General features: G+C 42.1%; 5 protein-coding genes across 8 annotated transcripts in view; 2 read left to right on the top strand and 3 right to left on the bottom strand.

The window, feature by feature from the left end:
- Nucleotides 1-59,302: 59,302 nt before the first annotated feature.
- e2f3 (E2F transcription factor 3) lies at nucleotides 59,303-67,438 on the bottom strand. 2 transcript variants are annotated; one of them, XM_040020683.1, is made up of 7 exons: nucleotides 67,031-67,438; nucleotides 65,926-66,027; nucleotides 64,218-64,446; nucleotides 63,598-63,729; nucleotides 62,264-62,378; nucleotides 61,966-62,146; nucleotides 59,303-61,765 (listed from the first exon to the last, which is right to left on the bottom strand). In XM_040020683.1, exons 2-7 carry the CDS (start codon nucleotides 65,972-65,974, stop codon nucleotides 61,506-61,508), a joined length of 966 nt encoding a protein of 321 aa, XP_039876617.1. In that variant the 5' UTR covers nucleotides 65,975-66,027; nucleotides 67,031-67,438; the 3' UTR covers nucleotides 59,303-61,505. The 2 variants fall into 2 exon arrangements, with proteins under 2 accessions (XP_039876617.1, XP_039876616.1); XM_040020682.1 differs by lacking the exon at nucleotides 67,031-67,438 and adding an exon at nucleotides 66,428-66,590.
- A 407-nt stretch (nucleotides 67,439-67,845) lies between these two features.
- Nucleotides 67,846-76,518, bottom strand: srfbp1 (serum response factor binding protein 1). 2 transcript variants are annotated; one of them, XM_040020679.1, is made up of 3 exons: nucleotides 76,343-76,518; nucleotides 70,635-71,033; nucleotides 67,846-70,532 (listed from the first exon to the last, which is right to left on the bottom strand). In XM_040020679.1, the coding sequence occupies exons 1-3, from the start codon at nucleotides 76,358-76,360 to the stop codon at nucleotides 69,312-69,314; spliced, it is 1,638 nt and encodes a 545-aa protein (XP_039876613.1). In that variant the 5' UTR covers nucleotides 76,361-76,518; the 3' UTR covers nucleotides 67,846-69,311. The 2 variants fall into 2 exon arrangements, with proteins under 2 accessions (XP_039876613.1, XP_039876614.1); XM_040020680.1 differs by lacking the exon at nucleotides 76,343-76,518 and adding an exon at nucleotides 75,585-75,715.
- maco1a (macoilin 1a) lies at nucleotides 75,753-91,142 on the top strand. The gene is made up of 11 exons (XM_040020678.1): nucleotides 75,753-75,960; nucleotides 78,690-78,831; nucleotides 78,947-79,073; nucleotides 79,235-79,358; nucleotides 79,483-79,661; nucleotides 81,779-82,313; nucleotides 82,553-82,711; nucleotides 85,908-86,090; nucleotides 86,191-86,311; nucleotides 86,567-86,741; nucleotides 88,812-91,142. Exons 1-11 carry the CDS (start codon nucleotides 75,878-75,880, stop codon nucleotides 89,012-89,014), a joined length of 2,031 nt encoding a protein of 676 aa, XP_039876612.1. The 5' UTR covers nucleotides 75,753-75,877; the 3' UTR covers nucleotides 89,015-91,142.
- Nucleotides 91,143-92,898: 1,756 nt separating this feature from the next.
- ldlrap1a (low density lipoprotein receptor adaptor protein 1a) lies at nucleotides 92,899-114,230 on the top strand. Its single transcript, XM_040021162.1, has 9 exons — nucleotides 92,899-93,123; nucleotides 102,505-102,647; nucleotides 103,161-103,273; nucleotides 103,694-103,808; nucleotides 108,305-108,377; nucleotides 108,560-108,655; nucleotides 111,271-111,401; nucleotides 111,639-111,673; nucleotides 113,314-114,230. The coding sequence occupies exons 1-9, from the start codon at nucleotides 93,039-93,041 to the stop codon at nucleotides 113,456-113,458; spliced, it is 936 nt and encodes a 311-aa protein (XP_039877096.1). The 5' UTR covers nucleotides 92,899-93,038; the 3' UTR covers nucleotides 113,459-114,230.
- Nucleotides 114,231-137,033: 22,803 nt separating this feature from the next.
- fndc5b (fibronectin type III domain containing 5b) overlaps nucleotides 137,034-144,179 on the bottom strand; it is a 40,245-nt gene continuing 33,099 nt past the window's right edge. For both annotated transcript variants that reach the window (XM_040021032.1, XM_040021031.1), the window contains exon 6: nucleotides 137,034-144,179. This exon is cut by the window's right edge and continues 1,680 nt beyond it. The gene's annotated coding sequence lies outside the window, so the exon portion shown is untranslated.

Below are 144,179 nucleotides of genomic sequence, written 5' to 3'. Positions count from 1 at the left end.
AACACATGGGAGTGCAGGGGGTGGGAGGAGACCGGCACTTGGCTTATAGTCCCCTCGGAGACTCATCCTTCATCCCGCTACCGCATCCCAACAGTTTCAGTGTGCACCGTGCATGCATTCCTAATAATGATGAAAGTGACTGAGGGCTGACCTAAAAATGTCACTACAGGAAATTGGGGGGGGGGGGGGGGGCAGACAGTTAGTCGAAGCAAAACAGAAACAAAGCAGGTGAATATTAAAGTGTAGTGGGATTGGGGGAGTAGAAGGAAAAATGTGATGGCATTAAAGTTTTTTTCTTTTCCTCCAGCAAATTATCTTCCTTGTGTGCACTTGGGACACAGTCAGGGAGCAAAAAAGCCCCCCCTCCCACACACACACACGCACCCCTCCTCACGCGCTCATACATATATTACACATTTGCTAGAGCGAATTTTTCTTTTGCTGACTTTACATTTAAATGAGAGAGGGGGATTATCCTAATGTCTGACGCTTAGGGCACAAGTGTGGCATGCACACCCCCTCCGCATGTGCGGAACGGGATGCCGGTTGTTCCTTTTGTTGCCATGGCGACAGACGGCCAATGAAAGCACAGCGGGGTAAATCTTGAGTCAAAACATTTGGCGCGTTTTGAGCAAGGTAAGGAGGGTAAAAGGTTTTAATCTTTTTTGGGGGGTGGGAGGAGGGGGGGTTGTTTCAAGTTTTATTGGCAGTGTGAGCATGATTGGGGCGGGGAGGGGGTGTACATGCACATCCAGATACTCACAGCCCGGCCCTATCTCCACCTCAGCCCCCCGCCCCCAACCCCCGCCTCTCTCTCACTCCTCACTTCTTTCTCTTCCTTTCTCAGGCAGAGAGATGGAGCAGAAAGTGGCGTGTAATTACATCCTAATCTTTGGCTGGTATCTGCTCTGCTACAGGGGCTGTTAGTACAGAGAGCTGTCAGGGACACACTAACACACAGAAACACACACCTCCAGAGATTGTGTCCAGAAGTCTACACATTAAATCTGTGCTTAAATGGCTGTGTGTGTGAAGTCACCGCTCGACTGATAGAGGAGCGTGTTCTAAGAGACAGATGGGCGGCTGATTTGACTCCAGCATGTATGTATGGATGCATTTGGTTATATAATTGTACTTTTGACATACAGCAACTCTGCCTCAGTTTTATAAAGGAAAAAACCCTGATGTCCTCTACATTTACGATGTGCACACGCTCATTTTCTAAGTCATCGAATCATCTAAGTCGAGCGAGTGATCTCATAGTCCAAAGTGGTCATTCAGTGAGGCTGTTCGTACGTCTTCCACGCAGACGAGGAAATGCAACCAGTCTCCACACACACCCAGGCCAGCCGGCGCATCATATCGCGCTTCCCCCAAGCCCTGACGATATATATACACGGTTCTACAGCTGAGGGGTCTTGCATTATACATGCAAAGCTAATTTGTTGTGCGCACACATGCAGCACGGAGTCAGTCACACAAACACACGCATGAAAACATGCACTTAACTCCATTTAAAGTGCACGGAAGTTGTTAAAAGTAGGCCAGGGTTTGCTGAGGCCGGAGAGTGTAAACAAGTCCTGATCAGTTTGGTTCCATTCCAGTGGAAGGACTCTGAATTAAACATAACATACACTAGATCTGTTTATCCAGGGGCCAGGCACAGACCTCGGGCTATGTTCAATCAATCTGGCTGCAGATTAAATCAAAGGGTCGCTCTGCATATACAGTACTGCTGCTTATACTGCCAGGTAAACTACCATGGGGGGGAGTGTATTTTATCTGGGAAGTGCATCAAGATGTCAACATGTGTACATTTGTTAATTAGCATTCTGAAGCGGCATTGACTTTATAATGAATGCAGTGCAAGGCTGAAAGCAGGCTCGACCATGAAAGCTGGAGCTTTTTTGTTTCCTTTTGCTCAACACATTATTTTATGTTTGAGTAATGCACGCACATTTCTCAGTTGTTTTGTAACTCCTGCTCAGTAAGCAGCTTAACGTGCACTAAAGTGATTCATTAACACGTTCCCCCTCAGGAGTTATCGCGGCGTAATTAAGGCAGGTCGCAGCTTATCTGTTGACCAACAGCTCCATTGTCGCTATCCAGCTTTGTTAAATAAGGATCAGGACCAAAACATATTAAATACAGCTTGCAATCAACTAGTGGTAAGAAAATTGGTTGAAGTACTTGGTATTAAGTAAAGTTAATAGTTTAGTGCTTTGACCGTCAAATCGTTTTAAAGATGATTTAAAATGCAGAAACACACAAGTGTGAGCACCAAAAGAAATCATGCATGGATTGCATATGGCTGCTTCAGTTACAGTGCCCAGGTGCCGTTTGTAATGCGTGAGTGTCATTTGGAATGGAGCCACCGTTAATGACATTAGCATTTGTGCTTTTCTTACTGTGACAGCTCTAAATGGCTTTGCCATGGAAAGACATCTCATGTCAGGAGGCTCAAATGAACTGAATAATTACCGCTACTGAATCAAAAATCACAATTTCAGAGTGCTATTTTAAAGTCGCAGGATTCTAATTAAGCTGCGGCCCGCTCGTTAACGACAGATGCTCTGTGGCCGCACATTTACTCAGCTGTAGGTAATTAACATGAACTGCAGTAGGTGATCAACCAGGCTCGTGGCTAGCAAAGAGCTGTCTCTAATCACCAAAAAACAAAGGAGAGATTACAGTTAACCATTACTTTAGAAGACAGATTCAGTGAACTTAAAATTGATACAAGTAGTTGAGCTGAAGCAGGAAAATATTTGTTGGAAACAGGATTGGGTGATATGGGTGCTTTTCCATTGGCAAATACCCCCCAAAACCGTTATTTTTTTCTTGGTCGCAATGTAACGGCTGTTCAATTTTCATAAAATAATAAACATTTCTAGTAATTACTGCTATAACACAGAGTTTGGAGCGCAAACTTCTAGACATTTCAAATTTTTAAGACAAATAAAAGAAATTCGGAAAAAGATACTACCCAGAGTAACAGAAACTAGCATAGGCTAGCCCTTATGTGACAGTAAGTAACTTCAGTTCTGTATCTTTTTAGCTAAACATGTTTACATTAGAAATTTAACATCATTTTATTCCAGCTCTTACAGACTAGCCAGCACTGCTGACAGTTTGGTTACTCTCTCAAAACAACAGCAGCTAACACCTAACTTGTCAGCAACAAACATCAGTCACAAACTTTCCATTAAATATTCAGCAAATTCATTTTTTTAATCAGCCATTTAGTATACCACTCCTCCATTATCTAGTGCTCTGAAGCAGCTTATCTTGCCAGGCTGAAAAGCTAACATTAGCTTAGTAGTAAAGCTTTGAAAAATACCATCAGAAGTCAATAGCAAGTTAGCAAAACATCCAGTTACAAGCTAGCTTGTATAGGCATGTTCTGTAGTTCTGTGAAAGAAAGGTTTTCACAAGATTTTAACATGGTACTGTGCATTATAGCCAAACATCTCCACTGGTCTCATCTCTCCAAAGGACAATGTTCCATAAGTCTTGTGGTAAGTTGTGTTGTAACTTTGAAAACCTTAGCTATGCAACTTTTCTAAGCAAGTTCAGCCTTTTCTTATTTGTAGTGAACTTTAACATTTAGAACTTTAACTGAAGGCTGTACACTCTCAGAAATAGGGGTACCAAAGTGTACCAAAAAGGGTACAAATGCTTGTCGCTGGGGGTGTTCCTTTTTGAAGGACATTTCTGTACCCTTTAGGCTTGGTACATTTTTGTACCTTATGAAGTTGTACCATCTGAAGTACAATCATGTACTTTCCTAAGACATAAATGTACCTTGAAACTATAGTACAGAAATGTTCCCTTGAAAAGGGAACAATAGGGTACCTATGAGGGTACCCCCCCAGCGACAACCTATTTCGTACCTAAAGAGACAAAAATGTACCCCAATAGTCCAAAATATTTGGTTATTTAACCATTTATTTTCAATAATAGAATCACATCAAAGCATTTTATACAACCACAGGAATACATCCTTGATTACATTCGTATATTGCCATAGGACATGTCAAGAAAAATACATTCATTTAAAAAAAAAAAAGTAAACAATCACATAAAGACATTAAACACCTGAACACAATGGAAAATGTGCTTGCAATCATGTCACACAGAATACCTCAAGGACACAAACAGCCTATCATCAACTAAATAGGTGTCTAGAGCTTGAAAGTCTAATTCATTTCCTGGATTGAACAGGATCCAGTCATTGTCAACTGCCACTTGGTAAGCATGGAAATGACATTCATAAGTGCAAGGAAGTAACAGTTTCCCACACAATACCCAACAAGTATCAACATTCAAAATATACTTGATTTTAAGGAATATAGGTATGGCTTCAGTGTGTACATGGCCAACTACAAAAACATCCTCAAGTTCATATTTGACACTGCTGACAGATATAGCAGACACACGCTGAAGCACTTTATCCTGAAAATGCACATCTGTAAAACTTTTGTTCATTTCCAGAGCATTCTGTAAGTCACCTGGCAGAGATGAAAATGGCACACTGACACTTGTGCTGAGTGAATGTTCAAAGTCAACAAGCAACTTATCTGAAGAAAACTCCCAGCACTGTTTCATTTGATGACGATTGTTAAGAGTTGCAGTGATGTTTACAAAGTTTTTGCATTTACTCGCTAGATTTTTGAAATATTGATGCTTGCTTTCATATCCCATACACCACAAAGGGCGAAGAGGACCATACATCAAAATCAGCCTTGGGTAGTGAATAAGGTAGTGACACTTGGGTGGGGGCATATTTAATAGAGTTGGTTAAGTACCCTGGTGACACTTACTGGCAGGGGTTTGTCTCCCTGGTCTCCTATGTTGACAATGCAGTTCTGAAGAAAGACAAGTGTTTTCTTGAAGTATGCAGGGTAGGTCATGTTGAACACGAAGAAGGTGGAGAATGCTGAGATGTAGGCCTCATCCAGCGAGCGGCACGAGCAAACATCCACTCCTTCAACTGTCACAACACAGCGACACTGTCTTAAGAGGGCAGTTGTCCAACTCTTATCCTTCATTCGAATGGTTGGGTATGGACTCGTGGGAGTATTCTGCAGAAGAGGAAGAAAAACATTAGTATACAGTATGTTTAAGCAATATGTGCCAAGTGGATTTTCAACAGATTCCTCAAATTACCTTCTTTATTTGCTGCAAAACAAAACTGTCTATTCTGATAACCTGTAAACATGGCCCTACTCCAAACAAAAAGCTTCTTGACCAATGACTGTTGTGGTAGTGTTTGATAAGCTGCTAAAGTTTGACATAATATTCAAGGGCAAAAGCAATCACCCCTGACAGTGACAGTACCTGTGAAGAAGAATTTCCCTAAGGGGACAATAAAGGTCTATCTATCTATATAAACACCAGACAAAACCCAAGAGCACAGCAGCACTGTGGATTAACAGCAGTGTTTCCCCTACATTAGCTTAGCTGTGATGCTGAACCGCAGCTGAATTCAGCTCCATGCCAACAAAACACCGAGAATGAAACTTGTGGCCAAAGGCTATGCATTGCATCATGCATTTACCTCTCCAAGGATGATGAAAGCTTCTATCTTCTCCTTGAAGATGGATGGCAAGAGAAGTGCCCCCTTGAAGTCAATTCCTAGGTCATACAGATGCAAATGCACTTCATTAGATTTTGATAGCATGCAAATTCCCATTAACATGCTCTTCACATGACACTATGGTACATCAATTATCTTTGGAAGAGAGAGCAAATGAATTGTCACAAAATTTACTATTTGTATGAGGTCAAATTAGCACCTGTAATGTCTTCAGCCAGTGCATTCTCTCTTGCCTCCATGTAGACCTTCTTCAGTGGCAAATCCTTGGTCATTTGAAGAACAGCAGTGAAGTTTTTGCTAAAGCGGCGACAGATGTTGTCTTGGCAGGGATGCATTAAATCAACCTCATCACACAACTGGAAATGAAAAGAGCAGAATAGACAAAAGAATGACATTTTACATTGAGGATTTAAACTTTTGACATGTTTAAAGACACAGACTGGAGATAAATGTAAAGTGCTTTAACCCTTGAACAAAAAATTCTAAAGCTAATAAACAGATTGATTAATCAGTTAGTACAGAAAATAATAATAATCAGATTTAGAGACAAAAAAAATCATTAGCTGTTTCCCCAATCATCTTAACAATTCTTGGGTTGCAGACAGTGTCCCTGCGCAGAGCTTACAGCTCTCATATTCGAAAATCCCAAATCCCACTAAGTAGGTGAAATGGTACAAATGTGTACCTTCCATTGTTTAAAATCCCTTTGAGCGGGAAACAAGTTAGATGTGATAAATTTTGCTTAGAAAACGTTTTTGTTAATAGCTATATTTACATACTAGCATGTTTTGAGAAATTATTGATTTTTTTACATTGTTGCACACGGTTAGTCACTATTTATTGATAAAACACTGGAATACGGCGGGCAGACAGACGTTGACCATTCCACCAACAGTCTAAATAGTCCACATTTGTACCTTTCTTTGTTTAAAACTTAGCTAACTGCTAGCATTCACCCATGTTAAAGCTAGCTCTTCGGACTTTTGCTAACTCTACTGTAAAATTACACATTGTAATTTTTATAAAAACACAAAATCACACCCGACTTACCTCTAAACCTTTGCGCCTCCTCGTCTGACACATCAATGCCTTCTCCCATCAACTTTTTAAGGAGCTCCTCCATCGATAACCCCCTGAGAGTCATTTTCTGCGTCAACGCTAGTCAGCGCGGAGGCGGAGCACTCATCGCTGCTGGCTTTTGCTTGGGCTTTTCAGCCTTTGGGATTAATGCGCGTTGCGAACTTGACACATGAAAATACAACATTGTGGTATTAATGCGCAGTTGTTTAGAAATCGTTATGCTGTCTTGGCTAACTATATTTGTAACTTACAAAATGTAGTCACCGTAACATAAAAATCTGCTTGACATTTTAACTTCCAAAGAACCTCGGTTTAACTTGATGTTGCAAATTCCATAAAAACCTCCCAATTAATGAACAATTCTAGGATGTAGTAAAAGCAAAAAAGTAAATGGCCAAACATAACAGTAAAATGATTTCACGTTTTTGAAAGATTTAAAACATTAAAAAATTATAACTGGAACTTAATAAAATGGAAATGGACCAGTTTTTTTAACATCATTTGGTTGTGCCTGCATGTCATTGTGTGTTTTTTTAAATATAATTTAACATAACTTACACAAAGGTAGGTTACAGATATTCTTTGCATCATAGGATAATTTACGTACAGAGGAGAGGACCAACAGATTTGATTATAACATGTAGCTTTTATGAGCACACTCACATCTCATATGAATTTTACAATTAACCAGGCCCATCCAGATTTTCCCATGCTGACCCATTACCACATTCTGCCACTGTCACTGCAGTACAGGTCAAAATGGTACAGATTTGTACTTTATTTCAAATTGTACCTTTAAAGGGGCATTTCTGGACTTTTAAAGACCAGTATTGTACTTTTAAGGGAACATTTTTAAAAAATGTACCTATAGGTACAAAAATGTTCTTCTCTCGTACCTCTATTTCTGAGAGTGTAGAGTCTGAGATGTAGGTCTTCCTCTATTTGTAGTTTGCCTAAACATTGCACGGCCTGACCTTGTGTATGAAAACTTTCTCTTTTTTTCAGTATACTTTATTATATATATATCAGCTTTCACACTTGGCAGACATGAGCCTCATTAAATCATGCTCATCCTTCACGGCCTTCATGACGTACAAAGTGTAAGTTACCCTTCCCTGGTTTTATCCAATTTGCTCTTCACCACATCTGTGGGTACAATTCAGTGTTATTGCAGTGAAACATATCAGTGACACTGTGACCTCAAGAATGAGTATTAAAACTCATAATAACAGATTAGTTTGCATCCAGCTGTAACCGAGGCCAAATGTATTCTCCATGAGAAAACAGAAGGGAAAAAAATCTCGCAGACATACATAAACACAGACACTTGGAGCAATTTATGCTCACACACACACACACACACGCACACACACACACACACACACACACACACACACACACACACATTTCCCCTCCAGGCTAAAAAACTCTTGAGGTCAACACGAGGTCACCTGGGCTAGATCATCGACCTCTTGATGAGTGTGCATCCTGAGCCGACCTTGGCTCTGTCCCCACACTGGTTCTGTTTCTCTCTGCTCTACGCTGCCCTGGGCCTAGTCCTATCTGTCTGGAATGGCAATGAGCCCAGCTATTTTCAGCTTTGTTTTGCATTTACAGGCAGACCTATAGACCCTTGCAATTTTTTGTGTGTGTTTGGTTTTTTCCGCAGCGGTGCGGACATTATTCTGCACTAAAAGAGTCAGATACTTCAGATGGCACGAAAGCACCTTTATTTGCTGTAAAGCGGGGTGAGGAAGTCTGAGCTTTAAAAACGGCATCAGTGAGAGAGGAAGAAGAGAGAACGGCAAAGTGCGTTTTTCGCCGTAGGTGCTCCAGCACAAGCGGGGCCAAGTGTTGATTAAACAGACCAGAAATACAGTGGGAATAAGAGCAGATAAGAGCCTTCCAAATACAACACATACACACACATACATATTGCTTCACACAAGGACAGGAGCGCAGCAGACAATATCTACCTCTAACTGCACTCACAGTGTTTTCATGCCAAGGAATTACAAATTATATCTATTTAACTCTCAGGGCCACAGAGAGTCTTTGTGAAGCCTGGAAAGTTGAAGCTGAATTTAGCGAGGAACAACAGGCAATGCTGAGTATTCACCACCAACTTTATCTCTTCAAGGACTCGCTGTTTCCTTCTCATACATCCATAAATTCTTTTGACAATTAAGTCAAGAATATACAACTTATAAAGCCAGAAAGAAGAAAAAAGACAATACTGGCTGAATTGTGACCTAAGGTTTTGGCTTTTGTAGCTTTAAAGAGAATTACTTTACATTTGTCTGCTTTTCTGTCGTCACCCGGCTCATATCCATGTCTTCCACTAGGACATGCCAACAAAGACGGCCTGTGTTGTGTTGACAAACTGTCTTTGCCTCTCGTCCATACGCTTTTAACCTATACGATGCGAATGCGTCAGCTCTGATGCCTCGAGCCACATTCCTAGAAATGGCAGCGCATTCCACACAAGCCACCCATGCTCCGTTCGTACCCAGTGCTTCTCTGCGGCCCCCATGGGGAACAGCAGAATTTGGCAAGTTTATTTGTTTATTGTTCGAGCCGCTTTAGCCTGTTGCTTGTGAATTGAAGTGACAGCAAAAGCTGTAAAGAAGCGGTTGGGGTGAAACGGGGTGGCGATTTTTCTTTTTTCACATGGCTGACGACGCCTGTGCATGATGTGCAGCGTAACATCGAATCATCTCATGTTGAAGGTAACAAGGTTGGACAATTGCATAAGCAAACCATACATGGTGGGGTCAGAGAAGTGTTTTCAACGCAGGAGGCGCTCGGGCACTTTACTTTGTGGTCTAGGTCACCCACGTTTCCACAGCCGTCACAGCCCGATACTCAGACACAGTCATACTGTGATAGTTGTTATAGGTTCATGTGGAAAACACAGCAAATTAGATTTCAAGTGTAAAAACTTTGGGTATTTGTGGGTGTAGAGTATGAGAAAATGTGAGCCATTATGTGGCTACTGTAGACAGCTGGATAGTCTGGATTGCTTTTGAGAGGTGAGAAAATGCATTTTCTCTTAAATATCACTTTAAAAGCAGAGAGTTTCAGTATTTAGCCTGTGGACTAAAAATCATATGAAAAGGGGGATTAACAAGACATTCAGTTTTAATCCATTACATTAACTTGCAATTTATTATTAGATTATAGACTGTATATAAAGGATGGCCATTGCCTACAGGTCTGTAAAGTTCTGTTTTGAAGACTCTTTTTTTTTTTTTTTGAAGCTCTGTCTTATTAGCAAACAAGCAAACTTTTTAAACAAGCTTGCCTTTGTAGAATTTACTGGTGTATCAAACAAACACAGATACATTGTAATTAGTGCTAAGTACTCTACTTATAACAAAACAGAAATTCACCCTCTAAAACTGGAGCACTGACTTTTCAAATTAATGGTACAACAATTGCTTCTATTCCAACTACGATGAATATGGGATCAGACGCGGCTGCGTGCAGCGGGGCTAGGGGAGGGTCTGTGCTGACGGACGTGGGTTACTGACCTGGCAACCTGGCTGCCCCTGGGTGGGTCCGGGATGGGCGTGAGGTTCTGGGGGCGCTCCGTCTCTGGGCTGGGGCCCGGGCCGGGCCTCGGGGGCTTGGGTCCTGGTTGGTGTGTTGCCGGGGTTGGGGGGGGGGGGGTGCATGGGGGCCCGGCCCTGGAGCAGGGTGCCGCCGGTGCGTCGAGCCGCCTGGGGGGCTCTTCAACTGGTGGGGGGGATGGCCACATCTTGCAGGAGCTTTCTTCTCTTCAGGAACTCTCTGCAGGAGGGGGAGATACAGGAGAGGTGGAGGAAGATCTCAGCCTGGGCGTTTACCGTCTTATGTAGTCTGGAAGATGAGTGGATGGTGGGGTGGGTGCAGTTTTCTCTGTGGTGGGGTTGGGTGGACTGTCCAGGGCTCTGTGGAGCCGGGGGGCGCTACTGCACTGGGCCCCGGTCTGATGGGCCTGGGCCCCCTTTCCCTGGCGGGTCGCGAAGGGTGGGAGTGCCTACTGGGGTCAGCGGGGGAGCTGGCCCCAGGGAGGGGTTACCTGCCCCTCCCTTCCTTCCCTCCCCATCTCCAGCTGCCTCCCTCTTCCCGCTCCTCCACAACCACCCACACATGCAGGGCCTTGGAGTAGGGGTATGTCACCAGGGTGCAGAGGAGGCTACCCCCCCCTCTGTCCCCTTCTGGCTGCCTCTGCCTCAATTTTATCCCACAACTTAGACATTCACATTATTCACACTCTCATTACACATACATATAGGATCTTGGGGGTGGGCACAATCACGGAGTCCAAATTACCATCAGGGTGTATACCTCACCCCTGACGTCGTTGCCCACCTCTCAATTTTAAATACACTTAGTCATTGAGGGCTAGCAGGAGGGACTATGCGCTTACCTGCTGTTCCTTGGCAGGTAGCTCCATGCCCTCCTGGGTTTTAATTGCACCTTAGAACACATATGCATCAACACTACAATGAGCGGGTGGAGGGAGGTTTGGAGTCTTCTCCCACCCCCATTCTCTGCTGCCTGCTGGAGCGGGAGGGCTAGTAGGAGGAGTTGGCCGTCCGACTGCGGTCTGGGGTGTGGGGCCTCCCTGCTGCTGCGGAGTCGGGGTGGTCTGCCTCTCCCCACCGCAGGGAAAAGGGTAACACCACCTGGGTCTGGGAGCAATTCCCCCCTCCAGGGGCAAGGGTACCTAGACCCGGTTTGTAGAGTACGCTTGGGGAGTGTGATTGTGTGTACAGCGTCTCTTTATGTCTGTCTCCACGTTGGTTGAGTGTGGAGTGAGTGCATATGAGAGCATGAGGGTGGGAATGGATGTTTGTGTCTGTGTGTGCCTGTATGTCTGTGTCTATATGTCAGGTTGGGTATCAGACGCCACCTCTCTGGGGACACCTCAGGCCCTCCAAGGTATGGAGGCCTATCTCCACCCACCACCACTTCCCCTGCCGGTGGCGGACTCCCTCAGGTGTCGGTGTGTTGGTGGTTCTTTGTGTCTGGGGGTGGGCGTCCGGGTACACACCGGCTCACTCCTTGGCGGCCGCTTGTCGGGGCCTGGGGCCTGGGGCTCGCTCGGGCCCCTTTGGAGATGGGGTGCCCCCGGCCTCTCGGCCTGGGGCTCGGTCACTCAGGCACAGCTGGGGGCCGGCGGAGCTCACGGGCGCGTCACTGCAACTCCCCCTGGCTTCTGCTCCGTGGCTGCTGGGCGAGCCCTCATCTGGGACTCTCCTCAGCTCTTACTGGAACAGTGGCGCGGCTGCCCCTCTGTTGGTCTTCCATGGTCTCTTGTGTTCTGGGGGCCTCTGGATGTCTGGAGTTTTGATCTCCTCCATACCCGCTTCACACCCTGGAGGACGGGGCTGTGGCCCCCCCACACTCCCTAGCAGATCATTACATGGAGAAACCTTTGGAATGCAAGCATGCTGATCCACACAGGTATGCACACAGGTGTACACATGGGTATTCACAGACGCGGACTAAAGCTTTCTTGGCTGCTGCCTCAAAGCACACTGTGCGCTGTCTATCTTGCGTGCTGCACAATATCGTTTATTATTTAGTAACTATTGATATCTATGACTAGCTAGTTTATTGTGATGGTGCTTTGTTTTCTCTATTATTATGTTGCTCTTTGTTGTTTGCTGTCTCCTCTGTTTGTTTTTTTTTTGTTTGTTTGTTTGTTTTTTTCTCCATACAGGTGACCCAGGAGTTGTTTTTTTTTTTGTTTTTGTTTTTGTTTTTTTTTTCTCTCTCTTCCCCCCCCTTCTCACCGTCTCTTCTCCCCTTTGGTTTTCTTTCTTTCTCTCCCCCTCTTTCTCTCATTCATTCCCCCTGTCCTATTTATTAAAAAAATAAATAAATAAAAAATATAAAAAAATTTATCAAAAAAAAAAAAAAAAAAAAAAAGACAAAGGATGAACTGAAGCTCTGCCATCACGTAATGTCGCATACTGCTGTTTCTGATGTCATTTAAAAAAAAAAAAAAAAAAAAAAAGAATATGGGATCAGACATCTAGTTCTGTGACTCATATTAGCTTAGCTAATATCAAACAAGAAAGCTAGTAACCCTGTAGGCAACTAAATGCCATTCATAGTAATTATGCACCTGCTAATGAATAGCTTCAGTCCATAATAAGAGTAAAATGGTTGCATTTTTAACCCTCTAAAACCAGTTGGAGCAGGCACGCTCCGTTTTGCGTAACTATTTTTAAATCCCTGTAGAACTGGAACCACGTAAGCTAGCGCAATAATTATTTTTGCATATGAAACCGGAGGAGTTGTACTTACATTTTATGCCATCAACTTGTCCTAGGTCACGATTTCCTTCCACATATAGCTTTGCAAAAATTGCATAAAAAGCAATTGCAGCAAACACAAAACATAATATTCCAGAAACACGCTTTGCCGATAAGATCAGCTTTTCATAACACTTCGAACGTCAGTGTGAACTATCGCATGTCCGCCATTACCTGCCCAAAACCGGAAGTGGTGTCATTTTCACGAAAAATGTGATTTTTCTTTTACCTTCAGGCCTTATAAGCCTATACTGGTGCTTTTAAAAGTCATGTTTGACTTTATGCTTTTCTGAATAGTTTCTGGGATGCTTAGAACTCATATTACACTGCTGGAAATAGTTTATTTTGATGCATAGGCTGGTTTTTTACAAATTTGCATTATAGTATTTGTTTTTCCTGCAGTATATAAAAATTGGTGTATCTCAAAAATAAAACTATGAAGATACTCAAAATAAATTTCCTGTTATTGGAAACTATTTTCAGGAACTTCTTTGTATTTGCAGTTTTGAGGGATAAACCTCTTACATTTCTCTAACTAGAAATATATGTAAAAAAACAAAACAAAAAAAAAGATTTTAAATTTTTTTGCACTTTTTTGCAATTTATGTAGTTACTATGGACTTAATACATACATATTATTAAATTTGGGCTATAATGGTTGTATTGATATATAGCAACTTAAAATGCTCCCACAAATGGCACTACAGCATGTAAAAATATAAAGATATGCTCTGGCGCATCTAGCTCATAGTTTTCTCTCATGGTTCAGTGTCTGTTCACACAGAAAAAACTAAGCAAACACTAAGTGAACCAAAATAGACCACTACAAACCAAGTGAGAACATTTAGTCCACTTCTTAGTGTGCCTGAGGCAGAAAAACAGTTGTCTTCTGACCTGGTACATAATGTGAATACTTTATATTAGTTTTATAGCTAGCTGCAAGTCTGTGCTTACCGTTTATGTACCCTGCACATCAGTCTTACTGTGTTTACACCAAGTAGGAATATGAACCAGTTTCAATGGAATAAACACTGCAGATGTGAAAAAAGTATTATTCAAGACTACATGTTCAGTTCATGGTGCCCTAAGTAGGATTATCATCATGCATCAACAATCTCTGCACAATCTCAAGAGCACGGAGGAGATTCCAGGAGGCAGTTAGTTACTCTAGGAGATTTGGACAGGGCTGTAGAAGGTCCTTAACCCATCAGCAGGACCAGTATCTGCTCCTTTGTGCAAGGAGGAACAGGATGAGCAATGCCAGAGCTAAAAATGTCTCTGACCAAACAATGAGACTGACTTAATGAGGGACCCACATCTTCTTCTGGGCCCTGTGCTCACTGTCTGGCACCGTAAAGCTTGACTGGCATTTGTCATAGAATACCAGAATTGGCAGGTCCACCACTGGTGCAGTGTGCTTTTCACAGATGAGAGCAGGTTCATCCTGAGCACGTGTGACAGACATGAAAGGGTCGGGAGAAGCTATGAACAATGCTATGGGTCAATGATGCCTGCACAGACCTCCACAGGCTATGCAATGGCCCCCTGCCATTAGGTATCCTTGGACCATTGTCAAACCTACGCTGGTGTAGTGGGTCCTGGGTTCCTCCAGTTGCACACTGTCTTACCTCATGTATTGAGGCGATGTTGAACTTGCCACATGAGGCTGACATTGCCGGGCCTCATGCAGGCAGTTCCTGGAGGATAAAGGAACTGATATCATTGACTGGCCCCCATGCTTGCCTGATATAAATCCAACAGGTCACCTCTGGGATATTGTTTTATCATTTAGTCCATGCAGGTTCCACCTTACACGGTCCAGGATCTCAGTAATGCATTGGTCCAGACCGGGAGGAAACCCTTCAGGGGCATGCACTGATGTTGCCAGGTGTGTATACAAGCAAACCACTGAGTACCAGTTTAAGTTGCTGCAGTGAAAATTTGGCAAAACAGACTAGCCACATCATTAATTCACTTTGATTTTCAGGATGTCTTTGAATTCAGCCCTCTGTAGACCAATCATTTTTATTTCCATCAAATCGCATCCATTTGTTCCTAACACATTACTCAGTCCACATCGGGGGGGGTCCCATTTCACTGCAGGGCAACCTGCTTGTGACAAATAAAGCTTTGATTGATTGATTGATTGATTGATCAGCACAGATATCCAGCAGGACTTTTTCCCATTAAGATTTGATGTGTTTTCAAAGTGTTCCTTTAATTTTTCTGAGCGGTGTACAACACCATATTCAAGTTATAAGCAAGCTGAAATTAAACATCCCTTGTTAAGAAACAGCGGTAATTTCACAATACTCTGGTTGTGTCAGTTTTGGTGTTAGTGAGGCTGCTTGGCGCATTTGAACCAACCTCCAGCGCTGAATAATACAGATAGAGAAGCAGATTACAAACTATCCAAACATGGAAAACGCAAACCAGAGACTGTCTCTTAATCCCAGCAACACATTGAGATGGAAAACAGTGGATAACGGCGCAGAGACAAATAAAAGCTTAATCTAATAAGTCTGACTCGCGTAGGCCACCACACACAGTACACTGCTGCTGTACAAACAGGCTGAGGTAATCATGTCTGTGCGTGTGTGTGTGTGTCACGGCCTGAGAGGCCGTGCAGCACCAAAGCTGCCCTCACCATCTGGCCTTGGCAAAATGAACACAGTGTTCCTCCACAGTCTCTCTCGCTCTCTTTCTCTCTCTACCTCGATCGTTCGCTGGGGGATTTGATACTCATCCACCCAGAGAGATTAAGCGTTTCCATATTCCAGTCATATTCCCCAGGTTGTTTTGCTTTCTAAAAACAGTGTTTGTGTGCCAACATGCTTGGTGGATGGATGGGTGGGTGGGTTAGTAGCCAGGCAGAGAGAGAAAGGGAGGCCGGGAATTGACATGAAAAAAACATGTCAAATCTGGGTGTAGCGCCAAAACCACACGAAGGTGAAAAAGTAGGCAGACTGAAGGTCATGCTGGTATAATGAGTGTAAAGGTGCATAAATATAGCAAGTATACACATCCTGAACTCCGTGGGATACCCGCAGGGACCCTTAGAGGTGTTGAGAGGGTGTCTTTTCATGTGTGTGTCTTGTGCCTCAGTGTCTAAGGTTAGATTCACAGTTCACAAGTTCAGGGACTTCCAACACTGCGGAATAAATGTGACGCCACACATCTTTGTGTCCCCAAAGCGGCGAGGACCTTCCATCAACCTACACCCGTTCTCCATTCTGCGACCCTTAATCCAAGTCAACACTTCTAAAAGAAAAAAAAAACATCATTTCAGGATAACAATTTCCACATTAGGGGATTTTCTCATCTCTGTATCCTTGTGAGGACATTTGAAACACACACACGAAACCACAAATCATTTGACAGGAGTGTAAATCCACAGCTCCCTAAGAGGCTTTACCAGGAAAGATCACACTTTCATATACTCCTCTGTTCCCCTCCCTTCTTTTTCCTAAATACTTGTTTGTTGTTGAATTCAGAGAAGACAAACGAGACATTGGTCACTCTTACTGAACTGAGGATGTGTGAAGATTTCTGCACAGTGAACCAGTTTTTTTAAACAGCACTTAAAAACAGAAAAGGACACAGACTGATAATAAACAGCGCACTCTGCTCTGCGGTCTCCCGTGACAACCGGGGTTAGCGTTCGCTCACATACTCCCTCATGTGCTAAATAATTCAGGGAGGACAACAAGACTCACCCCATCTCAGGTCTGAACCTCCTGCTGTGGTTCAGCCCTCACACACACACACACACACACACACGCACACACACACACACTAAAGTGTATTCACGCTTTCCAGCAAAGGAGAGCAAACCCATCCAAGGACACGTAATGCTACTAAATATTCTATTGTCTGGAATGGGATGTTTTCCTTTATTCAAAAGAAAAAGAGTGCTCATTACTGAAAAGTGTAATGGTGATGAAAACCAGATTGGGAGGCATAAGGGAGAAGACATAATTACATCAAAGGGCTCCAAAGCAGAAATCCAACGTTCGACACAAACACAGCGAACAACAGCAGAGTTCAGTCCTGCAGTGTTTGTTCCGACACCCTTTAAAGCTGTATATTTATCATGAATCTTCAACAGCAAATTATTTATTCAGTCGCAGAGTGGCTTTCTGTGTTTTTTGGACACCTATTGTCGAGACTGATGGAAGGATTTTTTTCTCAATTAGAAATTATTTACTTTCGCCCATTTCCTGTATCCAGGAGGGACTCGAAGGCAAATGCAGGAATATTTTGAGCATGCTGCCAGGAATACTGCAGGGCTAGTGTGCTGTAATCTAAAACTTTAAGACAGAAAAAAATTCAATGTAAACTAAGAGATCTTCAACCACTTACTGTATGGGCAGTCATACTATCATGTCTTTAAGTCCGACATCATTAACTGTTTCCGGGTCCAAACTCTGCTTTTGGTCCCAAAGTCAAACAAACGCTGTGGCATCACTGCGACTTACAAAATGTCTAAATTCTTTCATCTGTAATAAAATGATCAGTGTGGCGATATGAGGTGTAACAATTAAGTTTAACATCCAGGCATCCATTAAAACAGAATTTATGAAGTTTAGCGGAGTTAGAAGTTAGCAGGGAGTTTGGTAGTTTCCATCTAAAGATTATATACCATGTTCTGACTGAGGGATTTCTGAAAAATGAAAACGTACAGCTCTGCTATCACTTCCGTCATAAATGATGACAGAAAACTAAACAATAGTGACATTTGTAGGGTTACTGAAGTTACATCATCACTTAACAACATAGCTGGACTGGCCATCGGGCATACCGGGCATTTGCCTGGTGGGCCGCTGCCGATTTTTTGTTTTTATAGGCCGATCGATTTTTTTTTTTTTTTTGGAAGGGTATAAATAATGAAAGGTGTTGGATTGGCCAATTGGTCATGATCGACTCTGGGCTAGACCAATTACAGCCGAGGTCGGATGCACCCTCCCCCTTGTTTAGCAATCTTATAGACGAACTAAAGAAAATGGAGAACAAAAAAAGGAAAGGAGGTGCAGAAAAAATTAGGGCCAAAAAGAAACAAGCCCTTCAGGCAGACGCTGCCAACTGTGTAAAAATAACTGAATTGTTTGGCGGTAGCTATGGCATAGCTTCCACAGATTTAGCAACATCAGCAAGTGGTGGAGGCCAGCAGGTGGATAAGGGAAAGGGGAGGCAAGAGGAGGAGAGACCCGAGGCAGCCGCCGGTCATAGTGGCAGAGGAACTGAACTTCAGGTAAGAAGTTATGACCTGCTGTCTATCTGTGTCAGATATAAACCAAGTTTAGTTGTAGTTTATTTTCGTGGTGCTGACTTTTTACAGTCGCTTAGAATAACTGGTACTGCGTACTAGCTAGCATGACAGAGTTTATATACTGCTGGGCGGGTGCTATGAAGTTACTGATAGTAAATTTTATTTTATGCTTAAGGTTAGTTTCTCAAACTCCTCAAAATCTTAACAAATTGTGCCAATCCTTACATGTTGCACCAGGCTGATTTATCATCAAAAGTGGAGAAGTCTGTGACAGAGGAGACAGAAGAGCAGCAGAGAGAGATGGAGCAAGAGAGAGAAATAAAAGAGATGGAGATGGAGAGATGACTTTATTTCATCCATGAGGGATGCATTTGACATATGTTTCACATATTATAGCCCAACAAGTTACTTATAGCAATTTAAATACGAGCAATCAGTTTTTGGCAAATACCGGAAATCAGTTTTTGGCAAACAATCACTTTTTGGCACAACACCGGCTATTGCAGTTAATAATACAACAGCTTGTTGCCATTTTTTGTGTTTCTTTTTATTGCTGTGTAACGGAGTTCAATTGAAAGCCTGCATGCGCTAGTACCTCTTGCCACAAGTTCCCAGAATCCTTTGCGGTTTTAGCCCTGAATGACGTCACATTTTTGGTGGGCCGGTCTCTAGTCAAAATGCCCGGGCCGATTTTTTGTCCCAGTCCAGCCCTGCTTAACAACCGGATTGTCTACCAGAGAAATGGTCTGTGCTAACGCTTTAAAATAAAGCTGCATTACAAAAACAAAATTGAAACTTTTCTTTACGCTTATACACCCAATCGCCTTTGGGTGTATAAGCGTATAGTATAGTATGTAATACTCTCATTTTATTCCCCTCAGCTTGACTGGCCTGATAAATTGCTTTTCGGGAAGACCCAGTTCATTTTTATCAAGTATTCTTTTTTTCTTCTTTTTTTAAACCTAGATTTAGCTAGCATTAATTAGCAAACATAGCATGCTAACATACCAAACTAAACTAGCAAATATGGTAACTATTATCTGCTCACCTTGTTATTATAGATGTATCATCATAGACTGTATATTATATACAGTCAAAACAGTGTCACTATTAGTTTCTGAATGTCATTTTGAGTCTGTGCAACACTTTGCCAATTTTCTGTGAGTATCTTCTTACGAAAGAAGCGTTTTATGTCTATATGTACCCTATCTCCTCATTAAAAGGTTGGACAATGTGAATTTCACTCATCAAAACTGAAGAACAAACTTCTGTTTTGGTAAATTTAAAAAAAACGTCTACAGTTGTCATTATGGTGGAAATTAGCTTTAGTGATTGCACGCATGCTAATGCTAATTCCCTTGAAGTTAAGCATTTTAACATGGAGGTCCACAGGTACACTTTTAAACACAGATTTTAATGACCACTGAAAGAGTCACTTACTATGTATGCCATGCCATTAGAAATATATGCTAGCATTTCACTTGAGGGACATTGTTTTCAGTATTTTGTAATATGTTTTGTTAACTTAAGAATGTTGATTTGTTCATTTCTCCCACCAAGATATTAATGAATTACTAAATCACTAAAGACCTTCCACTACGCTTTTGTTCTATGAAATTATATAATAAATATATCTAAAGAGCAGAATGTCTAATTTTTCAAAGCTGTGTTAGTATGATGTGAAACAGCAGTTGTTAAAATAGTGAAATAGTGCTAAAAGTAATTACTTAATACTTGAAAGGAGCCAAAAGAAAATTGAAAGACTAAATCGGCTGAAACATGTCAAAATGTACCTCAGAACTGAAGGGAACTACATATTCAAGTTATAATCATCTGAATCGTCTGTGAATTATTTACCTGTTTCACACACCCATGTAGTTCTTTGGTGCATTTTCGATAAAGGAAATATTAAATGTCAGTAATTCCTTTGTGTCAAAAGGAAGTGTTGCTGACATGTTTAATACATATTCAAATATTCTAAAAGAACTGTGATGAAAAAATTTAATTATTTATTGTTACCTAAATTAAAGACATTTATGTAATATAAATACAAATACATAGATGGACAGAAAACCAACTTACTTATGTATGCAATGTTTTCTTGATGATACCTCGAAAGCTCTTTTTTTTCTACTGAGTTACTTTTTATTATTGTCCAACCAGTGCTCTTCATATTGTTGGAGCATTTGATAATAAATTGGCCCCCAGGAGAGGAAATAACCACTTGAACGTTGCCATTCTGTGCAAGTTTAAATTAGCTGGCATGAGATGTAAGAAACTCTGTATAAACTAAGGCTAATCCAGCAGACCTGGACAACCAGATCACATCTCTGAGTTCACCAAAGTCCTTCCAGGTCCTTTGAGCAACTGCTGTGAACAGCTTTTACACACAGCTGCGTCTCTCACTGTGTGTCTTTAAACTTGCTTGAAACAATCAGCTCACTTAAAAGTGGCGAGTGAGTGCACTGCGTCTGTAGTTCAGCCAGACTGCAAATTTTTAACTTTTATTTATCTTAGCATCAACCCTACAATGGGATCCATAACTCCCAGTGCTTTCTGTACACAGGTGGCTGGTCCAAGTAATCTCACTTGTAGCTCCACATGTCTCTCACTCACACACACACAAACACAGACACACACAGTTTTACACCCATGCTGCAATATCTCAGCCCACACCAGATGACCAACTGTTTGGCCGCCTCTTGTTGGCCAGCCTGTGGTTCAGAGATCACAACACGGCCTGCGGACATTAAAATGAATCACTCTTCTCTACAATCACGTGCGCGTGCAAGCACACACAATATACCCCACACACGCACACACACACATCACATTTGTCAGGATGAAGTCACTCTGTGTTGGCTGGAGAGGGAGTGATAAAGGGAAAAATCTTGAGCAGCTGAAGAAAAAGAAAAGAAAAATGGGAAGTAGATGATGAAAAGAGTTAAGGTTGAGTCTGGGTCCTGCGCTGACCTCAAACACATTTTTTTCATCTCTCAGTAATGGTCTGCTGTGAAGGACCTTTCAGGCAGACGGTGTTTCTGACTGAAGATTTTGTTCATTTTGATAATCCTTAAAATTTTTTTTTTTTTTTTTACACTTTTCATTACCAGAACATTACATTTCCTATTTTCTTTCTTACATTGACTAAAAACACACACATGCACAAACTGTAAATACTAGAAACCTCTCTCATGAACTGAATCAAGACAGACATTTCATTAAATGTGCATCAATTTTTCTTTCATGGGTCACAGGTGCCAGAAGACTTGAGCCTTCAGTTTGCCTACTGGCTGCGCAGGGCTTTAGCCGAGCAGCCAATCAAAGCGAACGTGAGGCACTTCTTTGGAAGAATGAAATAACATGCAGCGAACCTGAAACCCAACAGGATCCTTGTTTCATCTCAGCTTGGAAACGTTTAAAACAGTGACTTGAAAGGCAGTTGCACAAAGTTAAATATTAGCACAGTCTTACTGTTACTGCGCAGACTTGAAGTGTAAATATGGATTTCTAATTTGATTACCAAGCAAACTGGAAGTCTGAACTTGTTTTCTGTGCTTCTTGGAAGTGTGTGAGTCTGTTCAACAAAACTGGAGAATTTCTGAGCTGCCTGTGTTTTAAAACTGAACGGAACAGAGACATTAAACACATGAAAGCATTAAATAAAGAAAAAAAAAGATACTGCAGCAGGTCTTTTATTATAGACCATGTTGCAGAAAAGCCATCTGAACACATGGTTTAGAGGTATAATTTCTGCTACTGCAACTGTGGGCTAATAATATCAGAAATATCTTAACTTCAAATGTCATTACAGTTCATGTCTCTTCCTCTGGTTAAATTGTAATAACTTTGGCAATGCACTGACTAGGAATGTGCATAATTAATCCACTAGACAATTAAATGTTGCCGTCCTCGCTAGCTGGCACCAGAAGACGACCGCAGACTGCAACTGGTGGAAAGTGGGGCAGGTGACAGCTTGGAAAAGTAGCACAATTTGGATTTTTCTTTTTAAATCACAAAAACAGGCAAGAGCACTGTGGGAGCACATTTAGCAAAGGCAAGTGGAAGTAACCCTGTATAAAGAAGATCAAAAATGTTATCCATATTAGGAGTGTTTGAATAATATAAGTAGTGGTTCAAATATTTTTTTTAACCACAAATATTTGGGGGGAGTTTTCCAATAAATTACACTCAGTTTTAACAGTTTTCCTCAATATCTTTTCCCTTTTTAAGCAACTAGTATACTAACAGACAGGAAGAGCTCTTCCCCTTACTTTTCATCTAGTGCTTTCATCTGGGACTTTTAGATATACTTTGGGTTTTGATAATTAATTAACTTTGTCTTGCTAACAGAATACAATAATAGAATGTATATTAAAGATGGAAGCACTATTTGTCTGTATAACATGAAGCCACTGCTTAAGTACCTTCATCCTCTATACCCCAACAGAATTCTGTTAGAATGTTTCAGATTCCCGAGAATTCCAAAAAAAAGGTGAAAATCTGATGAACATTTGAAACACCTAAATATATATATATAAAAAATACAAATAAATAAAAACTGATGTAAAGTATATCAGTTATAAGCTTTTTAAAGAAATTTAAAGATCACAAGTTGTGCTTTTAAGTCACGTATGATTATTTAAGATCTGTATATTTGAACGTTTCATCGGCTTTCCTCCATTATGTCTTTCTCCTACTACTTTTATTCATCTGCCTCCTCTTACCACTGCTCTCTCCTTCCTCATCTCGACCACATCCTCCAAATACTGATTTCCATCAAATTAGACAATCGACTTTCTCGCCTCCGGACAGTTGGCCAGAGCTGGCTATATCAACAAAAGCTGGTTAGAAGCTAATGTTGTTAACTCACATCATGTGAGAATGCAAACAAACATTTTATTATTCTCTAAGTTTATTCACTAAGTGCCCGAGTCGCTGAAAGTGTTGGATCCACTTTGAAGAAAGTTTCAGTAACGCTGGCTAACAGCAGCTAACAGCAGCATTCACTGATAGAAGAATTTTGGTTCGGACAGAAGTGGGTAACCAACTCATTCACTCATGTCGGACGCTCCACATCTGGCATTATGAGGTATACAGTTACCTGATAGCCTGCACTCACTGGCCAGAGTTTAAGGTGACCCCGGGTTAAAACATAAAATACTGCAAAACATTTTATTGTCACATCCGTTTTTACTCCTGATAAATTGTGAAGTGCCATCATTATTCATTATAAAAACATTTTTATACACAAACACTACTAAAAACACAGCAGTCGGCTGCAGTTGAGGTATGGGCTACAGAGAGTTAAACCTGCAGTCCAGCAACAAATGATCTCTCTGTTTATTTGCAATTGATCTTTTTTTACAAACTATAGATGGTATAAAAGGTAAGGATAGCTTCTGGGCCTCAAAAGAAAACCCAGTTGGTAGGTTACTTAAAACTTCACTTTGTTTAATGGCCAGCAGGGGGCGACTCCTCTAGTTGTAAAAAGACTTCTTGCTGTATAAAAATTTATAGAAAAACACCTGTGGCTTCCTTTCTCTGTGACCTCAATTAAACCTTTCCTGATGACACTTTGACTCATAATGAACACAATATGAAATTTGTTGTCTTTGTTTTATGTTATGGCAGAAAAAACAATGATTTAGGCTATGCTCACTAGATAATGTGCTTTTAATGACAAGCTGTTAGCATCCTTGGTTTCACAGGGTATGCTTTATTGGCATGGCCCTGTAGTGTCCTTGGATTTTCCTCCTCTTCGACATGTCAATGGCTGTGAACAAAGAGAAACTTGTAAATAACTCATGAAAGAATAAAGTTACGTTGAAACCAAGCACACCATTGTTTTTCTTGTGACATTACCAATAAGTTTGATGTGTCACATGGCCTTCTTCCTATTGAAAAAATGAAAGTTGTATCCAAGATGGCCGACTTCTAAATGGCCACCATTGTCACCACCCATCTTAAGGAGTTTGCCCCCTCACATATACTAATGTGCCACAAACAGGACTTTAATATCACCAACCATTCCCATTTTATTACGGTGTATCCATATAAATGGCCCACCCTGTACTTCCATTTTTTAATATGCATTCTGAAGCTAACACCACATCCTAAGCAAGCAAACGTGCCAATCATTATTTGCTAAACATTAACACGAGCATATTCACTGAGCGCATGTTAGCAAGCCGATGTTAGCTTTTAGCTCAAAGAACTGCTTTGTTTAAATACAGCCTCGCCAAATATTTTGCTTGTCTTTCCACTATAATTATGCGTTCTTCAAGCAGCAGATCACACAGAAACTTGAGCACGAGCTGCAGTAGGATTGTTTTTGATGCTCTTCTTACCCACAGTGGTGAAAAGAAAAGAGACCGTTTTAGAGGGATCTCACAATGTAGTTTAAGTGCAGGTTGTTTAAGACACTGTCCTTAGACGGAAAGTGGTCAAGAAACGTTTGCAGACAAAGCAGTGTATTTTAGACATCAGTGACATCATCCCAACTTTGTTTTCGACAGAAAAATTCATCTTGTTTCAATGATTCTGTCGCTGCTGTGTGCTTGTGGCTGCTAAAGAACATACGTTGTCAAATAACACCAGTGGGATGCCACTGAGTGAAAAAAAAGAAAGAAAGAAAAACAATGTGTTTTACCAATAAAAATCACACAAAGATGTTACTCGTTTAAATCAAAGCAGCAAATCTGAGACTTCATGAGATGTCAGTTTTTTGCAGTGGATAACAGAGCAGAGGAGACAGACGGACGACTGTCAAAAAGGCAGAAGGCGAGCGCACAAACTTTCACACAAAAGTCCGAGGACTAGCAGTGAAGTTAAATTGGGGCTGATTGTATTCTCGGCGTAGACTTGTCTTTGTCCCTAAGCTCTGTCTAAATATTGAAGCAGATCGTGGTGAAAGGAGCCGGCTATCCTGAGGATTCAACCCAATCTGCATATTCATCACAATTAATTAGGATTCCTCTCTCTCTCTGCCATCATTTTTTTATCTTTCCTGCTTTATTTCTCGAGAGGCATCTACAAGACAATGGTGGGGCGGTGATCGGAATCAGTTATTAGGGGGTGCGCAGGCGGGCGCATGCACACACACCCCCTTGCTTCCACATCTTAGGTTTGAGAGTGATTCTGTCTGCATCAGATATGATGATGAGTGTGTTATGGGCACATTTCTCTGTTGATACAAACTTCCAGTGCTTTCTCTCACTTTGTCTTTTCCCTCCTTTTGTCTGGGCCGACTGTGCATCGCGCCTCCGCCAAAGTGACGGAGAGCAGTTATTGTCTGGCAAGACATACGAACGAACTGCTGCTCAACAGCCTTCTCGCAAGGCTAACTCCTTTAATTGCTCAAAGAAGAAGAGAAGAGGCGAGAGATGAAGCCTTAGGGTGAGAAAGTGGTGAAAGTTTTAGACAATCTGCCTCGTGTGCTCAAGGCGCTATAAGTAGCATGTTCAAGTCAGTATTTATGCTCATTCGAGGCTCTGTTGACTTGGACTGGAAGTCAACTGGAAGTTGTATAAGATAAGTTTTAATGTTTGCACACATAATGGACACAGAACAAGCAAATGGATGTAAATGACTCGACAGTTAAGAGCAGTACTTGGCGACACTGGGAAGAACAAGCAACCTTCTAACAGGAAAAGAGAGGGGCAGCCATTCGTCTTTACTAGTTGTACGCCTGTGGTGTGATAGGACAGTGAAGAGAAAGAGAAAAATATAGTTATTAGCAACAAAGAAGCAGATGGCAAACAGAATTGAATATAGTTATGAAAAGAAATACCCTGTCTGGATAACTGGGTAAGTGTGGCTGGTTTGAAAACCATGCTAGAACCCAAATAATCTAAATTACTAAAAGGCATCTAAAGATATCTTTTACATAATCAATTACCTTCATTGGTTCAGAAGATGGCTTGACTGCAGTTTATCCAAACTTTAATTCAAACCCTCTTAAAAAGATTTAGCATTTTGTGTGTGGAGAAGCACCATGCCTCATGTGAATACAGTGCAAAGTCCTGTTAGTCACACCAAAGTAAAACATAACATAGCAACGTTATTAGTTATTATTAATCTCTGGCTCTCTTCCACAGCGTGTCTTCATCCTGTCTTCCTCCCCTCACCACCAACCGATCACGTCAGATGACCGCCTCTCCATAAGGCTGGTTCTGCTGGAGGTTACTTCCTGTTAAAAGGGAGTTTTTCCTTCCCACTGCTGCCAAAGCGTTGGGGTTTTCTGTTTTCTTTGTATTATCGTATGGTCTTTACCTTACAATTTAAAGCACCTTGAGACAACTATAATTTGGTGCTATATAAATAAAACTAAGATGAACTGAACTGAACGTCCTCATAGTGTAACTTGGAAAAAAATTTTTCTTTGGTCACCAATTGCACATTCACCAATTACATTAGGAGCAGTACAACATTCCTGGAAAAAGAAAGCTGACATTTATATGCATGGTACTTATCCATACACAATTTAGCTAAACATTGGAGGCAAACATTTATGACAAATAACTTCAATTCCTCAAAGTTTTAGCACGATGTAAGTGGTAGCTCCGGAGTGTATTTCCTTTTTTTTTGAAAACCTTTTTTTTGACTTGACATCATAAATCTCAGAATGATTGTCTCTTAAACAGGGATGCACCGCTGCAGAACAGGAGTCTGCTTTGCAATACAACATGATCAGGCTGATACTTACACCTTTTTCAGGCTATCCAAAACACCATTTTAAGCCATCCAGCAGCAAGCATCCAAATCTTTAAGGCAGAAACACAGCCACTACTGCAAAGCCACTGGGAAGCAGAAAACCAGGCAGTCACACCCATGGACTTGGCTGCGTGCTGTAATCCTGATATTTACAGGCATCTACAAAAGAGAATTCTTGGTTGTTTTTCTTTTAAAGACATTGTTGTCTCCTATTTTTCTGTCGGTGATAACTTTGCCATGTGGCCGCCTGGGGTGCTGAAAGTGTTGAAAGAAAATAAGAGGGAGAAAAAAACAAAAACAGAGGGAGTGTGAGACAGATGACAGAAGTCGTCCATTAAGTGAGCGGAGCAGTCCTGGTGTGAATATTGCATTTCCGCGTTTACCACAATTACAGGCCTGTTCACTGTTTCACTTCCTGCCGAGGGCAAAAATGGAAGAGAGGAGACACTCCTGTGGGACGATGAGAATATCACCCGCCCAGCCGGGGATGTGAGATACGGACACGCGCGCGCATCTTACTCAAGTTTAACGCCACTGCTGTCACGTCTTTGGTGTCTCTGTGGTTAAAGCGATCCTAATCTGCCTGCTGCGGGAGCTAAAAGACGCTTAGTCTGTTGTTGTGTCTAAGGCCGCTGCTCTGCGATTTAAGTGAAATAAAATTTGCTATGGAGACTGAGACGCTGCGCTACTCGTCAGTCAAGTCGCACTATTTTGACTGACAGAGCGAAACGATGTCGCTCTACGAGCTTTCAGAAGACTTTCAGGCTCCGAATCGGCCTCATTTGTGTCTGTCCATCTTTAACACTTGAGCAGATTTCTTCTGCTGCTGTGAAGGACAGTCTAGCGACGCTGACTCCCACGCAGGCATCGCATGCAAACAGACATGCAAGCACACATAATCAACCTTTCCACTGGCGCTGAAAAAAACAGGAGTGTCGGAGACACGGTCACGCAAGATCCAAATAATAGGCTGCACCACAGAAGACGGTTGGAGGCCGAAGGTCAATCAGATGACAACTCTGAGCTGCGATGGGCCAAACAAAACAAGCCCTCTGCTGCTCTTAATCTCACCTAATGACGTCCCTGTGGGCTGACAGCTCTAATCCCGACCTCACTTGTATCCCCTACTTTTGCTCTGCTGCCTGACAGAATGAATATTTCGTCCCATTAGTTCTCTCTAAGAGCATCATTGTTTCTCACATCTGCTTCACAGCCATGTTTATTTCTCATTTCCATTGCTGACGTGAAGTATGACTTCAATTCCAAAAAATACCAAAACACAAAGGCTCTGTGATGTTGCCTTCACTTTAAGGTTTCTTGCCTTGGTTTCGTGCTCACAATCAGTCCAAATTCAATTCTGGAGAGACGGCTTTTCATACTCCAAGAATTTGTACTAAACGATGTAATTATCTTTTCTTTATTATCTCTGACCTTTCTGTTGCAGCTCACTTTTATCACTCTTACCTTCCTGTCACTGAAATCTTTTGATGACTTTAAAAAAAATGATCTAAAAACTTGGTAAATGTGGAATCTGCTTAATATGTGCTTAAAAGTTAATATCAAACCAAAGCAGCCAAGCAGCCATCATTCATGTTATTACCCAGTTTTTGGGGGGGGCAGAGGGGGGAGCTGTGACACATCGAAAGGTCCTGTGTAATAAAAGATCTGCTGATATTGAGATGAGATATGTCGGGGACTGTCTGATTCAGCTCAGCGGCTGATTGATTGATCGGTCATGCTGTACATTCACGGCGCAGAAATTAATCAAGAGCAGCGTGATTGGTCCATTTAGACTGGGCATGTGCGCCATTAATTTATGCCACATGCACAAGATTAGATAAAACAGGGACTATTTTACGGCTGTATTAGTCATCCACTAAAAGACATTGCATGAAATGAGGTGGGCAAACAAGAAATGCGGAAAATAAATTGTTATTAAGTGTGTTTGTTTTCGTCCATATGGTTCAATAAGACGAAGTCGGTCTCCTATCGGTTTGTGATTGAATGAGATCAAATTGGCAATGGTCACAACTGTTTGGGGACAGGTTGCCTTCCATCAGACGACCTCTGCAATTGTCTAAAAGTAACATGTTGAATAAACGCAGAGAAAGAGTACCGTCTCATGGATTTTGCCAGTGTTGGTGTATCAGATTAACTGACAACTGCTTCTGTGCCAGAAACTGCTGTTAATCAAATGGCCACTTGATGCTGTCTCCAAAAGTGGCCTAATCCTCCCCAAAACCTACATTACGCTACAGTCACACTAGAAACAATGTTGGTTGGAGACCATTATTGTGATATTAGTGGATCAATTCGCAATAAATTTGTTGCCTTTCAGATGGTTGCTTTGAAGATGGCGTCCAGATATGCAGTTGCAGCCAGTTGGCGTCTATGGTTTGTGATTGAATGGGATAAAGCTGTTTGGAGACATGTTGCCTCCCACCAAGCGACCTGTGCAATCACCTTGCAATCGAATGTGGTCACCCAGAAGCTGAAGGTGCTGCTCACTACAACTACTTGCAACTGAAAAAGTTCAAACCAATCATCAACCAGGAATTCCCTCTAAACACCAGGAGATCCCATCCTTTTTTTCATTACTGAGCTGTAAGACATGAAGCATGAAGACACACTAATCAAATTTAACCGCTTCAACTTGAACATTTCCATTTTAGAATAGAATAGTGTTTTATTGTCACTGTTACAAGAACAATGAAAGGCAGTTTGGTATTTGGTATTTTCATGAGTCTCTAAGTTTCCTCTAAGCTCAAAGCTGTCCATAGTCCAAGTGACCACCTCCTCAAGTTGCTATAATACGAAAGTTATCTCCAATTCATCTTCCTGGTAAACAAGGACAGCGGGCATGCTGCTGTAGTTTTAAATCTTTGAATCACAACAGACTGCGTCACCGGAAACCAATCATGAGGTTTAAAGGGTGGGCTGACCCACAAGAAGCATACCCAGCTTTTTGACAATTTTTTGTACAAAATGTTGCATTCAGTACGATTAACTCATCTTATTTCACCAGGAAAGTCATTACTGAAGTCAAAGCAACTGCTTTCTACAGCCAGAGGGTGCAACCCGATTATTCATCTTTGATGAACATAAAGCAATAATTCTGTGTAAAAATGCAACTGATACATATATACATATAATATATATATATATATACATATATACATATAATATATATATATATATACATATATACATATAATATATATATATATATATATACATATATACATATATATATATACATATATATATATACACATATATATATATACATATACATATATATACATATACATATACATATATATACATATACATATATATATATATATATATATATACATATACATATACATTTTATCTTGTTATCCACAGCAACACCTGGAAGGAGCATGTGGAACACCTGCGAACTGTTCTGGACCACCTGCACTCAGCTGGGTTGACGGTGAATCCGTCAAAGTGTGTTTTTGCTGCTGCTGAGACAGAATACCTGGGCCATGTCATCGGCAAGGGGGTTATCAGGCCACAAGTCAGCAAAATCGAGGCCATGGAATCATCCCCCCCTGCCCCAAACAAGGAAGCAGCTGAGATCCTTTTTGGGCATGGCAGGTTTCTACCGTCGTTTCATCCCTCAGTTCTCCAACAGGGCAGCTCTGCTCACAGACCTGACGGGATCACGTTCCCCCAATTACATCCAGTGGACAGAGGAGGCAGTGGCAGCATTTCATGACATACAACAGTCACTAAGTAAGCAACCAGTTTTGTACAGTCCCAACTTTGATGAACCGTTCATATTACAGACTGATGCTTCAGATCGGGGCCTGGGAGCTGTCCTCCTTCAGGAAACCATGGAAGGCCGCCATCCAGTGGCTTACATCAGCCGGAAACTGTTTCCACGGGAAGTTCGGTATTCCACAGTAGAGAAGGAGACCTTAGCGATAAAGTGGGCCCTGGACTCCTTCCGCTACTATCTACTGGGAAGAGACTTCACCTTGGAAACTGATCACAAAGCATTACAGTGGCTTGAGCAGATGAAGGACACAAATGGGCGAATTACCCGCTGGTACCTGGCCTTACAGCCATTCCGATTCACTGTCCACCACGTACCAGGCAAGGAGAACCTTACTGCTGACTATCTCTCTCGCTGTTCCAGCGAGAGCTCTGAAGAGGGGAGGTGTGTGATGGCATGCCACACATGGTAAGCTCCACACCTCATCACCCGTTGATTCACTTTAGTTTAATTTACAGTCACTACTTTAAAATATTCTATTTATTGTTCAATATCGTTTCTTTATTAAATGTATTCATTTTTCCATCACACCTTCCAAGGTTTATATGGCGTGCACACATATTAACCTTGCAAGGTCAAAGTTCTGTTTTATGTTATATTAATACATCTTTCTTTCTTTGAGTTACCTGGGGGTTGGTGTCTCCTCCTGTCTGGCAAAAGGTGTGGCAAAGGGCTGGGAGACCTGAAGTACTACTGACAGCCTAATTGGATTGCACCACATGCTTCATTGCCTGGGGAGTGTTTCATGTTTGTTTAATTGTTTTGTATTAGTTGGTTATATGGCAGCCATCTTGTTTTCCCCCGTGTGTGTCATTTGGTTTAGCTAAACCAGTATTTAAGTCCCCCTGTGTGTCATTTCAGCAGGTCAGTTTACCATGTTTGTTTGAGGTTTTGTTAATTATTATCTTGAGTTTAGTCTATTGAGTTGACCTCTTTTATTGGTCTGCCTGTTTAAGTTTTGGCTTTGTTAAATATATTTTCATATTTTTGGGTCAATAAAACCCCTTTTTTGAATTAAAACCACCTGTGTCCTTTATGCTTTACTGCTTGGTCCCTGACAATTGGTGGCAGCGGTGGGATCATCCAGTATTGGACACAGGTCTTTTTTTCTTTTCTTTTTTTCTTTCTTCTGTTTTTCCCCATGAAGAGGAAGAATGCATCGTGGTGGCAAGAATGAAAAGAAAAAGGGATCTGCTCAGCAAACCTGCGAAGAGGAGGAAAATGGAGCCTCAGGAGTCACTGAAGTTGTGGAGAGAATTGAAAAGGAGCCTACTTTGTCTGATCTAGTCAATATGCTACATGCTCACATGGAACAACAGGATGTCCGGGATGCAAAACAGAGTGAGTTAAATGCACGACAAGAACAGCAATTTAAAGCCTTACAACATCAGTTTAGACTTCTGCAGTCAGAAATCCAAGTCAGAACATCACCATCAGATTCTGCAGAAGCTCGCTCTGAATCATTAGAGCTTGATATTCATCCTTCTTCCTCTGTTCAGCAGGCCCAGGCTGAACCAGTTATGACTAATTCCAATCCAGCCATTTCACCAGCATTTCAGTTTCCCCTACAAATAGAGGGCAGATTGGAAAGATTAACTGAAGCTGATGATATTGAACATTTCCTGATCACATTTGAACGTATGGCTACAGCTTATCGATGTCAGAAATCAGATTGGGTTTTTCATTTGATACCCTTGCTTACTGGTAAAGCTAGAGGTGCCTATGTTCACATGGACATTGATGATTCATTAGACTATGATAAAGTGAAATCAGCTATTCTGTCAAAATATGACATTAACCCTGAAACATATAGGCAAAGGTTCAGATCCCTGGACGTTCAACCAGATGAAAGCCCTCGTGACCTATATGCGAGACTGAAGGAGCTTTATGGGAAATGGATCCAGCCAAAGGGTAAAACTATTCATGACATTGGTGAAACTATAATCTTGGAGCCATAATGCATGGAAGGCATCGAGGGACACCCGGAAGATACCTCAGCAAAACCATCTGGATTCAGCAAATACAAGCACCAGTAAGACCTCTCAGTCTACCACTAGACCACCAAAGGCCTCTGGTAAGAAGCTCATTTGTTATCTTTGTGGATTAGAGGGCCATACAAAACCTATGTGCCCAAGAAATTCTGCTAAAATGGTGCAAATGTGCTTTGCCCCTCGTTCTAATGCTGATCCTGAGCAGGAGAGTGACAAATCCATCAAAATGAGTCAGATTGAAGTGAATGGGGTTCTACTCAATGCGCTTCTTGACTCTGGCAGTTCTCGGTCTCTTATTCACTCAGATTTTGCCCCACCTAATATTGTTCGCACCAGTGATACAATTTCAATCTTTTGTGTCCATGGAGATGAGAAAAGATATCCGACAGCTGACATCTACATTAAAGTTCAGGACCAGATGTATCTGCTGAATGTGGGTGTTGTGAACAGTTTGCCTTACTCTGCCGTGTTAGGGCGTGACCTTCCTGTGCTTTTTGATTTGTTGGAGTCTGAGCAGACTGAGGAGTGCAATGTAGCTGTTACCAGAGCTCAGGCTAAGCAAGTCAGTACCCACTCTGAGACCCTGAGTGCCCTGCCTTTTTTTAATGAGGAGTTTGAGACAACTGTGGTGAAGCCACGGAAGACCCGCAGACAAAGAAGGCAGGAGAAATTTAAATTTTCACCTGTGGATACACTAACAGACGCTGAGCCAACACCGTCACCCCTAGGGTTTAATATTCCAACTGAAATTGCTGAACTCCAAAAATCTGATCAATCTTTAATATTTCTTTTCCGGAAGGCCAAAGAAAAGGAACCTGGAGTAGAGCAGGTTCTTAACAGTGAGTACATCTTGCAAAATGACATTCTCTATCGTCAGCAGGGGTCGGTGCTGTAGCTGGTGGTTCCCCAGAAGGTTAGAAACGCCATTCTCACCTTAGGGCATTCTATTCCGTGGGCTGGCCACCTTGGGAAACACAAGACCACAGCTCGCATCAAACATCATTTCTACTGGCCCGGTCTTAGCAAAGATGTGGCTCAGTTTTGTAAAAGTTGCCCACAGTGTCAGATAACATCTGCTAAAATCCCCCATAGAGCTCCACTCCAACCTCTCCCTGTCATCGGCACTCCTTTTGAGCGTCTTGGAATGGATATTGTAGGGCCTGTTGAGAGGAGCAAAGCAAGAAATCGTTACATGCTTGTTGTAACAGATTATGCCACAAAATATCCTGAGGTGTTCCCTTTAAAATCTATAAAGGCCAAGCCCATTGCATTTTGTTTAGTGCAGTTCTTTGCAAGAGTTGGGTTTCCACGAGAAATACTAACTGATCAAGGCACTAACTTCATGTCTACTCTGTTAAAGCAAGTTTATCAGTTGTTGGGTATCCGGAGTCTGAGAACTTCACCATACCACCCTCAAACTGATGGGCTGACAGAACAGTTTAACCAGACATTGAAACAGATGCTCAGGAAGTTTGTCAACAACAGTGGTAACGATTGGGATCAATGGCTGCCATATCTACTCTTTGCTCATAGAGAAGTCCCCCAAGCCTCCACAGGTTTTTCACCTTTTGAGCTGTTGTATGGTTATGAGGTTCGCGGCCCTCTAACTCTGTTAAAGGAGATCTGGGAGGGAGACAAGGCGGAGGAGGGACCCAAGAACATTTTGTCTTATGTCATTCAGATGAGAGAACGGTTGGAGAAAATGGGTGAACTTGCTCAATCACATATGGTGGAGGCCCAGCAGCAGCAGAAGTCTTGGTATGATAAATCTGCTCGTCAGCGTGCGTTTGAGCCAGGACAAAAGGTGCTCGTGCTCCTCCCCAGTGACAACAACAAATTGTTGGCAAAGTGGCAGGGGCCGTTTGAAGTCATGAGGAAGCTGGGACCCACCACATATGAGGTGTCCACCCCAGGGCAGTTGCGCTCCAGCAAGGTCTTGCATATAAACCTTCTGAAAGAGTGGGTGGAGCGTATTGAACACAAGGCAGATGCAATGCTCATACGGCGAGTGCCTGAAGAAGATGAAGCAGATGAGCAATATCTACCACCTGCTGGCTCTCTGGATTATGATCTCAGCCATCTCCCAGAGGACAAGCAGCAGCAGGTGAGAGAAATGTGTAAATCAGCAGTCTTTCAAGAGAATCCAGGGAGAACTGACATTGTCGAACATGATATTGTGGTACGAGAAGGTGCCTCTGTGAGACGATTAAGTTACAGGATCCCGGAACGTCTGCTGCCTTCATTGAAGAAGGAAATTGATTTGATGTTATCCCTAGGGATCATCGAAAGATCTAAGAGTGAATGGTGCAACCCTGTGGTCTTGGTACCCAAAAAGGATGAGAGTATGAGGTTCTGCATTGATTTCAGGTACCTGAACTCCATATCCATGTTTGACTCCTACCCGACACCAAGAATTGATGATCTACTTGAACGTCTGGGAAAAGCAAGGTACCTGACCACAATAGATCTGTGTAAGGGTTACTGGCAGGTCCCACTCACTCAACGGTCCAGAGAGTTCACAGCATTCAGAACACCATGGGGGCTTTTCCAATTTACAGTCTTGCCATTTGGACTACATGGAGCTCCAGCAACTTTCCAACGGCTGATGGATCAGGTATTACATGACTGCTCTGACTTTGCTGCTGCTTACTTGGATGATATTGTTATCCACAGCAACACCTGGAAGGAGCATGTGGAACACCTGCGAACTGTTCTGGACCACCTGCACTCAGCTGGGTTGACGGTGAATCCGTCAAAGTGTGTTTTTGCTGCTGCTGAGACAGAATACCTGGGCCATGTCATCGGCAAGGGGGTTATCAGGCCACAAGTCAGCAAAATCGAGGCCTTGGAATCATCCCCCCTGCCCCAAACAAGGAAGCAGCTGAGATCCTTTTTGGGCATGGCAGGTTTCTACCGTCGTTTCATCCCTCAGTTCTCCAACAGGGCAGCTCTGCTCACAGACCTGACGGGATCACGTTCCCCCAATTACATCCAGTGGACAGAGGAGGCAGTGGCAGCATTTCATGACATACAACAGTCACTAAGTAAACAACCAGTTTTGTACAGTCCCAACTTTGATGAACCGTTCATATTACAGACTGATGCTTCAGATCGGGGCCTGGGAGCTGTCCTCCTTCAGGAAACCATGGAAGGCCGCCATCCAGTGGCTTACATCAGCCGGAAACTGTTTCCACGGGAAGTTCGGTATTCCACAGTAGAGAAGGAGACCTTAGCGATAAAGTGGGCCCTGGACTCCTTCCGCTACTATCTACTGGGAAGAGACTTCACCTTGGAAACTGATCACAAAGCATTACAGTGGCTTGAGCAGATGAAGGACACAAATGGGCGAATTACCCGCTGGTACCTGGCCTTACAGCCATTCCGATTCACTGTCCACCACGTACCAGGCAAGGAGAACCTTACTGCTGACTATCTCTCTCGCTGTTCCAGCGAGAGCTCTGAAGAGGGGAGGTGTGTGATGGCATGCCACACATGGTAAGCTCCACACCTCACCACCCGTTGATTCACTTTAGTTTAATTTACAGTCACTACTTTAAAATATTCTATTTATTGTTCAATATCGTTTCTTTATTAAATGTATTCATTTTTCCATCACACCTTCCAAGGTTTATATGGCGTGCACACATATTAACCTTGCAAGGTCAAAGTTCTGTTTTATGTTATATTAATACATCTTTCTTTCTTTGAGTTACCTGGGGGTTGGTGTCTCCTCCTGTCTGGCAAAAGGTGTGGCAAAGGGCTGGGAGACCTGAAGTACTACTGACAGCCTAATTGGATTGCACCACATGCTTCATTGCCTGGGGGGTGTTTCATGTTTGTTTAATTGTTTTGTATTAGTTGGTTATATGGCAGCCATCTTGTTTTCCCCCGTGTGTGTCATTTGGTTTAGCTAAACCAGTATTTAAGTCCCCCTGTGTGTCATTTCAGCAGGTCAGTTTACCATATGTTTGTTTGAGGTTTTGTTAATTTTTATCTTGAGTTTAGTCTATTGAGTTGACCTCTTTTATTGGTCTGCCTGTTTAAGTTTTGGCTTTGTTAAATATGTTTTCATATTTTTGGGTCAATAAAACCCCTTTTTTTTTTCAATTAAAACCACCTGTGTCCTTTATGCTTTACTGCTTGGTCCCTGACATGGCGTTAACGTCATTTCAGATTAACGCTGAAGGCACTAGTGGGAACAAAATTTACGCCGACATCACCCTAGTGCAAAGACAAGTGGAAGCAGACAAAAACAACAAGCACGCATGCTACAAACTTTACCTGAGTCATTTAGACAGCCGTTAGCACATGATTCTCCTTATGGGGACCTGATATGTTTAATATGCTGCTGAGAGTATACCCAGAAGAAGAGTATAGTACAGCTTTTATTTTGGAAAGAGCCATTTCTCTGTAATAAATTCTCTTTTCCAAAGATGAGTGATTTCTCGATCAGATAGACTTATTATTTTATCCCTTTGTTGTTTCAGCAACATTAAATTTAAAAACTGTACTTTTGAGTTAAAATATATATTTATAATTTTAATAAATGACAAATTGAAAGAGCATGAACATTTTTTTGTATCGAAAAAATATCGAACCGTGACACCAAAGTATCGAACCGAACCATGAATTTTGTGCACCCCTAATATGTGCATATCTATAAAATCAGAGGTTTAATTACCCAAATAATTGACCATTAAGGAAAATGCTCATGTTATAAAATAAATGTATACCAATTAAATACATTTCATTAGACGAGATTCCATTATATGTAACATTTTACAGTGTAACACATTCACCTAAATTAGTTTTTTGTAAGTGTTTCTTAGAACAAAGGCAGGTTAAAGGCATTTCAAAGCCTCTTTAAAGATGCTAAGATTTCCACTGAGAGCGGCCAGAGGCATTAAAAATGAGTACATCAGAAGATCAGCTCAGGTTGAGCAGATGGAGACAAAGACATTGGACACAGTGGACAAAGGATGTTAAATATGGAGCTGCCAGGAAGAAGGGAAGTACTAAGACCACAGAGAAGACTCATGGATGTTGTGAAGGAGGACATGCAGAGGACTGGTGTGACAGAGGAGGATGTTAGGGATAAGGTGAGGTGGAAACAGATGATCCACTGTGGTGACCCTAAAGGGGGCTGCAGAAAGAAGAATACCTACACACTAATCATTTGTCATCGTCAAACTGTGCTCAGTTTTGACTGCTATCTCAGTGTTTTCTCACTCTGAGACTGACCATGTAGTCTGACTTATTGCTCCTTAATCAACTAACAAATGAGTCACCAAGAATATCCATAATTTAGACACAGCATCTGCATCAGATTGCAAATTAAAGGCTGCTTTGACCAGATGCATTTGCATTATTAGTGACTGCAATCAGAAATCTTGGGAGAAACGTTGTTAAAACGTTGCATTTGCTGCATTTACAGCTGCAGCATAACAAGGCGCTCCATCACCTCTAATAGTTTTGTTATAGGGTAAATTAGGATCTAGTTAACCCAGTTTTTCCAATACTGCAACTGTACTGGAGAAGCCTCTGACTGGACAGCCAGTCGAAGCTGCTTAACAGCCACAAGTGAAGGACTTTACATTTTGCATTTCATGTAATTACCAGTCAGGTCTAAAAGCAGAAGACAGAGCCTTAATCGCTCATTCACAACAACATAGGCCGGATGTGGCAACTTCTGAGTAGTTCTTACTGTAAGATGTTTTAAGTTTGACATGACCAAAGCTCAAACCACACGCTGCAACTGGGAGCAACTAAAGCTGCTTGTGCTGCCGTGTCGTAGCCTGAGCCCGACCCGAGGGTGGAAGCAATAAATTACTCTCAAACTGAGGCTTTTTTATGGACGAGAACTTTGTAATTTTGCTTCGAGGCATGTCATGAGCAAAGCATTTTTTTCTGCTACATTTTAAATTGCTTGCAGGTTCTTCATTCACGTCATTAACTGGACAGCTGCGATTATAATCAAATAATTGGTCCCGCAGCAGTTTTGTTTGGTTGTTTATTTGGTTTATTTTGTCGACTTCAGCTCCTTGAACTTCTGCCTCTCTTGTCCTTGTTGCACAAAGAATTTCCTTTTCTTTTTCTCCAAATGCAATCTTTTCAGAAAGTCAGACACCCATATTTTGAGCTGAACAATTCTGAGTGCCTTTTGAAGGTTGTTGGGGTGTAGAGTCAATAATACAAAATTGTAGGTCTAATGTGCCAAAGAGGATGAAAAGCAATTTTTATTCATTGATTTTATTCATCAGAGTCTGATTACAAGTCTTTGGGAACATTACTGCCTTTGTGAAACAAGTCATATGAAGCATCTTGTGGTTCCAGGGTAAATTAAATTAAGTGATGTCGCTTGGGTCAGTGTCATGTTGGAGCAAAAGACTACACACACAGACACACACACCAAAAACCCCATCCTGTCATAATTCGGTACATTATTATAAACAGGAAAATGCATAGACTTCTGTCAAATAGCTGCGCCGTCACTGCCTGCATGGGTGTCTGCTGTCTCAACCCCTCCACCGCCCATGCATCCACCAGCAGGCACAGGGAGGATAGTTTCCTTTCAAATGTAGCAAATTTATGGGGAAATATGGACTCTGCTGATGTAATAAATGAATCATTTAGAACGAGAAGTGTCTGACTGAAGCACAGATATTTTAAAAAAAGTTATGTTAGCCTTCTGGCAACGATCTTTTTGGAACTAGAAGTTAATTTGTTTAAATTAAAGTGTGCTAATTTATCAGCTAATGCTAGCTAGCTGCGATATCGCAGATTTTAACACCAATCCAATACTAAGAATTGTACTGAAGTATTGACCCCATTGTGCTAGTACCGATCCAATACCAACTTTGGCACACATACTATCGACATTTGGATTGATCATCCCACCTTTACTAGCTAGCTAACAAGTTGCATTCATAAGCTGTATGAGTGCAAAGCACAGATAAACATCAGCATATTGGCTAATTAGGACTAAGTAGGAGACTAATATATAACACACAGCAAGCCATTATTTTATTTCGATTATGCATCAACATTGATCCCAGACCTAAGAGACACTGACTAGAACACCCCCAGGACACATGTCAATTAACAAGGTAACTTCCCCCCACTAGTGGGCTGCAAATATGCTTTTTAACACTGTAAAGTTGGACACAGTGTTTTTGCAACTTTAGTGTTTCAGTGTTGTCTGACTATTTTCCCCTCCAGTGGGTGTGGTTTCCAGAGCATAGATGAGATTTCCACTGTCTATTACAGTAAATCCAATGTCCAATCCACAAACACATGCTAGTAAGCTCTGCCGTTGCACATTGTCAACCTCAACCAAACACACCTGAGCCTTTCCCTCAGCTCTCTCAGGTATATCTGAGGATATTTTAAATATTCACTTCTTCTGTTACATTCAGAGGTCAATAGATTCACTTCTCCAGGAATAGGGAATTTTGGAACTGCTGCCAGCACACCAAATAACACTTCTGGACGGCTCCAGCTTCCCGGTGAGCTTCCAGTAAAAGAAACTGGTGGTACCAGCCGCTTTCCAGTTCACACATGCACACAGTCACAGAGTGTCAAACCACAACACACTCACATTGCCAGGAAGGGGTCAAATTAATGGCTGACTTTGCAGCTCTTGGGCAGACGCTCAGACACACATATGCACAGGCAAACGCACACACTTGTACTTGCTCGCGTGCACACGCACACACACACACAACCACACAAAATAATTCCATTTCTCCCCCTTTCACCGCCCTTCCGCTCAGTGCCACTCTGCTTTTTTTCCTTGTTCTCTCTCTAATTTGCATAATGTACTCGCTCCTTCTGAAGCTCAGGGTATACACACACACACACACACACACACACACACACACACACACACACACACACAGATGGCACCACTGGCTTCAGACACAGTGCAGAGTGGGGAATGTGAGGGGAACGAAGGGATGAGGAGGAGAATGTTCTGGTAAAATAAACACACACACACGCAATAATACCATAATTATCCTGGGCACTGGCCTTGGCACTAACCTGGGGAAAACCCTGATGTGCCAACTCACTGCACCCAGTGACCTATCTCAGCCAGCTGGAGAGGAACACACTGGCATGCATACGTAGACGTATACATACAGCATGCACGGGCCCATTCATACAAAACCATTCATGCATACACAAAGTACACAAAGCCAGCAGTGCAGACAGGCTAAGTAAACTCATCATCATCTCTTCTGTTCTGTTTAATCACTCTTGCCTTTTCATTTGTGCATTTAATTATTCGATTTACTTATTTTGGTTTTCGGAGGGGGTCAGATCACGTCTGTTTTGTTGGACTAAGTTATCCTTGTAAAGCTCTGGGCCTGATTATCCTGTGATGAGTCACCCAGGGGTGGGTCAGAGGGAGAGAGAGAGAGGGAGGTGAATTCAGTGCACAAGAACCCAACAACCAGGCCACTAGTTACATAGCTATAAACAGAGGGAGAGCGCGCACCGAGAAATGGGCCTTGAAAGGCATCAATCCCTAGCTCAGGCATGGGAGAGCTCAAGTAGAATGAGGACAAATCACACCACACACACACACACAGACAGACAGACAGCCATCATTTAACCTGCTTCCTTTTCTTCTTGTTTATCAAAGCTGTGCAAGATGGGCTCTCTGGCTACCGAGAGCCACCGTTCCCGACGCGATTCTCACCAAGCGGTACATGTCGGGTCACATCATTTACTTGCTAATGTAGTCAGTAATCACAGAAAGAGAGAGAGAGGGAGGAAAATAACAAAAACAACAGGCTGTCGAGGACAGATCTGCAGCCGGCAGGCTTTGTTGATGCCACGAGAGCTGCGGTCGTTTCGGATAAAGTTGCATAACATCTCCCTCATACGGGAAAGAGGAGGAGGGGGGGGTGACATTTAGAAATGGCCAGATAGAGGGGGGGTGACAAACACATGTTGACACACAAAAAGCCATGCAAGCTTTCCCACTTTTCACTCAAGTTGCTCTAATAAGTTAATTTTCAGGAAAGTTGAGGCATTTATGATAAAAAAAACAAACTAATACTTATATAGCCTACACTTTAGCAAAGAGTTTCGAACTTGAGTGGGTTTTCTTGTACACTTCCTACACATGTATACCGTATATATGCACAAACATATGCAAACACCCACAAGATTGTGGAACAATTGCATTCAAGTTTCTCTTATTTGACTTGATAGACTCGCAGCACTCACAAATTTCTGTGCCTCACCGTCACTCTTTGAGCCTTTTTTACTTGAGGGGGGTTCTTCTGTTTTACTCAAATATAATTTCCTGCAGGAGCACTCACATTTCTGGTCAAGTTATATCCTGCCAAAGTAATATTTGCTCTGTTTGAGCAGAATATTTCAGAAGGCCATCCACTTATGCGCATGAACACACATTCACACACACACACAAGCGCACATATCTGCTGAGCCTGATTCAACAGGACTGGTCGGTGTTCTCACAGCGCTAACTGTCGCCACAGTGAGAGGTCAAACAGAAACAGTAGCACAACTTATATAAGTCACAATAACAGGCGCAGGGGGGAAAGAGGGTGAGGGGAGCGTGGGTGTGTAAATGTGTGTGCGAGCAGAGAGAGGAACAGCTGATTTTATGCTAGCTTCTCTGCAACTTTTTCAGTAACCCAGGGAAGCTGTCATTTTTCACACCAAGACTCATATTGCTTCTTTCATAAGTGACAGTTACATCATATTTTATCTTCAGAAATTTAGTAGCTAACAAAAGCATGGAACAGAACATTAATAATGAGATTTTTAAAACAGAAGTGCATATTGGAAATGCTAGCGGCACTACAAGCTAGATAGCTAGCTTGGCAGCTAGTTAGCTTGCTTATCCGGTTGTTCAGTCTGACGTCACTAGCCGTGTCTGGACCTAAACTCCGCTGCAGGTCCATATATCAAACGATCACTATGGCATTACTGAGAGTTGAAAAACTGTCTAAAGTCTTTCATCTTTAATAAAATGATCAGCGTTCTGCTCTACCAGGTGTAACAATTGAGTTTAGCATCCAGGCATCCATGAAAACGGAATTTATGACATTTAACGGCGTTAGAAGTTAGCAGGGAGTTAGCTCGCTAGCTTCTATCTAAATACAATATAGCATGTCCTGACTGCTGGGTTTTGGAAACAAATTAAAACGTACAGCTCTGTTATCACTTCCAGCATAAATGAAGACAGAAAACTAAAAAGCAGTGACGTTTGTAGGGTTACTGAAGTTGGGCTAGCTGGTATATAATGATGTGCTACGTGACCGCTAGCAACACAGCTATGTTAGCATAATATAAACGAGCTAACTTTTTTTCCACTCGATAAAAGTTAACGTGAGTGTTCTCGGTGGTCAGGAACAAATGTAATCGCATGGCAGGATGCTGTAAAAGGACCAAACTTCAGCCAGGAGAACAACTGAGATAATCCATCCATAATACGAGGTTAGTCATTCATATACTGCTGCATGGGCTGGGTTGTAGTTACATCCTAAGGTTTTAAAAACTGAGCTTAAATAAATGATTAGCGGTAATAAAAGCCGAGGGAGGTCAACAGTGATCACTGACTGTTTTAGGAGCTTTTTGAGATCAAATAGAAGAAAATACATAACATTAAACATGTTAACAACACAAAAGCCATATTAAACGCAGGCTACTTTAGGCCCGGAAGTAGGATTCGTTGCGTCATCACTGAACAACCGGATTAGCATTAATCTGTAATTCACCATGATATTAAATGAGTGCTAATTATGGTTAGCTAAAGCAAGCTTAAAGAATATACCTATAGAAAGCAAATAATGTTTATTTCAGCTATACAGACAGTTATTTTAATGGTTCGGTCACACTAAAGAAAAGATAGACGCCAATTTTGCAACTGCAAAAAATCATTAATGTCCACTAACAATACTGAATTTTTTCTGCATTCAGTAACCAATTGCAAGTCCCCCAGCAGTTGAGCAGTCAACACCCTCAACCTCTGGACAACCACTTTTGCAAAATGATTGCACGGGTCATCTGTTGGGTTGCAACCTGTCTCCAAATAATTGCAGTGCAACTCAGACTGAGTGCAATCACTTTCAGACAGTCAAATTTATAAAACGGCTTACCAACACATTGGAATTAATCTGAGTCAGTCTGTCCATGAATTAGTTAAATTGTGGAGCAATTACGTCACCTTTATGAGGATTTTCAGTTTAAGATCTATAAGGTAATATCTGGACGTAGTTACTGTGAATTTCTGTGTGCGCAGATGGCAACAGATTTGAAATTTACACCAGTTTATTGCAATTAATCACTATTACATGTAAATGCTAACTTTACCACATTCCATCACAAACGTAAAGACTTATTCTGTCTTATTGCTTTTTTCTCGACATCTTAAAAGTTGCTTTAAAGACAGCGAGTAGTCGCAGCTCTGGACGCCGTCTTTTAAGTAACCACTTCAAGGGCAACAAAATTGTAAGACCAATGGACATGGTTGTTGGTCATCCAATGGTCTCCAAACACAGTTTTCCCTGCTGTGACTGTAGCATAATGTAGGTTTCCACTTTTGGAGACAGAATCAAGTGGCCATTTGATTAACTGCAGGTCCCAGTCTTTCTGCAATGGCCTCATTTGTCAGGCTCTGAAGTCGTTCCTTGGCTTCCACTTCCACTTCCACAAAGTTAATCAGTTAATCTAGCATGCTAACACTGGCAAATTCCACTAAACGTTACTCTTTGTCCACGATTATTCAGCACCTACTCCATCACGGCCTGCTCCCGAACATTTATTTGGGAAAGACATGAAAAGGAGCATTAGCGTTAGCGGTCTATATGCTTTCTTGGTTCCGCCAACAGCGACCATAAAAGCATACAGAGCTTTCATGGTTGCTGTTGTTGTTCCAAAATCACCAAAGTCAAACATGCTGTAAATCTCTTCTGGGTTTTTTTTTTTTGGTGATTGCAGTTTGGCTCAAACACAAACACAAGTCTAAACAAACAGCAAAGACTTAAATACTTTTAATTTCTGTCCCGCTTTAATGCCAGATTTTCACTCGCGTGTTACCCAGAGAAAAACTGTCATGTCACCAGACTGGCTGAGCTGTTCGCCTAAAAGGCAAACAAAAGATTATATACTCCACTACAAAAAAGTCATGAGACTGTAGAGGATGCAGCATCTAGTATAGTGAGGGTGAGGATAGGATACAAGTTCGTACTGACTAGGACAATGAATGTGTAGACTTCAAGAGTGATTCAGTGCGACAGTTTAAAGGGGAGGGTGGAGAGGACAGAAGGACAGCAGAGGGGTAGAAATGCAGAGGTATGCAGGAGAAAGGAAAGAGCAAGAGATTTTCTATAAGCTTAAGATAAAGAGGTCACGCTGCTCGTTTCTGGGTCAGCTCACATTAAACAGGCAGCAGCACGGAGCTACCGTGGTCCTCGGCCCCGTGGAGGCGCAGCGGTGCGGACGTGCTTCCACCGACTGCGACCGCACATTAGGCACTCACTTTGAGCTGTACAGGCACCGCTCAAGGCGTCAACACATAAAGTTGCCCTTTCTTCTAATCCGCAGCATATAGAGGCGCACACACAGAAGTACATCCAAAAGCCTGGCAGCTAATGGTGGAGTTTGTGTGTGCCGACTGGCATTAATGTTAACCTAAACTCTGATCAGTGACAGTCCCTGGAACGCTGCTGAAGGCATAAACACTGGAAGGTAATGGACACACACAAACACACATGCAGGACATGGTATGGAATACATATGAGACTGAAATGATGTGCAGTTACTGAGCTGTCAGCGGGGCACACGAAGCTTATTTTTATGTCACATTCCTACGGTTGTTTATGCTAGGACTGATCTGGGAAGCGTGATGGAACTCAGGCTTTTAGACTCCGGTGGTAAAAATTTAGCCCAGCTTCGGCTGATCCTCAGCAGATGACAGTCACCCAGGAAAGAACAGCACGTCCCTGCCAAATCGCACCATTTAGCTAGCTGCTAGTGGTTTAAAGGAGTATTTCAGCAAGCAGATGGTATTAAAGTAAGACACCTCAGAGATGGATTTCAGAAAGAATGCTCAAAATCAAAGACAGAGAAACAGAAGTGTTGCACTTTTTAGTCAGCGTGGGCCAATTTCCACTGCTCAGTCCTACAGTTCGCTTCTCTTTTGTTTAGCTATCCTTCACTGAAAAAATAAATCTTTTCCTTAATCACTGAACATGTTGCTAGTCATGTAAAATCACAGGCAATAGAAAATATACTGCAGCCTATGACACTTTTCCCACTAAATGCACATAATTCATAGGGCAGGAATGGTCGAATGCAAAGCAAGGTCAAAGTTCAACAATCCCTGTGGCCCATAAACTGGTGAATCATCAGTAAAGTCTGCAACCTGTTGCTTTTTAAGTACAAAGAAAGGGTATAAGGACATAATGCAAAAAGAAAATCAATGCTACACTCAGACTAGGGAAAACAGTGGTTAGATGCCGTAGCACAACCAAAATTACTGCAACCGTGTGCAGTGAACTTGCAATCTTGCCTTTGAAATATTTGCTTCAAAGATGGGGATCACGGCTGTGACCAATCACAGTCATTCGGCGTCTTCAGATGGCTTTGTTGCGTCAATCTGCGATAAAACAGGACCGTCAGTCTGCAGCTGAATAGCGTCTGGTTGGCAATTATATGCAATGTTTGTGATAACACAGCGATGAACTGTGATAAATCATCAAAAATTGCAAATCTAAATAAACATAAATTCACATGAACTCAGTCTATAGATCTGAAACTAAAATTCCTCCACAACAGCAACATAGTTGCCACAGGACACTGATTTACCTGCATCAGGTGACCCGTGCAATTAAAAGTGGTTGCCCACACTAGTTGTAATCAGCCTCTGCGAGCGGAAAAATTTCAATGCAACCACCCAGTCGCAAAGCAGTTGCTGTCCTATTTTTACTCCAGTGTGGCTGAGCCATTGTGCAGCCCATTGCTGCTTCCGCCATTGCAAACTGCCGCCTGCATTGTGCAGACGAGCAAACTGAAAGTGACAGCCTGCATTCAAATAAAAGTAGTGACGCCACCAGCAAAGACATTTATAGCCTAGCTCTTCATATAAATCTAATTTTGCTCCACAAAAGTGAATTTCTAATGACTTGTTCACTTTGAGCAGTCTAAGCATTAAAAGCAACGAGACTTGTTGCCTTGTTCTGCGATTTGTTCTTCATGACACATGCAGTGGGAACAAGTCTGCATCCCTACGAGCCGGCTCATTAGAGTTGGATTTGTGCAAAAATGATCTACAGCCTCACCTCCACAGCCACAGAACATATATTACAAGGATGACAACACGAGTAACACTTTATAGTAACTGTTAGTTTATTCAATCATCCAGAGACAGCAACAATGTTACAATAACCAACCAGCTGTTTAACTCAAATACTACTACCACTTATTAACAGTCATTATAAAGTGCTGCGACGTGTTTCACTGAGCTGTGCATCAAACTCATTGGTCTGAATGAACTTCCTGTCATAAAGCTGGATCTGTCAACATGTGAGCTCATTAAGGCCAAGAATACACCCACGACACCTTTAGGACCTTCAAAATAGCACTTCAACCTAACAAGACAAAGGTCCTCTCCTTCCACTCGCTGCATTCATGATCTTCACCAGCGACGGCGTTGGCTCAGTTGTCATGGAGATGGAGCTGCTGAAGCTCAAGCTCAGCAGCTACCGAACAAGGGTAAGGGTTAAGTTTGAGTTCCCTGGAAACAGATTGCAACACAGACCTGGAGTCGGATGTTTTCTCAAACTTCTATTTCCACGCCTTTCATGCAGAGCTGTCGTTTTGGAGATTTCTCCTTCTGTCGGCTTGTCAGACCTTGAATTGGGCTGAGGTAAGTTCGCAGCACCTCCCCTGGAAAGGAAAGCATTTCCTTTTTGTTCTGGCCACGATGCGGGTTAATGCGGGTGAGTTTTTACATTCAGGCTCTGTTTACTGCTAATTTCACATGGTTAAACCAAAGATTTTAAAAGGCACAACTAACCTTTTGTCGCCTCCTGAATGTCGTCAATTCATTTTGGGGCTAAATGTGTCACATGTCTGAGTGATAACTACAGCAAAACTGGCCACTTTCACCTAAATTCATCAACTAAGCTCTAGCTAAAGAGCCAAAACAGGAATTTGGGGGTGTTGAGAGGGATGGGAAGGAGGAATATTTTTTCAAGGGCAAATAATGGACCCGACTGAACTGAACTGAAAGCAGCCATTAAATAAAAGAAAGACAAGAAAGAGCAGGAGAAAGAGGCAAATATCTTTCCAATTATCAGCACTGGAGCATTTTCTTAAGAGAGAGCTGAAAGGACAGGTTATTAAGCTTTAATGCATCACAGCATAGGAACCATTCAAGGCCTTCTCCCTCATTAGACCTACCACCAGCCTCACAGTGTGTGTGTGTGTGCGCGTGTACGGCCTCACACTACACTAAACACTAAACACAGAGTAATGAGAGCGTGAGTGCGGGCTAGTCCGCGTACAGACGGAATAATTGCAGATTTAGCCAACATGGGCATTTTCATTCCCTTGTATAGATGGGATTAGCACACGTACAGCAAACAGGAGTTAAATTTTCCTAATAAAACCACTCAGCGGGATCGAGAACACTGTTGGACCCACGCCCAAGCACTATATACAAAATGTATGACAGAGAGAGAAGAAAAAAAACAAAGATTTGATCAGATTTTCCTGGATGTAACATTCTTTTAATGAAAAAAAGAGAGAGGTAATACTTATAGAAGCACTGGCACCGCTCCTCGCGGGATGTGGCTCTGATCTCTAACTTTCATTTCTCGCCTTTGTGTTTTTTTTCCTTTCCCAGGCAAACAAACAACATGATGAAATTTCTGCGGATGATATATTGCCCCGGTTGATGTCAGTGTATTAGAAGTGTGGTGTGGGGTTGATTCCGCAAACAAAGCCAGAATTGATTCTCCTTATTGAAATCCACCACGTAATATCTGAGGGGATCCATCTGGACCGCAAAGCTCTCTCGCCCTCTATAAATAAAAGCAGACTGAAGAGGGGAGAGTGGAGGAGAGGGGGGCAAAGGAAGGAAAACGGGAGCCTCACCCTGGAAAAGGGGGGCTCCCGATCGACGTTGGAGAAGACGGAGGAGGAGGAACTTAAACAATTTGGCCTGCTCGGTAGAGCTGAGACTTCGGCGCTGCCAGACGGCACCATATGAAGGCATTAGCGAGACAAAACACCGCCTAACACCCAGTCCAACTTCCTAGGATCAATGAAGAGGCATTGGCTGCGGTGCCTCTGCTCAGTCAGCCACTAACTCTCCTTCTGTCCATCCAGTGATTATCACCATGTGTGCACACTGTGGCCCCGGAGTTTGATGAGGATGATTTTCCCGTAGATGGGATGATTAATGTGGCTGCTCTAAGATGCTGAGTGAGATTGATGCTGCCCACTATCCCCTGCATGCCTAATCTTTCATCCTTACAGTAAATATGACACAATGTCCATATGCACGTGGAAACGGCCTGATTACAAACAGCTTGCGAAGCCCTCGTCCCGTTTAATGATTACATCCAAAGGCACTCTGAGTCAAACGGCCGTTTCCCATAATGAAATTAGCTGGTCGCACTATCTGCCCGCCTCTGAGCGCGAGGCAAGGAGTTTCCGTGAGGGTCACCCCAGCTAAGTAATCCTAGTTAAGCAACTCGAATGCAAATGAGATGTAAATCAAGCTAAAACGGAACACTGGTTAATTTGGCCTCCTGACATTGCAAACAGTCGCAGGGGGATCCGATGCAAATTGCATGCAAATGACAACTGACGGTCTTTGTCTCCATTGGCTCAAGGGTATGAGCCTACGAGCTCAGGTTCGTGTCTGGTTTTGTCTATGCAAATATTTAATGTATCCAAGTGGAACTAAAGAAAGTAAATACCCACTGGAGAGAGGGCTGGAGAGGTGGACGAGGTTCACAACAGGTCACGAGGCTGTCATCGCAAGAGCTGAGGCATTATACACCCACACCGCGCGGCCCCGGCGCAGGAGAGGAAAAATCCAAAACCTCAGACCAGAGAGCGCGAGCGAGCCAGACGTTACATTCCGACCGCTCCGCGTTTACCAAAAGCCAGGACCCAGCTGTGTGTGATCCAGCCAACTCCTACATCATCTGGAGCCTTGCCTTATATATTCACTGCTGAGATCAAGCCCTACAGTACAAAGCCCCACATATAATTTTGGCAATCCTACCAGGCCTGTTTTAAGACCTGACAGAGAGCGTATCTAAATCCAAAGCCCCCTGGGAAGAGGTCAAATCTTTGCGGAGACGAGCCCCTAAAGACCAACGGGCTGAGCAGAATGACTTTCCTGGTCCATGTACCGACCCCCAGTATGGATTCTCTCACACAAGAAATTAATTTTCCCTGCAATCTTCTATCAACCATCAATATCAACCATCAAAAGAGGTGGAAATCAACTAGTGGCAGCTTCTGTTTGTGTCTCTTTTCATCTATTAAAGAAGAGCCACAAAGTATGAGAAATGGCCGTCTCCTTGCCTCTCTCTTTTCTCCATACATCACAGTGTGTCTCAGCTGGTTGTGCACAGCGCACACCCAGCCTCTTCAGGCTTCAGCGCTCTCTCGCCTCTCATTTACTCTGAACGGGGCAAATTCATGTGTTGCCCCACTGAACCAACGATTTGTGGCTTCGCTTTTGCATGCGCTGAAAAGTTAAGACAGGTTCAGCGTTTCAAGAGCCAGCCAAGAAAAACACGTTTATTAAAATGCTCCAGTGCTGCCATAAGCCAATGAAATCATATCATGAACAGAGAGGGCGAGGTGGTTGCTAGGGCAGCCTGTCGGTTCACATCAAAACTAAGGAGAAGCTCATCACAGTGGTTGAATTATTGCACCATGTGTATGAAGCTGCCTTGGCTCATGCAAACTGCTAATCAAACTTCTGCTTCGGCAACTGTCAAAACAGGACTAGAAACCAGTTAGCGACCACCCGGCAACCACCCATCGCAAGGGGAAAATGCAGTCACCGTAAAATCGACTGCTAAAACCCAAGTCATGCAGACCTAGAGAGCAGTCAGTAAGTCCTTGCAACCACCAGATTCTTAGGTAGAAAGTTTAATCTCCAACTGGATGGCAACTGGTTGCTGGAGGTTGCTTATTGTCACTAGGTGAAAGTGGTCACAAAGATCCTTGCAACTATTTTGGTCACTCGTTGATCGCAGCAGTTGCCCTTGTTTGCATGGAAGACACTGACTTGTCTTGTGACTTGCAGACGAGTTGCAAAGTGGTAGCGAAACTGTGAAGATCTTGACACACACAAACAGAGACCATTCTCCCTAAATGCTACATGTCTTTTGAAATGTAAGCACTGAGGCATTACTTTAACAGTTAAGGTAAATATTTCCCATTTAAGGCTTGAGTTACAGTTTTTTACGTTTCAGTAGTGCTTGCTAGTTAGTTGGGGAGTGATTGCAGCTTCCAATTTGGATTCGGGAGACAGACACTGTGGGACTGCGGGCAGCACGGTGACACGGTGGTTAGCACTGTTGCCGCACAGCAAGAAGGTCCTGAGTTCAATTCCACCATCAGGCCGGGGTCTTTCTTTGTGGAGTTTGCATGTTCTCCCTGTGTTTGCGTGGGTTCCCTCCGGGTACCCTGGCTTCCTCCCACTGTCCAAAGACATGCAACTTGTGGGGATAGGTTAATTGGATAATCCAAATTGCCACTAGGTGTGAATGTGTGAGTGCGAATGGTTGTCTGTCTCTGTGTGTTGGCCCTGCGACAGACTGCCGACCTGTCCAGGGTGTACCCCGCCTCTCGCCCTATGACAGCTGGGATAGGCTCCAGCGCCCCCCGCGACCCTGAAAAGGATAAGCGGAAGCAAATGGATGGATGGATGGATGGATGGAGACAGACACTATATCTACTTTTAAGATTAGGCTTAAAACTTTCCTTTTTGCTAAAGCATATAGTTAGGGCTGGACCAGGTGACCCTGAATCCTCCCTTAGTTATGCTGCAATAGACGTAGGCTGCCGGGGATTCCCATGATGCATTGAGTTTTTCCTTTCCAGTCACCTTTCTCACTCACTATGTGTTAATAGACCTCTCTGCATTGAATCATATCTGTTATTAATCTCTGTCTCTCTTTCACAGCAGGTCTTTTATCCTGTCTTTCTTCTCTCACCCCAACCGGTCGCAGCAGATGGCCCCGCCCCTCCCTGAGCCTGGTTCTGCCAGAGGTTTCTTCCTGTTAAAAGGGAGTTTTTCCTTCCCACTGTTGCCAAAGTGCTTGCTCATAGGGGGTCATTTGATTGTTGGGTTTTTCTCTGTATCTATGAAGCGCCTTGAGGCGACTTTTGTTGTGATTTGGCGCTATATAAATAAAATTGAATTGAATTGCAGTCAAGTCAGCACATTTCATGCAAACTACAGGCAACGAACAACAACAAAAAAATCATCGTTATTAACCTCGATCATATCAAAATTAATAAACAATAAACCCCGAAATCACAGAATTTTAGAAACTATTTGAAATCACAAAACAGACTGGCGCCTAGGGTTGGGCGATATGTACAAATTTTCTTACCGACAATTGTCAGTCCAATAACCGCGATGTGCGATATATTCGCGCATGTGCAGACTTTTTGATGGGCGGAGCAATGTAATCATGCACGGACTGATCTGTGCGTTTACAACACAGAAGTCCAAACATTGACAAACTAAATTTGGGCTGTCAGCGTTAACGCGGTCATCACAATTAACAATTAAATTTCTAATGACTAACGCGATTAACAATTAACCCATCTGGAGCGCAAAATGAACAAACTTTGGACAAACTACCCAAAATGTGTTGACAGACATTTCAGGGATTTTGACTCAGTCTGTACTCCAAAAGGGTTAATTGTTAATCGCATTAGTCATTAGTCAGTTAACGCTGACAGCAATTAAAATTGCTCACAGATCAAAGAGGGTGCTGTTAAAACAGCGCTATTATGTTTGTTTTTTTCCTGTGGGTTGCTTCTATTAGCTCCATCACTATTAGCAAACTTACTCATGGGCAAATGAATAAATCACCAATGGGCTCAGCCTATCGTCAATAGTCGATATATTCGTCCAATTGCCCAACCCTGCTGGCGCCCCTGTCACATTTGAGCTCCAGTCCATAATAATCCAATATATGGCTTTTTACTAGTGCTCACATATTCCAAATATAATAGAAACCAAAGAAGCTGCTCTTAATGATATATTTTTGGGGGTGTTTAAAATGGTATTAAAGATCTCACGATCATGGTTGTTGAATCTAGTCATTAAAAGTTATTGGGTTTACCGAACGTTGTGGGTGTTCACGATTTCCAAATGAGACAGTCATATACAGCACTCATTTCAAACGTACATAAACTCTGCTGAGAAAAGGTAAACAAGCCATGCATTTCTGTCTGTCTCTGACTCAACCCGTTAGTTCAGATTTAAATTAAGTTTCAAGTCACGCTGATTTTTTTTCTTTTTAGTAAACTTAGTGAACTACACCTCCGAACTTGAGCTGTCATTTATTGGTTGACTCGTGCAGTGTCGCCCTCCATGTGGCAGGAGAGTTTTGGGACAGAGAGTGTGTCACTTAAAACACTTTAAAATACATGGATGTGAAAATGTTCCATAGCCCATTTATTCCCATTACTCATGAAATGAACGAATAATTTGGTTCATATGGTCTAAATTACTCTTAGAGCAGAGGTCTCAAACATAAGGCCCGGGGACCAGAATCGGCCCGGCGAAGTCTCCAATACAGCCTAATGGGAAAATATGAAGGAGGACACAAATTTAACTGTGTTTTCATATATTTCATATATTTTTCATATATTGAATACATGTCTTTTTTTAAAATGAAGATTTCTGATTTATTAAACCTGTAATTAAATTTCTGTACACTGAGAAACTGAAGTTTTGCTGGTACAAACCATGTGTGTAACCTGGCAGTGTGAAAAGAGTTTTACATCTCTGCTTGAGAGGGTTGAAATAAGAGGATGAAATGGTTTGATAAGAAGGAAAATATGTAACTGAACAGTCTCTTTTTGGTTCTTTGGGTGTGTGGGGGTTTCCATATGTGGACTGTTTAAACAACAGCTTGTGTCTTCATACATTTTTAACTCTTTTCGCCATAAAGACGGCAGTCACTGCTGTATCTGTAGGGTAGAGGTGAACATTTTATTTTGTCAGGAAACATTTTGAGGAAAGGGACATTTGAGTCCAGCTGATTAATACCCAAACACCTTGACGTTGTTGACCTCTGAAGGAACTGAGAGCCAAAGGAGTGCAAATCATGTTATTATGGAGTAAAAACTCAGTGACTCAACATCTCCTGACCTCTGGACGAACTCCACCAGCAGCTGAGCTTATAAGCCCACTAACAGAGTTTAGCGTGCTGCCCTTTCAGTCACTCTTTACATGAATGAAACTGTGCTGGACTATGACAACAAGTGTGTGCAGAAAAAACAGGAAGAAGGTAAACAGCCAATTCTGCCTCGGGCTGGTCCACCTGCACTGATCAGGCTTTGACGCGTGTATGCACTGTTTAAACTGCACTTACTTCTTTGTGAGATAACAAAGATGGATAAAAGTGTGCCTGCGAGTGCTTTTTGCATGTGCTGCTGCATCGCTGCCGCCCACTGATCTCTCTGTCCGCGCCTAGAGGCCCTCTGAGGCCGCGTGCGTAGCAAAACAAGCGTACCTGTGTCTTCGGTGTACGCCGCGCAACCCGAGCTTACGGGTGATGAATCAAACTACTCCTGTCCTGCTTTCTCACTATTCATTTCATTCATAAACCCAAAAATACTGCACAAGTCGTCGATTGGCTGGGGCGGCGCTACGCAAAAAGACGCCGTACTCTCCCCCGCCAATGAGAGACGAATAGTACGCTCGCTCCATCTCTCTCCTGGTTTTCATGCTCCCTCTTTAACCCTCTCTTATTTTTCGCTCTCTCTCTCTCTCTCTCTCTCTCTCTCAGCCTCAGTGCATTACAGCAGTCAAAACAACCGCCTGGCTGAAGAGAGTGTAGCGCAGAAACAAGTGCTGTGTTTTCAGCGGGGTAAAGGGAAGGAACAGCCGGGCAAGCCTACCAACCTGCAGCGTCACATGCCTCGAGTCACTCCTAAAACCCCCTTCCCTGAGGGAGTGAGCCTTAAGTGATGATGACTTAGTCCTATGTCACACTTTAAGCCAAGCCATCTGTGTGTTTTGTCCAGTGCTTCAAAACCTTCAAAGCCACCACACATCATGCACTTGCAGCCAACAAGGAAAAGCACTTAAAAAAAAAGAAAAAAAAAAAAGAAACCTCACAGAATGATTGATCGCCCGATTGACAGTTGTATCGACTGAACTTTAAGTGAGCCCTCTTGAGATGGGAAGGTGGTTGACGTCGAACCTAATTCGATATGACCCAATTCAATATTCACTTTTCCCCCCCTTCCTCCAATGTGCAAATCTTAAGCGACACAGAGAAGAGCAAAAAAAAGAAAAAGAAAGAAGAAACAACAACAAGAGAAGCACACATGAATCAATAATAGCAGTGATCCAGTGACTTCATGAACTCGGTGTGAGTGTGCCACTGTTTGTGGGGAACTGGGTTGACAGGGTTCATGAGGGATTTTTAAGGTACCACACTGCCATCTATAGTCAGGCTCGAAGGCTGTAGGCACCTGACGGATTACATCATCATGTCGAGGGCGATGATGTGTTTTTCTAAGATGCTGTGGCTCAGACAAAGAGAAGTAGGGACGGGAAAAGAAGAAAAAAAGTTTACAAGGTGCGGGTGCTTCTGTATAAATAAAGAGGAACATCAGAGGCACTTCTTTTTTTAAACTGAGCTTTAGAAGATTTTAGATCACTTTTTTTTTTTTAAAAAAGAACCCTGATTTAATCAGCGATCATCTGACAATAACACCCACATCTACCAATGTGCCACAGAGGATTTCAGCTGTGGAGCAATGTTTCAGTCTCACTAACATGTTCTCCTTCCTCCAACCATGAAAGTCGGGCAAATACATTCAATGTAATTACCAGTCTCTCCTTTCATATCCAGTAAGCGGCCTAAGGATATGGTAATCTGATCAGCAGAGTCAATGATGTCAGTCAAACCTGCATTTTAACCCCGCTCTCCTGGCTCCTCTGAAGCCGCTAATGCCTCCAAAACTGATTCAGATTACATGTCTGATAAGTAGCCTGGGGCGATCTTGGCGACTTCACTTGAATGAGATGACAAACTGTCACATCGTCATGTCAGCAGGCGCCTGGTCCTTGCACAAGTGGGCACGGGGAATAAATATAGCTCCAACAGCTCAGGGAGGTGATGTTTGCGGCTGAAACAAAACAGAGCACGTGGGTGTTCGGTTTGACACAGAGCCTGTTCCTGCTGATTTTTTCCGTAAAGGATGACTAAAACTTTCCTTCCGCTATTTAGATTTAACGTGACCAGCAAGGTGCCACGTTATATCATCGCAACCCCGTTCCCACTTCAATTTATACAAGCCGCTTCTCAGATGGGCAACACTTTATGGCACAGTTTGAAAACAACACGAGCTTGTGAAAATGTAATTGAAGGATTCTGTGGGATCTCAGTGCCTCCTAGTGGCAGAGAGATCCCACTAGTGCACTGCACTGGGGGTTACACGGCAATTAGGATGGTTAAAGAAAACTGAAGCTTTGTTACTGCTATTAAACAGCATGAACACTAAACAGAAGCACAGAACATGACTGTTGTTGTGTAGCAGGTAACGTCAAGCTGCTTCATCCTGGTGCGTAGTTTGGGATCTTAAAAGCACACACTGGGACTGTACCAAAGCAAAACAGCTGATCTCCCCACACTGTGGAAACATTTAGAAGTGCTCAACTGCATGGATTTAAAAGAAAATACACTGCTGAAAGAAATGACAGAAAGATGGATTCTCCCCACCCGTCCATGTCCGTCACATGTGGTCAGGGTGAACCTGCTCTCATCTGTGACAAGCACAGAGCGCCAGTGGTGGACCTGCTAATTCTTGTATTCTATGGCAAATGCCAATTGGGTGCTGGGCAGTGAGCACAAGCCCCATTAGAGAGTCCTCAGGCCCCCCTCATGAGGTCATTTTGCCCCTCTGGCAGTGCTCGACCTGTTCCTCCTTACTCAAAGGAGCAGATACAAGGCCTGCTGATGGGTTAAGGACCATCTACGACCCTGTCCAGCTCTCCTGGAATCTCCTCCATGCTCTTGAGACTGTGCTGGGAGACACAGCAAAGCTTCTGGCAGTGGTGCATACTGATATGCCATCCTGGAGGATTTGTATTACCTGTCCAACCTCTGTCGGGTCCAAGTATTACCTCATGCTACCCGTAGCGACACCGACCCAAGCTAAGTGCAAAACTAGTGAAAATACAATGAGAACAGATGACGTGGGGAATAATGTCAGTGGCCTTGACCTGTGAATCCTATATTTGCAGTGTCTCATTGTTGCCCTTGTAATGCACCTGTTGTTAATTTCATTAACACCAAAGCAGCTGAAACTGATTAACACCCCCCTCTGCTACCTAACTGACCACATCAATATAAAGTTTCAACTCTGTTGAACTTCCCACACGTCACAACCTTGAGCCAAAAGCACATTTTTAGAACATTTTTCTCCATGACCAACTTTGAACATCACTAACGTGGATATATCAGTTTCAAAAGCAAAGCTCTCCCAGTTGATTGTCTGTAGTGCAGAGTAACAGAAACAAGCCTTGGGGCCTTGGATCTTTTTTCTGCTTTCTGATAATTCACAGAGGAAAACTTGAAAAAGTGCTTTTTGTGTAAACTTTAAAGGATTGTATCAGCATGTGGGAGAGCTGGCTCATCAAAACAAGATCCATCTTCTGAAAGCTTACCCTTTTACCTTTTAATACCCAGCACACTTAAAATTATTGTTAAAATAATTTTCCAATATAGTGAAAATTTAACAACCACAAATTTGAAGCCTTCAGTGTTTAATAAGCTTTACTTAAAAACAATATAAGAAAGTGTGCTTAAGTAGTCAGGGACAGCTCTCCAGGCTTCTTGAAGGACAGTCAAAGCTCTTCTTTGGGTGTTGCCTCTTGTTGATGATCCCATGTTGTTTCAATAATGCTGAGGTCCTGGCTGTGGGGAGGCCAGTCCATGTCTGATCATGTTCAATTGTGGTTTGTTTGTGTCTTTTCCACTCGAGGCATGTTTTTAGTGCACGCAACGCAAACCAAATGCTTCCCCGATGACACTGAATGCTGGATCACAATCCAACAGTAGTTGGACAAGATCTCAAACACCGCTGTCTGAGATGCAAGCCAAACTATAACAGAGCCTCCACCGTTTTACCTCTCTCCTGACTGTCTGTACAAATTGATTTGAAACAAATATTTCAAAATTGTTTTTCATTTCATTCGAACTGTTGCCACCCATTTTCAGTCTTGTAATTTGTAATGAGTTCTGCAATTTGCCATATCTCAGTCTTTTCTCTTCCCTTTCTTAAGAAGAGAACAGTAGATTGGATCAACTGAAGGGCCAGATCCATCTCTCAGGTCCTGTGTCAAGTTGTTTTTTTTTTGGACCTAGTAAATCTTTGGGAATCAGCTTGTTGGCACAAAAATACTATTTTATGCCATTGGCTCATTAAATCGGAACTAATTGTGTGCGGTTTTTTATTTTTTTTTATTTTTTTTTTTATTTTTTATTTTTACAAGCTGCTTGTAACAAAGTGACAAATGATGCAATTTCAAACTGGTCCTTTGCTAAGTTGTCCGTTATGTGGAGACAACACTAGCTCATCTCTTGAGTTGGCGCTTATTTTTCCTCCCCCACACACACACTTTAATGATTCATAGGTCAGTGTTACATGATCTAATTGATTAAGGCTTACACTACCACTTAAATCAACTAGTCTGAAAACATTTAACAGGCATTAGAGCGGGGGCGTCCAACTACAGGCCTCGAGTGCTGGTGTCCTGCAGGTTTTAGATGTGTCCTTGATCCAACACAGCTGATTTAAATGGCTAAATTTCCTTCTCAACATGTCTTGAAGTTCTCCAGAGGCCTGATAATGAACTAATCATTTGATTCAGGTGTGTTGACCCAGGGTGACATATAAAACTTGCAGGACACCGGACCTTGAGGCCTGGAGTTGGCCACCCCTGCATTAGAGGATCCAATGTTCATTTAAAGCTCTTTTTAATCTCAGTAGCTTTGCACGATTCAGACCTGTGTGTCTTCTACTTATACTGGCTGCCTGTATTAAAACTGTCTTCTGACCCTTATAAACAGAAACTCTGGACAGCAGTTGTGATCCACTCTCAGTGACATCATAGAGAGCCACGAGTTGGAAAAACTCCTAAACTTTAACATTCAGTGCTGTCTGAATATAAGGAAAAGCATAATGAGAGTAATTTAATGTGGACTCACTGAAAAGCAAAATGTAATTTAAAAATAAGAGAAAACAGAATAGACTTGGGAATTAATAAGTAAATGAGCTCAAATTTATTCAAGTTTTGATACAATATTTAACAGAAATGACCCTCAGCAGAGGTCTTCTGGCTACAAAGCAGCATTAGGGGGACAGAATCAGTGGTAAAAAGAGGCTCTCGAGTGAGAATGAATCTAACTGAACACAAAACTGATGCGAATACGTGAACAACAGTAAAAATAACATGAGGGGAAAAACCTGAAGCTTTAGATTTGATCTTAGTGTCGAATTGTTAAAAACACAGAAAACAGTTTTTCCTTTCACAGCCTCCCGACTCTGCCAAGCAAACATAACACACATCATGAAGAGACTAGCCCACTCTGTGGATTACAGAACACCAGATCTGAGTGCCAACAGTGGTTAGCCGTTCAATGCCTTGTAAATACAGCAGTTTAGCCACTCGAGCCGGGCGCTGTCCTAGTTTGATACTGACAACAAATGACAAGAATTCTGGTGAGCATTCATGAGAGATGCTCAAGTGAGCATGAAAAGGGTTTAGTGTTACAGTCCTTTCATCAGCAGAAGCCCTTTCATTCTCCAAGAACGATGACAAAACAGTTCACCCGAATGCAACATGTTTGTTTTTAGTGGCGCCGAACACAACCTCGCTGAAGTGTGCGCCGTGAAAAAGGCACAATTTAAAATGTTCTGTAAACAAGAACGGGCTTTAAATGGTAGAGCCTCTCCTCGGTGCTTTTAGTGGTTCAGCGTGTCATCATCAGACAATCCTGCTCCTCTTAACAGCTAAGAGAGCGCAAACAGGCCGCAGCGGTACCTGAGAAAGTGACCTGCTGAAATGTCTGCCATCATAATTAGTGTCATTTTAAACTGGCGATCAATATTAAAGCAAAGCTCTCGTACACGTCAAACTCTGGACAACATTGTACATACCAGAGCCCGACAGATATCAGCCGATATCAGCATTTCTAATGGCGCATTAAAGTTGAAAAGTGGAAAGAAGACATGGCTGTAGAGCATATTTTGAGTGTTGATGTTGCAAACTTTTAGTTCAGAGATCACTCCTCTGTGACTTCTCAGTAAGCAACACCTGTTTGTTACACCACAGACAACAAGCAGCTGATCTGAGCACCTCCAGTTAGAGTGCTTTTAAACTACATGTGCCAAATCCTATGGAAATGTGGTTATGCTAAATATTGCTGCTTATGTCGGATTTTTAAACTGCCGGATATCAGTTTAGGTCTTAGTCATCCTACATCAGTGGGGCTCTGGTAAATACTGTGTATGAATCAGCCTTTAACTTATGAAATTGCAACAGGTGTAAAAGCTACTGGAACCCTGAGAAAAGCCAACACGGGCTTATAGCACACTGTGGTATGAGGCGTTCAGTTTAAGTAGCACAGAGTAATGCACTGTTCCAACACATCAGTAAACCTTAACAGTCATTGGTCATAGCCTAACCAATCAACATTCACCTGTTACTTTGTTATGTCATCACAAACGGCTTCATAGCCAAAATCTTTATTCCATCACGCTGAGCCGCAAACTCAGTCTTAAAATGCACATCGAGACGATTCAAATGACCTCGATGCAATACGATAAATCTGAGGGCAATGAGAGCACGTGCTTGGACCGATAAATCATCCTGACTTAAGGTATCTGAAATGAAGAACCTGGATGGGAGAATGCCAAATAATGGACAGGTTTGCTTTAAATGCATCACTGCAAGATAATACAAGACCAGCTGTAACTAATAAGACACAAATCTGCATTAGTGTCTCCAACAAGTCGAGTGAATCAGTAATAAAGCACAACAATTTTCATCAAACAGTTGTGTACGAATGCCATCTGCAGCTGTTTGTCATCACAGAGCTCCAACACAAGCAGCAAGAGTCTAATGAATGACTTTGGACAGACTTCTAAACCTTTGGTGTACGTCACCTCTCCAGACCAGTTCACAGTGTCCCTGTAACTGACAAAGCTCTGGGTTCAAATCAGTCCTTTTTGTTGACACTGAAATACTGACATTGTGGAGAAGAGCTGTCAAAAAGGCCTCAAAAACAGAAACATGCCTCAGAGCGCGTGTCAGCTCCAGTCCAAAAGAGAAGAAAAGAGGCCTGGATGGCAATGGAATTACATGGAAGTCTCCTTCACTAGTTTGGCTCCTTCAACTAGTTTATTGGATCCCGTTCATATCCCATTTACATGGAAATTCCATTTATTCCTTCACATCTGTTCAGAGAAGCGGAATATCCAGAGGCAACTGGTCCAAGTCGACAGAGGAGAAGAGGTCAGTGATGCCCTCCCCGTCAGCCACGCTCACAACGCAGCCCTCCTCATTGTGAGAGAAGGCCACAGGGGGACTGAGAGCAACAAAACTGCACTCAGAGGGGGGCTGGGGGGAGGTGAGAGTGGAGGGCATAGGAGAGCGCTGCTGTGTCGGCTCAGGCTGAAGCTTGGAGAGATTATCAATTCCACAACTGCTGTTAGCGTTTTCTGGAATGACACGGGAGTGTGAATGAGGAGACACCGGTGAGGAAGAAAGTGATCAAAATCACCCAAAAATCTCAAAACAGAGTTGGAGCTGGGCACAGTACTGTTCAAGGCTCCTGTGACAGCAACGCGGTTACGGTGATATGTCGTTTCCTCGACCTCTGTGGCACCAGAGCGACAGGATGCTCAAACACAAGACTCACCTCTGGAAGACTGAGCGAAGGCCGCGAAGGGCAAATCGAGCATGGAGTCGCTGTCATTTAAATGACTTCCACTGCCCTCGTCAGCAGCTGAATAACCTGTGGCTTCGATGGGGAGGGGCTCATCGGAGCACATGAACACATCAATGGGTCCCTGAGTGCTGCTGAGGTGGATCTGCAGGCTCTGAGCATTGAGAAAGCAGACACGTGGATTTTGATTAACGACTCAAAAACAGCAGCAGTTCCACTAGAGAACAGAAATGACTCTAATAATCTTACACCTTGTCCGACTGACATGTACCTCGTCTGGGTGTGGCACTACGAGTTGAGTCTCTGTGGGGGCTTTGATCACGATCACAGTCTGATCTTTCAAAGCGGGAATCCTATAGATATCCTTGTAAGTCAAATAGGCGTATGTGAGCCACAAAGTCAAGGAAGACAATAAAAACAACAGACTGGTGTTTGTGTGCCGCTGGAGCTTAGAGTTCAGCGGACTCCAAAACTCATGCACGTGTCGCACCAGCAGTGTGGTTTCACCTACATCGTGTCAGCTTTTCAAATCATAACTGTACGACTGCAGGACACCGCATGCTCACACTGCAACAGTTTCTTTATCACAAGGTAGACCTGTTTTCTTTACACCAATATGAGCCACAATTCATAAAACAAACACCAAAAAACCCCACTATTGACCCATTAGGAAGGTGTTTTTCCCCCTGCCACAGGAGAGGCAGATTTATCCCACTTTTAGCCAAGCCGGCAATTAAATACAATACATTTGTGATAATACATCAATCAAATGTGATCAAGTGGCAAAATTCACACATTTGTTGCCAACTACAAACATCAAAACTCACATTAACTACTGGCCAAAATGTCACTGATGTAAAACAGGCATTCCCAACAAATATGACACAGCTGCTGCAGGTGGGATTTAACTACAAAATGACCGGCACGCTCTTTAACGCAGGCACAGTGCAATCAGTCCGTCTGCGGTTATGAATTGGATGGCAGTTATTTTCAAACCTGCAGTTGGTCTGAGCCAATCCACGATTGCTGGGAGACAAACTGCCCTCCCACCAGGCAACCAACCACCCTGTGATTGAAAGTGAGCATTGTGGACCAGCTGGTTGCTGCAACTACTTGGAATCGGCCATCAAATTTGATTTGAAAAAATAAATAAAAAATTCAACACAATCACCAGACAACCACTGCTTTTTATTAACCACAAGGCAGGTGCGTTCTGAAACATTACTGATAATTAATTCCAGGTATTGTTTGCTCTTTGAAAGCTAGTATTTTTCCTTGATTGGAACAAATAAACTTTTCCTCCTTTATGCCAACAGCACACACACCACTACAGTAAAGACTGTCTCTGGTCAGCCATTATTAAATGTTGACAGTTTACAAAGAAAGAAATGTACCTCTAGTGCCACCTGCATGTCTCATGAAGTCAATGCAGTTTGAAAGGCAGACATACTGAGACTTTGAGAACACCTCAGGGCTCCTGGTGCTGTTACTTTAACTGCAAACACTAATATTTTTATCCTAGCAGTTTTACCCATTAAACCTGCCTTCAGAGTATTTCCTGGGTGACAATAAAGAGTGAAATGAAGCTGAACAGACAAAGGATATCTGTGACTGTGGCAGTCCTCACACAGCTCATGAATCTGCTCCGTACAGCTTTGGATCAGCTCGTCCAGCTTCCTCTCCTCCTCGCCAAGAGCCTTTAGCACAGGCTGATAGTCTTCATTCAGTTGTCCGCCCCTGTGCACAAGCATTCAAAAACACCCAGGTCAACAGCGAAACAAGCAACACTCAAGGTATCCAATGTGTCTGAGCATTAGGAGCAGAAAAAAGCCCCCTTGCCCTACTAAATACAGTGGCTTGCAAAAGTATTCGATTACACACAGGTGCACTCTATTTAGTCATTAGCACTCATCAGGCAATGTCTATGGGCAACTTACTGCACTCAGACCAAAGGGGGCTGAATAATTACACACACCCCACTTTTCAGTTATTTATTTGTAAAACATGTTTGGAATCATGTATGATTTTCGTTCCACTTCTCACGTGTACACCACTTTGTTTTGGTCTTTCACGTGGAATTCCAATAAATTTGATTCATGTTTGTGGCTGTAATGTGACAAAATGTGGGAAAGTTCTAGGGGGCCGAATACTTTTGCAAGCCACTGTATACATTTATGCATAAAATGGGTCTATGTTTGTTACTTACTGGCCCAGTTTATACTTACCACCACTGGATGTGGTTTTTAGACTTCTTTTTGATGAGCTGGATCCCTTCAAGGACGTTTGTGATATCATAGATGCGCCTCTTAGAGGCGCCAAGTTCCCGACACACTACGTTTAAATCCAAAACCCCATCGGTGGAGCACCTCAGGAGCTCTGCAAACTTCCGGGTCAAGAAACCCAGCGACGTATCGAAGCGTGACCTCTCCCGCTTGCACATTAGGGAACCGAGACCTGGAGGATAAACGGACAGGTGGAGACTGAGATGTTTTCTTGCTGGTAATGGCTGCACCATAGGAGTATCTCTTAACCCCCCTTTTCCTTGACTACCTACTCAGATCAACTCGGCATGGTTTGCCGTGATTTTCAGGATTTTCCATTAGGTTATAGTATCTGGCTAGGTTATAGTTGCCCTGGAGGCAACAGCTACAGCAGGAATAAGGTTGGCTGGTGCTTGTGTATGTGTGATGGTCTGTCAGAACTTTCTCTCAACAAGATAGTTTTACATGCATGTAGCTGAGATTACAGTTAAGGCTGAGTTCAAAGATGGGCAGCGTCTGACTGCCTAGTTAGTGAGTAAGGCTGCCATTCATGACCCAAAAACTTCAAAATATTAATCCTTGTGATAATCATCAAGTCCCCCAAACTGGATCTGTCACTGACTCATTCAAGGATGAAGATGATGCCAATTTTGAGTTTAAGTTTTTTTTACCAGCACAGTTCTGCAGTACACCAATGACACAACTGTCTAACAGGTAATATGACCAAAAACCTTCCAGTCCTTTCTTGTACACTAGACCTACAGGATCTCATTCTAAATCCGTAGGCTTTAAGATGAATCTGGTGACCCTTTGCATCTATAGCAGCTTCTACTGTTCTGGGAAGACTTGCTACAAGATTGAGTGTGTGTGGGACTTTTTGCCCCGCTGATCCAGCAGAGCACTTATGAGGTCAAATGCTGATGTTGGAATTAGAAAGTCTGACTTGCTGTTGCAGTCCTAGAGTCCAGTGAATACTTTACACCACTCTGTCTGATGCAAGCCTCATATCACCAACCACAGGAGAACCACAAAGCTCCTGATGCACACTTTTTGTCCTGATGTTAATGCCAGAGGACCTTTGAAACTCTGCAGTTACTTAGTCAGCCTAGCTTGGCAATGACTTTTTCACATTGTGTACTTTAGCACTCTGTCATCCTGCTCTGCAAGAGTGCATGCTCTGACACTTCAAGGCTGAGTTACTAAATACTTCTGCTTGCAATAAAACCACTTACAGCTGATCTTGGAATATTTAGGAGAGGACCAAGTTCATGAACAGACTTTCTGCAACAGTGCAGTCCTATTATAGTACTAAGCTCTTGAGAATAACCCAGTCTTTCACAAATGTTTGCAAAGGCAGACTGCATGACTGAGTGCTGGATTTTATACACCTGTGACTGTGGGATTAAATCAACACCTCAACTGAGTGATTAAGCCGTGTGGCCCAGTTAGTCCATTTTTTGAAGGAGAAGCATATCAAAGCATTTGACACCATTAACTTATTAATTTAAGTTTTTGCTACACATGCCATTGGAACAAAATATCACCCATTAACTATGCTCTCCTGTAAACTGTAAAGCTGCGTCCGAGAGGTTTTATCCATTTCTTCCTTGGAATGGGCATGTTTTTCCATCTGATAATCCAGAGCACAAGTTATTACATCACACAGCCTTACTGGTTTCTCCTGTGTTTGTTAGATGGACCTCTGGCAGCACTGCCTCCATCCTGGAGGTCTGGGGCGGGTCACCGTCTTCCAGCTCCAGCTTTATTCCTTTGCCTGAAAATATTTAAGACAACTTGTTAGAAGTTACTGCTTGATATTGCAATATCATGCAACTTGGGATGTGTTTTCCCCTAATTTGGCACAGGGCTGCAATTTTTGCAGTAATATAAACTTGTCACTAGCCCACTGCCTTTACTTGAGAACCATGTAATTGTAAGATGTGAGCATGTCTCTGCATAAACTAGTAAACCAGTGTTGCCTTCACGGACTAATTGTTTTAGTTATTTCAAGCTGTCACTTATTACTTCGCAACTGGGGCAGAAGCTAGCTTCCCTCATCAGTGTGTGTGTGTGTAAGCTAACAGTAGGAACACTCCCCATCCCCCTCCCATGCTGAGCATGCGACAGTTGTTTTGCAGCAATGATAAACAGCACCCCGCTACCGGGCTCCTTACCAATGTTTCCTCACACAAACTCGACGGCTGAAGTGTGCAGTCAGATTACACGGCACCCGAAGTCCGACATTTACACAAGTCCCCGACCATGCGCGAAGGTAAAACGAGCGTAAATCTACCGGATATACACAAAAGCTCGCGAAAGGTCACAGTCCACCCTTCTAAATAAAATCATACTCACACATTAAAACATGACATCGTTATGAAAATGGCTTTAAACCTAAAGTATGAAGTGGTCCATTACAGCTAGTGAATCTTATATTAACTATTAATGCAAACTGTTTAGATTCTGTATTGTGTCGTGTTTTTTAACCAGTTTGAAGAAAATTAGAAAAAGAAATAAATAATAATAAAAACAGCAGAAACTAAACAAAAAACATTACATTTTACACCAAATCTTAGCATCTACAGTTATTTTTTACTACTGTTGATCATTTTAGACGTTATACTCTGATTTTTATACAGCAAGGACACCTATGCAACTTTAAAACTAAATACTTTTTCGGACAAGCCTTTATTCTGAAAAGGTACTTCCTGGCTAACCAGCACGCGATTGACCGATAATAACCTTAACTGATAAACCACCAAGTATTTAAGTCTCACCGCTTGCGTAAAATAGTCTCCGTTATATAGACATGCCCACATCAGCTGTCAAACCGCACTTCGTTTCTGAATTATAAACGGCCGTAACAAATATAAGCCTTCAGGCCTTTTCGAGCTTCACTTTCCTCTGGTCTCTGGGGTTTGGTGCTGCCTGCCTCCAAGAACTCCACTTTCACAGCGATTCCCACACAAACGGCCCCGACCTAGGGTCCACACAGCCTCTGTACACTCCTGTTAGGCTCTCCGAGAACAAGAAACCAGCTTTTCTTCTACCGTCAAGCAGAAACAGTCACCCTTATCATGATTTCTACTGAGCATCCTGACGGGGTTTTAAAATGTTTTAAATTCAAGATGGAAACAATTTTCCTGGTATTAAACCAGATTTTCACGAGACAGGATATCGGCTATGCACGCTAGTGGTGGGCGGATCAATCCAAATATCGACTGTATCGATACCAAGTCAGCATTGGTATTATCGATACTAGCCTGGTGAGATCGATTCTTTACTTTAAGTTTTGCTCTTGTTTGCAGTGCCGTGCTTTCGGCAAAGATGAAACAGCCAGGTCGCCGGACTCGCCGCTCCTGTGTCAGCGCAGAGAAGGCGCACTTTGCTTCCCCTCCCCCCTCTTGTGTTTAGGTGTTGCGCTGTCATGTGATGTGACTTAGACGCTTTGGTTGTTAAGTTGTTTACACATTTTCACCAGTTATATTATAGTTTCTCAACAGTACTTGTTTTAACTTGCTTACTGGTTCTCCTGCCTTTTTTAAAGAAAAATCTTTAAAAAAAAAAACCTTGATAACCAAACCACCACGGCTGCATTTTCATGCTTCGCAGCATCTTTTATTCTCACAATAATCACACGGCTGCTGTAACAGTACATTCAACGGCTGCAGCTCTCCCGCTGCCAGCTGTACACATCACCAACAACACAAGAGTACATTTTTAATCTGGCGAGGCATGACTGTAGATGAGTCCATCTCACATGCAGCGGCATCCCCATCGCCCGCCTGAGGCCGGGGGTCCATCCGGCCGAACCTACTCCCCAGATCCGCTGAGCAGGCGAGGGAATCGGCCCGGACGGGGAAGTGTCCACTCTGGCAGTCGCCCGCGCATCCAGCGGCGCCGGTGACGAGGTGGTTCCTGGGGCCGCCCGCGCCTCCAGCTGCAGCCCCGTAGCTGGTCCGGTGGCCACCCACATTGGCATGTGAGGGTTTTTTTTTTGATCCAGGTTTGCTTTTACTTCATTGGAAGTGTGGTTGGGACTATTGTCACCATAAAAATACTATGCCTCCTCCTCTCTACACACTGATGACAATTTGATTTGCAACTCCATACCCGCTGAGATATGCCAGGTTTTTCGCTAATAGCGCTTTGAGAATCACCTTGTTGGTGCAAAAATACCAACAATTATACTTTATTCATGTATTATTATTGTATGTATTTTTGTATAGTCTACCTTACAATATAAAGCACCTCCAGGCGACTGTTGTTGTGATTTGGAGCTATATAAAAATGTTACCTTTGGCAATTTTTGTAGGTTTGATGAAGGGAATGGGAACAAATGATATATTTTTATGACAGGCTGCAAATAACAAATTGCATAAAGGTACAATTTAAAATTGGTTCTTTACTCAGATGTCAGTTGTGTAGGCAGAACACTGAGTTAGGTATCTTTTTTATGCTTGAATGAGTCATAAATCAGTGTTAAGCAGCTTAACAAAAGAGCGAGAGAGAAAATACATTCCTCTATAAAACGGTCAGGTACAAGGACTGGACTGAAAATGGGTGAAAAAGAAGCCAATGTACAAAAATAAACTACTGGTCAGAACTACATAAAAAAAAAAAATACAAGTCTGTCTCTTTGGAAGGAAAATGTACTGAAATGAGTGGTGGCTCAAGACATTTACACAATATTGTAGATAAAAACTTTACAGCAAAAAATGGCACAATATGCTTGTGTCAAGATTACAACTGTATTATTAAAACATGTCTAATAATGAAGGACTTAAAAAAAAAGTAGATAACATCATCACAAAACCATCGCTGGAATTAAAAGGACAGAAAACCTGAAATGTGCACACGTTCAAATACACAAAAAACAGCTTCCCAGTGTCCTACATTCAAATTTGTCCCATTACCATAGTGCAGCCATAGAATGAATGCGCTGCTTAAACTGCTGCCCACTGACAAAGCTATCACAGAACAGGTTGCATCTTAGAGTTTAAACCTTCCAACCCATCATCCCTGAACTTTAAACTTTACACAAACAGCCAACAACTTTCAGTCATCATCATCACCAAACTTGATCTTCTTCCCCTGGAAGGCCAAGATTTGTCCTTGCTGCTCCTTCCTTCTCTTACTGGCCTCCCAGGATGGATGCAATGCCTGCTGTGGTGCCCGATGTGAGAAGACACCTCCACCCCTGTGATCTTTTTGTCTCAGAACATCGCCTCTGCCTTGTCCCCTTCCTCTGCTAGCGGTAGCAAAGCCCTTATCCTCAGACTCGGGGTGTTTGCCATCGGGGTAGGGCTTGCTGTACTTAGACCCTGAACTTTTCTCTGGCTTCTGGAACTTGGGCTGTTTATTGAAATCTTTATTGTGTTTCCTAAATTTATCTCCACCTTTCCCTCTGCCAGCACCTCTACCCCCAGCTGCCTTGGTCCCAGCCAGAGAAGGACAAAAGAGAGACTCCAGCTTGGTCGCTTTTGATTTCAGCCTAGATTCAAGCTCATCGAGTTGATTCTCGAGCTTGTCCGAAGACACGTTCTCAGCAGAGTCCTTTCCTGCCTCAGCTCTCTTATCCGCCGCCATCTTCTCCATACTTTCGTCTTTTGGCTTTTTCTTTTTCTTCTTGAATTTGCTCACTTTTCCTACAAAGAAGCCGTCATCATCATCGCTCTCCTCCGACTGCGATGACTGCTTGTGGAACCGTTCCTCCGTGCTGTCATCAAAGTACTCTTTCTCTTCATCACCGGATGACTCTAAATCACTCTCTTCCTCAGCTGGCTCAGCCTGGATAATGGGTTTCTCTTTTTTAACTGGAGGTTTATTTTTCACAATCTCCTTTATGTCACTAGTTTTTCCTGGTGCTGCTCTAACACTCTTAGGCTCTGTCTTTTTTTGTGCGTGAACATCAGAAGTTCCACCTTTCTCCGTTTCTTCTCCGACTTCGGCAACAGCTCCATCTTCACTCTCTTTAAGACGTTCCTCCTCGCTGTTTTCCCTAAGCTCCTCTTTTCCCTCCTTTTTCTCTTGTAACTGCAGAGTCACCTTTCCTTCCACTGCCTTCCCTTGATTTTGCACTTTTTCCTTTCCTCCTCGCTTCCCGCTCTTCGTCCGCTCCTCTTTGAAGGCTTTTACAGCTGCTTTGATGTTCTCAATCTTCCTGCTGAATTGAGGGTGGGTGGTGATGCGAGCGATGGCCCGGTCAGATATGGTAGACTTGGGGTTCTTGCAAACCTGCTCAAAGCTGAGATTCTTCTGTAAGGCGGTCTTGGTCACCTGTAGATAAGTTGAAAAAAATATTTCAAAATGAAAAGATAAAGAATGAAATGGCTTGGAAGTCGTTGCAGAAATGATTTGCTGATAGGACAACAAGCCCACCTGATCGGGTACAAGGTTCTTCATGTCGTGGATCTCTTCCAGAAGTCTGGCGGCTCTCCTCTGATTCCTCTCCATCTCGGTCTCGTTCCCCTTCTTCTTCTTCAGCGCGCCAATCTGACGTGTCAGCTTCCTTATGATCAATGCCCTGACCCTCTTCACCTCCTTCCTCATCTTCACCACCTCGTTGTTGAGGTTCAGCACATCTGCCTCCTTTTTCTCCTCATCATGATCAGGTAAGGGATTCTTTTCCTGCTCCTTTTTTTCCTCATCTTCTTCCCTCTCACTTCTTTCTTCTTCCTCTTCTGTTTCTTCTTCCTCATCTTCATCTGTCTCTCCCTCCATCTCCTTCTCTTTGTCCTCAGCAGACGGCACCATTTTCTCCATTTTGTGCAGCATCATCTGTTGAAAAATAAATCCATATACTGCAATAAGAGCAAGAAGTGCAGCACTAGCAATGGTGCAAAAGAAAAAAGTCACGTGAGGGCGAAATGATCTTTTTTTACCCCCATATTAAGTAACCAGAATGCGAACCGTCATAAAAAATTCAAAGTGCAGTTCATTGATATTTGAGGTTATTTAATATAGAAAAAAATGTTGTAATCATAAATATACATCAATTAGATTATTACATCCTCCAACAAACAGATGCATTCTCATAAACTTAGAATTAATGTATTAAAACCACAAAGGACCGGCTGCCTATTTGTGGAAGTCACCATGTTGTCTTGTCATGTTGAATACAGTGGCTGAGCTAAACTCTTGTCTTTTAAATTAGTGTCTGCACCTTCAAATGATATGAAACATCATTCCTATGTTTTATCATGTGAGAAGGAGTCACCTTCACCAAAGAATTGAAAATGAAGGAAAGAGACAACGCCACCACCATATGGATAAAATGTCATCCTCTTCCTCCTCACCTCAACCCTCTAAACAAAGTCAGGGCGCTACGACATGAAAATATGCACAAACATGTTCATTTACTCCAGTTATTGTTGCAATTAGTTATTGATCAGTTATTGACCCCCCCATATTTTACTCACAGCTGACAACAGGTCAGCTAAACAACAAGAACAGCTGGTTATGACCCAATGTTACACCAGCTAACGTTAGGCTTGAGTGTCATAGGAATCACGCTTTCTCTCTGATAAACAGCTTGATGACATCTTCACTTATATAAGAATTTATTCAGTAAGTGCAGCAATGTTGAAACCACTAATGCTAATGTCTGCTAACAGCAGCATACACAGCAGTGCTTATTGACCAAAAGGTTCAAAATATCCTCAACAGTTCACCTCTGTATCGCCATCATCAGTCAGACGTTAGCCTCACTGACTCGTATCAGACTCCTTTCACAAAGTTTTTAGGATACTAACTGAGGTAAATAGCAGACTGGCAGCTTACACTCACTACAGGTGAGCGTTGGTCACAGTTGTTTGTCCTACAGCGACCACCTTAGTTACAATCTACTGATGGCTAGGGGTGAGATTTTACACATTTCACCTATAAGTGGCTTTAAAGGAGAGGCATGCCACTCAAAGAATCCTGACTTTAGGAGGTGAAGGGTGGGGTTAAAAAAATTATTTTGGGGCAATGGTGACACACTTTAAGTTGATTTATCAGATTAGATAGATGGTAAATGGCCTGTATTTGTATAGCGCTTTTACTAGTCCCCCCTAGGGACCCCAAAGCGCTTTACACACCCAGTCATCCACCCATTCACACACACATTCACACACTGGTGGAGGCAGCTACAGTTGTAGCCACAGCTGCCCTGGGGCAGACTGACAGAAGCGAGGCTGCCATCGGTCCTTCTGGCCAACACCAGTAGGCGGTAGTAGGGCTGGGCGATATGACCCAAAATTCATATCTCGATATTTTTTAGCTGGATGGCGATATAAGATATATATCTCGATTTTTTTTTTTAAAGCCATAAGTTAAGAACAAAAAGAGAGTTCTTAGTCACACTGTGTCCCAGATGTCACACGGGCACTTTTATTTACATACAGCGTAGATGTACATGAAGAAATTACTCAAAAATAAATTATCAGCATTTATTAAATAATCATGGTCCATAAATAAAAGAAAATGTTGTTTTTGTGCATAACAAAAAGCTCACAATTGTGCAGTCAAAATGTAAACTAATAGACGCTGAGCATAATAACAAAGAGACAGATTTCACAGCTGCACCACGTCTCTGAACAGGTGCCATTTGTGGTCCTTATACACACACACAGTACGGTAATATTACGTTGAAGCACAGTACGTATCACTTCGCGAGGCTCCTCCCCGGTAGCCATAATCCTCCGACATCAAGCGGTGCAGCCCCGTAGCTTAGCAAAGTCATATTAAAACATTTTTTGACAGATTGCTGAACGCTGTGTACCACATAAAATCGGTTCGCGGTCAGTAAGCACAACCAGAATTCATACATAAGGCGCACTGTCGAGTTTTGAGAAAATGAAAGGATTTTAGGCCGTGCAGCTCCTGCATGTTGTTAGCGCGGTTAGCTTGTTAGCGCGGTTAGCTCGCTAACACGTTGACGCCGTCCAGCCCCACGCACGGGCGATCCGCGGTAACTCGCTAACGGAGATTTTCCGCTTTCATCTTGTCATTGCCTGCAGGTGAAGCTATGAGGGAGGGGGAGTTGTGTTCAGTAAAGGAGAGGCGAGGCTGAGTAACGTTGCGTAGAGACAAAAGTGGACGAAAGAGAGGCAAACCTGCGGCTCCACAAGTATAATTATAACGTAACATAGACTATATCGATATAAACGATATTGTCACATCTTATGTCACTGGACCCACTACAGTTCGCTTACCGTCCAAATCGTTCCACAGACGATGCCATCTCTCATCTCCTCCACACATCACTCACTCACTTGGACACTAGAAGGGGGAATTATGTTAAAATGCTCTTCATAGACTACAGCTCTGCATTTAACACCATAATTCCCTCCACACTCACCACCAAGCTGGAGCATCTGGGACTCAGCTCATCTATGTGTCTGTGGATCTCCAACTTCCTAACTGGCAGACCACAGGCAGTAAGGATGGGCGGACATGTCTCAGCCTCCACCACTCTCAGCACTGGAGCCCCCCAGGGGTGTGTTCTGAGCCCCCTGCTGTACTCTTTGTACACATATGACTGTGTGGCCACTACCAGCTCCACCACCATCATCAAGTTTGCTGACGACACCGTCGTGGAGGGCCTGATCTCTGATAACAACGAGACGGCCTACCTGAAGGAGATTAGGAATCTGGAGAACTGGTGCCAGAGGAACAACCTCCCTCTAAACGTCAGTAAGACAAAGGAGCTGATAGTGGACTTCAGCACTAAGCAGGAGAGGAACTACCAGACCCCTGTCATCAACGAGTGCCCAGTGGAGAGAGTGGACAGCTTCAAATACCTCGGAGTTCACATCACGCAGGACCTGTCATGGTCCTGTCACATCAACGCCGTGGTGAAAAAGGCCCGTCAGCGTCTCTACCACCTCAGACGCTTGAGAGACTTCCAACTGCCCTCCAAGGTGCTCAGGAACTTTTACTCGTGCACCATAGAGAGCATCCTGACGGGAAACATCTTAACCTGGTTCGGGAACAGCACCATGCAGGACAGACGAGCTCTACAGAGGGTTGTGCGGTCAGCTGAGCGCACCATCCGCTCCGAGCTCCCTGACCTGCACTCAATCTACAGCAGGTGGTGCTGGACCAAGGCCAGGAAGATCGTGAAGGACCTCAGCCATCCCAACAACAGACTGTTCTCTCTGTTGAGGTCAGGAAAGCGATTCCGCTCCCTGAAGACCAACACAGAGAGACTAAGGAGGAGCTTCTTCCCGCAGGCGATACGGTCTCTCAATCACACCACCACACAGTACTGACCCACACATATAGTTCTTACACACACACTGGACATTCTGGACATTGTTTTCACTTCATTACTTAAATCACGCTGCTGTTATTGTGTATATGCTGCTGTTATTGTGTATATATTTATTTATATTTCTTCATACATTCTTATATAGTTCTATATTGTGTATTTTGTTGTACAGTTATTTTATTTTCAACTTTAATTTATATATTTTATCTTATTCTCCCAGTTAAATTTACCCTTCATTCTAATTTGTGTTGTACAGTTATTTCATTTTTAACCTTAATTTATATTTTATTCCTTCCTAGTTAAATTTACCCTTTTTAATTTTTCATATTTATTTCCTATCTTATTCATAGCCTTTTCCTTTTTTGTTTTCTTTAGGTCACGAGCAGTTGTCCAAGCATTTCACTACATATCGTACTGTGTATGACTGTGTACGTGACAAATAAAAATTTGAATATATCTCGTATGAAAATATATCGATATTTTTAAAAAAAAAACTTGATATATCGCCCAGCCCTAGGCGGTAGGTGAAGTGTCTTGCCCAAGGACACAACGACCGAGACTGTCCGAGCCGGGGCTCGAACCGGCAACCTTCCGATTCCGATTAACTCCCAGCCACGATCGCCCCGCAATCGTGGCTCAGATGCAGTTTTTATGTCCAAGTAACCACTGAAAGTACAGTAAGATTTTAGCTCATACATCAAAACAACTTTCCTCTGTGGCAGAGTGGCATGACGTCCCCCAAAGAAGGAGTTTGTTTCTGAAGTCCACCCCACACCAGAAATAAATAACATAAAATTAAATACACCGCATACTGCTTTACCGAAATTATCTCTTTTATGGAGCTTTTATCTAAACAGAGATTGGAAACAACTTTTCTTACTACCGTTCTTCCGAGAAATCAAAAAAAATGTGCTTAAATACCCGGCGGACCCTTCCAAAACAAACGTGGTTGAACACGCATGGACGCGTTTCACCACAAAAGAATAGCAATAAATAGCTCGCTCTACTTAAAACACGATTAAACCTGGCAACAAATCCAAAAGAGCATCGCTGCAAAGTTTTACCGCGACACTTACCGTTCAAAAAGGACAACTAAGAGCGAAAACTGAGCAAATCGCTTGGGCTAGCTGGGAGCGGCCATGTTTCGGACGCCTCCGACAGCGGCGTGACGTCAGACGTCAGCGAGTCAACGCCGCCGTGTCGTGAAAAGGGGAGGGCCTTCCGCGGACTGTTTTTATTTATTTCTTTGTTTCATGTGCATAAAACAACAACAATGGTGGATAATTGAAGAAGTGTGAATATTAGGATGAGCGAATGACGTGTCCAGTCATAGTTACCAGGCCGATATCACAAGTGAATCAACAGGGGGATGATGAAGCGGCGCAATGCGGACTGCAGCAAACTCCGACGGCCGTTAAAACGGAACCGAATCACCGAGGGTATATATAGCAGGTACAAAAAGGGGGCCGGGGGGACGTTATTGTATAACAATGGCGCCTCGTTGCATATGTCAAGACAAGGCGGCCAGTCTCTGCTCATGTTCATATTGAAGCGTATTGATGCTTTGTTCTCGAGCTGAATGAACATGCCCGCTTATTGTCATAATTATAGGCCTAGTGTGGCATCGTTTACACGGCTAGGCAGTTAAATTCAAATTCGGGTTAAATGTAAAAGAATAATGCAAATTGCGTTCAGCGGTCAATCCGCTTGACAAAAAAATCCCAAACAAAAACTAAACAAAACCGTGAAGTCGTGGGGGGGAAAATCCTGCTCGTGCTCGAGATGACAGCAGCAATGTCAGAGGCGCTCGTTTTGAAGTGGAACGGGTTCTCACCTGTGCTTTGTCTGCCATACACCGGGGGCTAAATTTAAACACGTCAGTGGAAACCGTTAGCAGTAAACAAAACGAGTCCCCGGACCGGAAAAGCCACACACGATTCAAGCACGGCTCGCAATTTCAAAATAGCATGGCCTTTCCTATAGACTGATAGATGGCAGGCCAGGACAGCTGTGCAGCAAGCTAGCATGTCCAGACATGAAACTCTGTACATACTGTTTTGCCCCCAAAGGTGTTTGGATGGTTTGAACATTGTTCTGATCTTTTATTGATGGGAATAACTGTATGCGTCCGCGCTCTGTGCTTCACTGTTTTTTAGTGGTATTATTATGTTAATTTTTTCTCTGAAATTAAATATTTTTAGCTTTTATAGTGTGAAAGATAAATAAGCTCCATTTGTGTACAACTTTCCCACTTCTTTCATCAATTAAATTAATATAAGCATAAACGGAAGCTTTATGCTTTAAGTTTTTGTGGTCTTCTGCAGTAGACCTGAAAGTCACATGCTCACTCAAAAATGCAGTTTAGTGTTATTTGAGCTTCTGTTCTGTTCACACAAAATGCTGTGCACCCCCATCATAAACTGAGAAGCTTGGTCAGCCTTGCTACAATGTTAGACACCCCAGGGACCAGGTGATCCTCAGATAATGAGCAAGCACTTAGAATAGAATAGAATAGAATTCAACTTTATTGTCATTGCACATGCACAGGTACAGGGCAACGAAATGCAGTTTGCATCCATCCAGAAGTGCTTTAGTGATATAGATATATTACAATATATATTAGCAATAATATAGATATGTGAGTATATTACAGAAATGGGTCTATTATGGTATGTTATAATGTACACGGTATGAAGTATGTTGTGAATATTCTATAACTATAAGTATGTACAGGCTGTAGTGAGTACAAGCTATGTACAGGATATGAACAGGATATAAATATGAAAAACTATACAGAATATGAAATAAATAACTTTACAGAATCTGAGATATACAGCTATACAGAAATGGGAACTATGCAAGTTGTAAACAGTTGTAGGATTAAAGATTATCGAATGTACAGAATGATTATTTACACAGAGCTATACAGTAGTGCAGTTAAGATAAGTGAGGGTGTAGATAGTTTCTACAGAGGCTATATAAAGTGCTAGTGGTTGTGAGTGGTGGTTCAGTCCATGTTATTATTGTGTGTTTGAGGGTACAGTTGTCCATTGTGGGTGTGTGTATGTTCAGTCCATGAGTTTAACGTGGGTCAGATGTCAGGAGGCAGAGTTCAGGAGTCTGACAGCTGTGGGGAAGAAGCTGTTCCGGTACCTGGTGGTCTTAGTCCGGAGGCTCCTGTAGCGCCTCCCAGAGGGCAGGAGGGTGAAGAGTCCATGTGATGGGTGACTGGGGTCTTTGATGATTTTCCCAGCCCTTTTCAGACACCGCTTCCTGTAGATGTCTTTTATGGCAGGAAGTGGTGCTCCGGCGATGCGCTGGGCAGTTTTCACGACCCTCTGCAACGCCTTCCGGTCCGAGGCAGAGCAGTTCCCGTACTAGACTGTTATACAGTTGGTCAGGATGCTCTCGATGGTGCAGCGATAGAAGTTCACCAGGATGTCTGAGGACAGGTGGTTCTTCCTCAGAGTCCTCAAGAAGAAGAGGCGCTGGTGAGCCTTCTTGACCAGCTTGGAGCAGTTGGTCGTCCAGGTGAGATCCTCGGAGATGTGGACTCCCAGGAACTTGAAGCTGCTCACACGCTCCACAGCCGTCCCCTTAATGTGGATGGGTGGATGTGGTGATGATGGGGAGGAAGAACTCCCTCTTAAGACAAAGAGACCTTTGACAGAGCCAGGCTCAGGAAGGGGCAGCCATTAGGAACACTAACCCCCAAAATTGGCTGGGGACACTGTGGGAGAGAGAGACGAATGTCTGTGCCATGCAATAGTTTGGTATAAAACACGGAGTGCAGAGGAGAAGCATTCAGCCCCAGGAGCTTATAGCAGTATACCTAAGGGATAAGGATGGTTCAGGGAGCTTTTAGGACAACCGGATAACAAACTACCGAAGTCGAGCCCAGAAGTAACAAATGCACGTACCAGTTACCAGTTTTTCAGCAGGAGGCAGGATTATTCCTACTTTTGCCTTCAATCCTAGAGCTAGCACTGCAGGTCGCACTGAAAATGTGGTTCCTATAAACATATTAGACTGTTGCATAAACCTGAGGCCCACATGACTGTCATTAAACTGTATCTAAATCCACAATAAGCCATCTTTAGTGGCTCTGCTTTATCTCCTTTTTTCATTTGTCCATTCACCTTCCTTTTTCCCCTGTGTTTTCCTCTGTCTCTTCTCCACAGCACGTTCCTGTACCTGAAGTTCCTGGTAGTGTGGGTGTTGGTCCTGCTGGCTGACTTTGTGCTCGAGTTCCGCTTTGAGTATCTGTGGCCCTTTTGGCTTTTCATTCGAAGTGTCTACGACTCCTTCAGATATCAGGGGCTGGTAAGAGCTTAGTTGTAATGACCCTGAACACACCGCTCCTTCCACTCAGTATAAATGCACGTTGGAAGATGAAACATCTAATATCTCCATCCTTTTCTCTCCCACGCGTTTTTAGGCATTCTCCGTCTTCTTTGTGTGTGTTGCGTTTACATCAGACATCATATGCCTCCTCTTCATCCCCGTCCAATGGCTGTTTTTTGCTGCCAGCACCTACGTATGGGTCCAGTATGTCTGGCACACAGGTTAGTCCAAGTTGGGTTTTTTTTCTTGCTTTGTTTTTCCCTTCTGGCAGCCAAATGGCCACTTTCACCTCAAATACTCAGTGCGCAAGAAATTCAAAGCTGCCAAGTTTCTTCTCTGCTAACTTGATGTTTTTTTCCCCGCGTCTCCTCCTTTCATGCAGAGAGAGGAGTCTGTCTACCCACTGTATCGCTGTGGATCCTGTTTGTGTACATCGAAGCTGCCATACGATTCAAAGATCTGAAGAACTTTCATGTAGACCTGTGTCGACCCTTTGCTGCTCACTGGTGAACATCAGTTTGTGATTTTTGCAACAATTTTCAATGTTCAGTAGTAAGAAATAAAATCATGACTTCCTTAATTTTTCTAATAATTGTACAAAGCACCAATTGTTTCCCCCCTACCTCCCAGTATCGGCTATCCAGTGGTGACTCTAGGCTTCGGCTTTAAGAGCTACGTTAGCTACAAGATGCGACTGAGGAAACAGAAGGAAGTGCAAAAGGAGAATGAGTTCTACATGCAGCTCCTACAGCAGGCGTTACCTCCAGAGCAGCAGATGCTGCAGAGACAAGAGCGGGAGGCAGAAGAGGGTAAGTCACAAAAACACATTAAAGGGGTTCTGTAATATTTTTCAACCATTTCTTTCATCTATATTCTGGTACTATTGTATGTTCTCATATTAAATAAGTGTTTCAAATAATAAAATGTGTATATATATATGGACGTAATCCCTGCTAGTCAGAAACTCGGGCTTCAGACAGGATGGATAGCCATTCATTTCTTTCTTTATCCAAACAGTTTAACCACAGATAGTTTGCCACTGTGTCATGGGGCTAATGAAAAATGTGATCGCTAATTATTATTGAAGCTTTCACTTGAAGGCGTGCTTTCACCAATGCAGTTTAGAAAAAGTCTGCACACTGTTGTCTTCTAGCACTTAGCTTTACTTAAGAACTAAGAGCTCTAGATATGAGGCCATCTGGACTAACAAGTGTCTAATATACCATCAGAAGTATTGCGTGCCAGTCACATTGTGGTGATTAATGGCACGTCAGTCAGCATTTTCCCAAAGCTGGACGCACCGGCAGGCATCAGCATTAACTGTCCGGTTGTCATGAACAGCTCATTAAGTTGCAGCTGATTATAACACATACTTGTACAGGATGTCAGTTCAGGCTTCAGACACTGATTTCAATCTTTAGCAGAAGATGGCATTGACACTTGTCATCGTGCTGCTTCTTGTTTTGTCCAGTGAATAATTCCAAATGTAGAAAGTGAGGCGTCGAGTACAGCACAGATCCCATACAGAGCGTTGAACCCAGTTTATTTTCCTTTTTTTCCCCTTTAAAGCTACAAATGACAGAAACACTTCACATGTAAGCAATGTAAGCTGAAAGAGTGAAGTCACTGTCATTTTACATCATTGGCCACAAACAGCTCACTTTGATCTTAAGCAGGCTGGATCAGACCAGTGAAACTGTGATCAAAAAGTGGATAGTGGAAAAACAGCAACGTTTTTTAATCATTTAATTGTTTATGTTTTACTTAATTACTTTGGTGTAGTTTAAATGCCAATAACGGGGAGGGACGTTTGTTCTGGCTGATTCTGGCCCCCAGACCACATGTTTGACACCTCTGGCGTTATAAGCTGACTGTTCGTGTTAAGAATTTGTATAAAAACAGCTTGGAAAAAAAAAAACTAAAGAATTTTTAAAAAGAGAATAAAGAAACAAGCAAATGTTCTGACTTTAACACTGCTACAAATGTTGAGCTGTTCATAAGCTCGCATAGACGTAATCAGCCATCGCTGTATATGAACAAGGCTGGTATCCTGCTTGTGGATATGTTACCTTTTGGGCTTGAAGTGGGAAATAAACAAATGCAGTAACAGTTGCAGTTATTGATGTTAAAGGGGATGAAAGAGTTATAAGAAGAGAGTACTGTTTGGCTAACCCTATATATGTTTCACACTCCTTCTAAAGGCCTGTTGGTCAAGCTTTAACATCAGAGTTGGGTCATGGTCGGGGTAAGGATTTGGCATTCGGATGTGATAGTTGAAGTTGGTTGATCACATTCCTAGACTAGGTGATACAAGCAGACCTCAACTCGTCATGGGATGGGACGTACAGCATCATTTCACTACATGGTGTTATGTAAACTAGATGACTCAGTGCACACCTGTTTAACTTAACCTTTCAGTTTTCATCAGAAAATGCTGATGTGGCTACTAGTCATCGCTTTCTTAGAAATTCACAAGTTGGTAGTTTATGTTTTGAAATGATCTGTTACGCTTCGGATGCTCTGCTTTGCTTTCAAACCACATACAAACCGAGATGCAGAACTAGACCCAGCTTTTTTTTTCTGCGGCTCGGCCCAGATTTTTAGAGTTTGTTTGACAGCGCGTACACCTGCTGAGACAAACTGAACAAAACAGGAAATGCACCAGATTTGGTCCCCCCCCCCCCCTAAACAGGTTAGGTCTGAAATCACTCTTTTCTGTTAATACAAAACAGGAAACTCGGCTGCTGCCACAAGGCTGTTTTTTATACACACATATATGTATATATATGATATATAGATTGCCAAGGTCATCACTCATTCTCTGTTTATGACCAAATATGAATTCAGTTTGCATTAGTATTTGCTTCAATTCATCTACTGTGTTTTTCTGTGTGTTCTAATGCTGTATTCAATTGCTTTCATCCAGCTGCCTTAGCTAAAGGAATCTCAGAGGTAGAGCCCACAGTGGTGTCCCAAAACGGAGCACCTCCTGGAAAGAAAAGCACTTCAGTACCGTTACCTGAGCTGGAGTACCGGGAAAAAGGGAAGGACACTTCTGCAAAAGAGGGCAAAAAACAGAACACAGTTGGAATCAATAACAACAGTATTATACACGCACTGGACTCCAAACTACAGGAGACGGAATATATTGAGAACTACGTTGGGGCAAAAAGACTGAACAACGACCTGGCAGGCGACAACACGCACGCCGACACCAACACGCACACTTCTTCTAAAGAGGAAATTGGGGGGATGGGGAAGAACTACAAAAATGCCAGCGGAGGAGGCGGAGGCAGCAACTCGTCACCTCGGAATCACAGTTCTGCCAACGGCAGCGTGCCGCCAAGTTCCTCAGCTAATAAGAATGAGAAGAAGCAGAAGGGAGCAGGGAAGGGGCAGAAGGATCCGGTGGAGAACTGCATCCCCAATAACCAGCTGGGAAAGCCAGATGCTCTAGTGCGGTAAGACACCCCCGTTATCATTTTCCGACATCCATTTTTTACTTGGATACTTTGAGGGACACTCACTACTTGCCACGTTTCCTTTTGTCTATCTCTGCTGGATAGCCAGCTTAGTCATATTTCAACACTGAAGCTGCTAAAACAACACTAGCATTATGTACTATATTAGAACAACTCTACACTGAAACTGATTCTTTTCGGAAATGTGTTTGCTAATATTGCCGTGTCCCTTCCCAAAGACTGGAGCAGGATGTGAAGCGTCTGAAGGCAGATCTTCAGGCCAACAGGCAGCTGGAGTCGGAGCTGCGGAGTCAGCTTTCCTCTCTGAGCAGCCAGGATCGTAGCCTGCGCTCCGAACTGAGCCAGCTGCGCCAGGACAACGAGCTGCTACAGAACAAGTGAGTGCATGTACACTTAATTGTCAGGACCACTACAGTCAAAAGAAAAGATCAGTATTTCCAACTGAAGTGATTCATATTTGACTGTATTACTCTGTTTTCGGACCTCCCCAATCTTCCATATGCATATATGGAAAGCCAGAAGAGGCAGCAGCAAGCCGCTAGCACAGAACAAAGCAGGAAAGACAACAGATATAATACTGATTATCTAAGAATGTCAAACTCATTTTAAACTGTGAGCAACAGCCCGATTTGAGCGGGGCAGACCAGTGAAACACTCCTCTCTATCAACATAAAGATATTTAACGGTACACCTAATCCCTGCAATAGCTTGGTATTAGAAAAAGAAATGCAAGTGAAAGAAATATTCTGCCACAACTTTTTTTATTTCTTACACATAAATGATAAGAAATACAGAAATTGTTCTGGTAGCTTATTATAAAACAGAAAGTTGTTTTATTTTTTTTCTTATTTTTATTGCTTCGAACCCGTTGTTAAAAAAAAAAAAACCCCAAACAAACAGAAATTTCTATATTGGTTAAAAAAAACAGGACGTCTGTTGTTATTGTCATTGTTATTATTATTGTTATCATTGTTTATTTGTTACTTTGATGTAAATACAAATGGCTGTGGAGGAGGTCTTTATCTTTAGGAAAAGCTGTAAAATGTAAAATACAGTTTGAAGTTCAAAACTTATGCCCTCCTTAATATTTTGGAAACATGTCTAGTGGGCCGGTTGGGAGTCTTTGCCAGGCCCAATTTTGGCCCCTAAATCTTATGTTTGACACCCATAATGAAAGATATAACATGAAAGGAGAAGCTGGGGTGGAGGTGGTTTGTAAAGTGGTTTGCAGATAAGATATTTTGGGGAAGGCAGTTTGGGTTAGTGATATAACCTCAAGGATAATTGTATATTAAGGAAATCTGTCCTAATGATATTTACAATGATATAGAAAAACACATTTTATTCTTGATCACAGCTTGCACGCTGTTGCATTTATTTATTAGTGCAAGCAAAAGTAAGGGGAATTTCCATCCTTCTATTCCAAGGAGTTACTGTCATTGATGATGCACTAATCTGATCTAATCTTAAGTGTGAATCTATTGCCACAAGGTGCCAGTAGCAGCATTAAAATTCATTAGTAGTATAGCGCATTATATATAGCATAGTGACACAGCGTCAGATAAATGTAAACATAAAAGTAGCCTTGTAGTGTTTTCACTGGAGTTGAGCTGATCTGCCTGGACTGCGGCTGGATTTTTGTAGCCTGCCTGCTAACACTATGTGTGATTTGCATTTTTTTTTGTTTTTGTCTGGGTTTTTTTCTTCACAGTTTTTCAGATTCAAGTTTCTAAAGTCGTGTTCCACTGAAGAGAGGCAGATTAGTGCCATTTGTTCCCATAATGCGACTGTAGGAGTGTAGATTTGTCTTTAGAACCTCAGTGCACATTTATTTTAAACTTCATGGCCCAAGATCAGAGCAGTGAACATGCATCATTTTGCACTAATGTTCAAGTTTGGTTCATCTGTTCAGCTCGTTTCCAGTTCTATATTTTTATTCATAGGAACTGTAGAGAAATTTGCATGAGTCACAGTTTAAAATAATCCCCGTTTATCTTCTACTGGGCATTGGTGCAGCTCTTTAGTTCATCCACTGTTTAAAACAAGCTGTTTGAGCTTCTCCCTGTTTAAGGCCACACTCCTTTTAAACCAACAGAAACTGAGTACTTTAAGTTATTGGTGCTGGAGGTGGTTGTGCAAGCCACAGAGTCATGGAATGTATTTTCACAAGTGCTTTTTGCATTTTGGCTTCGTGTGTCGTTCATCTGAGATTGTATTTACCTCAAATTTAAGACCTGCCAAGGACCAGGTGATTTATTTTTTTTTTTAATGTGGTAATATGTACAACTTTATAATTCTAAAGAAGGTGTGCTTTCATTTTTTAACATTACTATATAATACTTTTCAGAACGGATTGCCCCGTGCGTGGGGCTGCACGGCGCTAATGCGTTAACGAGCTAACGTGTTGACGGCGTGCAGCCCCACGCACAGGTGATCTGCGTTAACTCGCTAATCGAGGCTATGTCCACACTAGCCCGGATAGATTTGAAAACGCCGTTTTTGTCTGAAAACGCTCTGCGTCCACACGAGCATTGAAACATTGAAACTGGCGAAAACGCTTACGTTCCAGTTCTGCGCATGTATAAAAGGCAAGACACTTCGACCTGCCTCATTTCTGTCTGTTGTTTATTTACTTTCCGGCTCGTTGAACCATCACCGCAAAATGTCGATGAAAAGCGCCAAGTTTTTTTAAATGGACTAATAATGAGGTGGAGTTGTTGCTGCGGGTAACACAAAAGTACAAAGTTGCAAAAGCGAGTGAGAATTAAAGAATTTGAAGAAAAGCTATCTGGAGCATGTACAGACTGATATTAATCTTTAATGCGCTGTCAAAATTGAGAGCAAACAAAACAATTGCTGTGTAATGCCCTCCGCTATCTTTGTTTAATTGGTCACATGACTGCATCACATGACTAAAATGTGTCATCGTTTTAGAAAGTCTCCTTTTCGCTGTCCACACTGCCATGAAAGCACTGTTTTCAAATGTGAGCGTTTTCGAAACGCTGCGTTTTCCATCAGCGAAAACAGCATCTCACTGTGGACGGGAGGCCAAAACGGAGAGAAAACGATGCGAAAACGCATTAGTGTGGACTTAGCCGGAGATTTGCCGCGTTAATGCAGTTATGGCGTTAACGTCATTTTAACAATATTAACGCTGACAGCACTAATTTATATAGCACAAAGTCACAACAAAAGTCGCCTTAAGGGTCTTATATTGTAAGGTAAAGACACCAAAGTAATACAGAGAAAATTCCAGCAATCTGACGACCACCTATGAACAAGCACTTGGAGACAGTGGGAAGGAAAAACTCAATTTTTAACTGGAAGAAGCCGCTGGCAGAACCAGGCTCAGGGATGGGAAGCGAGGGAGACCGGACCTAATAGAGATTAATAATAATAATGAATGATTAAATGTAGCGTGGTTTAAAAATACATAGAGAGTGAAAAGAGGTTAATGAAGAGGAAACGTGGATCAAAGGAAGCCTTCAGGAGCCTGGGCCTATAACATCTAAATAAATACACCAAATATTCTCAATGATTTCATTGTTGACTATTTTTTCCTGTGTCCTCCAGGCTCCACAGTGCTGTCCAGGCCAAGCAGAAGGATAAGCAGACCATCTCCCAGCTGGAAAAGAGACTAAAGGCTGAGCAAGAGGCTCGGGCTCTGGTTGAGAAACAGCTGGCTGAGGAAAGGAAGAGGAAGAAGATGGAAGAGGCCACTGCCGCCAGAGCTGTAGCTCTTGCAGCTGCAACCAGGTACAAGCCCTCACTATTTTTGTCTTTTGACTCTTAGCTGTTTTGTTTTGGGGGATTTTCAGCTCCTAAAAAGTTTTTTTTTTCCTCCTCTGCCCAACAGAGTGGAGTCGACCGATTCGCTCCGCGGTCGTATCAGAGAGCTGGAGACAGAGTGTAAGAAGCTCAGCATGGATATGAAACTCGCAGAGGAGCAGATTAGAGACCTGGAGGGCAAATGTCAGGTGAGCCTGAGAAGCAGAGCCTTTCCTTTATTATAACTGCGCTTTGTTCTTGTCAGTGTTTGCATACCAGGTTTAAATTGATTGGAAAGTACATTATTTAATTGCTCCGAATATAAATGCAGTTAACGGGCTGCTGCAGGACTCCAGCATATTTTTCCCCTGTTCTAAATGCTTAGTGTAAGTAACTGTTATTTTATAGCATAATAATGTTGTCTCACTTTCCTTTTCTGTTTCTCTCACTCCTGCTTCACAAAGGAGCTGCGCAAGTATAAAGAGAACGAGAAGGACACCGAGGTGTTGATGTCAGCGCTGTCCGCCATGCAGGAGAAGACCCAACACCTGGAGAACAGCCTCAGCGCCGAGACCAGGATCAAACTGGACCTCTTCTCTGCACTGGGGGATGCCAAGAGGCAGCTGGAGATAGCACAAGGTAAACTGCTGCTGTAGGAATCCAGTCATTTGCTCCTGAATTTCTAGTTCTCCCTTTGAATGAAGCACTTGCCTGCTCACAAGAACTGTGTCATCTGTAATAGAGAGGATGAAATTCTAACACAATGACTAAAGGGCTCTTGAAGAGGATATTAGAAATGAGGAAATATTTTTATGAGACGCTGAAACTGCAGTGCTAGGGGCGCAGCAATTCTAAACTTGTTCCATAATCTTTTGTAACCTAATGGCTCGACAAACCTCCGTCTGTCTCTGGGAGCAAAATTGATAAACGACAGCCGCTACAGCAACACCATAAATCCCCAGCTACACGAGTGTAAGGAAGCGTTTGAGGTCTTGCTTTCAGCATCACAGCGTGGCTTTTTTCCTAGTTTTATCTAGTGATTACTTTCACACATCTTACTTCAGTGATTGCAGTGAGGATCATGTCTTCGCTTTGTTTCATTTGTGTAAACACAGAAGCAGCAAAGCAACGAATTTCAATTACATTTTACATTTTGCCTCAAGGCACTTTATGTTTTAAGGTAAATACTCTAAAATAATAATAATGAAATTCCCAACAATTGGACAACCCCCTTATCAGCAAACACTTAGAGACAGAAGGAAGGAAAAACTCCCTTTTAACAGGAAGAGAAGCAGAATAAGAAGGTGAATCGACTGGTTAGCTGGGCCTTTCTGTGTCGAGTTTGCATATTCTCCCAAATTCAAAATGCTGGTTTAATTGGTGACACTACATTTGCCATAGCTGTGACTGTGTCTGTCTATATTTGTGTGTTTGGATGGGTCCATCTCAGACACAGGCCCCACCCACCTGTTATTAAAACTTCCTGTTTTCAAGCGCAACTAATCTGAAGACGTCTCATAGAGAGTGGGAAGAGAGCTAAAACATGCCATACCAAGACTGGTTTAAAATGAATAAGATGAATGATAATTATTTTAAACTATGAGGGTCAAGTGTGTAAATACTTTTTTAAACAGTAATTGATCATGTTGATGGTGTTTTTATTGAACACAATGCTGTAATTCATTACACCTCACGTGAGAGTGTGGTTGTCAAGTGCTGACTTAATCTCAGTAAACTGCAGTTAGATTTTAATGAAAGAAGGCAAAGCCCAAGTGAAACTAATCACCTTTAAAATATGTTATTAATTCCACCTGTGCTTGACACCGTATCTTCTTTTTCCTACTAGCTTTTATATTCTTTGACTTGGTGAATTACGGCATTTTTAGCTAGCTATTACGGCCCTTGGTTGCATAGTGTGGGACTAGCTACTCTCCTTATGGTGGCTGTGGTTTCCAGATTTGAATGACATTACTACAGGCTAAAAACAGGTCTTCAGCAATGTTACTGAAAAACAGTAGATAAGTTAGGAAGCCACTGAAAAATTACCCTGAAATCATGTTGCAAACTGCATGAAAGCCATGGACTGTTAATATTTTTGTTGCCCCTCATGTTTAAAACCAAAACCAACACACAAAAAAATTGTACAGTGTGTCTTTGTTTTGACTTCCCCCCCTCACCCCCCAGGGTACTTCCTGGTAAAATGTAGTTCTTCCTTCCCATTGTCACCAAATGCTCACTCATAGGGGGGTCATTTGATTGTTGAAGTTTTGTCTGTATTATTGTAGGATATTTACCTTACAATATAAAGTACCTTGAGGCGACTGTTGTTGTGCTTTTCTTGGAATATAAGTAAAACTTAATTAAAAAGAAGGTGGCTTTAATATAACTGGGAAACTGGTCTTGTGAAACATCACTGCCTACCTAATAATGAGATGAGAACAGGAAGATGAGAGAAATTCATCTAAACTCATGATTTGTTCTTTTATTTTATTGTAGTTTAGTTTTTTTCTTTTGGTCACGTTTATAAAGTTGATCCCATCCCTTTAATATTTCGGGCTGTATTAGCCCAGAAGGAAGTCAGAAATGAGGCTTTGCTATGAGAGCACACCTAAGGCTGTTTGATGTTCGGTCTGTCTGCCCCTCTGCTGTTTGTAATACTGTGAAATGAACGTTGTGTTTTTCCCACTCATCTCATCTCATCCCATCCAGGTCAGATCCACCAGAGGGAGCAGGAGATTGCAGAGCTGAAGCAGAAGATAGCAGAGGTGATGGCAGTGATGCCCAGCCTGTCCTACTCGTCAGATGGCAGCAACCTGAGCCCCGTGACCCCGCACTACTCCTCCAAGTTCATGGACAATAGTCCCTCCTCCCTGGACCCCAACGCCTCAGTTTACCAGCCCCTTAAAAAGTGACTCTGACATCCACGTTTGTCAGACGGGACTTTTCCTTTATTTTGATCTCAGTTCTGGTTTCGGGTTATTTTACATTATTTTCAAGCTTACAAAGCCCCGGAAAGTTTTTGCACTTTCAACACACACACACAGACACACACAGCCCCTCCAGACATCTGGGTATTCGCTCTGGGTGTTTTTTATTTGGGTTTTTTGTCCTATTTATTTTAGGGGGGGGGGGGGTTGAATTTTGCTTGTTTGTTCATTTTGGGTTGTTTTTAGTTTTGAGGGTGTGTTGTTTTTTTTGTTGTTGTTGTTGTTTTGTTTTTTTTTGTTTTTTTGGATTTAGCCATCAGACAGCGCGATCTGTTTGAAGGTTGGAGAAAGGAACAAACATTGTTTGGCCAAATGTACTGACGAGCCATCATGCATCGCTTCGTGTCAGTCTTCTTTTAGTGTAAAGCGTGAACCTCCCTCACAGGCATATATTTCTTTCTCTCTCTCTCTCTCTCTTTGTCGTCTGGATTAAACTGACAGCCAGGCTCTTAGTTTAAGAAGAATTAGCTTCTTTTTTTTCTTTCCATGATGGTTTGTAGATGACAGAAGGCATACTTTCAGTGCAGATGTGAATTCGAAGCTCACCTGTAAAGTAAAGCCCTGTGAGAGATACATGAATGTAATACTGTTCATGTTTTGATATCAGCATTAACATAAATCAGTGATTGTTTGTTTCGGGTTTTTTGTAATATTTCAGTTCAGTCACGCCGATGTACATTTCTTCTGATTTAGTGATACTGAACAGATGATCATTTGCTGTGTTTCTCGGATACACTTTTAGTCTCTCGATGCTGGAATAGCGGTTTCTCCAGGATTATCAGTAAGTGGATGAAGCAGATGTAGACTACTACTCCTTGATTGGACGTGGCACTGCCGAAAAAAAGAAAAATGTTCCATCACCATTCAGTTGTTTGCTGCAGACACCTCTCTTCTTCTTCTCCCTTCTGGACCAAATTAGAACCGGTTAAGGCCATATCATTCGCTGGATTTAATGATGTCGAGGTAACCACCCCGTCCCTCCCGTTACCTTTATTTGGGGATCTCACAGTGCCTTGCAGTTTCTCTTTTTCAAAAAAAATGCAGAAAATACATACTTTGCAATCCTGGGATCTAAAAGCTTCAAACCTGTTTTCTCTCTCTTTATCCTGTTCATCCACTCACACGCGTTCATCAGTATTCAAAAGCTAAACCGATTACGTGTCATATCGCAGCTAATTGACCAGCTGCGAATTTAAAGGGAAAGCCTAACTCTGGTACATGGTACGCATCGTTTCACGGTGACACAGTCTTGGTATGCCAAACACCAAACCAAACTGATTGTCTTGCCTTCTTGCCGGCATTTTGTTGTTTACAGCGATGTACATTGACTTATTGAGGAATGTTTTCTTTCTTTCGTTTGGGTTCTTAAGTGCCAAGTGTTGCCATTCTGTTTCCATCCATACTTCGATTGATGTAGCTAGCATAATGTTTGCAGGAAAAAAAAGAGTGCTGTTATGTTTTTGTTTTGTTTTGTTTTTCGGTTTTGTTTTGTTTTTTTGTCAGTAGAACATATTCGGATAGTGTTGTGTTTACAAAAGGTTCCGGGCCGATCATGATGAAGCAGCAGAAGCAGATGGTCAGTCGGACTGCTCGTGTTATTCGCACATTTATTTATTTGTGACAGCCTTTTTTTTTTCCTTCTTTTTTAAATTGAGTGACACTTCTTTGATATTTCCCATCACGATCAGTTGGTTTCCAGTGTTTTCTAACCAGGAAGGATTGTGTGAATGTGTCGTGTTGGAAAAAGGTTACCCCTGAACCATTTGACCATGTTGTGATGTCATGTTGCCTACCTGGGGAAAAAAAGAAAAAAAGAAAAAAAAAAAAAGTATTGTTTGTGGATCGCTCTGGCGTTGTGAATTCAGTTCTCAAGTTGCTTTTACAAGTTTGTGTAGAAGGAAGAGAAGGTTTAAAAAAGTGCTTTGTTTTATCTTTTTATTGCTCCACCATGTTTTTGTTTTCTTTACTCAAAGTGATGGTGGCTGTGTCACACTTTTCACTTTGGTCATCACTATTAAAGAAAGTCTTGCTGGTGGCAACGCAAAGCTGTTGAGTCTGTGTACGCGTCATGTTCTGTGTGTGGACTTTCACAGGCCTTTTACATAAAACTTATCACAACATGGGGACAGTGTGATCTGCAGAATTTGCAAAGTAAACAAAAAAACGTACCAGTCAGTATTCTCAAGGAAAATATCGAAACTTGTGAGACTTGTAATTTGTATGTGCTGTTTTCTATTCACACTCATTTAAAGCAGTAGCTTGAGCTTGCTGACACCTCCCAAACCTTTAATCTGGGTTTATTTGTTTTGTTCATGTTGTTATGTCTAAACTTAGACAAAAAACACATGTCCTATAATTCAATGGTGATTTCAGGTGCTATTTGTAAATACCTACTCTGTTTTTTTTTGTTGTTTTTTTTTTCTCTCCCCCCCTCCCACGTAACCTGATATAAGCTTCATTCACTCATAAGGTAGACCAGGGGGGTCAAACATAAGGCCCAGAATTAGGCAAAGACTCCAATTCAGCCCTGCTGCACAACTTTGGAAAATGCAAAGGAGGTTATTCATGGTACTCCAAAGTAATTAGGTAATTTTTTTTTTTTTTAATTAATGATGGAAATGTTCCTTTTCTCCACCATCTACTACATAGATTTGTTTTGGGTTTTGTTTTTTTAATAAATGGAAATAATAATGGATACAAAGGAAATACACTCTGTATCCATTGCACACAATACAATGTATACACTTACAATCAATTTATAAGTGCATATATATTTTTAAGAGTTGTGCTGAGAGATTTCATTACTAGAGCAACATTTCTTTATCCTGCAGAGAAAACAGACGATGTTAAGGTTACACTTCTTACGGTGGCCCTGAGAGGCCAAACGAACTGCAACTTAAGACAACACCAGCAATAAGCAAAACGCTGAAAAAGCACACAAAACACAGCGGAAATAGGAACAACGAAAACAGAAATAGGAAAGAAAGAAAAAAAAAAACAGAAACTACTTCTTATCTTAAGATATGTCAAGAATGAAATCTGTAATTGCTTCAGTTTTAGTGAATGAAATTCTAGAGATTTACTTGTCTGTTATTTAGCACTGATTAGCAGACATGCCTGTCTATTGTGCCTGTATAGTTTATAAATGCATTTTGCTAACCAAGTTGTTATACGGGCAGTCTGCCAATTCTGGGTTTATACTGTAAGAGCATTCTTTAAAATTGTGTCCTGAAAGCTATAGTTGAGGTTCTGATTTGGTCATATTTATGTGGCTCTTCCATATGAATCGTCTCTTCTTTTTTAATTTATTTATTTAGCATCCTTTCAGATACCACGTAATGTCCCATGTAATTCAAATGCAGCACCACTCCTCTGTTCGGCTAGTAAAGTCAGTGTTGTGCAAAAAATGATTGCTCGTATTTAAATTTCTATATATAAGTTTTTGTGTCTATAATATGTGAAACCTGTGAAATGTATCCCTCATGAATGATATCAAGTCATCTTGAGCCACAATCAACATTCCTGTAACAAGGTAGAAGCCGGACTTATCCAGTTAAAAAAAAACCTCGTTGACATTAAAAATATTTTTTGGCCTAAGAGGACAGCAAAAATTGCAACAAATATAACAATAGTTGTGTAAACATATTTTAAGTGCACAAAAAGGACCGGATTGGTTATAATGTCAGTACAATAACACAGAGTTATGAAGATACTTGAAAAACAGGTAATTTTAATTTTATATATAACCCCTTTGTAGGAAAAATATTACATATAAGAAACACACGGAAAGTTTTTGGCAGGCGATGACTTTTTGACACAACACCGGGATTTCTGACTGCACTGGAAGGCACCACAGGTCCATCCTCTCTCCCCATCAGCAGTCCGGTCAACATTTCTCCTGGAACACTTCGGGGAACTTCACCGACTCTCTGCACTTCAACACACCGACATGGATGCCCTCAGGTCTGCTGGAAGAGCTATTATCCGGAGCCCAAGTATGGCGAAACAGTCGTGGACTGCCAGCAAACACAGAAGTAAGAAATACTCGTTAAATTAGCTAAAGGAAAATTAAAAAAACATAAAAATAAAAGGTAATACCTTCTTCTTTTTTTTTACCGTTAGCAACTAATTTAAAATTCCGCCTAGCCGGAGTTTACTTTGCCTGTACCCAATTTACCTTTTTTTTCCTGTGACAAATAGTGATTAATTAAGACATTTATAGGTTAACTTGACCAAACTTTGGTTTTTGTTTCACAAACGACGTATTGTGCTGTCGGCTGTCACAGCGGGTGGTAAAGAAGGAGTTTGACATCTCTTTTTTTTCTTTAGCTTGAGCAGTTACGTCTCTTTTAGTTTGTCAAAGGAGGGTAAAGGTAAATAGTTTCTCCCGCTTAGTGTTTCTGTTCTGGGGAAACATACAGCGGTTTCTTCCTGCGGAGGCTGAGTAACTGTTTGCAATGCGGTTTATCATGGTGCAGGAATTTTCCGGGAATTCAAGTTATTTTAAAACGAACCACAGCAACAAAACTAATTAGAAGTTTTATTTCTAATTTGTGCCATTTCTCGTGGATTATTCACGTGTTTCAAGACTGATTTTTGTGTGTTTCTCACGGTCTTTTAGTCAGGTGGGAATTACACCAACTACTTCTTTTGCTTTGTGTTTCGCTAACTAAAAAGGTATTTTTGGATTTCTTGATAATCCCACCTCCCTCTTTCCGCCAACCCTGCCAGAGGAAGTTCAGAGGTCATCGTCAGCACGAGATCTTATTATATTTATATTTCCCCCATTGTATGTTGCTGAAGAGCACTTTGCCAGGGCAGGAGCAGTCACATGCAGCAGCATTAACATAAAGCTCCTTTAAGAAGGAATTGGCACCCATTGTAGGACTCAAGGGCCACTTTGTAAGCTAAATCTCACTTGATCCTGCCTGTGAAGTTGTGGGGTTGGGGGAATGACCGTGTGGCTTCCAAAGCATGAAAAGTCCACAGCCTGTAACCAAGAGGACAAGCCAGGAATGCTGCGGGGTGAGTCTGTGCACTGCCCCTGTTGGCTTCAAGTCATACTGCTGCTCTTTTGTTTTCCTTTTTTCTTTTTAAATTCCAGAAAGGCTACTGTCACATCTGCAGAGACATTAGAGAGTGACAGGGTGGATAACATAAACACACTGCATTGTTGTGTGTAACCTTAGTTGCTCACCAGGGAAAAGGCAACGCCGTAGAAATTAGAGATGGACACTTCCATATTATGCCTGCACATTACTGCGTTAATGGATGAGGCTGAGATGTTAATCTTACATCTTCCCAGCTGTCAGTGGAGAGGTGATATCTGGCTGTATTACATCTGGCAGACACTTTCCACAGTGCGAGTTTCTTCTGCCTGAGTTGTTTGTATGCCTGTGGCAGCCGTTCCGACTGGAAGTGGGCTATTCTGATTGTTCGTGGAATTAACGGCTTCCTGTAAATGTGGCTACTGACCCACTTGTCGTAGAAGTAGAGTATTGAAGTTTGGTCATAGATTACCTGGCTGCAGGGCACGCATTCTTCACCAGCACTGACCCATATCATTCATGCTGGATTTTTAGGTCTGACGTTGCCTTCGTCAGAATCGTCCTACATTTCCATGTACTCGGGGTAGGGATTACTTTGGGTCAGGTGAATGCAGTACAGGGCTCGAGCACCTGAGGACCCAGGCATCATTTCCATTAATGAGACTGTATTACAAACTGTACATAAAAAGATGGTCATAGTTACTGTGACTTCACCAGTTGGTTTTAGGATACTGGTAGTTCAGCTGCTGCCGTGATGTTTTTTTGTTTTTGTTTTTTTTATTATTATTCTATAGGCTAAAAGGGTGTCAATAGAGGAATCGATTAACTCAGCATGCATTGCGTTCTCGCTGTTGATTTTTTTTTTTTAGGTACTCTATTATATTTGTTAACCTGTCATATGTCAATCACCAGTAACCTTCTCTGTCATTGGTACTCGCTTGCCTTTAGTACAGGGTGTATCAAAAAGAATGATCAGATTTCAGAGTGCCGATTGAAAGGCATGCTGTTAGAAAGAGCGGATTCGTGAGTTTCCCATGGATGCCAGTAGGTAGAGTAACAACAGCAGTGGCTGCAGTGACTCCAGACAGCTTGACTATCATCTGGACATGTGCCATGCATCCGGGGGGCGCACCTTAAGTGCTTGCCGAACATTGTAAGTGTCGTATGTAAAACTTTATATTCAGCCATGTATTTTAAAATTTTAGGTTTCTGTGACCATTACTTTAAAAAAAAAAGCTTTTTGTAATCGGATGATTCATTTAGATGGACCGTGTATAGAAAAGTTGTGGTCCACCTATGTCACGTCACTTGTATGCCTCTTTGCATATTCTGTTTTCTCACCATAAGTTTGTGTTAGGAGAAATACATTCAGCTTATCTAGCTAAGACTTCATCTTCTCTGTTCTTTTGCCCTGGCTTAGACGGCCTATGCCAACAGTGTTAAGGGGACCCCCAAAGTTTATTTGTTTGTGTTGAAGAGCCCTTTTTCCAGGATCCTCTCCAACAAGTGCCACTCTTTAGCTCTGACTAGTTTTCTCTGCAGCTGTATTTCTGTGGTTGCTCTAAACTGGCTGTAATGGACTTTTTGATGAATAAATATGACTTGTATTAAAATCATCCGGAACGCCATGAGGCTGAAGTTGGAGATTCAGCATGTGGCATTTGATGTGAATGCAACAGCGCTGATCAGTTGTGCTGCATTTCTTTTAGCAGTGATGCTTGCATTTAAAAATCCATGGCTCCTTTTTCCTTTACAATGTTACTGTCTGTCTTCCATGAAATCCCAAACTGCTATGGCAGGTTCTGCACCACATTTATGTAATTATTTAAATTGTATTATATTTTATTCTACTATGATATATTTAATGGCTAAACTTTACCTGTTAGCTGTTTAACTGTTATGTTGTTATCATTAAGGTAGTGGCTAGCGGCTATGGCTAGTAATAAAACAGTAACATCAATGCTAGAGCTGCACAGCCAGCGTCATCAGTCCTGCCTGTGACTAATGTTACTAGACTGTGTTATTTTAACAGGATAAACAATTGAATGGTCTGTAAAAAGAGTTAGGTTTCTCTTAAAGTCTCAAAATGAAGCTGAAAAAAGTCTGTCATCAACTAGATGGAAAACAGTAGCAACCTACTGTACCACTCTATTTGACCTGCAATGAACATATGGGAACGTCAGCAGAAGCACAACACTACAGCCTGAAAGTAATGTTGTTGTTTTGTTGTTGTTGTTGTTGTTTTTTTAAGCTACCTGACAATCTTAAAATATTTGTCATACACATTTACCTAAAAGTAATGATACTGTATTATTTTTGCAATAGTTAGACAATTTAAAAATGCTCTCTTCGATGATGTTTTTTGTATTATACTACTTTTTTAATGTAAAATTTTAATTAAAAAATATGTCTCATCAATTTATCACAGTTTTCCCCATTTATTTCAAAATGGTATTGCATATTTTCCTGTGTATGAATTTTCGTGATGACAGTCTGCCAACCTGACCACTGCAGAACTGTGTTTGAGACATAAGCAACAATGGATGTTGAGCCAGTCTAACACTTCTGTTTGAAGTGACATCTTCTTGGGACAGTATCTCACCTGAATGCAGTTTTTCAGAATCTTGTTTAAAGTCAGGTTTAACATATGACAGCTTTACAGGCAGTAGCTGACTTTTAAGTTTTTATTTTATTTTATTCATGTTCCACTTGACTGAAGTGGACAGAACCCAATTGGTCCATTTTGTCGAAAAAAGTTTAACGAACCACAGAGAAGGTTGATAGCCACCGCTGTGATGCCTGTTACCTCTCATAGAGGGTTTGGGTTTTGTTGAGCAAAGCTAATGCAAAGAAAGCCTTGCTATGTGGCTAAGTCTGCTTCATACACTCTTCAGATGAAGGCAACCCTCTTTGCTAATGTGAGCGTAGCCCACCAATCAGAAGGTTGTCCTTCACTGTGAGTTTATACACAAGAACCACTTCTACTCCACAGCACCCTCAGGATTGAAACTCTCTGTGTAATATAAGTACTTAAATTAAAAGAATTATGTCGCACTTTTCATAGGTAAAAATCATAAAAAGTTTCACAATAAAACACAAATGTGTACGACCTATCATAACAGTGGAAAGCAAATATGTATTTATTAGGGGTGCAACGATATTCGTATCGATATTGAACCGTTCGATACAGTGCTTTCGGTTCGGTACGCATATGTATCGAACAATACAACATTTGTAATTTATTTTATCAATTTTCCTTCTGACGATGCTGTCTGTGTTGAGCGCTCAGTGAATCTGTGTTCGACTACTCCGCCTAGGCTGCACTGTCGAGCGCAGATCCACTGAGCGCTCAACACAGACAGCATAGTCAGAAGGAAGAGCGCAGGGCAAGCTAGCGAGACAGAAGTTAAGCTCTCCTTGCAACAGGCAAATTGAACCTCATTCAGGTCTGGCGTTTGGAATTATTTTGGTTTTCATGTGACGTATGACCCTGAAGGTAAGCGAGTCATGAACTAAAGTAAAACAGTATGTTGGATGTGCCACGCAATGCTCAATTACATTGGTGTGAACTAGTGTGTTAGCGCAGTTAGCTCGTTAACGTGTTTGCCGTCTAGCCCCATGCACAGAGCGATCGGCGGTAGCTCGTTAACGGAGATTTGCCGTGTTGTGGCGTTAAGGTCATTTCAACGAGATTAACCTGAAAGCACTAGTGGGAACACAACGAATATGACTGCACATTTACGCCGACATCATCCTAGTGCAAAGACAAGTGGAAGCAGACAAAAAAAAGCAAGCATGCTACTAACTTTAGCCGAGTCATTTAGACAGCTGTTAGCACATGATTCTCCTTATGCTGCTGAGAATATAGCCCAGAAGAAGCGGATAGTATAGCTTTTATTTTGGAAAGAGCCATTTCTCTGTAATAAACTCTCTTTTCCAAAGATGAGTGATTCCTCAATCAGATACAGGGCTTGCAATATCGCTAGCCCGACGTCCCGGAGCTAGCGATTTTTTTCAGTCGGGCTACCAAAATCTATCTCTTCCCTGCCCGTCGGGCTATTGTAGGAAAAATATATGTCAATGCTTTTGCATTCTTTCAGAAATGTAGCTGGGTAATTATGTCATTGGCATCGGTGAGCCACTGTCAATATGTGACATATTGAAGTCGCGTTTGGATTTGCGCTTGTTTTTTTGCTTTCACTTTGCAATCGTGCGAACTGTGTATAGAGAGCGACAGCACTGATCTGTGAGTGATGATAATTTGTGCACCAATTCCTCTGACATCGTCTTATTAATCGTTAGCTTACTATGCAAACATGACAAGTGAAATCTCCCGCAGCTTAAACATGTGAGAGGTTGATCGCGCAGAGAATCGCTGAGCTTATGTGAGTGAGCGTGTAAAAGCATTTCAGTTCTGCTGAGCCAAATAAGACAGGTCAGGGTGAAGAAGTGACAGCCAAAGAAAAGCTTACCACAAAACGGAGAAGTTATGACAAATCAGACTATAAGGCAAAAAGAAAGTGCAGCTTTATGGTTTCATGGACAAAAGAATTTCTGTGGCTGCAATATGATGAGCTAAATAACCAGGGCTGCACATAAGTGGTCCGCAGGTGCGCATTCGCTGTCAAAATAAAAAACACGCACAAGGGTTAGGGTTAAATTTAAAAACTGTACTTTTGAGTTAAAATATATATTTATAATTTTAATAAATGACAAATTAAAAATGCATGAACATTTTTTTTGTATCGAAAAAATATTGAACCGTGACACCAAAGTATCGAACCGAACCGAACCGTGAATTTTGTGTATCGTTGCACCCCTAGTATTTATATATGTTATCATAAACCTGCTTGTGACCACTTAGCTGCTGTATGAAGAGCAGACTGCTGCTGTTGTATACAGGGAGCATCTCTTTCTGATTTTACAATGTGATCCTCTCAAAATAAAATCAAATGAACATGCTTCTCCATAGCTGCCCTATTATGGGAGAAACAGTGTGTGACTATTTGAGCCAAATGTGTGTAACTGGTTTAGGAACTGGCCAATGTAACAGACAGGAAGCTGAACAAACTCATTAGGAGGGGTGTGTCCTCAATGTGTAGTGGGCTTCCCCCGCCCCCTTTAACCATGAAGAAGCATTGCTTTTCTGAAAGCGATGAGAATGCAGTTGGACTAAAAATTTATCTCACCTTATTTTGTCTAGGTTTAAAGACCTTGCTTGGCACATCAGGTCTTTCACTGATAAACATTTCAGATGCATTCTGCCCCTAATTTACTCGACTTTGCATCTGCAGAGACTTCCAAATTGGCACACTCTCACTAATGTGTTTACGTTTTCCCCACATTATTAGAATCCCAAACATAAACTCTGGTGAATTTGGGACTCTGTGCATAATAATTTGAGAGGCGTGCAGGCGTAGATCAGTGAAGGAGGGAGGAAAGTGAAAAGGCAGCAGAGGCTGAGAAAAAGATAATTTGGCACTGGAGGAGTCCAGAGTTGTAGGACCACAGTTGGTGGTTTCCCCAGTGATCCAGTGTTTGTTGTAGACACACAAATCAGCCAGGATGCAAATTGCCTGTCAGTTGGACCTTTCTGGATCAGCACCATTGTTGTCACAGTTTGCAACTAAGAGTTATTTTGCACTCTGACAAATCAAATGGCTACTCATCCATCAGTGTTGGATGAAATGGATATCTATAGAGCTGAAAACTGAGGCTTTGTCTTCCAATTTTTTTCTCCTCTTTTTCTTATCTTTCTCACATTATACCAAGACACCTCCCCCAATACTACAGTGAAAAACCAGTAAGTGATTATTTGCCACATACGGGTGTGATGTTAGTAGCAGGTCACCTGGTTTTTCTTGTTCTCAGTTGACTCATGCACACAGCTGTTTCCTTTGACGTATAACGATTGCTGACCTTTTATCCTCAAAGCCTTCTGCATTCTTGGGCTGATTGGTGCCTGGTACAGTCTCTGCTGCTGGTGAAACAAACTGAAAACCAGAACAGGTTCTTTATTACAAGCTCAATATTAGCTCTCCAACACTGTCTAAAATGGAAAACATTAATATCTGCAGTTACTAGCATTACATTTGTTACGTTTTCCACTCACTATAATTTATTCCTTAATGTAACACATTTATAGGAGGCAGTCGTGGATACAGAGAAAGGATTTTCTCAGTAATCAGTGTGTTGTAGACTTTTTGACCTGGTTACATTTCAACATAGGTTTCAAAGACTCCCTGATTCCACTTCTCTCATAAAATGAGCGAAACATGAAATGTTTACCAAAAGAGAAGCTGAACTTATTTGTTATGAAAATTAAATTTGTTTTCAGCTATTTCCAGGTGGCCTATTATGCTTTTGTATATTATTGTTTTCTGACAGTGATGGACGCTCACATTAAATAGGGTCAGCGTTTGTACAAGCTCAGTTTTTCTTTCTACACTGAGCTCTGTGTGATGCAAAAGATTGGGAGCGTTCTTCATATGATCAGCTGCTTTACACATAGATTGAATAGGCCTCCTCTTGGCCACTCTTATAACAACCAATTGCGTCAGGAACGTTACAGAGTAGGCATGCTGAAAAGTAATAATAATCAATTTTTATTTTAAAGCGCCTTTCAAACTTTCACTTAACAATAGAATAAAATACATTATAGAACAATGAATACGAAGAAAAATAAGAAAACAAAAGCACAAGGTAAAATAAATAAACAAACAGTGTCTTCTGTCTGCTCTTGGAACGTCCTCTAGCCTGTGTTCCAGCTGTTTTGAGGCCTCAGAGGTGATGATTAAGTGATATTTTGACAGTGTGCCCTGACAGCTTTAGTTGCTTACACAAATTGACTTGACTTGATGGTGTTTGCTGGTATTGATGACTGAGGCTACCTGCCTCTGCCTTCAGCACCTTGGTATGGCTATCCCCCAGAGCCTTTGGGCAGCTGCTGAGAAGATGTTCCAAAGAGCCTCTTCCAGAGCAAAGGGTGCAGGAGGGTGTCTCACTCTTTCACCAAACTTCATGCACTGCCTGCACCAGGAACAGGACCCACTTTAAGTCTGCATGCATGATGTTTCCCCAGGTGATCCTGTACTGCAGGATACCTCCCATCTTGTTCATGCTCCTCGTTGCCAGAGCCCCTGTGTTCTGCCAATTTCCTCTTCCTCTACACCTGCTAGGATGTCTTCCTAGAGTCTGTGGTGTTCCTCCTTGAGTTTTGCTTTGTTGACGTGGGTCTGAAGTGGGAACTAGTTAACCCAAATTCACTCTACTTATCACCATGGTGCCCACCAGTGCCTTTTGTCTCAGGCGTGATTCTGCTTTCCCAACTCTGGATCTCTTGGCACTGTTAACATAAACTCCAGCTGATGATGCTCTGCAGTCCCTGTACTTAAACGCTTTATGTTTGATTATTTTGTAGCCGATATTGTTACTATAAATAACGGCCTGATGATAACGATGATGATGATATCTGATGCTTTCACACGTGCCTTGGCTGTGTTAATATGAGCACCTGTTTTTATAACAGTGTACATGTGACGGAAAATCACATTGAGTTTCCTTCTAAGACTTTAAGGTCTTAAGATCTCTTGGTCCAGTTTGTGTAGTCTGCATTCAAAATGTATGTGTGTGAATATGTACCAGCATGACTGTGTGGTATGTACTACATCCCAGAGGAGGGAAATGCTAGGAGGGTGAAATTCTAGGTAATAATGGTGGATTGAGTTTTTTCCCCCTTCCTTCACCCCCCCCCCCCCCCTTTTTTTTTTTCTCTGATGAAAGTGCAAACAGTATTACAGGTTCAGGGTCGGCCAGCGCCACACAAAACCTGATAAGAAATCACACAGAGGTAGAAGCTGTTCCTTCAGTAGTTACACTTTAAACAGTCTTTTTCAGAGAAATTTTAAAAATGGAGACAGTAATGCACTTTGAGAACGACACATGATTCATGCTGTTGGAGAGATCGCTGATGTTACCACGCTTTCCTCTTATCACAGCGTGTCACAGTGCATGTACAACTTGCTCCAAACTCTTCATGTTTTTTATTGTCGAGCCCTATAAGCTATTTGGAAGATGAAATATTTACTTTACGCCTCAGCACCTCTGACCTAGATACCCTGTTTTGCCTTTCCTCTTCAGCGAGGGAGCACATGAAGTGGGCCAACTCTAAGTTCAACACAGACTGTTTACATTTCTTCTGATTTGTGTTTTTCTCAAAGTCTTTGAATGTTGCACGAGCCTTATTTATTTTGGAACATGAACCCTGGGAAAAAGCAGATAAATATTTGATGTTTGCAACGCTTGATGTTTGACAAGAACGTCGTTACAGTTGATCAGAGTATCGGCCGCTCCCGCTCTTCTCCGCAGAGCTCCCAGAGAACTGGACAGACACGCGGGAGACCATCTTAGAGGGCATGACCTTTAATCTTCGACATCTTGGCATGACACTGGTGGACCAACCCAAAGGAGAGGAGCTGTCAGCAGCTGCTGTAAAGAGGATTGTTGCCACGGTCAGAGATCGCTCATTCACAGTTTACATTATCTCCACTTTTGACTGCTCTGCTTTGATTTCCTGCCAAAATCAACAACAGCAGTGTAAGAAAAACAATCCAGTGGCTTTTAAGACTACCGCTTTAATTATTATCATTATTTTTTTCTTAAAATAGAACATCTAAAATTGTTAAGCTCTCTTAAATTTCACAAACATACTGACATTAAGGCTTTTATCATGTCCTCACCACCGTCTGCATGTTTATAAACTCTGGATCAAATTTAGTTTAAAGCTGCTCTCTGTATCTTACTGTGCCTTTTTCCATACATCCTCGCACTAAATCCTGATAAATAGTAAATGCAGGGTTTTTTGAAAGTGTCTGGTGATTAATAATGTACAATGTTGTCTCTAGCGTAGCACCGGAAATAGACATTGTAGAAGAGCTGAGTAGTATGTAAGCAGTGTGCGGACGTTTTGCATTTCGGTCATAAAACAATCATCAGTTTCCGCTGCGTTATTTTCCCCATGACAGGCTAAAGCCAGTGGGAAGAAATCTCAGAAGGTCACTCTTAAGGTTTCTCCTCAGGGAATTGTCCTACATGACAGCTCAACAAATAAACTCCTGGAAAACGTGTCCATATACAGGTATGTGTAGAATGACTGGTTTTGTAATTTTATTTCATCACTTAAGTAATTTGAAATAGATTCTCCTTGGTGGGTGTCATTGAAACCAAAAAGTCACATATGAAAGTCTCAGACGGGTTCCAGTGTCAGTACCGTGACCTAAAGGTCCAGTATAGGGGTGTGTACTAGGAGGCTGAGGGGTTGCCAGTGTTTACTCATTTTTAAAAAAATCAACATTGTATTAATCTTTGACAAAAACATACTAACACGGCAGGTCAATCCGTCTTCAACTGTTTTTTTTTTTTTTTTTTTTTTTTAGTCTTTCTGTGTAAATCTCATTCTTGCTTCTGGAAAGTTTGAGCGTATTTGTGCTGTCAAAAAAAAAAAAAGCATTGGATACGCGGTACGCTGTTTGTCTAACCTGTTGTCTCTGGTCTGCAGGATATCCTACTGCACGGTGGATAAACTACACGATAAAGTCTTTGCTTATATCGCACAAAACACCCTGAATGGAACCCTGGAGTGCAACGCCTACCTCTGCTCAAAGAGGAAAGTGGTGAGTTTAGAGCACGTACACTACCAGTCAAAAGTCTGGACACACCTTCTCATTTAATGGCTTTTCTTTATTTTCATGACTATTTACATTGTAGACTCTCACTGAAGGCATCAAAACTATGAATGAACACATATGGAATTATTTTGTAAACAAAGTGTGAAATAACTCAAAACATGTTTAATATTTTAGATTCCTCAAAATAGCCCCTTCGCTTTGATTACTGCTTTGCACACTCTTGGCGTTCTCTCCATGAGCTTCATGAGGGAGTCATCTGAAATGGTTTTCAAACAGTCTTGAAGGATTTGCCAGAGATGCTGAGCACTTGTTGGCCCTTTTGCCATCACTCTGCGCTCCGTCTCATTCCAAACCATCTCGACTGGGTTTAGGTCAGGTGACCGTGGAGGCCATCTGGTGCAGCACTCCATCACTCTCCTTCTTGGTTAAATAGACCTTACTCAGCCTGGAGGTGTGTTTGGGGTCATTCTCCTGTTGAAAGATAAGTGGTGGTCCAACTCAGCACAAACTGGATGGGATGGCATGGATGCTGTGGTAGCCATGCTGCTTCAGTGTGCCTTCAATTTTGAATAAATCCCACAACACTGTCAGCAGCAAAGCACCCCCACACCATCACACCTCCTCCTCCATGCTTCACATGGTGGGAACCTTTCATGTAGAGACCATCCATTCACCTTTTCTGCGTTGCACAAAGACACTGCAGTTGGAACCAAAGATCTCAAAGTTGGACTCATCAGACCAAAACACAGATTTCCACTGGTCTAATGTCCACTCCTTGTGTTTCTTGGACCAAACAAATCTCCTCTGCTTGTTGCTTTTCCTTAGTCGTGGTTTCTTAGTAGCTATTTGAACACAAAGGCCTGATTTGTGCAGTCTTCTCTGAGCAGTTGATGTAGAGATGTGTCTGCTGCTGGATCTTTGTGTGGCATTTATCTGGGCCCTAATCTGAGTGGCTGTTAACTTGTGATTTCTGAGGCTGGTGACTCAGATGAATTTATTCTGGGCTGGGTGGTCATCATGTGAACTAGTTTCATTGTCGTGCTTGGTTGATGATTTTTGCGACTGCACACATTGAAAGTTTTAGCAATATTCCAGGCTGACTGACCTTCAGTGCTTAAAGTAATGATGGACTTTCACTTCTCTTTACTTAGCTGATTGGTTCCCAACCCCATAAAGAAGGCAAGAAATTCCACAAATGAACCCTGACATGGCACACCTGTGAGGTGAAAACCATTTCAGGTGACTACATCATGAAGGCCAAATGTTTGCACCGTCAACAAAGCGAAGGGTGGCTGCTTCGAGGACTCTAAAATAAAAGACATGTTTAAAGTTATTTATATATTTTTTTCTTTGCTACATGATACCATATATGTGGCTTCATATATTTGATGTCTTCAGTTTGCATCTAAAATGGAGAAAGTAGTAAAAATTAAGAAAAGACATTAAATGAGAAGGTGTGTCCAAACTTTTTAACTTTTCAGTTTAAATTCAAAGTTTCTCAACAACTCAAATATTTAGCATATCTTCCTCTGTGGCTGTGGGGGATCATTACCTTCCTGATGATGTAATGACCCACATTCAGCCGTCATTCGTCCTGTAACTGGCTCTCTCGAGTGTCTTGCTGTCACCATAGCTCTTCCTCTTCATCCCGAAGAGGAAATCCTAGAAGTTAAGCTCCTGTCGTCTTCCTGTCTTTTCCTTGGTGTTGAAAACAGAAGGGCACTTTTCCTCTCATCTTACTTGCTTCCTCACTCCGCTCTTTTTTTCTCCCAGGATAACATGAGAATACTCTGCTTCCTTAATATGTGCTCCTCTATCTACCAGTGGGGTTCTGAAGAGATTTGGGATGACCTCTCTGTGTCCTCTACTCAATGAGAGGAGTGCTTCAAGACTCATAGTTCAAAATAATACCTTTTTTAAAAAAAATGACATGACAATGACATAAAGTTGGAAAAAAAACTGCTGGTCTTAAACTAAAAAAGATAATAATAAAGAGAAGTATATGAGGACCACTTTAAAAAATCAACTAAAGCAGGGAAATTAAAGTGAGGTTATGAGGTTAATAATGTGCTGAACAAAGACACATTTTTGTAGTTTTTCCTCTATACATTGTCAAATCAAAATCAAATCACTTTTATTGTCACATCACATGTGCAGGCACACTGGCACAGCACATGCGAGTGAAATTCTTGTGTGCGAGCCCCACAAGCAACAGAGATGTGCAAACACAACAACACAAACGAGCAAAATACAAGAATGGCCGACCTGAAACTAATAAATATATGTACAATATATAATAGTGTATGCATTTCTGGATGTGTATACTAAATATTTTTGTGTGTGTGTGTGTGTGTGTGTGTGTGTGTGTGTATACACATTTTTACAAATTAAATAGTAAAAACAAACAAACTAATAATAATAATAATAAAATATATAAAAATATACAGAGTTGAATATGTGCAAAACAAGTGGCATTTATATACAGTGTGGAGTGCATAATGTTGAAGTTCCAGTAGTGAAGCTGAGGTGTCTATGACGTGTTCAGCAGTCTGATGGCCTGGTGGAAGAAGCTGTCTGTCAGTCTGCTGGTACGGGACCGGATGCTGCAGAACCTCCTTCCTGATGGAAGCAGTCTGAACAGTTTATGGCTGGGGTGACTGGAGTCCTTGATGATCCTCCCCGCTTTCCTCAGGCACCGCTTCCTGTAGATGTCTTGGAGGGAGGGAAGCTCACCTCCAATTATCCGTTCAGAGCACCGCACTACTCGCTGGAGAGCTTTGCAGTTGTAGGCGGTGCTGTTGCCATACCAGGTGGTGATGCATCCAGTGAGGATGCTCTCAATGGCACAGTGATAGAAGGTCCTGAGGATGCGGGGGCTCATGCCGAATCTTTTCAGTCTCCTGAGAAAGAAGAGGCGCTGCTGCGACTTCTTCACTGTTTTGTTTGTGATGTGTGATGTTGGAGCTGTTAGTGGCTGTGCAGTCGTAGGTGTAGAGTGAGTACAGGAGAGGGCTCAGTACACACCCCTGTGGAGCACCAGTGTTCAGTGTGATGGGGGATGAGGTGATGCTGCCCAGTCTGACCACCTGGCGTCTGTCAGACAGGAAGCTAAGGATCCAGCTGCAGAGGGAGCTGCTCAGTCCTAGATCCTGCAGTTTCCTGTCCAGCTTCGAGGGAACGATGGTATTGAATGCTGAGCTGTAATCTACAAACAGCATCCTCACATACGTGTCTCTCTTCTCCAGGTGTGACAGGGCAGTGTGTAGTGTCAGGGCTATGGCATCATCAGTGGACCTGTTGTGGCGGTATGCAAACTGTAGAGGATCCAGTGAGTCGGGTAGTGCAGAGCAGATGAAGTCCCTGACCAGCTTCTCGAAGCATTTGCTTACGATGGGGGTCAGGGCTACAGGTCGCCAGTCGTTCAATGAGGAGATGGTGGAGGATTTGGGTACAGGGACGATGGTGGCCATTTTGAAGCAGGCTGGGACTACAGACAGAGAGAGGGAAAGGTTGAAGATGTGCGTGAACACTCCAGCCAGCTGAGCCGCGCATGACCTGAGGACGCGGCCGGGAATCCCGTCCGGACCAGTAGCTTTGCGTGCGTTCACCTTCCTGAAGCACTTCCGCACATCCTCCTCAGACACAGTGTACGCACTGACGTCATCCGCGGTGCGCACACTGTCCGGTCTCATGGTGTTCGCTGCGTCGAATCTAGCGTAGAATACGTTTAGATCCTCACACAGAGAGGCCGTGGTCTGCGGTGTGCTGGTTTTCCCTCTAAAGTCTGTGATCGTGTTTAGTCCCTGCCACATACTCCGAGGGTTGTCAAACTGTTGCTCCACCCTGTCCCTGTACTCACGTTTGGCTGCTTTGATCGTCTTCCGGAGTTGGTAATTGTTTGATTTTTAAAAGAAATAATCAAAATATGATTGAAGTAAAGTGTGATTGAAGTGCAGACTGTCACCTTTTCAGGGGTTTAATAAAAGTTTCCATTAACGGCTCAGCAGTTGCAGCCATTTTTATTCAGTCCCCCATTTCCAGAGGCTTAAAAGTAATTGGACAGTTGATTGTCATGCAGTTAAACCCCTTGAATTTAAGCTGAAAGTCTGCAATTCAATCAAATAATAATTAATTATTTGACTTAAAGCCCCAAAGTGACCTTTTTTCTTTTATGTGACAGTGACGACGGACTGTGGACAGAGATCAAGAGCTATCCATTTTGTACTCACATCTTTCAGTCATATAAATATAAAGCATTACTGTTGAATGGCAACATTTTATAACCATTTTTACAGCTGTCCATGTTATAAATATAACTTTGTTACCTGAGATAAAGCATTTAGTGTTGTAAACTACATGTTCTATCTTGATGGTCATGCAAAGTTTTCTTGGACGGTCAACAGCAGTCAGAGAAGCAGACTTCTTTAAGTTAGTGCTCTGTTTTTCATCCTCTGTTTGTGTCTTTTTCTCCTGTCCTCCAGGCTCAGGCTGTGGCGCTAACAGTAGCCCAGGCCTTCACAGTAGCTTTCGAGCTCTGGCAGGTGTCCAAAGAAGGTAGGCATCACACACTTCTCCATTCAAGTCCTGGAAATGACACGCATATAGGCACCGTCTGTGGAGGGGTTGTTTTATCAGGAGACTGTCTGTGTTTGTCCTTGTTTCACCAAATATGTTGATATGTGCTGTAAACAGGTCCTGACCTGCTTGTGCTGTGTTTCCTCTTATCTGTTTTTTAGAGAAAGGGAAGAGAGCAAAGTCTGGGTCCGCTGGAGAGGCTAGCAGCAGTTCTCATTCAGAGAGATCGAACAGCTTTGGGAGTTTGAAAGGGACAGGTAAAAAAAAAAAAAACAAGATGCAAAGCATAAAGGAGCTGTAGCCACAAGAGGTCATTTGTATTATGTAGTCATTCACAAATGGTGTCAAAAACCAAAAAAGGAACTTGGCAAAGTTGTTTTCTTTATCTTTTTTGGTTGCAAAATGAAAGCATAAAATTTCATCTAGTAATTTATAGAGATGGCATGATACCACTTTTTTTATGACCGATACCGATATCATAAATTTGGATATGTGCCGATACCGATATGAATCCGATATAGTGTTTTTTAATCAATAAAACTGTTTTTTTAATATCTTGCTGCATTTTGTATAAGTTCATACTCAAGTTTAAATAAACAACAACACTAAAGCTATTCTGTTATACCTGTATGTAAAAAAAAAAAAAAAAAAAAAAAAAATACACTGCACCCAAAATATTTCATAGTTCAGCAATACTGATCAATCTAATAAACTTAAACCTACTCAATCCTTCCTATTCTGGTATTTTAAAGAGTACTTAGCAGAAATCTTAAGCAACCTAACTAATAGGGTTGCAAACTCCCAGCAAAAAAAAAAAATAGGGAACCACCCCCCAACCTCCACCTCATGATGCTTAATCGACGTAATCAACTTGAATTTGATGCAGTGTGGAGAAAAAAAATGCACAGAAAGAAATTATTTTTGAAAAATAATTAAATAGATTCAACATCTTCCTTCAACAGAACTGCAGACTGCACAGATGGTATCTTCCCAAAGGAAAAAGTAATATAGCTTACTAGGGTATATTAGACTTAACAGTTACTATATACAGTAATGGACTTTGGGTGTAAGATTCAGATAATTATTGATTAAAAGCTAGACATTTTAAATGAGAATAAGAAAGAAAAGTATGTCTTTGTGCCCCCTTTTCCCTGTTAATGCCCTATCGGCCCCCCTGGCTAACCTTTGCTAGATCCGCCCCTGCACAGTTACCAGCCGTCAGCTGCGTAGAAAAAGATCCTGGTGTAGAACGTAATATTAAATAAATTCTAACAACAGCTTATCAAGCTTAAACGTGCTGCTGTTGTTCAGCTGCTGGTTTCCTCTTTCTGGCGCGAAGTGGGCAATAAACAAACAAGAGAGACGGAGTCGTGACAGAAAAGCCGATCAGCTGATCATTAAGCAGTTTCACGATTGAAGTAGCAGCAAGAAGAGGCAGTCGCTCCAGGTATTGGTTGTTAAGCTTAACGCGGGAATGCTTTACAAACATTCAGAGATGAACTTACACACTTGCTTTACTTTTCTCTGGGATAACCTTCTCAGAGATGAAGTGCTGGTTTGGTAGCAGGCTTCAAATACACACAGCCGCTCTATCACGTGAGCACACTGCTCCGACGTGCTACGGTTATGAGCCGAGTTACGCCGTGTCGCAAGTTTTGTGAGGTGTTTTTTTTTTTATATTTAATGGATCGGATTACATTTTTTTATTTCTCTCCGATATCCGATCCAGTAATTTACGTCAGTATCGGACCGATACCGATACGTAATATCGGATTGGTCCATCTCTAGTAATTTATATTTATTACTGATGCTCATGTGGGAAACAGACTTCAGGCAGTATTAAAACTTTAGACCCTCCTACTGTTCGTACACAGAGGTCTGAGGGATCCACTATTTTCTGAAGCTTTATTGGTCAGTAGGTGATTTCATACTTGTTGATCTCTAATGTGAGAGCAGGGTAGGTTTGCAGCATAAGTTACCATAGCGATGTCCAGGTAACCCAGTTTCCTAGATAAGACAAAATTCTGCTTTATAGCACAGGCCTCTGGTCGTTTTTTATAATCTCACTGACATGTGGTGCTAATCATTTTATCCAGTGTGTAAAATTCTTAAATTTCCCACAGAATTTCATTGTGGGTGTTAAAGAAACACCCTCTATGCTCACAACAAACTTTACGAGGGGCTTTGGCCCCGTGTTGGTACTTTCAGGCAGCACATACAGGTGATTGGTCCAGTTTGTGAGCACAAGCCATGTTGTGTGGCCTAAAGTTTTCAGCTTTAGTTCTACGTACTGTTCACAGAACGTGATCAGCTGGGAAATAAATCTCCATGGCACATCTGCCTTTTTTGTTTTTCACAATAGAGAGTATGTGGTGCTTCAGGCTTTTATTCGTCAGCCCTCACTGGTTAAAATAATTATTTTACGCCTGTAGTCCCATGGTCAAAGAGTTATATTCCCGCAGACACACAGGCTTAATAGACGTCTGGCCTCTCTGTTCCTGGGAGAATGTAATTCTTGCTTTTGAAACTGGAGGTTTGTGACGTTGGCATTTAGCCTTTCACAGATATTACACAGCTCAACGCAGCACAGTTTGTGAAACAATTTATTGTAACCAATTTCAACTAAAATCTAACTAACTGTGAAACCAATTTATTCATGGCTATAGACATAAAAGGACATGGAAAACCTTTGCATGCTTTAACATTATATTGCCACAGAGATGCAGAAACAGACATGGCACGATGATCTGCCCCATCATCATTTTTAACTGCCCCCTCTGTCACTTCATCCTGGTGTGGAGGCTGCACTGTGTCTTGCTCTGATCTGTTATTATAACACCAATCAGTTGTCATTCCATCTCTTTTCTATTAGATGTGGCTACAGATATGTTGTTGGATTTGGAGAAGAGTGTGAATGTGGCAGTAGAGACCAATGGAAACATCGGAGAGGATCAGCTGGATAACCACAGACAGACCTCCGAGTCCAACAACAATCCTGCCTGGGTGAGTCCGTCCTCTCGCTTTGTGTCTGTGTTGACTGTGAATCTCTTACAAATGACCGTTCTTTCATACTCCGATGTTGACCATCCTCAGTTTGAGAGCTGGATTTTTCCCGACTCAGTTTGGATCTCCAGCTTTTGGAAAGATTTGCTTTAAATTTCCCTTGTTTGTGCCAGCACCACACACATATTACATGCTTTTCCCTGAGTTAATGTTAAGGACTGATTGCTTTTCTTGCAGGAAATAGAAGATGGTTTGGATGAAGCCTTCTCCAGGTGAGATATTTGATTCTAAAGTCTTAAAATAATCTGAAATTAATCCTAGGTGATTTTCTTTGATCCCTGTTCCCAATAAAACATCCCCAAAACACAAAATCTGCCTCTACCTCTGTACTGTAGTTCCTACTTGTACTGCTTGGCTCTATGTCGCCACTTACTGGTGATTTCAGTGTACTGCAGACCGCAAACCCTCCGTTCTCTGACAATATAAAAATATAAATGAAGGGATAATCTCAGTAGAGGTTTGACAGTTGGTGAGAAATGATTTCATAGCTGAACTTTAAACTGTCCTCAATCTGCTGTGTGTTTGTGTCTCCAGCTGTGCTCTGGATAGCTATGGTTCATTTCCAGGTAAAGTTGAGCAATTGTTATCACAAGCCTTACATAGAGTGGTAGTCCCAGTTACTAACAGTCCATTTCATTCAGTCACCTCCAAACCCGAAAACCCAGATTACAGGTCAGAGACGCGAGTCACTCGGGGTAACACAACCTGCTCCGTCTTTTATTTCCTGTCAGATCCCTTTGTTGTCGATGGATTTTGTGTTTGATTCAATGTATTGAATTTCAGTCAAAATGAAAAATGTTATTATCTCAACCCATTTCATCATCACCACAAACATGACTGTGTCTGTCTAATAACCCTCCTCTGTGATGTGTAGTGTGTGTTTTGGCTGAAGCGGTGGGGATGGTGTGACTCCACTCCACACAGCGGGGCTTTTGTCCAGCAGTTCCCGTGTCTGAAAGTGGAGCAGTGGGTCACTTGAACTCATTTACGGATCAACACCGTTTATCCCGCAGTTCAAATGAAGTGAATGTGAAGTAATCCCACTGACCTCTACCCAGACTCTGCAGACATTGTTATCCCAGAGAGAAAGGGATGTTTCAGACATATCGGAGCAGACTGAGGGTGTAGTTACATAAACGAGTCTGAGAGGCTGAGCTGCAGTGAATTAAAATCAGCAGAAAACTGAATGCTGGGAGTCGAAACAGCTCTGCTTGCTATTAAGCCCTGAGGGTCGAGAGGATAAGAGTAGGAAACAGAATGACTGCTAGTTTTTACTGTTTACATGAGCTGCTGATGCCTTCTTGGTTCTTCTATTTTATTTGACTTCATTCTGATGGAGGTTGAAGGGAATTTCCTTCTTTTTCTGCCTCAATATGGAAATATCAGAGTTTAATTTTAATCCCAGCTCTGTTCAACCTAATTCCAGTTTCCAGGCAGAGGTTTTGTTTTTGCTTGGTTGAGACCATATTCAGCGCATCTCTGTCAACAATCAGGGCTGTGCTGAACTCATTGGTCCCATTTTAAAGAGACCAAAAGCAGTGATGAATTGAGCTGTTTCCAAATGTTTTAGTGGATTTGTTCAGGATTATTTTGTCTTTTGTAACCAAAAATCACACCGCAAAGCTGTTTTAGGATATTATTTAGCTGCTTTTTTTTTTGTTTGTTTTTTTTTTTAATTCATTTTTTGTTTTTAAAGCTCTTTATTTGAGTATTAAGAAACAGACCTGTACATTACTGGTTTTGGTCTTTTCATGGGATTGGTTCACACCAAAATAGAAGAATTTCTGCTTGCTTGCATTCTTTTAAAGGGGAGCTGTTGTTGACCGTTGACGGTTGTTTCTCTTTCCCTCAGACTGGCAGTGTCACGTACTAACCCCCAGGTCCTGGACATTGGGGTGACCCCCCAAGATTGGCTCATTGAACCAGACTGGGATGGCACCAATGGAAACACTCCCAACACCGTCAGCCCATTTGAGGATGACTTCTTGGGCTTCTGACCAGAGTCAACGACTAAGAGGGGGAGGGGTGGTGGTGTCTTCCTATGAATTAACCAGATATCAGTGTGTATTTAAGATGAGTTTACTGTACATCTGCAAGGGAATGAAGGGTTGTGAGCTCAGAGATGAAGTTTGCCCTCTCCACCTTGTTGTACTCTTCACATGAGCAGTTCTTCCTCTTTCTTTGTGGAAACAGCACAGGCCGCTGCCCCTGTGCACCAAAGCAATAACAGCCTTTAATGTTACCCCATCTCCTCCCATATTACACTGCACAGCGTTACTACTAACTTATGTTCTTCTGTCAGCACTTGTTCTCCTTTGTTTACTTTGTTTTGTTGTTTCTCTTGTTTCTCCCTAATCAGTGTTTTTTTTTTTTTTTTTTTGTATGTGTTTAGTTCTAATTTATAGTTGAATAATTATTTTTTTATGAATGAAGTAAGTATATATTCTGACTGATATACAGACAGTAACACCGGGCCTTAATAACAGCAGGACAATCAGCTATTCTCTAAGTGAAATCTGCTTTGGTTGCAAAAAATTACAGTTGTTTAATGTTTATAATCTTGTTGCACTTGTATTTATATGAAATCTCCCAGCGACTCATTTACAACACGCTGTAAGCTTTGCTGTTTCAGTGCAGCAGTGTAACAGTGCTGAATGTAGCCCAGGTATGTTCACAGTCTATTGTGGCCATTTCATTTTGCTGGAAATATTCCAGTGTTGTATAGAAATAAAATGTAATCATGAATATATAATTTTTATAGCAGTGTTTTGGTCTGTATTCATCTAAGTTTAAGATTACACTAGTTAGAATCATCAGAAGAAATGGAAAACATATATAATATTGATATAGATATCTTTATTTATTTAGTTATTTTTTTTACCAGAACACGTGAGAAAGACATGAATTTGACTTTGAAAGATTTCCACATTGAACATTTCCATATTGTTATTGCTGCACTTCACAGGTTAGACTCTTTATTTTTCTCATGCTGGTTCAGCTCCTCAGCTTAGACACCTTTGGATAGTCCTTTCCCCTTTTTAAGCCCACTGTCTTTACATTGGCTACTCATCATAAACAAGAGGTTTGAAGAGAAGGTGGGTGGGGCTTCTGTGGTCAAATGCAGACATGGTCATATAAGGAATATCTGCTCTCAGAAAGCTGTCTGAACCTTTTTGTGTTGACTGTCACGTCTATTTGATCCATAGCAAGGTTATTATCGTTAACGAAAACTAACGAAATAACGAAAACTAGAAGTGAAAAAACATTTTCGTTAACGGAAATAAAAATAAAAACAAAAAAAGGAAAACTAACTAAAATTAACTGAATTTATAGCAAAAATGTGTTTAGTTTTCGTTGGTGTGTGTGTGTGTCATACAATAGTCAAGGGTGAAAATGAAGTTTAGTTTCCAGATTTTTTTTCTTGCTGTCTCATTATGCCAGCAGGTGGCAGTACGTTAGTCGAGTCGTCTGTGTTGCTGCTCCGACCACGCGCAGAATCATGTCAGGAAAAGTCGGGAGAAAGCGCCTGAGTCCAATTTGGGATTACTTTGAATATGACTGTGTTTTGGATGAAGTGTCTTGTAGTGGAAAGAGACAAATTATGAGGGACATTTCTAAAGGGAAAAAATCCCACAAACCTTAAAGCGCACTTGAAAAGCTCACACAAGAAGGCTAACCTAGCTTACCTTGAGAAGGGAGCACACTCAACCCTCATCCCCAGAAAACAGAAGCTAACCCCAGGCAAGGCAGCGTGATGCATCCCGAGACAACAGGACGGGGATATCTACATAACTGTGTGAGTCAATTGCCTTCAAAAAGTTTATTAATTCACTTGAACCAAAATTACGAACACCCGGTGCTGCAAGAGTTAATAGTCTCATTGGGGCCAAGATATACATTTTATAGTTGCCTGGTATCAATGGTTGTTCATCTGCCTTTATTTATTTATTTATGTATTTATTTATTTAAAGAACCCATAGGTGGGAATGTGAGTTGTCTGTCTCTGCGTGTTAGCCCTGCGACAGACAGGCGACCTGTCCAGGGTATGGTAGCTGGAATAGCAACATACCCAAGGATAAGCAGAAGAGAATGACTGATATGATGAAACTGGGATTTTGTTACACTTAATTATTGCAAACACAGCTAAAACTATAACTGAAACTAAGGATTTTCAAAAAAAAACCAAAAAAACTAAACTAGCAAACAATTGGTAAAAACGAATTAAAACTGATATAAAATTGAAAATCTGAAGTCAAAACTAAATAAAAATAAAAAATAATGAAAATTGCAAAACTATTAAAACCCTGATCCATAGCCATTTAAACAAAAGATGTGTGTTTTGTTGTATTAACTAATTATTGTGGAAAGTAAAAATCAAAGTGATTTAGTGGTCATCAAAAGTTTTTTTGAATTTGCATACTGACGATGATTCATCACATTTTGACACACTGCTCTCCCCTACATAAGCTGCCTTTACAGGTTAAAAGTATCCGTACTAGTATTGGTATCAGCAATGCTTGCTCTGTATTTACTTGGTATTGGATTGATACTAAAATCTGGACACAGCCATAGAGAAGCCTTTGGAACAGCTACAGAATGAAAGTGTGAGTCAATGCACGGGCAGCAGGGGGCAGGCCTGTCAAATGAAATCAATCCCACGCAGTACACTTGAGATGACTGCTCTTTGAATTCTTAGCAGCATCTAATGCTGGTCATATCTTCAGCTCTGGACCAAGACAATCATTTGTGCTCTCCACTGCCACACAATGATGTCTAATTCTGTTTAATAAGCCCGCCCTGTTGTCCTCGATTCAAAGTGACAGCGTAGGTCAATAAATGCAACTTTATGAGCTCTGAGAGGGCTTGTCATAAAGAGGAAAGGATGCTTTGTGTCAGATTGATCTATAAACCACAAGCAAGTGGACATGATATCAGGGAGAGAGGACACCGGGACCTGTCTGGCTGCCCCATCACACACACACGTTCCTTGCCACGTTCTGTATTCGACCCATGTGTGAAGAGGACTCTGGAGAGCTGAAAGTCACGCGGTCTCCCCCCTTTCTCTCTCTAACAGGCTGTGGCTCAGTGAAGCAGGGGCTTTTTTACAATTCGTCCCGACAAGCTTACTTAACCACCTGCATTATTTAACAGTCTTTCCTCAAAGGGAGCTCCAGCTCTCTGTCTCCGTTCTCTGTAAGTTTGATGAAAGCATGCACGGTGGAGAAAGGGGGGGGAAAAAAAAAATCCAGGCAAAAGTTGCCTCTCCCTCAAAAAAAAAAAGAAAAAAAAAAAAAAGGGACAGGTACTGTAAGCACGAACACTTAAAAGGCAATAACAGCTAAAGACTCAGCGAGCCTTTGGGCATCAAGGTCAAGCGACAGCAGGTGGATAAAAACTGTGGTATATGACATATATTTAGAGAAAACTCAACGGACAGTAAAATGGGAAGATTTTACTTTTTGTGTTGGAATTTAAATATCTATCTATCCATCTATCCATCCATCCATCCATCCATCCATCCAAGTGAATATTACATTTTATTACATTTTCTGAAGAATACTACACCGGGGAAAACCTTCTAAAAGGAAGTACTTATCTAAAATTCAGGTACCTTACCTGTTTTTCCTCCATTGCTCTGCTTTTAAGGTTTCTGGTATAAACCTCAGTGCATTCCTTAAGGGGGAAAAACACAGAACAAATTACCTGCAAAAAGGTACTTCTCCTCTAAGGTAGAGAGGAAGATAATATATATAAGCACTTTTTTGTTTTGCCTAGAGTGAGATGAAAAGTTTGATATCATATATGTGAAACTACACCAAGTTGGGTATTTTAGCATGCTGAGCTTTGAAAATGAGCTACACAGCTGTAGACTAACTGAACATGAGGAGAGAGGAGCTTGTTGGAGGTTTTTTTTTGACTGTTCTCTTCCAAAACAAACCAGCAGTGAATATTACATGAATAATAATTCTTTAACCTTGTATTGATTTTATCCTGATTTAACCTCTGTTGCTGTGGAGGTTAAACTTGCTGATTGTTAGAAACAAATGGTTTTATTCACAAGGGCAAGGCTGATAGCATTCATATCTGTTAATAGCTAGATACAGTTAAATCCATATGTTTTTGAACAACAATGCCTGCACACCACCACAGTGGATTTTAACTTAAACGGTCAATGTGTGATTCAGATTTTGAAAAATTTAAAAAGTAAACAGACAGACTATATAGGGTGCCATTTGTAAACTGAAACATGCTGAAATTAACAGCAACATCTTTCCACATTTAGCTCAAAACCCTACAAAAAATATTAAATCTAAATAAATTAGCTAACATGCAAATTTATTATATGGATCAACAGAAATACCAAAATACAAGCTTTACGAAAACCTCCGGCGCTAAAGCGTGCCGGTAGTGGTCAGGTTGTTTGTCTGTGATGGTTCTCAGTCATCCAGGTCATCGTAGTCAAAGGAGCTTGCAAAGAAAAGCGTCTGGACTTCTTTAAGTTACTTGAAGATGTTTCACCTCTCATCCGAGAAGCTTCTTCAGTTCTAAGGTCAAATGGTGGAGAGTCCCAGATATAAACCTAGTGGGAGTTTCCCCCCACAGAGGGACAAAAGGATCCCCTGATGATCCTCTAATCGCCTGAGCCAAGGTGTGAAACTGGGTGTGGGTCCCAATCAGCCAGAGTTTCGGGTGAGTTCATTGTGAAACCTGGCCCCACCTTATCATGCGAATTCCTGAGATCAGATCGCCCAGGATGTGAGTGGGCGTTAAGGCGTCTGGGAAGGGATCTCAAAACTGGATTATAGATGGCAGAGAGTTGGTGTCGTAAACCACCGCCTCTGTTCAAAGAAGGTCGCTCACAGTGGACATAGATGGCTTCTTTCACTCCTCTTTCAAACCATCTGTCCTCTCTGTCCAAAATGTGAACATTGGCATCCTCAAAAGAGTGTCCTTTATCCTTAAGATGCAGATGGACTGCTGAGTCTTGTCCTGTGGAGGTGGCTCTTCTATGTTGTGCCATGCGCTTGTGAAGTGGCTGTTTGGTCTCTCCGATGTAGAGGTCTGGGCATTCCTCGCTGCACTGTACAGCATACACCACGTTGTTAAGTCTGTGTTTTGGTGTTTTGTCTTTCGGGTGAACCAGTTTTTGTCTGAACGTGTTGCTGGGTCTGAAATGCATGGGATGTCATGCTTGGAGAAAACCCTCCTGAGTTTTTCTGATACACCGGCTACATAGGGGATGACAATGTTGTTGTGTCTGTCCTTCTTATCCTCCCTCGCTGGTGTCTGGTCTTCTTTTCTGTGCCTCTTTGCTGACTTTAAGAACGCCCATTTAGGATAGCCGCACGTTTTGAGTGCTTCCTTTACATGTGTGTGTTCCTTCTTTTTTTCCTTCAGGCTTAGAGGGAACATGTTCTGCCCGGTGGTGTAGGGTCCTAATTACTCCAAGTTTGTGTTCCAGGGGGTGATGGGAGTCAAAGAGGAGGTACTGGTCCATGTGTGTGGGCTTCCGGTAAACTTCGATGTTGAGGTTGCCGTTCTCTTCAATGTGCACAGCGCAGTCCAGGAAAGGCAAACAGTTGTCCTTTGTGTCTTCCCTGGTGAACTTGATGTTTTTATCCACAGCGTTAATGTGTGCAGTGAAGGATTCCACTTCTTGTGTCTTGATTTTGACCCAGGTGTCGTCTACATATCTGTACCAGTGGCTGGGTACTCTTCCTTTGAAAGAGCCAAGAGCCTTCCTTTCCACCTCCTCTATGTAAAGGTTGGCTACAATAGGTGACACGGGGGAGCCCATGGCACAGCCATGTTTTTGTCTGTAAAAGCCTTCGTTGTATTTGAAATATGTAGTGGTGAGGCAGAGGTCTAACAGTGTGCAGATCTGATCGGGTGTGAAGTTGGTCCTGTCCTCCAAGGAGCTGTCTTCTTGTAGTCGTTTTCTGACAGTCTCCACTGCCTCCGTGGTGGGTATGCAAGTGAAGAGAGAGACTACATCAAAGGACACCATGGTTTCATCTGGATCCAGGGTAAGTTTCTGGACCTTGTCAGTGAAGTCGGTGGAGTTCTTGATGTGGTGTGGGGTGTTCCCCACGAGAGGAGCAAGGATGGTAGCAAGGTGTTTAGCAATGTTGTAAGTGGCTGAGTTTATGCTACTGACTATGGGTCTGAGTGGGACAGCTTCCTTGTGGATTTTAGGAAGTCCGTAAATGCAGGGTATGGCATCCCCTGGGTAAAGGCGGTGATATGTGAGGCGGTCAATGATTTTGTCCTTTTCAAAGTCTTGAAGGCAAGCTATAACTTTCTTTTTGTAGCTGCTTGTGGGGTCTCGCTTTAAGGCTTCGTAGGTATTGTTGTCAGTGAAGAGAGTAGTGATCTTTGTATGGTAATCTGTAGTGTTTAGGACCACGGTGCATCTTCCCTTATCAGCTGGTAAAACAGTGATGTTGTGATCTTTGCTCAGGGAAGCGACGGCCTTCTTTTCCTGTATTGTGAGGTTGGACGGAGGGACTTTGGCACTGGAGAGGGTGGCTGAGACTTTCATCCTGATTTGCTCTGCTTCTGTCTGTGATAATTTATTAATCCGTATGGCGGTTTCTGTGGCTGTGATGAGGTCCACTACGGGCAACTGTTGTGGAGAAATGGCAAAATTGAGTCCTTTGGCTAATACTCTCTTTTCAGGTTCAGTGAGATTCCTGTCTGAAAAGTTCTTAACCCATTTCTCCTGACTGTCTTCAGGTGTGTTTTCTTCTCTGGGTTGTGTTGGTTCAGAATGAGGAGTGTGTGTTTTTGAAAGCAAGGTGTGAAATTTCCTGCGTTGTCTTTCTTTTCCTTTAGAGTGTTGGGCCCACTGAGCCTTGTCCACAAACTTGTAAACCTCTTCTAAGAAGAGGTGGTCAGGTTGTTTCTGCTCTCCCCTGATGGTCACTTCTCACCACCATCAGCTGCTTCACTTCTTGCCTACCAGCATGTCCAGAGAGACCTCCACTAAAGTTCTATTTTGACTTGAAAATAGCAATGAATGAATTTTTTGTTGCACACTAAACATCATTTACTTTCTGAAGGTCTGTACAGCGCATATCCTTTGTCTCTGTTTATGAATATCACTTGCTTAGCTGAGGTCTCTCTATCATCTCATAGCTGTAGGTGTCTAAAGTCATTAAAGCCTAAAATGGTTGTGTTCACAAGATTAAAGATAGTGGACAGGATAAAATCACCATTCAAATCTAATAAAAACAGATCATAAAATGTGCAAACTTTCAAACAAAATAAAGTTTTAAAAAAAGCTGCAATTTTCCAAAAAGATTTCTATTCAGGATTGTTTGAGCACCATGTCTCCCTGTTACCCTAACCCCAGCTTCATACCGAGCATGCACCGAGCACCATTGATCTCGTCCTCTCATTCTCTGAAAGAAAGCAATTAAGAGTATTTCCCTAAATGTCAGTTTGTTTAACTGTCATGCTGCTTGCCATGGCCTTTTCCCTTTTTCAATCACACACGCTGATGGAAACATGCAAGTGCAAACATGCTGCAAGAGGGACTAGACTGGACGATGGTCATAAGCATGTTGAATACAAGTTGCTAGTTTATACTCAACAGTAAAATCTCACGGGTAAACAGGCTTTGCAGCGGTCAACGAGGGTATACGGTGGTTATGTCATACGCACGCACACAAATAACTTCACAGAGTGTGTGCTCAGTGTAATTGAATAGCTGAGACAAGCACTGCAGTAAAGCTGGCAAAACATCGAGTAAACATTTACACAAACTAATCCATAGCTTTGGAGAAAATTAATCTACAGTGGCTGCAATTGATTCGTATTTTAATTCGCATATCTGGTAAATTTCATCCATGAGGGGACCTGCTTGCTGTAGTCCACGGGTTAGAAACGGATTTGAATTTCACCTCCTTTTTCCCTCTGTCAGTCGACTTCAGTGTCTGCAAAGGGAAGCAGCAGTGAGAGGGTGGGGGTGTAAACAGATAAAGAATGAATGTGTGTCCCTCTTCGCGTCCTTGTCTTCATCTTTGACATCTGTGGCACATCAGACAGACACCATCCAAGCTTCAGCCATCCAAGGCAGGCACCGACCACATCATTAGGCTCCATCAGCCTCCTCTGACAATCTTTGCAGTCGTCATCTGCCACCGCTGTTTACCCCATTCATTATAAAGCAAATATCGCCGTTTTATTTGACACAGCAACCATTAGCAGCTGTGTGTGTGTGTGTGTGTGTATGTATATGTGTGTGTGAACACCTGCAGTCGTGTGCAACTCTCTTCTGGAGCCTCAGTCTAATTTATGTTTCGAGTTCCGCATGATGCCCTGGATAGTTGGGAGTGAGTGAGTGAGTGTGTGTGTGTGTGTGTGCAAGTGTGTGAGTGTTCCTGGGTTGTTATATTGATGCATGGCAACTGAAGATCCAGCCCAGTAAACCAGCCTTGAGTTTGAAGGCCTGGGCCACATCCATTGCAATCTAACCTTGTCACACCCCATATGCTGGAGGCCAACTTTGGCCACCCACACCCTTCATTAGCATTCAGAGCGATAACATCTGCTTTTCCAAAAGCTCTGATATATTGGGCCGATACGGATCTTTCATTAAGATCACATCAAGGCTGGAATGAAGCGTCACCTGCCTGCTGTTTAATGGATATGATACAGTTTGATCATTAAGATACTGATTATTTTAACTCAGGGTCCATTTGTGGAACTCTTCACGCATCTTAAGGAAATAAAGTAGTGTGTTGGGTGAAGCTCTCTACAGTTTAAAGTGGACCAATATTCTTATTTATTGTATTGCTTGGCCTCGGTGCAGCCTCCTTTTGAAACAAGCTCTTTTAGAATGTTCCCTCTCAGGCTAGACACCCTTTCAAACAACTGTTGTCTGATTGGCTGCCCCTCATAACCAACAGGTTTTAAATCAGAGTGACTAAATATAGATGTCTACTCTCACTGACATCATTTAGAGTAAAAACAGTAAAACATCATCTGAAGTCCTCAATAGTTTTTATCCAGGAGACCCATCTACTCAGAAACGGCTTGGTGAAAGTACAAAGGAGATGGCCAGGCAAAGTATTAGCATCCTGTTTCCCCTCTCATTCTAGAGGGGTTATGGTGTTGATTCATAACTCAGTGCCCTTTCAGGTAAATAACACTATTTATGACAGAGTGGGTAGATTGTTGGTGGTCCAGGGCACCTTTTTGAAAGAAAATATAAATTTGGTTAATGTCTACGGCCCCAATGATGATAACTTATTGTTTTTTGAGAATTTGTTTTTGTTATTGGCCACCCTTCCTGGTAAAATAATATTGGCAGGTGACTTTAATTGTGCCTTAGACCCGAAGATTGATCGCTCGTCAGGGACAGATACCTCACATTCTCAAACAAGAAAGAAACTACTTCAATATATAAAAGATTTGAATTAGGGCTGCTCAATTAATCGAATTTTAATCACGATTACGATCTGGGCTTTCAACGATCATTAAAAATGACTGAGCCGATTATTAGCCCCTCCCTCATTTATCTGCGACACCTTAAAAGCCGGTCCGTGAAAATATTGTCGGGCATAAACCGGTCCATGGCGCAAAAAAGGTTGGAGACCGCTGGTTAAGAGGACCCGAGGGAAGCTCGGAAAGTTCGGAAAGCTAAGCAGAAGTTATTTGGAGAGGAGAGTGACTGCCGTTGGTTGAAAAGAGAGGTAAAAAAAAAAACTTCAGTGGTGTTGCACACTATTTTATATTATTTTTTTTAAGTCATTACAAACAAAAGGAACAAAAACATAATATTCCAGAAACACGCTTTGCCGATCCGATCAGCTGTTCATAACACTTCCCACAGTGAAACAGACCTCAGCGCGAACTATCGCATGTCCGCCATTTCCTGCCCAAAACCGGAAGTGAAGTCATTTTCGCAGAAAATGTAGTTTTTTACTTGTAGGCCTTAAAAGCCTATACTGGTCATGTTTGACTTTTCTGAATAGTTTCTGTGATGCTTAGAACTCGAATTGCACTGCTGGAAATAGTTTATTTTGATGCACATGCTGTTTTCTTTGCAAATTTGCATTATAGGATTGTTTTTTCGTTTTTCCTGCAGTATATAAAAATTGGTGTATCTCCAAAATAAAACTATGAAGACACTCAAAATAAATTTCCTGTTGTTGTAAACTATTTTTTGCAACTTTTTTGTATTTAAAGTTTTGAGGGATAAACCTCTTAAATTTCTCCAAGTAGAAATATATGTAAAAAAAAAACAAAAACGATTTTCAATTTTTTTGTAGTTTATTGCACTTTTTTGCAATTAATGTAGTTACTATGGACTTAATGCATACATATTATTAAAATATGGGCTATAACAGTTGTATAGCAACTTGAAATGCTCCCACAAATGGCACTACAACATGTAAAAAAAATAATATAAGCTCTGGCTGACTTGGTTCTATAGTAGGTCTTAAAGGGTTAAATAAATATCGTCAAATAATCGAGATCTCAATTTCAGTGAAAATAATCGTGATTATAATTTTTGCCATAATCGAGCAGCCCTAATTTGAATCTCTGTGACCCCTGGAGGAGTCAGAATCCTACCAAAAGGGAATACTCATGCTACTCTTCAACATTTAAAACCCACATTCGAATAGATTTTTTTCTTATCTCCTCATCTTTGTTACCTAGTGTAACTGACTGTATTTACAATACTATTGTTCTGTCAGATCATGCCCCAGTCTCGCTATTTTATAATGTGGTACAAGTGAACAGACACTCTTTTAACTGGCACTCACATCCTAAATGTGAATAATATATTTCAACATCTTTGCATTGACGCATTTTTTAAATTTATTTTATACACTTAATGAGATTAATTTAGACTAATTTGGTACAAACCTGGGGCCAGGCACAGTGGATACTGGGGAATATTTCACTCTGCTGCTGTCAAGGATGGAGCTCAGGATAGAAGACTGTCACATCTACTTTTCAACTTAGTCACAAAATAAATCACAGTGCATCCAACAGCTTCTTCTCTCACAGAGGAGGAAACAAGCTTTGAACTTCGGAGGCAAAAAAATGAAGCTTGTTTAAATTTAAATATGTTAAATCCAGAAATTTATTTCTTAACTATGTCATATTCTGCTTTTCAGCCTTACTGCGAAAAGTGGCAGCAGCTTAGAATCCATGATGTCTTGGTATTGATGGCTCCACTTTTCTAGTGCTGGTGATGGCTAGTGTTAGGCTTGGTTCAATACCTTTTTCTTCTTCACAGCATGAATACAAGCAAGTAAAAGTCCCTATTTACCTTGAGAAAGCGGCAGGGCTTCTTATTGAATAGAGTGCCCTTTTTAAACTGAATTACATCAGAATTTTGACATCTCAAAATGCTAAAAATGATATATATATATATATATATATATATATTAGGGGTGCAACGATACACAAAATTCACGGTTCGGTTCGGTTCGATACTTTGGTGTCACGGTTCGATATTTTTTCGATACAAAAAAAATGTTCATGCCTTTTTAATTTGTCATTTATTAAAATTATAAATATATATTTTAACTCAAAAGTACAGTTTTTAAATTTAACCCTAACCCTTGTGCGCGTTTTTTATTTTGACAGCGAATGCGCACCTGCGGACCACTTATGTGCAGCCCTGGTTATTTAGCTCATCATATTGCAGCCACAGAAATTCTTTTGTCCATGAAACCATAAAGCTGCACTTTCTTTTTGCCTTATAGTCTGATTTGTCATAACTTCTCCGTTTTGTGGTAAGCTTTTCTTTGGCTGTCACTTCTTCACCCTGACCTGTCTTATTTGGCTCAGCAGAACTAAAATATATATCCTGCTGCTTTTACACACGCACTCACATAAGCTCAGCGATTCTCTGCGCGATCAACCTCTCACATGTTTAAGCTGCGGGAGATTTCACTTGTCATGTTTGCATAGTAAGCTAACGATTAATAAGACGATGTCAGAGGAATTGGTGCACAAATTATCATCACTCACAGATCAGTGCTGTTGCACTCTATACACAGTTCGCACGATTGCAAAGTGAAAGCAAAAAAACAAGCGCAAATTCAAACGCGATTTCAATATGTCACATATTGACAGTGGCTCACCCGATGCCAATGACATAATTACCCAGCTACATTTCTGAAAGAATGCAAAAGCATTGACATATATTTTCCTTCCTACAATAGCCCGACGGGCAGGGTAGCCCGTCTGAAAAAAATCGCTAGCCCCAGGACGTCGGGCTAGCGATTTTGCGAGCCCTGTATCTGATTGAGGAATCACTCATCTTTGGAAAAGAGAGTTTATTACAGAGAAATGTCTCTTTCCAAAATAAAAGCTATACTATACGCTTCTTCTGGGCTATATTCTCAGCAGCATAAGGAGAATCATGTGCTAACAGCTGTCTAAATGACCCGGCTAAAGTTAGTAGCATGCTTGTTGTTTTTGTCTTTGCACTAGGATGATGTCGGCGTAAATGTGCAGTCATATTCGTTGTGTTCCCACTAGTGCTTTCAGGTTAATCTCGTTGAAATGACCTTAACGCCACAACACGGCAAATCTCCGTTAACGAGCTACCGCCGATCGCCCCGTGCATGGGGCTAGACGGCCAACACGTTAACGAGCTAACTGCGCTAACACACTAGTTCCCACCCATGTAATTAAGCATTGCGTGGCACATCCAACATACTGTTTTACTTTAGTTCATGACTCGCTTACCTTCAGGGTCATACGTCACATGAAAACCAAAATAATTCCAAACGCCAGATCTGAATGAGAGTGGGGGAGGTCCATCTTGCAAGGAGAGCTTAACTTCTGTCTTGCTAGCTTGCCCTGCGCTCTTCCTTCTGACGATGCTGTCTGTGTTGAGCGCTCAGTGGATCTGCGCTCGACAGTGCAGCCTAGGCGGAGTAGTCGAACGCAGATTCACTGAGCGCTCAACACAGACAGCATCGTCAGAAGGAAAGTTGATAAAATAAATTACAAATGTTGTATTGTTCGATACATATGCGTACCGAACCGAAAGCACTGTATCGAACGAATATCGTTGCACCCCTAATATATATATATATATATATTAGGGGTGCAACGATACACATAAAATTCACGGTTCGGTTCGGTTCGATACTTTGGTGTCACGGTTCAATATTTTTTCGATACAAAAAAATGTTCATGCATTTTTAATTTGTCATTTATTAAAATTATAAATATATATTTTAACTCAAAAGTACAGTTTTTAAATTTAACCCTAACCCTTGTGCGTGTTTTTTATTTTGACAGCGAATGCGCACCTGCGGACCACTTATGTGCAGCCCTGGTTATTTAGCTCATCATATTGCAGCCACAGAAATTCTTTTGTCCATGAAACCATAAAGCTGCACTTTCTTTTTGCCTTATAGTCTGATTTGTCATAACTTCTCCGTTTTGTGGTAAGCTTTTCTTTGGCTGTCACTTCTTCACCCTGACCTGTCTTATTTGGCTCAGCAGAACTGAAATGCTTTTACACGCTCACTCACATAAGCTCAGCGATTCTCTGCGCGATCAACCTCTCACATGTTTAAGCTGCGGGAGATTTCACTTGTCATGTTTGCATAGTAAGCTAACGATTAATAAGACGATGTCAGAGGAATTGGTGCACAAATTATCATCACTCACAGATCAGTGCTGTCGCTCTCTATACACAGTTCGCACGATTGCAAAGTGAAAGCAAAAAAACAAGCGCAAATCCAAACGCGACTTCAATATGTCACATATTGACAGTGGCTCACCGATGCCAATGACATAATTACCCAGCTACATTTCTGAAAGAATGCAAAAGCATTGACATATATTTTTCCTACAATAGCCCGACGGGCAGGGAAGAGATAGATTTTGGTAGCCCGACTGAAAAAAATCGCTAGCTCCGGGACGTCGGGCTAGCGATATTGCAAGCCCTGTATCTGATTGAGGAATCACTCATCTTTGGAAAAGAGAGTTTATTACAGAGAAATGGCTCTTTCCAAAATAAAAGCTATACTATCCGCTTCTTCTGGGCTATATTCTCAGCAGCATAAGGAGAATCATGTGCTAACAGCTGTCTAAATGACTCGGCTAAAGTTAGTAGCATGCTTGCTTTTTTTTGTCTGCTTCCACTTGTCTTTGCACTAGGACGATGTCGGCGTAAATGTGCAGTCATATTCGTTGTGTTCCCACTAGTGCTTTCAGGTTAATCTCGTTGAAATGACCTTAACGCCACAACACGGCAAATCTCCGTTAACGAGCTACCGCCGATCGCTCTGTGCATGGGGCTAGACGGCAAACACGTTAACGAGCTAACTGCGCTAACACACTAGTTCACACCAATGTAATTGAGCATTGCGTGGCACATCCAACATACTGTTTTACTTTAGTTCATGACTCGCTTACCTTCAGGGTCATACGTCACATGAAAACCAAAATAATTCCAAACGCCAGACCTGAATGAGGTTCAATTTGCCTGTTGCAAGGAGAGCTTAACTTCTGTCTCGCTAGCTTGCCCTGCGCTCTTCCTTCTGACTATGCTGTCTGTGTTGAGCGCTCAGTGGATCTGCGCTCGACAGTGCAGCCTAGGCGGAGTAGTCGAACACAGATTCACTGAGCGCTCAACACAGACAGCATCGTCAGAAGGAAAAGTTGATAAAATAAATTACAACTGTTGTATTGTTCGATACATATGCGTACCGAACCGAAAGCACTGTATCGAACGAATATCGTTGCACCCCTAATATATATATATATATATATATATATATATATATATATATATATATATATATATATATATATAAAAACACCCAGCACGCCCCTGCGGGCGGTTTAACCTTCAAGCTCGGGTCCTCTACCAGAGGCCTGGGAGCTTGAGGGTCCTGCGCAGTATCTTAGCTGTTCCCAGGACCAGTGGCGTGCCTAGAAAATTTTTGTTGGGGGGGCCAGGTAGGGGCACAGATTTGGAGAAGGGTGGCAGATGTAATTGGCAGATAATGTTAAAAACAATTCTACCAACCGTTAACCATAATTCAATAATCCTATAAACCTAATAACCGAATGCGCTTTTAACTCTTATTAGAATGAGATTTTAACCACTACGGTGCGAAGTTTTTAGATACTGCGTTGATAAAGTACAAGAGATACAATCAGTCAGTGTTTATTCAGCAGTCAAGGACATCAATATTTGCATAGTATTTTTACTGACATGTAGTGCACATATGTTTTGGGCAAAAACATTTTTGAATAGGCAGCACGGTGGCACGGTGGTTAGCACTGTTGCCGCACAGCAAGAAGGTCCTGAGTTCAATTCCTCCATCAGGCCGGGGTCTTTCTGTGTGGAGTTTGCATGTTCTCCCCGTGTTTGCGTGGGTTCTCTCCGGGTAATCCGGCTTCCTCCCACCGTCCAAAGACATGCAGCTTGTGGGGATAGGTTAATTGATTAATCTAAATTGTCACTAGGTGTGAATGTGCGAGTGAATGTGAGTGTGAATGGTTGTCTGTCCCTATGTGTTGGCCCTGCGACAGACTGGCGACCTGTCCAGGGTGTACCCCGCCTTTCGCCCTATGACAGCTGGGATAGGCTCCAGCGCCCCCCGCGACCCTGAAAAGGATAAGCGGAAGCGAATGGATGGATGGATGGACATTTTTGAATATTAAAATACAAACATTTTTAACATACAATTGGCAAATTAGCCAATGCCAATGCAAAACCAATGCCTGTTTAAAAAAAAAAAAGAAGATAATCTTCTCACAAACTGGTGTTTGATTTTGAAATAGGAAAAAAGTGGGGAAACAAATGAAAAGACTAACATTTGAATAAAACCTGAAAGCAAGTAAATACTTTATATGCTGCCTTATGGTAAACTTTGGTAATATTGATCAAGAACAACACTGGCTGATGATGAAATACAGTCAGCTGTCATGGTGACACTGCCAGTATTAACCTGCAGGGCTGGACTGGGACAAAAAATTGGGCATTTTCACTACAGATTGGCCCACCAGGTATTAAAGCCATAAAGCCTTTGAATGAAAAGAAACGCTGTTGTGACAGTGATGTACACTGTCTTTTTGGTATATGTATGATTTCTATACATTTTACGTCAGATAAAAACTTTGTTCGCAAGATTCAGATAATTATTTAATAAAAGCTAGATATTTTAAATGAGAATAAAAAAGAAAAGTATTTCGTTGTGCCCCCCTCTCCCTGTTAATGCCCTACCTGGCCCCTTGGAAACACTTTGTTAGACCCGCCCCTGCACAGTTACCAGCTGTCAGCTACTTAGAAAAGGATCCTGGTGTTATTTGCGTCTCAGAAACAGTTCATAACTTCCCTTCAACTCATTCATGTCACCTAAAAGGTAAACCTGTTTCTCCATCACAGCTCTGATGATTCAGTAAGGACATCTCCTGGTTTCATCCTCATGTTTCCCTCTCACCACATATCCAAACCGACATCATGACCAGCAGCTTTACAGCTGTGGCTCCAGCAAACATCAGCTGATACTAGAAATTAATATTAAATAAATTCTAACAACAGCTGATCAAGCTTAAACGTGCTGCTGTTGTTTAGCGCGACATCCGCTGGTTTCCTGTTTCTGGCGCAAAGTGGGCGATAAACAAACAAGAGAGACGATCAGCTGATCATTGATCAGTTTCATGATTGAAGTAGCAATAGAAGAGGCAGCTGTAAAGACAGAATAACTCCAGCTTTGTGTCTTTTTCCATCCTAGCTGAAGTACGGGACAAACTCAATACGAAGCTCAATACGAAACGCGTAATATTTTCTCTGAATGAGGGACCATTCCATTTTTTAAGGAGCTGTTGGCAACTCTACTAACCTTATGAATAAAATAAAGTTCACTATCAGTAACATCATAGCAACCGAACAGCTGTATAGAAACTCCTCATGCTAGCTCACGCAGTATGAGTTATTGTAACTGACTGTAAAAAGTTAGCACAACGAAAATAAACTCCACCTAAACTTGGTTCATATCTGACCCAGATAGACTTACCTGAAGTTCAGTTCACCTGACACTCGGACCGGCGGCCACCTCGGGTCTCTCCTCCTGCCTCACCTTCCCTCATCCACCTGTTGCCTCTGTGGAAGCTCCGCCATAGCCACCACCAAACAACTGAGTTATTTTTACACATCGGCCAGCATCTGGCCAATCCACCACCTCTCATTGTTCATGCCGTTACAAAAAAAAAAAAAAAAAAAGTCATCAGCCCACCATGCAAACGTCCGATGGCTAGTCCAGCTATGTTAACTTATTAATCTTTAGCTGAAAAAATGTTTTCTGCGGTGCCGTCTTTCGTGCTTGGCTCTCCTACCTTTGCTAACATGATGCGCATAGTGCAGAAGCCGGTGCTGCATTCACTTACCCTCGGATATCTGAGCTTCACTGTGAAACCATAATCGTACATTTGATATTTCATTAAATTTTATTGTTTTAGCTTCGGGGTGGCACCTGGGGTGGCCAGTCTGGTTGGCAGGCCACCCCGCTGGACACGCCATTGCCCAGGACTGCGCTCTTCTGGACAGAGATCTCCGATGTTGTTCCCAGGATCTGCTGGAGCCACTCGCCTAGCTTGGGAGTCACCGCACCTAGTGCTCCGATTACCACGGGGACCACCGTTACCTTCACCCTCCACATCCTCTCAAGCTCTTCTCTGAGCCCTTGGTATTTCTCCAGCTTCTCGTGTTCCTTCTTCCTGATATTGCTGTCATTCGGAACCGCTACATCGATCACTACGGCCGTCTTCTTCTGTTTGTCTACCGCCACTATGTCCGGTTGGTTAGCCACCACCATTTTGTCCGTCTGTATCTGGAAGTCCCACAGGATCTTAGCTCGGTCATTCTCCACCACCCTTGGGGGCATCTCCCATTTTGACCTCGGGACTTCCAGGTTATACTCGGCACAGATGTTCCTGTACACTATGCCGGCCACTTGTTTATGGCGTTCCATGTATGCCTTGCCTGCTAGCATCTTGCACCCTGCTGTTATGTGCTGGATTGTCTCTGGGGCATCTTTACACAGCCTGCACCTGGGGTCTTGCCTGGTGTGATAGACCCCAGCCTCTATGGATCTTGTACTCAGAGCTTGTTCTTGTGCTGCCATGATTAGTGCCTCTGTGCTGTCTTTCAGTCCAGCTTTGTCCAGCCACTGGTAGGATTTCTGGATATCAGCCACCTCCTCTATCTGCCGGTGGTACATACCGTGCAGGGGCCTGTCCTTCCATGATGGTTCCTCGTCTCCCTCCTCTTTCTTGGGTTTCTGCTGCCTGAGGTATTCACTGAGCACTCGGTCAGTTGGGGCCATCTTCCCAATGTATTCTTGGATGTTCGTTGTCTCATCCTGGACTGTGGTGCTGACACTCACCAGTCCCCGGCCCCCTTCCTTCCGCTTAGCGTACAGCCTCAGGGTGCTGGACTTGGGGTGAAACCCTCCATGCATGGTAAGGAGCTTTCTTGTCTTTATGTCAGTGGCTTCTATCTCCTCCTTTGGCCAGCCTATTACCCCAGCAGGGTACCTGATCACGGGCAGGGCGTAGGTGTTGATGGCCCGGATCTTGTTCTTACCATTCAGCTGACTCCTCAGGACTTGCCTGACCCTCTGCAGGTACTTGGTGGTTGCAGCCTTTCTAGCGGCCTCTTCATGGTTCCCATTTGCCTGCGGGATCCCCAGGTACTTGTAACTGTCCTCTATGTCTGCAATGTTGCCTTCTGGTAGTTCAATCCCCTCAGTTCTGACTACCTTCCCTCTCTTTGTTACCATTCGACTACACTTCTCCAGTCCGAACAACATTCCAATGTCATTGCTGTATAGCCTGGTAGTGTGGATCAGTGAATCGATGTCTCGTTCACTCTTGGCATACAGCTTGATGTCATCCATGTACAGGAGGTGGCTGACAACTGCTCCGTTCCGTAGTCGGTATCCGTAGCCAGTCTTGTTAATGATCTCACTGAGGGGGTTCAGGCCAATGCAGAACAGCAGTGGGGACAGAGCATCTCCTTGGTAGATCCCGCACTTGATGGTGACTTGTGCTATGGGCTTGGAGTTGGCCTCTAGTGTTGTACGCCACATCCCCATTGAGTTCCTGATGAAGGCTCTTAGGGTCCTGTTGATCTTGTACAATTCTAAGCATTCCAGTATCCAGCTGTGGGGTATTGAGTCATAGGCCTTCTTGTAATCAATCCAGGCAGTGCACAGGTTGGTCAGTCTGGTCTTGCAGTCTCGGCTGACTGTTCTGTCTACCAGTAGCTGGTGTTTTGCGCCTCTGGTATTCTTGCCAATCCCTTTCTGTGCCCCACTCATGTATTGACCCATGTGCCTGTTCATCTTAGCCGATATGATGCCTGACAGGAGCTTCCATGTGGTACTGAGGCAGGTTATTGGTCGGTAGTTGGATGGGACCGGTCCCTTCTTGGGGTCCTTGGGGATCAGGACCGTCCGACCTTAGGTTAGCCATTCCAGGGTGTCTCTCGTTAACTAGCAGCTGGTTCATTTGTGCTGCCAGACGCTCGTGGAGTGCAGTCAGCTTCTTTAGCCAGTAGGCGTGAACCATGTCGGGCCCTGGTGCTGTCCAACTCTTCATACTGGAGACCCTTTCTTGGATATCTGCCACTGTGATGGTTACTGGACCCTGTTCAGGGAGGTCGCTATGGTCTGCCCTCAGATCCACTAGCCACTGAGCATTGCCGTTATGGGTTGCGTCCTTCTCCCATATGCTCTTCCAGTATTGTTCCATCTTCCAGCCTTGGTGGTGCTGTTCTCTTATTGTTCCCTTGCCACTAAGAGTACACCTTTGCTGGTTCTGTGGAGAACAGCTGGTTTATTCTCCTGCCTTCTATCTCTCCGGTGTACCTCCTCAAGCGGCTGGCCAAGGCTGTGAGTCTTTGCTTGGCAGTTTCCAAGGCCTCAGGTATGGACAGCTTGCTGTATTTCTTATGCACCTTCTTTGCCGCACCTTTCTGCAACTCCGTTAGTTGGCTAATCTCCCTCCGTGCTACTTTGATCTTGCCCTCTAGCCTCCTTCTCCATGGAGGGTACTGCCCCTTGTGGCTGTTCAACTTGTAGCCAAGCCTCTCATTGATCACTGCTGCCGTATTCTAGATCAGCTTGTTAGTGTCGGTAATCGTGGTTGTAGGTATCGTCCGTAGTGCTGCATTAACATCATCTAGCAGACCTTCTGAGGGTACTTCACGTAATCTTGGTAACCGGCTACGGGGGATCCAGGTTTCAAGCTTGGCCATGATCCTATTTTTCAGGTCAGTTCCTCTCGCACTCAACGATCCTTCTCCTATCGCACTTGGGGCTATGTACCCAATCTCGGGTAGGGGTGATGATATCTCCCCACTGACCTGGCGTCCTGACTCCTCCTTGCCGTAGCATTTATGTTGTACCTCGTCAATCTCTAGCTGTGATAGCAGTCCCTTCTTTCGAATGTTGGAACACTGAGCTACTAGTTGTTTCGCCGTCATTGTGGATGTTGGGTATCGAAGAATCCATAGGTCCCTCATCCTATTCGTGTAGCCCCTTCCGCCAGGGTTACTTGCGTAGTAGCATTCCAACAACGCCCTGTTTTTGTCTCTTGCCCACCGATGCCTTCTTGTTCCAGTAGGCCACTTGTCGTCAGGGTGCCCTGGTTCCTCAACACCTATATATATATATATTAGGGGTGCAACGATATTCGTATCGATATTGAACCGTTCGATACAGTGCTTTCGGTTTGGTACGCATATGTATCGAACAATACAACATTTGTAATTTATTTTATCAACTTTCCTTCTGACGATGCTGTCTGTGTGGAGCGCTCAGTGAATCTGCGTTCGACTACTCCGCCTAGGCTGCACTGTCGAGCGCAGATCCACTGAGCGCTCAACACAGACAGCATCGTCAGAAGGAAGAGCGCAGGGCAAGCTAGCGAGACAGAAGTTAAGCTCTCCTTGCAACATGGCAAATTGAACCTCCCCCACCCTCATTCAGATCTGGCGTTTGGAATTATTTTGGTTTTCATGTGACGTATGACCCTGAAGGTAAGCGCGTCATGAACTAAAGTAAAACAGTATGTTGGATGTGCCACGCAATGCTCAATTACATGGGTGGGAGCTAGTGTGTTAGCGCAGTTAGCTCGTTGACTTGTTGGCCGTCTAGCCCCATGCACGGGGCTATCAGGGGTAGCTCGTTAACGGAGATTTGCCGTGTTGTGGCGTTAAGGTCATTTTAACGAGATTAACCTGAAAGCACTAGTGGGAACACAACGAATATGACTGCACATTTACGCCGACATCATCCTAGTGCAAAGACAAAAACAACAAGCATGCTACTAACTTTAGCCGAGTCATTTAGACAGCTGTTAGCACATGATTCTCCTTATGGGGACCTGATATGTTTAATATGCTGCTGAGAATATAGCCCAGAAGAAGCGTATAGTATAGCTTTTATTTTGGAAAGAGCCATTTCTCTGTAATAAACTCTCTTTTCCAAAGATGAGTGATTCCTCAATCAGATACAGGGCTCGCAATATCGCTAGCCCGACGTCCTGGAGCTAGCGATTTTTTCAGTCGGGCTACCAAAATCTATCTCTTCCCTGCCCGTCGGGCTATTGTAGGAAGGAAAAATATATGTCAATGCTTTTGCATTCTTTCGGAAATGTAGCTGGGTAATTATGTCATTGGCATCGGTGAGCCACTGTCAATATGTGACATATTGAAATCGCGTTTGAATTTGCGCTTGTTTTTTTGCTTTCACTTTGCAATCGCGTGAACTGTGTATAGAGAGCGACAGTACTGATTGGTGAGTGATGATAATTTGTGCACCAATTCCTCTGACATCGTCTTATCAATCGTTAGCTTACTATGCAAACATGACAAGTGAAATCTCCAGCAGCAAGCTTAAACATGTGAGAGGTTGATCGCGCAGAGAATCGCTGAGCTTATGTGAGTGCGTGTGTAAAAGCAGCAGGATATATATTTCAGTTCTGCTGAGCCAAATAAGACAGGTCAGGGTGAAGAAGTGACAGCCAAAGAAAAGCTTACCGCAAAACGGAAAAGTTATGACAAATCAGACTATAAGGCAAAAAGAAAGTGCAGCTTTATGGTTTCATGGACAAAAGAATTTCTGTGGCTGCAATATGATGAGCTAAATAACCAGGGCTGCACATAAGTGGTCCGCAGGTGCGCATTCGCTGTCAAAATAAAAAAACACGCACAAGGGTTAGGGTTAAATTTAAAAACTGTACTTTTGAGTTAAAATATATATTTATAATTTTAATAAATGACAAATTAAAAAGGCATGAACATTTTATTTTGTATCGAAAAAATATCGAACCGTGACACCAAAGTATCGAACCGAACCGTGAATTTTGTGTATCGTTGCACCCCTAATATATATATATGTGTGTGTGTGTGTGTGTATAAAACTTTAATAGTTTTCCTTAATTTGTGTCATGGAATGCATGGTTTCCATGGCATCCAAAACAACCAAGTCTGACTGTGAGCACAGAAGCCCCACCCACCTGCTCTTTAAACCTTTTGTTTGGAAAAGCAGCCAGTCACAAGAAAATTGGCCTGGGAGAAAGTACTGTTACTAAAATGCTTTGTGTCGGACAGAGGTTGGGCTAAGGCCTAGTCCCAGATCAATAAGGATTATTTTGAACTGTGTGATTCATGCTAAGCTACTGTAGTAGATCCAAGAATAAAATAAGGGCACTCAAAAATAGCTACATGACCAGTGGGATGCTTGTTTCATTCCTTTTACTTCCCAAATATCCATATTCCACTACTGCACTGGTTCTGTCAAAATGTCTTCCTGTCTAAATTGAGTTCTTTCTCCCCACTTTCACCAAGAACTCTATACTGTAAGGTAAAGGCCCTACAATATTAAAGGGTCTCAAGATGATTGTTATTTTGGACTGGAGGTACTGTATATACAGTGATAAATAAAATAAATAAAAGTGAACTGAGTGCAGCAAACAAGATGACACATACATGGTGCTTTGAAAATATTTTATTTCTTTTCCGTGTTGATACATAATTAGACATTTATATTTTCATAGAAATAGTGTGTGTATATATATATATATACATACCATGGGTGTGAACAATAGCAGAGTCATGCTAGCCCTCATGAACAGGTTTTATCCCATTAACATCAAAATGGTTCAACAGACGTGGTGTACATAAAACACAGACTCACATTATTCTGCTGTAAATCCATGCTTCTTGGTTATTTGCTTTGACATAATGAACAATATATGCCATAAGTAAACGGCCCTATTCTTCTCTACACTATGTAGGGCCTTATTCAAGGTTCTCAGTATTCAGTCATCCAGTCTACAGTACAGGCAAACAAGTGGGAATTGGCTCTTTTTTAGCCATAGGCTTCGGTTTGAAGATGAACAAGAGTTGGATTTAAGGCCGGGGTTACTGAGAAGCTCACAGATATTCATCATGTCACAATGACTTAAATTACATAGTTATATCTGGGTTTATGACGTACAAAGGAGAGAGGCTGCGAGTGTGAATGAGCACTTAAAAGTCCTCTGCTGCAAGTATAGCTGCTTTCAGGACACCTATGGACACAAAAAGAACTGGTGAGTGGATCGGATGCTGTTTGGCCAATGTGATAAGTCGTCAGATTTTCTGTGGTGCAAATGTTTGTTTGTTTTTTTGTTTTTTTACAATTTCGCTAGAGCAGTTTCTGTCCATGATGACACATTCAAATCCAAATTGAGACTCTTGTCGCGCCGCAAACAAAAGACACCCCTGTTAAGATTCAAACATGTCGCCGTGACTGAAATTGGAGGTTCGATTCAGCGAACCCTATCGGGTATAATGATCTTTCCTGCCCCTCTGTGTCTGTCACTCATGAGCCTATTCCCTCTGATTCTCTGACTCATCCTCCCCTCTGTGTGTGTGCCTCACTCGGTCTCTGTCTTTAGGTCTCTCTCCCAGTCTCGAGCTTCATATTTGCACATGCCTCATTGGACGTTCACCTTGAGCAGCTGTTCAGTGGCTTCCTGCAGCCTCAGATAGACAGAGACTGAGCTGTTTGGGACAGGCCTACCTTCTGCTGCTTCTCTCCCCATGTGTCAGTTTGGACTGCAGCCAGTTGGAGAATAGACGTGGTGGATGAGTGAGTGTGCGTCCATGTGTGCTTGGATTCGACCGCTATGAAAATGACCACTTCAGCTTCAGTAGCTGCACAGTCACTAAGTATATTTGTACTTTTATCACACTCAGATTACGTTTAGTGTTTACCCCTGTGCACCCTGATTAGGGGAAAGTTCCCACGTCACGTACGTGACATGAATATCAAACAGTCAGTACTTTCAAATAGCTTAATTCTTTATTTCTTCATGAGTCAAAACTAATATCAATTTGGATCTGTGCATTCAAAATAAAAAAAGGATTTCATCGTATTTTTGGACATCATGGCCACAATTTAAGCAAAAAAAAAAAAAAGAAAGTTTCCTGTATTTATGTTGTCAATTAATTTATGGTTTCATTTGCAGTAATAGCTGCTCGTAAATGGAAGAAAAAATGTCATTATGTCAAATTAATCTAATGTTAGAATCAAGTATTGTTAAAAGTTTCAGTTTTTTTCTCAATGATCACAAAGAGGAACGTATTACAAGTGAAATAAAAAAGCGATGTTAAAAAGAAGAGCAGATTTAGATTTGTTTAATTTGCGTTATAATAGTTTTTGTCAGTTTTGCTATTTTGTCAAACAGTATAAAAGATGGGCGTAGCTTCCCAGGTCTGAAAAGTAAAGCCAATACGACATGCCTTAATTATCTGCTTTGTTTAATGGCCATCGGGGGGGGACACCAAAAAAGACTCCTGGTCCCATCGAGCTTGACCTCTGGACATGTTTTCTGCTGTGCTTGTGGTTACTCATTTTGGGCCATAATGAACAAAAACAAGGTCATTTTTATAAATCTTGTTTCAGAGTATGTTCATTGGCTAATAACTTGTCAACAATAAGCTGGCCAATGAGCATGCAGTTTCACAGTCAGACCTGCTTCTTTCTCACCATAGCTGGTTTCAAAACACCAATACTGCAATGAAAATGCTCAGTAGAAGAAGGGACTTTGCAAATCAATGCGTGACATTACAGTATGTCCACATTTTATACTCTGTTTCCTTGGGGTCTAGTCTGTAGACAAGATGATGCTCTCATGTTTAAGCTCACCTACAAACCTCACTGGTACTTAATTACTTCTACCAGAGCTGTAGCACTATTTTTCAAGTAAAATTGGGGATATGTGCAGTGATCTGGGGCTGTCTGCACCAGCTGGTTTTTACAAAGCCTGATCTTATCTCGGTGCACATACTGCCTTGCTTAGGAGAGGGTGAATCAAATGAAAAGCACATCAGTGGGCACCAACTTAATTATTGATGTCTTTAGAGAGGATTCACCTGCATTGGCCTGGTTTGTTCAACATAGAAAGCAGTGTGCTGACTGGAATATGGCCCAACACTGTCTTGGGATCTTGAAAACAAGGTGACTGGACTTCTTCAGTTCTAAAACCAATCATTAGTTTAGCTTAACCTGTTGAACCCTAGTGCCCCTGATACCAGGGTCAGAGGGAGAACATCTGGTTTCACAGGCTGTGCCACTAGGTCTGTCATTTAGATATAGACATGTATGACATCAGAATCTCAGCTAAACGCTCACAAAATCATTTTGATTACCACCAATCAGTTTAAACAAGAAACAATTAAAGAGCAGGTAAATAACTTCTGCGAAAGATGTTAACACAAAGCGCAGATTCCTCCGTTCACATGACGGCATGTACACGGACAAACAATGTTTTACTTCAGCAGAATCAATCTTTCCACAGAATGTCTTAGAGAAAATATTAGAATAATAGAGAGGTCTACAAGCATGGTCAGGTTACCACCAGCACAACAGGAATATCCTTCCTGTCCTCTTTTTCGCAGTTTTAGCAGACCTTTTAAAAAAGATGTCAAATGGGAAACAAGAGGGCTTTTTAAAAATACTTCCAGATTTGCTGACTGAAACGTTTCTCTGCTTTCCTCTTTGTCCACATGTGCAGACGGAGCAACAACAGCAAGTCTAACACAAGTTTCTAAAAGACCAGCTACACTGCTCTTTGAAAAAGCCTGACATTCACTTCCCTGGAGTCTATTTTGTTTGACATGCTTGTTCTTTAATTCTGCTGTGCTCTACAGTGCTGGTCATGGTGCCCTACTTCTGTCATCGCCTCAAGTATCATATGCTCCCCAAAATCACCAGTCTTCTCTTTGAATGTTTGCCTTTGTGCCACTTAATTTCGTTTCTTTAATGTCAGACAGTTTGTCCCTATACTCTACTAAATTATTATTCATTCGAAGTGATTTCTTAAATCCCTCTGCTCTGTAGACACGCTTGTTTTACATCAATATGGTTTAAGAAACTGATATGTGAACGAATTTGTTGATTTTTTTTAATCTTCATCCCACATTAAAGAGTAACCAATGTTTCAATGCTTTCTGTGATCAAAAGTGTAAAGCCTAATGCCTCAGTATCACAGGCATATAAATTAAACACCAAAGATCAGCAAAGACGAGATTTTATAGCTGCTGTTAAATTACTTTTGTGGATTTTTCCTTCTTTCATTTGGAACACCTTTCCAATGTCCATTCAATAAACCTTTCCTCTGTTGAGCTACACTTGTCTTCCCTGTACAACCATTTGATATTATTGTTAATTCTTTTGAACCATTCTGCAAATTTAGATGAAAACAGTTTCTCATTCAAGAGTGACCAGTTCACTGGATTCTAACCAGTGGCTGCTGAGTTTGGCTCCTGAAAAACAGCGAATGCTAGCATACAACATGTGCTATAGCTATCAAGCTAATGAAGCTAAAGTTAGCTCCAATTAAAACCTTGCCTTGAAGGCTATAGTATTACCAACTTAGTGACTTTGTCGCTATATTTAGTGAGTTTTCAGACCCCATTAGCAACATTTTTTCTAAAAAGCAACTAGCAACAAATCTGGCAACTTTTGCTGCTGTTATTAGGAAGACTTATGACGATTTTTTGACGTGAAAGCACGTATCGATCTTACTCTCAACAAGCAGCGGGTGCTGCCGTGGGCACCGTGCCTTTGGCAGCAGGTAGTCCTCATACAGGAGTCACCCCCATCTGGTGTCAGAGCAGGACATGTTCACCCCTACACGTCCAAACTGCAAATGAATCGCACTTGAGCGAAGCCGCTGCTCTCGCCATGACTGTAATGCAGTCAGTTCTTCTTTAACTGTTACTTTTTGTGGATCACAAGGTTTAAAACTACTTAAAAACACACACACACACACACACACAAAAGAAGTAACTCTGCCAGAGTCACTTTTGACTGGTCCCAAGCCTGGATAAAGGAGGAGGGTTGGAATTGGGACATTAAAAAAACAATAATTGCTAAAAGAAATTTAATTTGTAGTTCTAAATATATTCTAAATGTATTTAGGATGTTTGTTTGTTTTTTTACTAATTTTATGTCTCTTCCACGATGTTATTTCTCTCTCCTATGGCTCAGTTACAATTACATGAGCATGACCAATTATGCAATTAGGCGATGATGTCATTTAGCGACTTCTAGCAACTTCTAGCAACTTTTAGGACCACCAATAGCAATTTTCCTTACTGAGGAGTTGGCAACACTGGCTATATGCCTATACTGTTATCATGCCTAAAGACTTGTGGTTTTCAGAGGACTGGTCTGGTATATACTACAAGTTATATAGTATTAATAAAGAAATATTAAAGGCCTTACTATTACATTCAAACCATTCTCACATCAAAAGACAAAAAGGCTTTAAGGATAAAGACTAACCAATGTGCTTGGTACGTTTAGTGGCTGGTGCTGTTCACCCAAATCCAATAAAGAGTGCAGGCTAGCTAATTAGCAACTATGAAATGCTAGCATCCACAATGTCAGAAATGCTGCATAAACACAATGCTGGTTTAGAATAGGACTGTCTAGTTAGCTAGTTAACCAGACATGCTAACAGTTATTAGAGTAAATACAAGTTTTTACGCTTTTGCTTTCAGATTTTTTTGTTTGTTTGTTTTAGAAAAGCCCCAAACTGTGTAAAAAGTGCTTCTTAAGCTATACTTAAATGTGCTTATCAGTGAAAAATTCCTCTACTTATCTTATTTTTCCCTTTCCTCAAGAGTTCTCCTTCACTGAATCTCTCATTTTCCTCCTCCCTTTAGTCTATTTTTTTCACTTGTTTACCAGGTAAAGTGTCCATCTCAGCCAGTCTGAGACAAAAAGGTGATAAATGGGCAGAAGAGCAAGCGAGGGATAGGCAGTGGGCCGGGGCCGAATGAATGAGAGAGAGCAGAGCTGATGCCGAGAGGGAGAAGGCAGCTAACGGGAGCCTGAAAGTGGATATAATGAGAATCAGGGGAGAGGAAAGAAGAGGGAGGACGAGACTGGTGAAGGGTAGAAACAAGGAAGGGTGATGTGATATATGAGGAAAAGAGTATTGTGACAGAGGGATTGAAAGTGAGGGTGAAGTCATAAATGGGGGAGAATGCAGGTGGATAAAGGTGGCTGGGGACAGAGGAAGAAAAAAGAAAGGCTGATAAAGTAGGGAGAGGGTGAAAAATGGATGGCAGGGTGAGGCCTTGGCAGAATTGATTTTGATGAGAACGCAAAGCCCTGCTCTCTCTCAGCACGCGGCAGTATTTAAATCGTATATGTGCGTATACGTGCTCCTTTTTAGCACCCATCTCAACCAGCGAGGCATTCAGACATTCACTCATTATCTCTAATAAGGATGCAACTCTGCTGAGTTCAGCTTCGCAGCATTTTTCTGTCTAACTTTTTGAGGGAACTCAACTAGAGAGCATCGGTGTAAAGGGGCTGCTGTCCAATATATTTGTGCAGATAATACAATATAATTCAACAGGAAACTTTAAAATAAAAAGAAGCCTTTATCTTTAGCCAGATGATGTGTTTCGCTCCTTCTTCTGTATCCCTTGGAGTAGTAACACTATAAAAATGTACACTGGATTTCTCATTTATTAATATTGTATCCACATCTGCTTAAAAGCTTAGGTAGCAAATTATGATTTCCCTTGACTTCAAATATAATCTCCATTTGTTTTTGCTTTTGAGAATTAGCTTCTTCTTATTTTACATATATATGTTTTTGTCTGCAAATCCCGAGAAAAGACTAAAACCAACAATCTGTTCACTAATCTGCCCGCAGCGCTCACTTTTCATCCATCTGCTCCGACTGAAGACATAAACCTTTAGAACTGCCATAAACACATCTACTTTCTGTTTTTAAACATGGAACATCTGGGCAATTATGATTTTTTTACCCACAAATGTTGCCTAATCAGGAATTAGCAGATTATATATTTTGGGGACTACTTTCAGCTGCTGTTAAGTACACACTGGTGGTAAATGGACTGGTACTTATATAGCAGTGGTCCCCAACCCCTGGGCCACGGACCGGTAATGGTCTGTGAGGCATTTCGTAACGGGCCACAAGAGTTGAGGCTCAGGTGTGAAATTGATTGTTTTCAGGGTTTTTATCAGTTTTTATCGATATTTTTTATCGTTTTTATCATTAATTCGGTTTCCCTGGGTCTTTTCCCGTGTGTTATGAATAGGGTTATTCATACCCTGCGCAAAAAAGGTTGGGGACTGCTATTAAATAGCGCTCTTTTAACTCTGACATCGGTTGTAACCGCAAGCCTCATTCACCCAGTGACTCTTTTTTTCTAGATCTTGTTAGACAAGTCTTAGACAAGTGCCTTCATCTAACATTCACGCACACGATGGCTGCATCTTGCCCAATGTTACTTCAACACACAGACACAGGAATAAACCACCAACCTTCTGATTGGTAGATGACCCGCTCTACCTCCTGAGCCACACCCTCCCCAAAGCTAATTATAAAAGGCTTACATACTTTTATATACTTTGTAGCAGGACTAATTGATTGTTGATTTTGGTCTTTTTTTAATGATTTTTTTTTTACTTGTTAATTAACTCCTTCCTGCATAAAATGCCCTGCTGGAATCTTGAGTCGAGGCGGTTGGATCCACCCACTTATTGTTAGGATCGATACTAGTGTGATACGATCAACACTTTGATTCCGTCGTCTATGTTCAATATGGAGCCCACTGAAGTGTGTTAAATAACTTTTTTGGGAAATAAAAAAAAAATACTTTAAACACACACTATGAAAAGTGTCTTCCCTTTTTTTGTGTTGACTGTCATGTCTATTTTATTCATATCCTATAGCCCATTTTAACAGCAGAAGTTGACCCATGGTGCTTTAGAGACAGGCACATTTACACTCCAGATCTCCAAAAAATTCATTTTGAAAATACATGAAAAGCTGAAGGTTGTGTTTCGTTGTGTTAACTAATTATTACGGAAAGTAAAAATTATGATGATTTAGTGTTTAAAATTTGCAAATTAACGATTCATCTCATAAATCCTGACACACTGCTCTGCCCTACATAAGCTGCCTTCATAGGTCAAGAGTAGCAGTATTAGTATTGGTAATACCTGTTATGTATTAATTGGTATCGGATCAATACAAAAACTTAATCCTTCCGTCGTTGGGCCACATAAAACTGATTAGTTTGGTTGTTACATTAGACATGAATATGAATTTGAACTGTTCAACTGTCAAGAGTATTAAAGATAATGACACATGTTTAAGTTGTATTTTTAGTTA

Source organism: Simochromis diagramma, unplaced genomic scaffold (assembly GCF_900408965.1).
Source record: "Simochromis diagramma unplaced genomic scaffold, fSimDia1.1 OVJJ01000753.1, whole genome shotgun sequence".
NCBI classification, from domain to species: domain Eukaryota; kingdom Metazoa; phylum Chordata; class Actinopteri; order Cichliformes; family Cichlidae; genus Simochromis; species Simochromis diagramma.
This window is presented reverse-complemented; position numbering and strand designations above follow the sequence as displayed.

Coding starts and splice junctions, on each gene's coding strand:
- e2f3 (XM_040020683.1), bottom strand. CDS start 65,974: ATGGAGGCAGTGCTGCCAGAGGTCCATCTAACAAACACAGGAGAAACC. Junction 64,447..65,925: donor AACAAACACAGGAGAAACCA/GTAAGGCTGTGT, acceptor TTTATCCTCCAG/GTCTCGGTTCCCTAATGTGC. Junction 61,766..61,965: donor CTTCGCTCAGTCTTCCAGAG/GTGAGTCTTGTG, acceptor GTGTCATTCCAG/AAAACGCTAACAGCAGTTGT.
- maco1a (XM_040020678.1), top strand. CDS start 75,878: ATGATGAAGCGGCGCAATGCGGACTGCAGCAAACTCCGACGGCCGTTA. Junction 82,712..85,907: donor AACGAGCTGCTACAGAACAA/GTGAGTGCATGT, acceptor TGTGTCCTCCAG/GCTCCACAGTGCTGTCCAGG. Junction 86,742..88,811: donor GCAGCTGGAGATAGCACAAG/GTAAACTGCTGC, acceptor CATCCCATCCAG/GTCAGATCCACCAGAGGGAG.
- srfbp1 (XM_040020679.1), bottom strand. Junction 70,533..70,634: donor AGAACCTTGTACCCGATCAG/GTGGGCTTGTTG, acceptor ACTTATCTACAG/GTGACCAAGACCGCCTTACA.
- ldlrap1a (XM_040021162.1), top strand. CDS start 93,039: ATGGATGCCCTCAGGTCTGCTGGAAGAGCTATTATCCGGAGCCCAAGT. Junction 108,378..108,559: donor CTGGCAGGTGTCCAAAGAAG/GTAGGCATCACA, acceptor TCTGTTTTTTAG/AGAAAGGGAAGAGAGCAAAG. Junction 108,656..111,270: donor TGGGAGTTTGAAAGGGACAG/GTAAAAAAAAAA, acceptor CTTTTCTATTAG/ATGTGGCTACAGATATGTTG.